The sequence below is a fragment of the Chaetodon auriga genome, chromosome 13 (assembly GCF_051107435.1).
Source record: "Chaetodon auriga isolate fChaAug3 chromosome 13, fChaAug3.hap1, whole genome shotgun sequence".
NCBI lineage: Eukaryota > Metazoa > Chordata > Actinopteri > Chaetodontiformes > Chaetodontidae > Chaetodon > Chaetodon auriga.
In genome coordinates this window covers 5,452,920-5,595,311 of record NC_135086.1, presented here as the reverse complement: position 1 = coordinate 5,595,311, position 142,392 = coordinate 5,452,920, and the positions used below count along the sequence as shown (strand labels likewise).

The window sequence follows — 142,392 nt, the reverse complement described above, 5'->3', positions numbered from 1 at the left end:
AGTATGATAGCCTACATTACATAAAAAACAAGAAAAAAAATAGTCTGCATGAACAGAGAAATGAAGATAAGATGAGATAAAACTTTACTGATCTCACGCCGGGGAAATGAAGTTGTTACATAGAGCAAGAATGAAAGAGAGACATAGAAAAAGATAATAAAGGAAAATACAGAAAAACATTAACTGTATATATGTACGTTATATGAGTATCAGAGTATTATTGCCTTGATAAAGGACGGATCAGTTTCTCAAAGGCAAAATGTTTGAATTAAACGAGTCAGATATGGATACTAAAATACTTGTACTATTACACCGTTGAAAAGATATGTAATATTACAGTAGATATTAAGACATAAACAACAGTAGTGCAGACAGCAGGTTTGTGATGTTGTGCTGTGAAACATCAGCCTCAGTGCTCCGTTAAATGATGCTGGAGGTCTGACAGCTGTTGGACTGAAGGACCTGCAGACGCGTTCCTTCTCACACACTGGAGGCAGCAATCTGTTGCTGAAAGAGCTGCCGTCTCATGCGGGGGGTGAGACGGGTTGTCACCCCTCAAATTGATTAATTAATCTCACTCAGTATTACATCTTTATTATTGAGGCTTCAGACAAGTGAAATTACTGCCAGTGTGTGGCAGTGCAGACACAGACACACAGTGCTGATAAGGCTGGATGCTTTAAGCTCCCAAAAAAATACAACCAAACACAGAAACGTGCTGTAAATACAGAAAACACAACCGAAGCAGCTCAGACGACAGACACAGCTTCTGCTCTGCAGCATCTTTCTAAATGAATGAGACGTTGTAGTTAAAATGTCATTTAACTTTAACTTTGGCTGCAGTTTCTATGCTAATTAAGCTGCTTGTGTGGTCATCGTGTGGATAATGTCTTTCTCTTGAAACCACACGTGCAGACAGTTCTGACCGCTTTGGTTCTCCACAGCTGTCGAACTTACAAACATTTGTGTTAAATGAAGAGGAAAATTAATTCAGAAATCTTCACATTTACAATCTTTTTCCCCCACACAGACAAATAAATAAACAAACTACTTTTCCTCTTTTTCATAAAGTATTTATACTTCAAATGGATTCTTTATGATGCTAACAAAGGTTAAGAGCATGGCTTGACCTCTACCGGCCTAAAAGGACCAAACAGTTCAATTGAAAACTAAAAATGAACCACTCAAAGGTTTCATTCATTAAACCTTAAAAAAATGAATGTAGAAATCCAAGTTTAGGAGTCTATATTCAGTGGAGAAGCAGCCCAAGTTCCCACTAACAGGCCTTTAAAGGTAAACCTGTGTGGCGTAGATAAAAACACCTTCACAGCAGCGTCGAAGGTTAACTGAACATCTGCTTGTTAAAACACATTAAGCCATATTCCATATGTTCAGTCTGCAGAGCTCTGTATTCTTTGATATCATGTTTGTCTGAATTTTTAGTTCTTTCTGTGCAGACAACACAAACATCCCGTCTCTCATCAGCCGACATCACCTTTGTTGTATTGCTCCAACTGGAAGAGACAGCTGTCCACAGTCAGCTGTCCTCAAGTCGAAATGCGTCTTGATGTTCACCAGGTGCTGTAAACTTAGCACGGATGCGGTCTGACTGAACTACATGAAAATTGTTTAGAGTGACATCTCTGTTATCTTTTGGAGGAGATTTATTGCTGGTGAAGTTTATACAAAGGAACCCAGAGTATGGCAGCTGTACAGTTACATCAATCTGTGTGAGTTATAGGAAAACAGCTGGCAGCGAAGAAAACCCTGGAACACCTTTAGATCACCGAGAGGAAAGTCTAGAGAAACGTTTTCTGACTCTAAAATCACATGGAAATGACAGCTCTCAATAAGTTTACTAAAGCAATGTTTCAATCTCATGTTTTGACTTTTGTCAGGCTTTGACGGACTGTTTGTTTCCTCCCTGATTCCTGATTACTGTTTTTAACCATCCCAATAACAGAAAGCTTCACACAGAGTAGACACACATCTAATTTACCAATCATGCATGTTTTGAATGTATGCAGAGGCACAGTTCAGTTAAACACAGAGAGAAGACCGTCTGCGCATTCATGCGTTTAACTGCAGATGTGCCGATATGCAATATGGGTTTGCTCCACTAGAGGGAGCCATAACTTTACATATAAAAAGGCATGATGCTCCAGGAGGTTTGTGCATGATGTACAATGTTTCAGCATTATTCCTAAAAACTTGTGTTGTACTGTAGAAATCTCCTTTGGAACAGGAAGATGAAAGCCTCCCAGAAAGAAAAAACAAGCATTAATGTCAGTTTTTATATGTTATCAAAAGAGATGACAGAACATTTTTTAATTATATTTCAGAGTATTTCAAGTGGTCGCCATGCCGTATCCTGTCAAGACAGGAAGGCAGATCATGTGACTGTACAATGGTGACCGGAAACCCTGTTAATGCTTCAAGTCTGATGACATTTGAATGTGCAGGACAGACGTTTCACAGCTGCAGGATCATCCGAATGGAACATTTTCCACTGTCATTAAAGGCAGAGAGAGAGAGAGAGAGAGAACATGCTGCATCACTTATTGTGTTCAGATTTCCTGCTTTGAATTCCTTTCAATGTGACGATGAAGATGAATTCACCCTCCCCTGCAGCAGCACCAGTTTAACAAGATGAACGCCGTCTGAACATTGTTCCACTCTCAAACATGGAGGCAGAGGGCGGGATTTAAGGCCAGAGAAGGAATAGTTGTCGCTCACCAGCTGTGAAACTGAGTCAGCTGTGCAACAAGCTGAACACAAACCTTCTCACAGCACATTTGATGAACTCACAGGGAACGTAATCGCCCACTTTGAGCTTGTTTCCTAATGTGACCTCAGGCCGGCTTCTGCTCTTCCGGGATGTTTCATCTGCCTCTGTCAGAACCTGAGGGTCCCATCTTGAGGCCCAGGGGCAAAGCTGTTTGTCAGGTGATTACAGGTCTCCCAAAGAGAAAGAGCACGTCAACACCACCAGTCGTTTATTTCACTTTGTTCAACACCTTTCTTCCTCTGACAAACTCGGCGACAGCTCAGCTGTATTTGAAAGTACTGCTGCACAACTTCACCAAGGGTGGAAAAGCTGCTGTGTCCATAAAAACAAACTGCAACAAAGCCTAATGAAAACAGAGTTAGTGAATAAATCGGGATGTACATGAAGGTCCACCGACGCTTCGGCTCCTCTGAAGAGACGAAACTTCAGATCTGCGTGCAGCGATGAGGAGACTATAATGTTCCTGAAATGAGTGCATGAATCAAACATGAATGCTACTTCCGACATGTTTTCCTCGTTGTTTTTAAGGTTTAACTGGCGCTTGTTTGGTTATGCCATCTTGTTTTGCCTTCTTCTTCTGCTCCTGCAGTGGTTTAATGGCACCCAACTGGTGACTTGGTGCCACCAGCTGTATAAAGCATGTACCATGAAGGAAGGCTAACCACAGCGGCCCGGGTTCGACTCCAGCTCGAGTCCCTTTGCTGCATGTTGTCTTTCTCTGTGTCCTGCCTCCAGCTGTGAATGGAAACCTGGTTATAGTGACCAACCCACAGATAATTATCTCTAAATCTCATCAACGCTGGAGACTTTCAGCCAATTTTAGATCCTTGTTTTGGTTTCTCCTCTGATCAGCATTGTTTCCAGATGGAGTCGGCAGCTGTTTTCAGTGAAAAAGCTCAGTAATAAGTTGACTGTACTTAGTTATTCCACCACTGGAAATGCAACACGTGTGGATAAACTGGAAAAAAAAAAAAATGTGGCAAATAAAAACAACAGAACAAAAGTGTTCGACATGCCAATGTGCCACAAGAGGGGACTCTTTAAAAGACGCCCACCGCGTGGAAATGTCATGAGACAGCTTCTCCAGTGGTTATAATCTCATATGAAATCAGTCAGTTCCTCCTTCTCATTCTTCCCTGCTTCCTCTGGAATTCGATAGAGTCTATTAATTTATTTTGTGTGCAGATTTCCTGTCTGATAAGCAAGTCTCAGCTCGCTCCTCCACTTCCCACTGTACCAGCTGCCAAACTGCATCTTTATGTGTCATTGCATCTCGATGAACTGTGTGTATTACCTGGAAGGTGGTTCATCAGCACTGTCTGCATGCTAACTGTTTCTAATTCAGAAAGTATAAAAATACCGGTGAGGTTTCTTGAGTTGTAACATGAATTATTCACTGTTTGCAGGGTAATTGGTATGAGGTCAGTAGCAGTATTAGTAAGATGAGTAAAGTATTGCATATTTCCTTTAAGAGCACATTGTAAATGATTTGTTGAGAGTAATGCCAGTGCATGCCTGTGCTAGAAAATGGTGAAGCCAAAGCAGACATTTTGAAAGGATGTTGGCAGGATCGGGCCTGCAAATGTGCAGATGATGAAAAGCATGCCCCATGGGAGCCTGGTTCAACAGAGCTGAACATCTTAAAGGAACAGTCCAACAGTTCAGATGAATTATGAGCCATCATGTCGGTCTAAAGTACAGCAAAAGAAAAGAGTGTTCTAGACTCTGATCTTAAGTGAGGAAAAAACAGGCAAAGTCTTTGTGGGTAAATATATTATCATTAAATCAAACCAAACCACTGAAAAACTATGTGAAGAAGAAGCTCTGAGACAATGACCCCACCCACAACAAGCGGAGGACAAGCGCCCCCTGAGAAGTGAAGGGGAATGCTGTGGTGAGCCACACAATGCAGGGAGTCGAACAGTAGAAGAGACATAATACGACTTATGACTTAGCAAACAACATCTGTGTTGCCTCAGCCTCCACCAAGACACAAAGGGTTTGATAAGTCTCACAGCAGAACAACTGAGCGCTCTGCTGTGTCATGTACCTTTGTTATTAGCACAACTACATCACACTAGACCACGTGGAAGCCCACATTTCCCTCTGGAGCGCTTCAGGTCGTTAAACAATGCATGTGGGCTGGTCTTAACTCTTATGTCTTTTGTGTTACAACAGTAACATTGTCCCATTGTACAGGAATATACAGTGAAGAGGAGAGTAAAGTTTTAATTGATATTGTTAAATGATTAACGTTCTAAAAAAAATTAAAGAAAGATGTCTGTCTTTTTGTGAACTGGTTGGAGATTAAAGAAAAAGTCGAAAAATGTTTTTTATTAAACTTCAAACCAGTGAAATATAACCAGAACGTATATGGTCCCTGTAAATTTCCCATTGCGTCCATAAAGTAGCTGTTTGTTGACCTCTCTATTTTATGAGTGAACCCAAATTGTCGGGGACATTGATGACAAACACTGAATGTTACTTTAAAGTGCAACTTTTTCCCCACATGTGAGCCATACATCAAGACCTGCTGCATTTTGACAGTTTTAACTGGGACAGCAGTATAAAGGCCTAACTCCTGCGTAAACACAAACCCAGACACATCGACATGGAGGAAAACATGGCCTGCTGCCAGAGAGGAACTGTGTAAACAGTGTCAAACTAACCCCCATCCAAACGATGTTGTGCGTGGTGTGGCACAGCCTCCCGTATCTGCTCTGGCTAAACACGGAGTTGAATTACAAGCCTGCAGCAGCCTCAAAACAACTTGCATTGTCACGTCTTAGTGCTGAGAAGAATAAGAAAAAGAACCGACACATGTGAAGCTGTCGCACAAAGGCTGCTGCCTTCAAACCCAGGAGGTGCCGCCATGCCCTTAAAATGGACTTTACACTACATCCTACACACACACCCCACACTAACCTCAAACTCTCCAGCTGCACATGTTGGTGATTCAGCAGTTAAACTCCACTTTATAGGGGGTAAACTGATTCAACCTTCACCAGACTGGGGGAGTCCCAGCCCAGGCCCCTGCTCCTCCAGGAAACCAGCATAATTAGCTCAGCCTTTGAGTCTAATGTGGTGAACAGATCAGAGCACTGAGGTCATCGTGGAGCATTCATCATTGGATAGGCGGCTTTCTTCTTCACTCTCTCTGGATCCCTCCTTCCTGGCACGTGTAAATTCTCAATATTGTTTCAAAAGTTTTCACTGCGCAAACTCAAAGTACATAAAAAAAAAAAATGTGCATGAGTTGAAATATGATCTGCAATCAGACGAAAGGCTTCTGAAGGCAGTCGCTGGGTTTGAAGACAGCAGCAGCGTAATTCATCTTTTTTAATACAACAAAAATGTTCTGAGAAAAAAAAAACTAAATACAACAGAGCTTGTCAGTTTAGAGTTATAGTATCACTACAGGCAGGCTATGAGCAGGCTGTGGTGGGATGACACAACCCAGCTCCTGTATTGTAAAGGGAGAAAAAGCAAGTTCAGATGTTTGAAGGTGGAAAACATGTCCACTGTGCCTGAGGAGGGACACAAGAAAATTGAACACAGCTTGAAGGCATGAGAATACGTATCATCTACAATCAGACCCCAAAAAAAGGAGACCAGTGGACCTCTGAAAGAAAAGACTGCGTTCAGGCGTAATGAACTGTACGTGTCAAAGAAGTGCCTCTTAAGAAGCATGAAGGGTTTTTCCAGTGTTACAGCCAACTGGCCAGTGTTGGTCTTATAAACCACAAATGATGTGTTGATTCCTCAGTTTTGATTTTAATATGTACAATATATGAGCCACAGTGCATCGATCGTGGCACCGGAATCCAAAGTAGTACAAAGTACAGAATGTTCAAGATGTACTATTCAGTTAGCATCTAACTCCAAAACACCCACTTACTCCTGTTGTACTTTTATTGTTCAAAATGCCCCATTTTAACATCATTATGCATCGTCACTGTCCTGCACGCTCTGTATACTGTGCCTTTATTTTATCACATACTTGTGTACATAACAAACTACTATTTACCTTTATTTGTTAAGCTTTGCTGCTCTTGCTCTCAGCTGTTATGTCTGTAAGAACATTGAGAGCAATGAAAAAAACGAGTCAGATTTCTTGTATGTGTACACATACTTTGCCAGTGAAGCCGATACTGATTCCGTGGGTTTGGACAATTGTTGGCTGCACAGCAAGAGTTTACACTAACTGCCCTGCCAGGAAAACAGAGGTACTGAATAGGATAAGAAGAACTTATACATGTGAGGGCCTTTTCTATCATGCACATACATGCAGTTATGGATATGCATGCAGGTATGTGTGTATGCAAAAAGGATTAGCTTTGTCCTGTAGATGCCGTACATCTGTATTTATGTATGTACAGTACACGTGTAGATTACTGTTGGTACAATGGTGTGTGCATATCTGCATGCATGTATGTGTTAAAGTCTGTACATGATAAAACTTAAAAATGTTGGGAAGATAGACATCTGTACTGATTACTAACGTGGCTTCACTCCAAACTCATTCCAGCAGAACACACATCGACTGGGAGCGCACCAACAATTCAGATGTTGGCTTCCATCACAAAATGACAATGAAGGTAATTTTGCCGCAAAACAGCAGATCTGCTGTGTAAACGTCTGAAATGACACCAAAAAATAGTTCATGTGAGCAGAAATCATTCAAGTGGAGAGCACTGACATTTCGACTTAGAAATCTCATTGATCTGGATTCAAGATAAAACAGCTTGCCGAGCTTCCCTCTCTTTACAAGTCAGTACAAGACGAGGAAAGTGTAGTCCGTGAATTATCAGCGAGCAAACTCAACACATCATCAATGTCTCAAAGGTACAACAAAAAAAAAAGATGACAAGACACACACACACACACTCACACAGGCACACACACAGATCACTGTAGGCAGATTCGAGGCAGGCAAACACCTCTTACCTGCACCAACTACAACCTGACATGGTTGAATAAATAACTTTCTGAAGAGCTGTCATTACTCACCTATCAGCTATTTGCAACATTACCTGCCTGAGGTTAGCTTTCCTTCTCCATCACTCAGCTCTACGGTGAAGACGAGCCGTTCTGCTATAAGGCTCCTGTATACAGTGAGGGGTGTCTGCACAGGCATGCAGCAGGCATGTTGCAAAGAACACTTCAAGGCAAACAGATACTGTTGTCAGAGGAGTCAAGGGAGGTTGAGGTGATAACTTTCGTACCACTGCTCTCCTGAACACCTTCTTTTGTTTTGTACAGCCATGATTTACTGGCATGCTGAGGCTAAGGGGCAGTTTCAAGCTCCGGTTTTAGTTTTGCCTGCTGATAACAAACACGTCACACGAGTTGCCTTTTGCACTGACGGTGGCTTTGAAACTCTGCATTGTGAAAATGCTTCACATAGATTTTCTAAACTATGTCTCTCTTTTTTTTTTCTTTCCAAAGGGAATTATACATCTTTCCTCTTGACTCATAGACCTCAGAGTGATAAATTACACTGGTACATTCCAGTTTGGGCTGGAGGAGACCCCCACTCACCAGACACACAGGGGTGGTTTACCCATCTGTAGAAGCAACTGGAATATGTGGGCCATTACTTTTTTTCCCCCCTCGGCTGTGGAAAAAAAAGGCTCACATCCTAATAAAAGTGTGACATCACCAGAGTGCCTGCATTTGTTTTATACCTAGTGATTATCCCTGTGTTGAGGACTGTAACTTTCTCATAAGAAAATAGACTCCAGCTTCTTCCCCTTTCTCTTAAAAAATTCTCAGTCTTTCTTTCAGTGTGGAGACGTTTTATTTCAGCGCTTTCAGAATTGCATGTGCGTCAGTGGAATGTGAATATAGAAAAGTTTGCTGCACAAAATGTGTTGAAACTTATCTCCCGGTACAACCACTGAAGTGACGAAGGAGGGTTGAAGTCAGACGCAGCACAGTAGCCCAAGGTGTAATTTTATTACATTTGCCCAGAATTTCCCATATTCATATTCCCAGGGACTATGAAGTTCACTCGACCTCACCCTCAGTGCATTGTAAGAAGAGAAGGCTTTATTACCCAAACTCTATGAGGCCTGGAGCCTTTCTGCCTCCGTATGCAGAATTGCTCCCCAGCTTGTGGTCACAGGGGTTTGGATGAAACCTTCTCGTGCTATTACACCAAATACTCCTAATTGGAGCAGCACTCTGCACAGAGAACGGTTTAAAATGGAAGTGAAAGTTCAGATCGCTCATATTGCTGAGATGAAATGGAATGCATGATCGTGTAAAACCAGTTCTGGTATTTAAGAGGGTCCGTCCCACTGTTTAATGTGAGTGGTGATAACTGGGCTCATACAAAAGGTGGGAGGAGTAAGTTCTGTCTTTTTTTTCTTCTTTTTTTCTTAGCTGATAATGAACTTGGATACATTTCTGTACCCAAGCACATCATGATGGCAAGACTCAGCTCTGTCAGCGTCATCATGGGGACATATCTCCAGGATTAAAGAAGACCAAGTCTTTCTCAGTAGGTGGACAGAAAAATTAGTCCTCACAGCCTTTCCCCAAGAGCTCATCCATCCAGATGGACCTCAGTGTAGAGCCGCTCCTTCTTTGCATTTAAAAAGGAGCCAGTTGAGTTGGTTAGGACTGTCATATGCACGTCTAACTGAGAGGAGACTCCGCGACACGGCTCACAACACAGTGGAGAGATTATAGTATATATTCAAACTGGCCCCAGGAAGCCTTGGGATCCCCCGGGAGGAGCTGGAAGAGGTGACTAGGAAGACGAGAATGTGGACTTACTTATCATGACACGAACACAATAAGAGAAAATGGCTGGATATCAATTCACACACAATTTAACTCAGTCTTAACCTGCACACAGTTCATCACTATTCATCTTGTCATATCTGAGAAATATATAGGACACATGCATTAAGACACACAGACACTGCCAATGGATTTTACTGTGGGTGAAGAGCAAATGCAAATCTTACTTTAGTGGCTCACGAAATAACACGATGAGCACTGCTGAAATAATAAAGGAACTATGTTTTGATAATATGAGTGATTTGAAGAAGTGTTCTGTTATGACATGGAGTCACAGACTTTCCCTGATCTGTTCACATCTTCACGTCTATTCTGTCCTTTAAACTCTTCCTGTATGGCTAATTCCTCCATGCCTTTGGGACATACTGTGTCATATTAAGCTGAAATGTAACCTATGAACTCAAGTATTTCTTCATCTCTTCAAGTCTGAGGCCCCATCAAACATCAGCACACACACAGCAGAGTTGCCTGCCAGTTTCCAATCAGTTTGACAGCCGTGCTGCAAGCCCCAAGGACATGCAAAGTGCTTTAAGCCTATATAAAGCCTGAGCTGCACTCACAAACATTCAAGTTCTATCCTGCTCCATGTGAAAGGCTTCTAGCGTGATACCTTGGCTGGAAAACTTAAGGCTTTGCTATGTTTTATATTTCTTAAGCTCAAGTAGAACTTTTGCAGGAGGAAAGATTGGGAGGTCCCCAAAAAAAACACTGATTCATTAAGGATCATGAGAATCCTCATCAGATTTCATTGAAATCCAGCCAGCAGTTTACAAGATACCTTATTTTCTAAATCAATGGGAATCAAACTCTCACAAACATGAATGTTTAGCAACTGTTAAGATGCAAAGTGCTGGGCCTGCTGACTAATGTGTCCTAATAGTCTGCAGCAATGCTAGCAGCTATAACTGGGCACCATGCTGCTTCGAGCTAAATGCTAACAACAGCATGCTAGCACACTCTCAATGACTGCTAACTTGCTGATCTTTGGTATTGGTAACATTTGATATGTAGGCTGATGAGAAAATGATTAGTTTTGCAAATATTTGGTCATAAAGCAAAAGTTCTTGGACAAATTCAATGAATTTGGATGGACGTCAGATGGTAGTGATGATGAAAGTCTCTTTCCAAACGCGGTTTTCAGCTTCTTAGCTATTAGCATCCAAACTCCACCGCATGTTTGTCGTTGCAGCTCATACAGTTTAGCATGTTTCAAACAGTAATAACACTCAAAATCTTTTAGCACTGCAAGCTCCTCCCCAAAAACTAATGCAGACACGCTGGCTTGCCTTTTATTTCAGCAGCAAAATAGTAATTTTCAGTCCACTTCTCTTGGACAGCAGGACACTCCACTAACTTCCTCTACTTTTCTTGTCTTGTCACAATGAAGCACTGACTTGATATCGTCTACTTGCGTGTTGTGTTAACAGACCACTCAGAGGAACATGTTACTATTATTTTCTTTATGGCTGAATTAAAGTAGTTGCCTTTCTGTATTTATGTGTTCTGCTTCATGATGAAATGGTCTCGTGGGCCATATACAGCCCGGAGGCTGGAGTTTCCCCACCCCTGCACTAAAGAGCTGGATAAGCTCCGGAGAGGTCGTCATAATTTCCCAAACTGTTGCATCTGATGCATGATCTCATGGGAACGCCATCCATAGAGTTAAACCACTGTTTAGCTCAATGGAGTTAAACCACTATTTGGAAAAAAAGCAAGAATTTCAAATGACTACTGAGAACTGGGAAGCCATTTTCTATACAGTCATGATAATATCTTTCCTCTTCTCTCGCATCAATTGTTTTATTTTACACTGATTTCTGTCATTTAATGTCATTTATGTGGGAAAACCTCTGTGTTTTTATTAAGGCTGTCTACACAACGCAGACATTCAAGATGAAAGGTCTGAGCTGCGCTAGCTGTTAGAGAACTCATCATCAGCTCATCATCAGCTCAATGTAGCATTGCTGTACAAGGTTTAGTGTCTTCCTGCTCTTCAAAGGAAAACAATGGCTTGAGCCAGTGCGAAGCCATCCGTCCACTGATTACGTGAAGCCAAAGTGTACACTGTCCAAGTCTAAAAGAGACTCAAAGGAAACCTTAAATGTTCAAACTGTAATTGTAAGAATATTTGAAAGCCATGGCTTACAACGCTGAAATGTGTGAAGTGGCGTTTCTGCCCACCATTTTCCCCTTCTTGTGCCTCTCAGCTCCTCTGTCTGGAAAGTAAACAAATGTCTGAGTCCGGCGCTCAAAGGCAGGACTTCCATCCCCCTCAAAGATAGCTGGCCAATGACTCATGCTCAGTGGCCTCAGTTTTCCTCACATTTTCCACAAGGTGCAAATCATTTCCCCACAACCATGTAAAACCAAATGTACATGTGGTTAGGCATTAGGCCACTCTGAAAACCTTTACACCACTAATTTTCACTGGTCGTTCCAGTTCAGTACGGTTGTTCCTGATCGTTTAAAGAGGCCGAGCACTGAAAAGCTGAAGCTATTCATCACTAGTGCAACCTCCCATGCTATCTGATGGTAGCTTTGGCTGAATAAGAAGGTATTCCATTACATTTGTAGGCACAAATGATTGGGATTGTAATATTTTCAAGAAATCTTGGATCATGATAGATTTATGTATTATCATCCTGTCTAACCTCATCAGGTCTTAATCTGGGCCAAAATCACCTTCTTTCCACATTGAGTTTAGCAGATTTTCTCAACATCCAAACAAGTCCTCATCCGTTTTGCAGAGAGAAGGCAGGTTCCTTCATTATCTCTCAGTGTAACATCATAAATATGAGATTGCCATGATGATCTACAGCACATGACGTTTTATACGCCCAGAGACTGACACACACTGGGAAAAGGACACAGTTTTCCACGATACTCTGCAGGACTCTCTGAAGTTCATTTATTTCTTTCACCATAAATGAGATCCTCTGCTAACGTCCTGCTTTGGTCCTCCCACATTACTGAGGAAATCCCTTCCCCAGATCGCTCGCTGTTTGCCTGGAGGAGCCTGTCTCAGACTGTGACTGATGACTGTTTTGTTATGACTTCGTTTGCTCGTTTGTCACCCGACATTCCGATTGGCTACTCTGTTTGAGAAGGTTGTTGGGACTTGTTCAGAGAGCTGCTCGAGAGTCCATTTAAGAGCATTCATCACCATTACAATGCCAGGACCACGGTGGTCAGGACAAGTGGGGAGGCCAAATCAAGGTCAAATGGACGTTTGGCTTCAGCCAGTTCAGAGATCCACTTATTAAAAGGTGTCGAGTGGATTTTTTACATTTCTCGCCGAAACACACTATGTTTATCCTTGAGGTTATTTTTTTAGCAGCTTGAAAATCTGCATTGTTTACATCCATCTTAACTTGCTCCAGTCTTCTTCCTCCTGCCTTTCCTGACACATCGCTCCATTTCTTGCTGCATGAAGGAGGACAAAAAACAGGAACCCTCTGTTATAAAAACTGCTCAATAGCACGACTGTTAGTCAAAAACGGCACAGATTAAAGCTGCGCTAGTCAAAATGTTTGTGTTATCGATGGATCAGAGACTGTTGAGGAAGGTGTCACTCGTTGAAGCATAGCCACAGAAAATTATTATGCGATCCCACTGTCAGTCACAGCTCTGCTAAACTTTTTAGCTTCTTTAACTCACTGTTTTCATTTTTGAAACTCGGTTCTCGTGACATTTGTTCCCTGCTGCCACTGACAGGACTATCAAGGTTATGTGATTTCTTGGGAAATTCAAAGAACTAAAGCTAAAAGGAGAGCAAACCATCTGACTTTTGCTGGAAACATGACTCCCAGTGACTGCTAATGTTTCTCTGTGTCGCATTCCCCATGTAATCTTTATAATGTGATTATTCCACTACACTTATGGGACCCAAAAAAATGTGTTGATGCTGCTTTAACGTTATTTTACTGGCTGTTGATCCCATCAGGTTGCTGCCTTAAACCACAGAATAGAATGACTTTCACAGTCAGTCAAGTAGAGTCAAGCTTATTTTTAACAAGCAAGTCCTTCTTTATGAATGACATGATTCATTTCTACACCCTATTAATTGACAACGCCAAGACGCAATAATTGCGATGATTCAGTCACTGCGAAGCATTCCCTCGGCCTGTTTTCCTCTGAACGCTGTGCCCTCACGTCAAGAGTTCAGCAGGAAGACTGAGGAAACAATTCATTTCTCTTTGGGGCGAAGCAAGTCACTGCAGCATACAGCGTTCATATGTGGGCATTGAGGAGGGCCCCTGGTGTAGGTTACAAAGTTCCCTTCACTCATGCTTAAAGGAAATGTGCTTCATGCTATAAACAACATGCCCCTGCAGCCCAGATGAGTTTTGAATTACACAATCAAAGGAGCTAATTAGGTGGGAACACAGAGTCATCCTCAATTACAGTGAGAAAATAAGAATTCAAACAGTGAAGTGTGAAAAAGATTTATACCAAAAGACTCACTGAAAACATTTATATTGTTTTTAAATTAAAGTAGTAATACAGTTTTTTGTAACATAATATTTATCGAGCCCCAGTGGCTCATTTATCCCCCTGGAAAACAGAGGACAAGGATCATGAATCAGGAGGACAGATCTGTCCTAATCTGGCTGATTGATATTACATGATATTGTATAACTTCTGATGACAGGCACGTGGCTGTTGTATGGCTCACCAGAACAGATTTACAACACATAGTACTTCAAAAAATCCTGGCTTAATATTGGAAATGCTTGTTTGTGTTGGACATTTTGTACCTCGGACGTGCATTTTGTTCTGTTAAGAAAATCAGATTTTCTTGTTTCAAGTTGTCTCTGTTATTGTCTCTAGTTTATTGGCCTCGAATGTCTTCTGGGTTTTGGAGAGGGGGGGTTGGGGTGAGATGGCTTTAGCAGATGAGCCAAGACCATGAAAATGCATGTTAGGAAAGAGGGGGAAGTCATCACAGCCTTGGCAGTCAGAGACTCAAGCTCAGTTTTGTGTGGAGGGAGGACTGACGAAGTACAAGTAGGAGATAGCACAGGGGAGATTTTTCCGCTGTAGGAAGTCCACTCGTGGCTTACATCCCCTGGGAGGGTCCTGTAAAGGCTTTCTGCCAATCCAATCAGCTCTTTCAGGAGTTTCACTATCAGTGCAACAAAGCAGGGGTTTTATGTGATTTTATTGAAGACTGAAGGACTCAAGGTCCAAATACAAACATACATCCATAATGAAATCTTCCCATCTTCTAGAAAACTTAGGAAAGGTAATTCATGCTTTATCTCAACCCACCTAAACCACACCAGCTCTGTTTATTCTAGCATTTGCTGGAAAAGAATCCCGTTTACGACTGGCCCAGAACACAGAAGCCAGGCTTTTCACTGATGTGATAGATGGACAGGTTTCAGCTGAATTCAAGACTCTGCTTATCACATATGTGGCGGTTAATGGCTTGGCTCCAGCCTACATTATGGACTCCTTACGCTCTGGAATGTAGCCTTAGGTCTGCCAATAATTTCTCCACGAACTTCCAGAACATTCAAAGGTAATCATGCATTTGCGGTCAGAGCCTCCAAACTTTGGAACAGCCCGCCTGAAGCTATACGAATAGAGGTTTTTACTTTTTTAATGTTATAATTGTTACAGCATTTTATGCCTTAATAAGACAACCACCAGCAGAGAGATGACAGGAAATGAGAGGAGGCACAGATGGGGAATGACATGCAACAAAGATTTCCGGCGAGATGTCAGCCAGGGAGGATACAGCTCATCGCCACATGTTGTAATCCTTGGAATTTGTCCATGATGTAAAAAAAATAATGGCCATTGAAAGCCATCAGGTGTCTTTCAGAATTAGCTGATAACGTTGACTTGATGGTCAGCACCAACACTCCTCTTTAATGCTTACTTCAAAAATGTTACTTCCAATTCTTCTTACTGATGCCCTTTTCTTCTTCTTCTGTCTCGTCCTTTACGATCACCTCTAAAGGAGTCTACATAAATAAAGATATTATTGCTATGATTATGATGGTGCAGCTGTGTCAAATATTTACAAAAATGTGGGATATATAGGTCTCTTTTATCTCTGTGAGATGTTTGACAGTATCATATACTCCGATATAAAACATGGAGGTCTGCATTTTAGAATAGGCTCCATGTGCATTCCATCTGCTCCGACATTCTCCCTGTCCAATCCATCGGTTTGGTTTACAAGAAAGTAACAGAAGTAAAAGGAATTCCGTCTTGTGGATTAAAATGTCAGCTTTGAGAAACGTAGCTGGAAACGGTGTCAGTACTTGGTAACTGGCGTCCACTTCGTCCGAGGAATGGCGCTCAGGCTCGCTGATGGTGTGTGAGCTCTGGCTGCGGGGTCTGTTTATTGCAATATTTTGGCAGTCGTAGCCTTGGAGACTTAGACACTGCTAATTATTTCCATTCTCTGTTTCAGTCCAAAGCTGAGGTTATTTGGGATCACATCAAAGAAGCACCCCTATGTCTGTCAGTACCATCAGATCCATGTCAACCTATCTGACAAAGGAACACAGCTGTTGCATGGTTTGCCTGCATGCATCAGCCCAAAGACCAAAACTTTAGATTAAAAACAATCTTCGGAAATGCTAAACATACTGTTTACGAGGCCTGACTTGGTTTCAGCTTTTAATAGTGTCTTAAGGTAGCTCAAATGGTGAATTGTCTGCATCCAACACCAGCTGCCACAGCCACCACTGTTGGCTACAGAGACATTTTAACATCATATTAGAGGAGGGGAATGTGTGAAATATGCTGTGACGCACTTTAGGCACAGTCCTAGAACAAAAAAAAAGAAAAAAGAAAAAAAAGAGGCCAATAGGAGGAGTTCATACGCTGGGAGGAGATGGAGGAGTGAAATGGAAGATGATGCCAGTTGAACCATTGCAGAGCTTTTTGTTAACTACTTCCTTCTATAGCAGCCTCATCAAAATAAAGTCCTTGGGCATAAAAATAAGCTCTGCCTTCTTGAAACTCTCCACACCCTCAAACTTGATCTGGCAAATATGGACTCCAGCCCTGCAGACACATTTTGTACCAAGGCGAGGTTGAACTTTTAGACTTGATATGATAAATCAGTACAAGCAGCATGTATGTGTCATGTTTCTTCATCATACAGTGTATGTTAACAATGTCTGTACTGAAGCTTTAAAAAGGAAGAGATATTACATTATGAGCATGTGTTGGTTATTTCATGCTTAGAAAGTACGGAGATAGTCACCATCCTTCTGGCTACACTGATATTTCTAACCTTGACCTGATACCCTGTCACATACCTGACCTGTTCCATCTTTCAGTCTGAACAAAAGACTTTTATTTTTCAGTTCAATCAAAGACCCAAACAAGCATTTGTGATGTATTAAGGCAGGAAGCAGAGCTGGATGATTATCGCCAGCCCCCCTGAAATCTGAATCGAAATAATCCCTCTCTTTTTTTGAATTACTCTTAGTGATGACAGCATAATGTTTGTGACTGTGCCTTTATGTAAAAGGAAACCAGAAGCCGTAGATTGATCTGCTGCCTTTGAGATGAGGATCACCCAGGAAGGAGCTGTACACTGTGCATGCAAGACCTTTGTATTATGCACATTTCAAAGTTTTTCATGTTACTGTATAGTATAAATACTGACACTACTGACATGCTATGATTGATAACTGTTCACTTTTCTGAACAAATGCAGAACTGCATTAGTCTCTGGCTCTGTTTAAAATCGTTAATTCATTTTAGGTAGTTAAAATGGTGAACTGCATGTACCCAACATCACCTCTGTTGACTACAGAGACATTTTTAAAATCATACTAGAGGAGGAAGATGTGTGAAATATGCTGTGACACAGTTTAGCCACAGTCCTAGACGACAACAAAAAAAAAAAAGAAAAAGAAAAAAGAAAAAGAAAAAAAAGCCAATAGGAGGAGTTTAATATGCTGGGAGGGGATGGAGGAGTGAAGGAGGAGTGGAAGATGATGCCAGTTATGTCCTTTGACCTTTCTATGCAGCAGTAGCTTTTCTCATAAGAATATTGGCAATAGTACTTTATGGGCAGTAGGATTTTTATGGCATTCACTATTTTTTATAATCTGTACATAATGTACATATACATAGCTGTTTCTATTCTGTAACAGGTACAGAATATAGTGTTATCTTGTCTTTTTATTCATTTTTTTTCAGCGATAAAAAAATAGAAGACGTCATGTTTTTTCGAGCAGTCCATGAATGCAACACACGTCGCGCTTGATAGTACGTCATTACGTCATGGCGTCTGTTAACAAAACGGAAGTAGAAGCGTTGCACTTTCCAAATGAAATGGACAAACGGTTATTTTGCTGTTGTTGAGGATGAAGTAAACAGCGAGCCAGTGTGTTTAAAGTTAGTTTGTAGGGACGAGCTCACCGCGATGAAGAAGGCTAATCTCGAGCGTTATTGCAGCTAATCTGGATTATGTTAAACGCGCTTGAAGTTAACGCTCTCGATGGAGTTTGGATGCCCAACAAGCAGCTTTCATAGACCACATTCTGACAGAGACAGCGTTCTGCAGGCAGGTCTGTGGTGAGCGAGCTAACAGCTAAGAAGCTAAAGCCTCATTCAGAAGGAGTTTGTGAACTCTGTTGCTGCTGCAGAGCTGCTAGCATGAGATAAAGGAAAGTTAGTCTGGAATAATTCATAGAGATGAAGGAAAACTGTCGGTGGGATTTGGCCTTCATGGTGGACATTACTAACAACCTTTCAGAGGTGAACCTCGAGCTCCACCAGCTTCACCTTTCGAATGTGAAATCATTTGAGATTAAAGCTGTGGAGAAGAGTTCAACGGTGCATTTTCCTACTGGAGAACAAACGCCTGCTGTGACACCTGAATGTACTGATGAGTGTGAAAGTCCTTCAGGCGTTCGGTGAGAGGTTTGAGGACATGAACAGGAAACAAGGAATTTAACAGATCTACTGTTTAAGGTGGAACCAGCTGATGTGCCTACAGCACGAAATCATTTAGCTGCAAAGCAACAACCTGCTGCTGTGAGCAGCTCTTTTCAAGACTGACTCTGTTCTGCTTATGGCTGGCTGACCCAGATCTTCATCATCATCACTACCATGGGACATCAGGTGCCTCGCCAGAGTGAAGCAGCTCCAGTCAACGCAGAGGTTAGTGTGATATATGTTGTCAGTAATTTAGTATGGTCCGGGGCGGGGGGTCAAATATTAGATGATTGCTCATATTCAAGGTCAGGTATGGATGAAATTTCTTGGCTTTGGTGATCCCCTGGACCGTCAGGTGGAGACGTCAGTTTCAGCTGTACATCGTGTCTAATAGCATTTAGCTAATGCTAAACTAATATGGTGGACATGGTCAAGGATATACTTGCTCAACTTCAGCATGCTAACGTGATCACTGGAAACACGTTAGCATGCTGATGTTAGCATGTAGCTTGAAGCGCCACTGTGCTGCTAGCGTGGCTACAGACTCTCAGTGTTGTTTGGTTGTAGTGCAGAGGTCAGATAATCTGAGCAGGACCATCATATAAACCTCGGTGTAGTCCAATAGCTGGAAAATCTATAATGAGACACTTCTTTTCTGCACGTTAAACTTTCAGAGAAGATTAGTTTGGTGATAAATGGATTGATATCCAGCTGAAAATAGATGTATACACTTGTGTATTGTTGGTTTTGATCTTCGCATGCGATTTGTTGACAAACTGCAAAGTGTCACCAGCCTTGTCATTTCAGAAAATGTCAATCTGTAAATAAATGGTTTCCTGATAGAAACACTGCAGCCCACACACTATGCACAAATAGCAAGCTGCACTGGTTCTGAATGCAGGGTGATGCTGTTTACTTCCCAACCAATCGGCTGCAAAGGCGCCTTGTATACAGAGCAGCAGGGGACAAATCACGATTTACACAAAGTGATTCCCAGAGCACCTTCCCTCCCTTTCACAGCTTCTCTTTAATATGACAAAATCTCTGGCGAACAGACAGTCACTGGCGCTGTTTGCGGTGCCCTAATTTACCTTTTTTTCTCCACTGTTTCTACAGAAAGTACGACTGATGCTTCCAGTGAGTCTTGTTTCAGGGGGACTCTGAATTGGCTGACCTGGTTTGAGGGCAGGGCCAGCAAGAAAACAGCTGTCTTTCTCATTAGCTCTGCTGCAGTCTGTTGAACTGCCCCTCTCTCTCTGCGTGCGCACACACACACATACACACACACACACACACACACACACACACACACACACACACACACACACACACACACACCCTGGCTGATGGAAAGCCAATCACCTGATGCTTTTAGCGCCTTCTGAACATGGCACACAGCTGTTTCCTGTCATTAGCTTCAGGATTAGCTGTTTGTGGCAAAGCTTGGGTGAAAAACCTTGCTGTCATTTTAATGAGTTGCATACAAATAAAACTTATTTTAAATGGATATGCAAATAGATTTAAGGTTATATACTTAACTGCGTGTTTGGATTGTTTGGGGAGGTGTAATTCAAGGCTAACGCTGAGGCGTAAACAGTGACTGTGTGCGATCAGAGTGCTTGCGCAGGTTCACTGATCTCTCTGTTAAGATTTTAAAGTTGTTTGTATCCAGAACTTATTGTTCCTGATTCGGCACAACTGAAAGAAACAGTGAAAAATTGCTCCACAGAGAATCTTTCTGCTGGTCTTTTTTTCCTCCTACAGCTGTAATTTTCCCACAGATGACTCAATGGCTTCTTCATGATTTAAACTACAGCGGATTCCTTCATGTATTTTGGGGGGGGGGATCCCTCATCATTCCCAGTGCTCTCATTTGACAGTGACAGACTCAAATTGGGAGTTTAATCAACTTTATGTGTCTGTGGCTGAGTCTTGCATCACGTTGGATTTGGCAGTGCGTGGCAGGTTCTGTGTCAGCAATGACAGGAAAATGTGAGGCTCTGCTGAGGATCGTATATTATTGTGCTATATGTTACAGTCCAGAGTCAGAGCTGTGACCGCAGCCTCATGGATGACACAATATGCATTAGACAAATCTGACAAAGCTCATATTGTGCTCAGTGATCTGAAACATTGCTCTCTGATCAGATGTAAATCAGGCATTAGCACCGTCAGCGGATTCCATGTTCTCCTCACAAGTCAAGAGGTGTTGACCTCAGATTTCTCTCTAAATTTACACTCTGGATTCTCTATCATGACCACCTACAGTCATGACCACCCACAGTGACTGGCACAAACAGTTTGCATTTTATCTCTCTTTCTACACTCTGCAGCTGAACAGACCACCAATTTAATAAGCAAACGAATCGACAAGAAACCAAAATTTCTTCTCTGCAGTTTCTTTAAAGAAAACAATAGTGTTATAAACTCTATTCTTACTTTTAATTGGCCAGTAAAAAGGGATTCTCAGCTCTCTGTGTGTCTTGCTTGGTGCCCCAGAGACAGCAATAAAACAGCACTTTTATGATCTTGCTTAGCAACCACTTCTGAAAAGAGACAGAAATCAGCCACACTTTCAAAGACACAAAGCCGTTTTTCCTCATCTGTTCCCTGATCTTTTAGCGTGAGTCAAAGTTGGGATTGTTGCGTTCAGAGATAGCAGGAAAGAATCACTGGAAAGTCTGAGAACTTGTGAACATGGGTGTAGTTCTCCCACAGCCACAAAAGCCTGTGAGAGGATGGTTATGGGAGAGGGCTGACAAAAGGGGGAGGAAAATTAGGCTCGCCAGCATTCTTCTCATTTAAAGCTGTAACTACACAAAAAAGCACTCACGCAGTCTGGGCTGGGTCTGCTTGCTGCTTACAAGGAGGGGTACTCTTGACTTCATGGTGGTGCAGTGATAACCTGAGCATTTTTTTTTTCCCCTTTTCATCCTTTTTCCCCTCGCTTTGCGCACAAGGAAGGCTCATGTCTTTCTTATAGACATGATGAGCTTTGTGCATTTAAGGACTTTCCTTTTTCTGGTCGTCTCCGTAGCTCAGGTTTTGATTGTCACATGTCAAGATGGAAACAGCGGTAAGTGAACCCCTCTGCTGTTTATTTTAACACCTAATTGCTGTTTGGTGTAATGTGTGACGCTGGCTGATGGTTGCTTTTCCAACAGTTGCTGCACTTTTCTGTTCGGGCTTGTACAAGCAGTTGGGTTAAGTTGTATAAATTCTCTTTTTTTTTGCAAGTGTTTTAAGCCGTTGACTACTTTAAATGTGCTCTGGACTGAGGCAGAAGTTATTTTAGATAACCCACATTTGTCAGATGTTAAAGCGTCCTGTGTGGACTTGTTGTGCCACAGTGAATTCTCCTTGTACATGACATCTTCATTTGCTCCCTTGTTTTGTTAAGAATTGCTGTTTTCTCCTGGATAGCAGCTGAAAATGCAGTGACTAGATGGAACATGTAAGTAAGAGCTCTGCTGGAGCTGATTGAGACAAACCTGACGTGGTTATTAGAGACTCTGCCTGGCTTACAGAAGATTTAAAAGAGATGAGAGTTACTGTTGTGTGGATTATCTGCAATTGGGAAAGGAGCCGTGCATGTCAGGAAACAGTCCTGCGGACATCTGTCAGTGATTGTAAGTGATGTCACCCTCAGGCACTGAAAATGTGCAGCGGAGGGAAATGAGCACCTTTGTGGTTTTGCATTACTGCTGCACTGCTCCGCCACTTTGGAACATTCATTAAGCGTTACCACAACCGTTCTCTTCCCCTTCGGACGACATTGTACATCTGCAAAAAGAGTTTCAGCGGCAGAGCTCACGCGGCACTGAGGGAACACAGGCTGCATGTTAATTCAGAGCAGATGTGGGGAGACGTGAGAGGGGGAGATGCTGCCGGATAGTTTGAGTCACTCGGTGGACTGCGGGGCTGCTGATGTCTTCAGCTGGCAGCGCCCAGAGCTGGAACACCTGAGAGCTCTTGTTTTACTTGAACTGCGCCTGCTCCTGTGGTGTTTGATGTCTTGTGTCGTCACCGGGGCTGTGTTGTTTCTGCACATGATGTCACGGGGCCACATTGTGCACTGGAAAGTTCATTTGATGGGCCCCTGATGGAGTGTGGACTGAAGCAGTGTGGCACAGACAGCGCTGTTTATTTTCTCAAAGCCGTCATTCCCTCTGGATAATTTAAGTTTTTCTTTCATTATGTCATTAGCTAAAATGGGTTGGCTTTACTCTTTGAGTCCATTTTCACACCAAGCAGAGGCGGCGTGTGTTAATGTGGCACCAGATAGAGCGCCACCCTGTGGTGAAAGCAGCACAGGGCCCAAAACATGTCTCAAGCACAGCTGTACTTAAGTAATAATTTAACACTGATAATAATAATAATAATGGCAACACTGCAGTTAAATTCATTGTTATTGAATTATATGGACACAGATTTAAAAGGGAAGCTTCACCTGAACATGAGAGAAGATGTGAAGCTCTGGCAGAGGTGTTTCATACAGATGCATGTTTGTCTTCTGTTGTCCCAAAGCTCTGAGATGCTCTGCGTTGAGCAGTGTCCTTGTTGGGGAACTGTCTCTGTCCATATTTGTCCATGTGAAGCAGCACAGTCATCTTGCAGGCTTCTTTCCGTGGAATGGCGGTGGGTGAGGCGATTGCTTTTCGACCAAATAAAAACAGCGGAAAGTTCACGGTTTTTGTGGACTCAGGGAAAATGTGGTTCACCAGCACTTTGAGACAATGCACGTGTGTGTCTGCAGGGGCTTTCAAGACTCCACACAGCGACCAGTTAGTGTATGAAATGGTTTTTTTGTGTGCGTGTTTGTTGACATTTTACACTCCAGCTTTGTTTGTTTAGCGAGTATGCTTGAATAGGAAAGATACCGCTCAACAATAAGGAGCCGTAACACCACAGATAAGGTCAAAGCTGAGCCGCTCACAGCATCGAGTAGCTCTGGACATCGCGTATGGCCATCGCTGCAGTTACCAGTGTTGCTCCATTTAATTGGGACTTTTATATGGAAAATTGCAACTTCAAATTGAGTGTGGTTGAATGTTGATGAAACTACATAATTGCAAGCAGACTCATTCTCTCAGTTAACTATCGACACCATTTTTTAAGCCTCTTCTGAAAAATACAAAGAAATCAGAAAAAGTCGGCGTCGAGGTCATTGGAAAGATTTCTGAGGAATTTACAAAATCACAAATGGTCCTTTGAAGACTGAAAACACATTTAAAACAAATGTTGAGAACTTCTCGTCTGTAGAGTTGTGCAGCTCGAGATGAAAGTCATATGGCCGCACATGTGCGGAAAGTTTGCTTTGCAAAAGAACATAAGTTGGCAAATGAGATCAAGGAGCAGACTTTAAGCTCGCCATTGGAAATGGTGACGCCAACGTAGATTACCGGGATGAAAATATAGCACATCCCTCGTACATCACCTACAACTGTACTGGAAGAAGCAAAGTGTTTCAATAATATTTGGAGTAAGGTTTAGAGGGTTGAACATGGAAAAGGGAAAAAACCAGCAATAGAAAACAGAAAACAGGAGCATGTGCTGCAGTTTCAGCCTGAGATAAAGCTGTGTGTGTGTGTGTGTGTGTGTGTGTGTGTGTGTGTGTGTGTGTGTGTGTGTGTGTGTGAGAGCCGAAGCATTACTCCTCCCAGACACTGACATAGCTGTAAAACATCTTCAAAGATGCCACTTAGCGCCTTACATCAAAGAGCCTAAACACCCAGACGTTGTGAAACCAGTGGATTTAGTTTGTTCGCAGAGCTGCATTTGTCTCATCATCGCCAAACGTTTCCCCTCTCTGAGAGAAACACATGGGCAGAAAGCAAAAATCTGGCATTCCCAATCAACAAACCTACATGAGGTCACTCTGTCTTCTAAATTGGTTCCAGTTGTTGTTGCCACATCACTGACATCGCAACAAATGGGCTGTTTTCTACCAAAGCTGAAACGTCCAAACATGTGAATTCAACCAGGTCCACAGAAGGCTTTGATTAGAAACACATGCTGCATTTTTGAGCTATGACTTGATTACACGCCTCTTTTCTTCCACAGCGAAGGGGGTCGGGCTCACCGGACTGTACATTGTCTTCAGTTACACCTTCTCATGGCAGCTTTATCAGTCGCCTGATGTGCAGCATCTGGCAGCGTACCTGGAATGTGTTGGTGGCACAGACGATGCAGCCTGTGCCTGTGAAGACTTCTCCATGGGAACTACTTATAAACCAAATTATTGCAGTCAGCAAATGGAGGATTGGGGTGGGGGGATGACTTCCAGATGTTAAAAGAGTGGCTTTGGCAGTATTTGGAAATTTTTTTTTTTTTTAAAAAGTCTTAGCCCTCGAGATAGTTGGAAGGGGAGGACGTTAAACGCCTGATGTAAGACGTAACGTGTCGATATTGTTTTAGTGTGAGTCGAGCGTGGATGGATGGGGAGCTTCCGGCCTCGTGGTCGGCCTGAACAGTTTGTGGGGATGTCACCTCCTCGGGATCTTTACACTGAACCTCTGCAGGTTCAAGTTAAACTAACTATTTGTTCAAAAAAACGTGCAATTAGGGCTCAACCTGACAGTTCTCCGGGCCGTTGATTGGCACGTAGTCACCGATCTGCCCTGTGATCCTCTCAGCCTGTCCATGTGGGAGGATGACAGGACGCAGTGTAAACTCACGACGGGCTGGGTTTCCCTGAGCGCTGTAATTTCAATCTAATTAAGAATGTGCCACACCACTCAGCCATTCACACCAGACGTGCTGTGACTGAGCACATAAACCTGACATCAGCTTCATATTTGTGTTGTTCACAGTGTTACTGCAGCCCAACAATGCAGGAAAGATTAAAGCCCAGTTTCACCATTTCCTGATCCCAGTATCACAAATCACACATCTGCCTATAGGAGCTTTACAAACTGGACACCCTCCATCCCTAGACCCTTGATTTGGATAAGGAAAAACTCCCCCCTCAAAAAAAAAACCCCTTTAACAGGGAAAAATGGAAGAAACCTCAAGAGAAGACTGTGAAAACAGTGGAAAAATGTCTCTGTGGTTCTGTCGGGAGCTCTCCAGCGTTTGAGAAAATAACCCGCTTTAATGAAAAGTCTGCATGAAAAGACGTGGGCCTATAGGAGGCAGGGAGGGTCTGAAGTACAGTAAGATGCTATCATGTTGCATTATGGGAACTCCAGTGTTTCTGTAGCTCAGCCGCACCGAGGTCTGGAAGCATCCGTCAGGCTTCAGCTCAGCCATTGTTCCAGCCTCACGGAAGCGCCGGAGCTCCTTTTGCTTGTTCGGAAACAGTTTGACGATGCGTGGTTCTGCGATGTCGTCTCGTTTAGACTCACGTCATGTTTCTCGACAGTTAAAAAGTAATATTGTCCATCCCCGAACGGCAGGAAAACAAACAGACATCCCCGTCATGTCAATGCCTTGGAGAAGCCAGCCGCTGGTGTCTGCCTGTACAGTGAGTGTTGACACAGCTGGTTGTAGTTTTTCCAGGAGATCAGGAGGACTTTTGCCCTTTGGAGTTTATCCACTGTAGGTTGGCAGGTCTCAGTGTAATATAGCACTCCCCCCGAACATGTTCTCCGTCTCTCCCCTGCTGACTGTTTCAAAGGCTGCTGTAATTGGTTCAAATCTTCCAATTTCATAAGACATTATGTCCCTTCTGGGAACCTTTCTGTCTGTGCTGAAGAGCTTTGGGTCAGGTGACGATTCAGCACAATTACATTTAAGTTGCTGCTGAGTGATTTTTCGAATTAAGCAAAGACGACTGTCATTGTCCGTAATGAGGAAATGTGTGTGTGAGTCACAGTTCAGCTTCAGAAAGACCTGGATGCTGAAGCTGTCGCACACTTTGATTTAAATCTGATGGTATTTTAATTACAGCTAACACCAGTATTTTTAAAAGAAACTCATAAACTCTAAAATGTGACAGTGTTGTCGGTCAGACTCTCAAGCACCGCGCTTCCTTGTTTAAATGCCGCAAAATGGCGGCTGTCAGCCATAATTGCAGGTTGTGGTCCAACCTAAATTCTAAGTTGTAGCTAGGTTGTGTATATTACAACTGCAGAGGGTGAACAAGCGGAGCTACACGGGTGTTGGTGGGTGACAAGGGTTAGCAATGCGGCCTAAGTTATGTTTAGGCTCTTAACGACTTGTCGGACAGCTGATTGACTTGATGGGGAAATGCCTCGTATAAGCGCCGTGAAGCGCCTTGAGGTCACTGTTGAGTCCGGGTGGTCCTGCTGTAGTGGAGCTGAAGCAGTGAAGTATGCTGTCTTAAAAATGACGAATGCCTCGTTAGCAGGTGGAGCAGCGTGCTGCGTGTGATTAAAGGTAAAGGTGTTGCATCATTGTCAGCGGGCCTGATCGAGGTATTCTCAGAAAGAAGCAAACGGTGGCTTTCTCTTACTCGGCTGACTGTGATGGATGCCTTGACTGAGTTGGACCATGTGTGTTTTGGACTTCCCGTTCACTGTCAAGATTTGTTTGATGTGCCTTTTGTACTCCATGTTTCTATAGCAGATCAATGGAATACAGTCTGGAAACAGAGAGCTTCACTGGAAAATGAATCATCGTAATGAACGTACGGTGGTCTTCAATCGTACAAATTTAGACATCCTCCAAGAGGCTCATGTTCCGGGGGGAAAAATGTTAGGTTTAGCCGAGCTCCAACACACATAGTGCTGGAGTCTCTACTGTGCAGCAGAGCCAGATCTCAGCAGAGGGTATGATGTTTCTTGAAATGTCATCTACTATTAAACTCATTGTGAGCAAAGCAGATACATGTATCGGCCGGGAGCAGCATCCGTTCTCTGGAGCACAAAAGTAAGACTAAGGAGACTTTTTCATTGGCTCACGGTCTGTTGCATCAAAATAGCCACTGACTCAAAACATGTCCGGTATGGAAGTAAGTTATTCAGCAGAGAGAAGAGCGCTTTCTCCTCACACAATGTGGGTCTGTGCTGCCCTTTGCACGCTGGCCGCAATGTCCAGTCAGTGTTCCCGAACAAACACCTCTCACACAGAGCCAGACCAATGAGACGTGGAAATGTCTGCCTGTCGTCTGTGACTCATGGCTACCATTTAACCTCGATGATTTCACCAGCTGGGCCAAGAAAAGGCAGCTGCGGAGAAGCGTCTGAAAGGGAGGCAGCTAAAGCGGCAAAGCTAAGGTTAAACATCAGACGGTTTAGTTTGAATTCGGATTGTCGGCTCGGAGGCTTCGCTCGTCAAGCGGCTGGCTTTTAATTGTTTACAGTACTTAGTGGAAAGTTAGAAACATTTCAACCAGACGAGCAAAAATCCAAACGCCGGCATGGTAATTTACAGTCCTCCAGCTTTAAAATGATCCATATGAATGACATCAAATGCTAGCACTCTGTGTTTCTGTAAATATACTGCAGAATTAAAGCAAAGCCACATGGTTTTTCCTGCAGAAACACTATCCTGCTGAGTAACCTTGTAATCGCTGTGGTGTGTAGACGTTTTGGCTCAGGCTTCACTTCATCAGCCAGAGCAGTTCAGCACCGGCAAATACCTCCAGTTTACACAGCGACAGCAGTGCATCTCTTTATTTACCTGAGCTAAATTAAAGCTCCAGCGACAGGCTTTGTGTAGATTTGGGTTTAATCTCAGGCTCCCTGTTGTTTCGCAGGCTTTCACTGATGTGGCCCGCTACTTTAAACATGGGGTTAGACTGGAGGAGGAAAGTTCATTTCATCTTAATTTTAGATCTATTAAGGGAGAAGGGTGGGGGTGAAGGGGAAAGGAGGAACAGAGGAAGGAGGAGGAAGAGGACGGAGAGGAGAAGAGTGAGAATGTGGTGTGGAAGAGGTGGCAAACAAGGGAAGCCCGGAGGACTGCTCCGTACTTATCATTAAGGCCAAATTCTTCTTTCTAATCTCATTCTCTCCCCCCTCATACTGTAAATCGCAGTAGGCTCGTCCAGCTCCAGCACAGGAAGTCGTATTGAAGTGGAATTTCCTCTGGAAAAGCACGTGTTCGGGCTCTGCTTGTTGTCATGTGTGATTTGTGGTCAAGCCTTCGAGCAAACATGAGAACAAAATGTTTTGTAAGAGCAAATGCCTCCTTCTCTCACAATCAGTTAAAATAAGAAGTTCACTTAATTAAGGCGATGTTATGCACAGAAGCTGCCAACACTGTGAGCAGTTAAACATGTTGGTCTTTTATTTTTGTAACTATCAAAATGAGGTCAGCTGGCGATTCGTTAGCTCTGGAGAGTCATGATCGTGGCTGTTCCTCTGGTGGGACGGGAAGACATTTCTGAGCCTCACACAGCTGTTGATGACATGTTGAATAAAGTATGCAACCCTTACTGATAGAAGAGAGGAGTTTCAGCAAACAAACTGCTGCAGATCTGCCAAGAAATAATCCTCCGCTCGGCACCGACGGCGCTGCAAGAACACGCCGAAGATGCCTGAGAAACAGAGCTGCAAGGAGGTTCATGCAGTTTGGTGTTTCGCCATAATGTCACAAGGACGTAGGTGGGAATATCAGACTCATACGTCTCTCATTAGACAAGTACAGATCACTGTGTGTGTGTGTGTGTGTGTGTGGGTGTGTGAACATTCACATAAGTACATTTAAGTAAAGTTAAATTCGGATTGAATTTCCTTCATGAAATTGAATTAAGTTATATGAAATTTTATGATTTGATTTGTCTTTTCACAAATGAAATATGTCAGACTGTCTATGAGGCTGTTTATTCACCACAGAGTTTAGTTTTTGGACGACGTTTATGTGCAAGCAGAGCTACATGCAGCTGCATCCCACCACATCTGATTAAGACCATGATGATCCACCGCTGACCACAAACAATGATGGCAGAAACATTCAGCTCACAAGCGAAGGTGTGCATCATGTGCTGAGATACATTTTTGACTCTTTACAGCCAAGATGTTGTAGTCTTGGACATCATTATCATTGGTTATGGTAAAATGTCCTTCCCCACAGTGCTTGCTGTGGTCTGATGAGACCTAACCTAACCCAACACCACCTGACGCAGATTTATCTGCTTGATTCAGTGACCACACAGCTGCTGGTGGGAATTGGTGATCAACTTCTGCGTCTCTCTGGTATGCCAAGTTGCGTATTGTAGAGTAATTCTGGTGGGTTTGAGAGCTTAATGATTCTGGTTTTTCGGATACTAATATCAGTATTTGAGAGGATTATGACCAAGACATGCGCTGCTGAAGGTCTCTGGTGGACAGAGTCGCTGTTTGTGCTTCAGCTGCAGCCTTTTCAAAAGGGATCCATGTGGCCTCGTCTTCAGGCCTCGCTGAGCCAACATTCATCAGAACCGTGACCTCCTGACCTCATCACCTCTCTGTCTCTGTCCGTCTCCAGCTTTTACAAAAACACAGGCCGCAGTAAACTTCAAGGGCTCCACTTAGCAATAAAGAGAAAGTGATAAATTCTGTGTGTCCCCCGGGGCTGCAGCCTGGGTGATGTCACCGCAGTGAGGGGCCTCGCAGCGTGGACCCCGTCTCAGGCTCCTGTACAGCAGTGGCCTGTGGATACGCGCTGCAGCCTGGCCAAGCCGTCATCCCTCTATGTTCTTAGTTAAGCTCAGCAGACTCTAACTGTTGCTGTTAGAATACTAGCTGATGTGTCGACTGTCCAAGCAAAGTAATAATAGATGCCTCCGGCCTGAGAAACGATGGGAACGGCTGATGTAGTTCACCTGGAATTAAGTCATGGTTTCCATTTCAGAGATGATACAGGACTGATGCCAAATCAAGCATATCTCATGATGTTTTGAGGAATTTTTGGCCTAAAACATCTGCTCAGACGCTGCTTTCTTTGCAGATTCGCTCTCTGCTTCCAAAGGCCTCTGCATAACGTTGGCTTGAGTTTCAGGACTGTAACCTATTTGTAAAATTGCATCCCTGTAATACGTCATGTCTCTCTTTTGGATGCATCGTGATTCAATTCTCTTGCTTGTTGTGCCATTTCTACCTTAAAATTATTCAAAGATTCATTATTGTGCTCCTGAGTTAATGTGTGCATACCTTAACCGGCTTCTTTAAGGGGCGTTGGTGCTGTTGTGGTACTAACTGCTCATGCAGTCAGTGTTGTTATTCATTTTGTCATTTTAGGATCGGCTAAAACTCACAATCTGATGTAAATATAAATAATGTCAGGCTTGTGGCCTCACACTTCGCAGTCCAGTCAAAACTGTAAATATTTATGGAAAACATCCTTTTCCTGAGGGGCTGCACAGATGAGACAGCGTGTGCTGCTGTCCCGGCCTGCCAGTTGTATCAGGTCTCTGAGCGTTTAATGATGAGAGAGGTAACAGGAGCGAGGGGGAAAAATAAGAATATGCACTTAAAAATAGGCACAACAGGAAAAGAGAAGAAAAGGAACAGAGCAGAAAGGAGGAGTGTGGAGGAAAAGTCCAAAAGGAGACGGCGTGCTTTGAGAGGGATAAGGGGAAAGAAAAGGAGATTGGAGAGCTTGACGGGGATATGAGAAAACACAGGCTAATGCGGAAGAAAAAGTGGGGTTTAAGAGGCAGCCTCAGGCAGCCATTTGGTTTTGAGGAGAGGATACAGCATCCTTAAACTGCTGTAGCACTCAGGTCAGACTAAATGTGGAGGCAATAAGTCTGCGTTGCCTTCGGGGTTCCTCCTCGCTGCTAATAACTGAGAACCCTCCCCGGCTTGACCAATGATAATGGCTGAACATGTGTGTTTCATCATTTGGCTGTTAGAAGTCAGATTTCAGACCGTTGGAAATGTTTGAGGGTAAAACGTCTCTGTTACCCGTAAGCTGTGACCCCATGCTGTGCTCGCTGTAAACGTCGTGCACAGTCCATTGTGTTGCGTTTATTGGATTTCTGTGAGTTAAGCTGCAGCTCTGTGCGTGATGGCGAGTGTGATGCTGCTCAGACTGCAGAAAGCCACAAGAATGCACAGGAGAGATGGTTAACGAGATGATGTGTTAATGCAAAGGGCAGCAGATGGTTCCAGCACTGATGGGAGCTGCAGACGGTGCAGACGGTGCAGACGGTGCAGACGGTGCAGACGGTGCAGACAGTGCAGACAGTGCGTCTGAATGCTTTAAACTGTTGGTTAACCCCCTAAAAAAACACTGACAAAAAACCTATTTTCCCTTTTGCTCCTGTAACTGTCTAGTCATGCACATCACTTCACAAATCATGCTGAGGTTAGGGTTAGGATTAGCCTCTAAGATTTCTGCCACAAGCTCAATAAAGTGATGGCAAATTGATTTGTTTTTGTGCATCAGAGGAATGACATTTCCAAAAACAGCGTCCCCATCACTCAGGATAATCTGCAGAACCCGCCGCCAGCGCTATTCATAGGGACTATTTCTTCCGCAGAGAGGAGCTCAAAGGAACGCCATCGACGTTGAGGTCTGTGGATTATCAAGAGGAACTCGGACAAAGTTTCTTTCCTTCTTTTAAATGATTCAGTGCTTTGAAAACTGCAAGCGACTCGTAATTCACCTCCATTTTGTCTCGGCGGCGGCACATTTTGACAGACTGATATCACAAAGCCTCAGGAGCTGATGTGAAATGATCTTCGTGACGAGAAACCACACTGACTGATTACATAAGATTACATTCAGGGTTTGTTTGGCATTAATATAACCTCAGTGTAAACTTTCTAACACAGTATATTAGTATATTTTTCCTGACCTAAGACCTTTGTGGTGGTTTGGCTGTTGCGTGATGTGGCTGCGAGCTGACACATGTTCCAGTACCAGTTCTTCAAAGTTGACCAGTGCACGGAGAAAGCTTTTATTTCCCCCCCAGAATATTGAATTTTTTGATGACTTTTGCAATTTTTTTCAAACTTGGTCGTGAATACAGTCATAAGTTGTAACAGATGTGTTAAATTGTTGGCGGAACGAAGCTAAGAATGCAGATGATGTGCTGAGAAGATTCATATAGCCACGATAGCGCCTGAACCGCGTCACTGTGCTTCATGTCCAGATATTATATTTCGCTTCCATTTGTTTTTTGAATACGAAGGCCAGAAGCACTGCTTTTCATTGGATTTCTCTGTTTGAGTCACGCAGCAGGAGCGTATGGTGCTGGAAACAAGTTGCCTCTGAGCTCCTCAGTGTACAGAATCCACAGTTTACTCTTCCACATCTGGCTACGTGCTCAGTTGATGTAAAACACCAGGACGCTCCGACCCCTTGTATATGTTAACGCTCCGCTCTGGTAAACTGGAATCTTTGACGTCACCCGTTCCTTTACTGCATAGCTGCTTTTACACGGATCGGCAGAATGTAAAATTCTAAATCGATATTAGAGCATTTAAAGTGTTGGTGGAGATTAGATAAGGGTTGTGTGTCCTGCACATCTGCTTTTGCATCAGTTTAATGAACATCATTGCACGCACATACAGTAAGTTTTGTCTGCTAGCTACATTTCACAGAGTAAAGGGTAGACAGGCGGCGCGGCACATTGTCCACGTTCAGTAAAGTGTGTCAGCGAGAGTCATTTAGCTCGATCAGCGCGCTCTGGAGCCGCCTTAAGAGGATATGAAAACCACATGTTTGATGGTTTACCAGGACTTTGTGTAAGATTTGATTTCAAATCAAACAGCTCCACCTGGTACAGTTAAACAGTCATTTCTGGCGCTTTGCTCTCAGAGGTCACTTCATATGATGGTACAAACAAAAAAAGCTGCCTCCTGCAGTTCCACACCGTCAGTCTGAGCGCTGTACCTTTAAGGTTAGCGTGATGGTTGTATGTCGTATGAATCATCTCATCTTTTTAGCTTGTTTTGGTTTGAATGTTCAATGTTCTTGTGTTTGTGTGGCATTTCACTTTACATTCGTGTGGATCTTTGTCTTCTCTGCAGCAGTTCCTCTCTTGAGGTTTATTCTCAGTACATTTGGTGCCCGAGCAGAAAACGACCACCCCGGTTTTGAACTTTGACCCCGTCCTTGGTGAGAATCTTGGGCCTTTGATGTTTGCAGCGAAGACCATTCGCAGTTTAGTGGCTTTGCATTCTCATTTCAGCAGCTTGTGTTTTCTGATTCTCTAATTACAGCCAATTATTCGTCATGGAGCTCGCCATCTGTCCTACAGCGTATTTACTTCACAATGAGTACAAGCACATGCTGTAAACTGCATTTTCCATATGGCGTGAAGACACAGGACCTGTTTGATCGGCCCATCTGTAAGCACGGAGGATGGCTCTTTCAGCTGTCACGATATCTCACGACAATGGCAGCGAAGGATGCCTGATCCATCCTTTAAATGCCTGTTTCTGCCTCTCACAGCTGATTCATTTGAGCTGAGTTTATGTTAAAATGCAGATTCAGACAACAACAACCAGTTCTACGGCAAAACGTATGAGAGAGATGAATCAACTCCAAGGCAGCAGAAAGCCAAGAATCAGTCAGCCAAATAGATAAAGAGTGGAGGAGGGGGGATGTGTAATTTGGCAGGACCACAATCCTCCCAGGGCTGAACAGGGGATGGGAACAACTCATAGCTGTGGTTGCCTCTTTAAAGGAAGGAGATGGAGATGGGGCCCGTTGATGGAAAAGCCTAGACATGTAATCAGCAAGCTACTTATTCTACTCAACTTTCCTGGCCCGAGCTTCCGACCCCTCCCTCCAGATACTGAGCCTTGTTCGTGGAAGCTAAGGTGAAGAGCGTGTTCAAACTGGAGCGTTATTACAGATTTCAAGCTCTGTCAACACAATACAGCAAATCCCTCATGCTTCAGAATATCAAACGGACAGATCCTTTTTTTTTTTTAATATTAAAATCTCAGAGAGGTTGAGGGATGATCACAGGGTGTTGATTCACTTTGGGCTGACATGTTTTTGACCCTTTACAGCTCAGGCTTTGGGCTAATGGGGCGAATGCCTCGTCTGATGTTTATGGAACGGCTGCTTTTATGGACAGCGTCAGTGGACCAATCCCAGGCTGAGCCAAAGGTCCTTTACAGAGGGAAGATTTATGTTTGGCCGTGACACCGAGGGTTTTAGAGCAGGAAAGCGCAGCTGCTGCAGAGCCACCCCTCGGCAGCTGTAACTCATCTGCATCTGGACGACGAATCAGGCCTCTCCTCACGGTATTCAGCATGTCAGTTTGAAGAACACGAGCGTCATTTCAGACACTTATCATCCAGCGGGCACTGTCTTTGTGAAGGTTAGACCCCGGGGGGTGGGGGGCATCACTGTGGGCCCTGCGCTTGGACCCACTCATCCTTTTTTTTTGCTTTCATAAAGGAAATGAGAATTCCAGCTTTATGTGACTCATTGTTTCCATAAGGTCATTTTCTAACCCCTCGACTCCCCAAACACAATGTGCTATAAGTATTTCCACATTAGCCAAGGAAAATCCATAAACTATCTACGTTTTCTGTCTCCTCACGTTTGCCAGCGACATGACATTTCTGGCGAGGTGAGAGCAGGTTTCCCAGGTTGGTCCTGGCGGTTGGATGGCGTGCCACGGCCGAACAGAGGATGTCGGCTTCTTTGTTATCTGGCTGATGTCTGCTGAGCTGTATTTAATGATAAATGGTTCGGAGCAGACACATGAGTCATGTTGAAGAGCTCCAGACTCCATGTTTTAAACCAGGAGAGGAAACCGTCTGCCCTCTGAGCTGACTAGTGGAAAATCCAGATCGAGCAGTGACCGCCGGACGGCAGCATGCCTTCTCACCGTTGTCACGATTAAGCTGCTTTTACGGCGTCTGTGGAAAAGTGTGGAACCTGCAATGAATTAGCTGAGAGGAGGGGAAAAAGTGAACGTCCCCTCTCCTCCTCCTCCCCCTCCTCCTCCTCCTCCTCCTCCAGGCTTGCGGTGGGGGTTTTTTTTTTTTTTTTTTTGGTTAAAGACCACACTTCTCTCCCAGTGAATTTCAAACTCTCCCAACACACAGCGTTTGAAATCTCCCAAAACCCAACAGGAAAAATCGCTCTCCAGCTTTGTGGCCGCCGGCTCGGCCAGACGTCCCCGGTGTGACGTTTTTATGTCTCAGCAGTGAAAAGGACTCGAGTTACACGCAGTTTAACGCCTGTAAAGGTTACCTGAATGAGATGCCAACAGGAGATGATCGTGTAGCAGCGTGTTTGGGGCTGAGGAAACAATATGAGGACACATTAACAAGATTTCAAATCCAGGCAGTACGAAAGCACGAAAGGGAGCAGCTAACCTTGTTCTTTGAAACAGAAAAAAAGGAGCTGGAGTTGTTCTCCAAAGATTAAGATTCATGGCTAAAATGGATCCAAGCGCTTCCACAGATGAAGAGAAAGGCACTGCTTCGCTCCGCGGAGCGCTGGTTTTCATTTCAACGCAGACAGTGTGATGTTACTGGCTGTTAAAAGGCAGGAAATGTCACTGCTGAAATATGTGTGTTTAATGTCTTAAAATACTTTGTGGCAGACAGAACGAGGAAGGCTGAGAAAGTATACCTGCGGGGTTTTATTTGCTCGTTGGAGTGTTGATGGTCTAGAACGTACACAGATAAAAGCTGCAGTCCTGAGCCAACAGAGCTGGTGTGGAGATAAAGAGTCGACGTCAAAGTCAGACTGCTGCTCTATGTCAGAGGGTCGTTTTCAGCTGTGTGGGGGTGAATGGGACTGAGGCCATACGCACAGTACGTTAATGTGAGCCAGATAATCCCAGGATGCTGTAAAATTCAGTATGTGCACATTTTTCTAGGTTACACAGCGACGTGTGTGTGAAGTTTGAACTGAAATGCTAATGCTAATCTTCAGCATTATGAGCATCATGAAAGTGGTTTTTATACTTAATTGCAAGAGTGAATAACACATTCTTAGTTTTTGTGTGTTTTATCATGAATGAGGATAAAGGAAAGTGAACAAAACTGGCAGGAAAAACCAAAGTAATGACGTGTAAGTGCAGAGAATACAAAAAACACCACGTGAAGACAGAAAAACCCGTTTGAAAAAATGTTTGTGTGCATGCGCGTCTTCCACGCCATCGTCTGAGGTATTACACAAATCACACCTCATCATACTTGTGAGATTAGACGTAATGATGTTAAGAGTGTCTGATTACATGGTGCATTTGTTCAGAGGCCTCCAGTTTCCTTTAATTCGAGGTATTTCAGAAGTCTCAGTGGTGTCTTGTTAAGGCAGGTTTTGATGTAATTTATCACTCACGTCGTCGTTTGTCTCCACATTAGCTTCCTTTGAACCGGTGTGAAGAGTCTTGATGCGTCTCTTCAGATTTTACAAACTGTAGTGCTCCTTTATTTCATCCCTGGACGTTAGATCTATGAATATTATTCATATTTATATCCTAGACGGCAAAACAGGGATGACTGTAAACTTAAAGTTATTGAGTGGTTCAAAGGGTCATCGAGGGTGCTTTGCTGTCTGAAATTGTTTTTTTGCTCCGACCAAAGGGGGGCGCCAGAGTTAAAAATCTTTGTAGGTAAATTTCATGTGTGTTAACTTTACAAAATGTTGCATTATAGATAGTAACAGTTAGTAATTAGTGCTAGCCTTCAGAATATTCTCCCTTCGTACACAGCTACCTTTTTAATGAACACACTGGAGGTACCTTTGACACAAAATGTAGTTTATGTTATATTTATGTAAAAATGGATATCAGCCAATATATTATGAGACTTCTTCCTGTTTTACTCTTAAACAATGACATTGGTGCACCATGTACTGACACCATGCTATGCTAATGGTGATATACATTGAGCATATGAGTGCTGAACACTTAGCTGTGTAAAGATAAGAACATGTCTGAATCTTTCTGTATTTAATGGCCTTCTGTGTGTTAGATTTCAGTTTGTTCATGTTTGCTTCACGTTGTTAGATTAGTTCTGTCTCTGTGCATTTGTCCAAAGGCAGCGTGTAAACCACACCGAGCGCTGCTGGAAATCAGTTATATTCCTCGTGTGTGTCATCGTATTTGGCTGAAAGCTGATTCCGACCGTTGCTCAAACATCCTTAAGTGATCTCTCAGGCTCTTGTTGCAGTTGCCTGATCAGACTCGTGCAGTTCTCGTCAGAATTGTCTTCTTGTGGTCACGTCTTCTCATCTGAGTCGCAGATGAAATGTTAACAACCTCTGAGCATTATTTACAGCTGCTTCCTGTCTCAGGCTCGTCTAATACAAATCTAAATATGGGATTGAGCCATGTTAGGACATGTTGTCTTGGTGGACTCAGTGTCAGCAGACCTGCACTTCTCCCTGACTGTTGCTGCTGTTGTTGACTTTTCTCTTGAAGGTTTTTGGATAGTGTTCTCCAGCCGTGGTCTCTTGGATTAATACATTATGAGTCTTCATCAGCACTTGGGGCTCCTCTCCTCTCCAACCTGACTTACCTGCAGTCTGAAGCTCAGAGCTGCCACCTGCTGTTTATATCAGGAACAGGTGAAGGCGTCAGAGCCTCTGCAGACCTGAGGTGGACTCAGCTTCCAGAGTCCAAACATACAGAGTTCATATTAATGTCAGCAACAACCCACAAAAGGCCTGGAGCCTCCTTCTGCTGTTAATTCACGTCTGATTTCACCACCATAAGCTCTGCAGAAGATCAGTTTAGCTCTTTACTGATATTTTAGGGGTTGCAGTGGAGCAAACTGTGTGTGTAGCTGTTGACATGAGCCACTTTATTCTGTGTTGAGTTGTTTGTGAAAGACACATTAAACTTATAAAGTCAGCCTTAAAGAGTTGCTTCGCAGGTGGCTGCAGGTTCGCTCTTTTGAACATGAGGCAAGTTTTGGAGACGCCGCCTGAGGAGGAAATGATGTCATGTCTAAGAAAACGCTTTTCCAGACCCGACAGTGTGTGCAGAAAACATTACACTGCAAAACTAATGGAGCAGCGGAGAGAAAGCAGAGCTCTGCATGTTCCTTTCTGTCCAGCGTGGCTTCTTTCAGACGTTTGTTTGGATTCATTATTTCCTCTCAGAGCAGCTGTTGAATCCTGACATTGAGGCTTTTTTACCATTAAAAATGTATCATGATTTCTTTGGCAATCACAGCCCCCTGCAGTGTCATCAAACAGGAGAGTAACTCAGCAGCTATTCGCCCTCAGGCAGATGCTCCAAGGTGGAATAAATGACTTTCAGGCTGCGTGGAGGCTTAGTGATTCCTCCCGTTGCCTCAGAGAGACGGTGCTCTGCTGAAGTTTTCTCCAGAGTTTCAGGTTGAATGTGTTGACCCCACGAGCTTTGCTTTGTGTGCAGTGCATACTGGGATAGGCCTCAGCCCACAGGACCCTAAACAGAAAAAAAAAGGGACTAGAGACAAGGAAGGAATAGAAGCTGGATGACACTGGCTCAGTATGAACACTTCCACAAAAAGTACATTTTGTCCTGTCTTGTTCTTGCTCTGTGAATTGCCAAATGTCTGACAAGGATGCTAATAGAGAACAGGTGTGTTTGGCAAACGTTCACAGACCATCAGCTGGCTTTGCTTTTTAATTTAATTGAGACGAAGTTGAAAAATGAAGTGTGTCCTCCACCTGTGTGTTCCAGGAGACGATGTGAGCTGCACGGCGGACGGCCAGGTGTACACTAACAGGGACATCTGGAAACCAGAGCCATGCCGCATCTGTGTTTGTGACAACGGTCAGGTCCTGTGCGACGAGATCCAGTGCGATGAGCTGACCAACTGCGAGAAGATGATCATCCCTGAGGGCGAGTGCTGCCCCGTGTGTCAGTCCGATTCATCCAGCAGCGGCGGCCAGGGCACCTTTGGTGAGCGAGCGGCCGCTTCTGTGGTTATCTGTCGGGCTGAGAGGTGGAAAAACGTGTCAGGGCTTGGAAATATGTTCAGTTTGATGTTTTACATTGTAGGTGGAGGCGCAGCAAAGAGCTTCACACACACGTCTTTAACACTGATGAAGGAATGTAGAGAATCAGTGATATTAATGATGTCATCACCATGAATATGTGTCAGCTTTGTCGGGTCTGTGTGTCTCAGTGAAATGTGTTTATCTGTCAGAAACAATGAACAAATCACTTCCATTATCAAGCTGCTGCACATCAGCAGACCCGTGCTGAGGCTGAGTGGCATCGGGCTGATTGTGCTAATTGACTGCTTTGCCTTTGTTTACCTTGACTGACCTGCATAACGATGACAAATGAATCTCGTTAAAGCTGCTTCCTGACACACTCACGGTGAATTACGGCAGGATGAGCAAATAATGTGATCTTTTATGCTTTTTCCTCGACGCAGGCGGCGGCAGGATCTATAAGGTAGGCCGCAGTTTTGTGACATGCTGATATGCTGTTTGCTGATATCGTGGACTGTGAGCTTGAACGGGTTTGTCATCTGTCTGTTTATTCAGGGTCAGAAGGGAGAACCCGGGGATGTCCCACTTGTGAGTGTTTGAATATAAACCTTTTAAACTAGCTGGTAATATTAGTCAAAAGGCACAGTCTAAATGCTGGTAGTAACGACGTGTTTAACCCTGCAGGTGACGGGTATTCGAGGCCGCCCTGGACCGATGGTGAGCATCCTGCTTCAAAGAATTTCATGGAAGCTTCTGGTGTGAATGTTGAGCTACCTGAACCGACACTAGATGGCATGAGAGGACAGTTACCTCCTGCATCAGCTCACCTTAAAAGGACCTCAGCAGAGCGGGCTTCTCCTCTGGCTCGCTGTGGCTTTTTAAGCACCCCTCTGACACATCTGTGCGATTGCAATATCACCGCTCTCACATTTTCATTGGTTCATTTTGTTCATCACTACAGGGACCTCCCGGCTCTCCAGGAGACAGAGGACCTCGTGGAAACAAAGGAAGGCCTGTATGTCACATCCACAGACGACAACACAACTTGATAACATGAGATTAAAGGAGACTGTACTCAAACGTCACACAGGAACAAGAGTCTGATGTTAGAAATGTCAACGATGAATTCAGATGTCATACTGTATTTGAATTCAGCAGCAGTGTTGTGGGCTCTCAGCCTTCTGGCTTCATTATTCAGACATATTGAGGGCTGTTTTTATATATTCTGAATAAATAATTGGTTTTATAAATCTCATCAGGTCTACATTGGAAGCTCACTCTTTGCTCTTTAAACTAGCATTCATGTGACTTCTTGACCGACTTTTTTCTCGCTGGGGTCGTGAGAGTGACTCCCTGTCCTGTTAATGCCAAAGTGGACAAAATCAAAGAAATACTGCAGCATATATATATGCATGTAAATATGTATATGCAGTGAACATCTATTTTTTCCGTTCAAGGGCGAGAGACAGAGAGTCAAAGTATAATGTAATGTGGCATGTTGATGTATACTGTGCTCCGCTAGCAGAAACGAGCAGGTTGATGAATGAATGTGCTCCTCTTGGTGGAGTTACAATCCAGTCGAGGGCAGCATTTCAACGGTGATTTATCACTAAATATCCAATGGGTTTCCTACTGCACTTTGCAGCTAATGCTTCATAAACAAACAGAAATGGAGCTGCATCGTTTGTATTGAAAGGGGATGACGGGTTCGGCTGGACACGTTGGCACAGCAGAGTGTTTTCTGCACAGAGGCTGATCAATCTGTTTCTCAGTCTTTGAAAACCCAATAAAAAGTGTTTCACACCAAGTGTTTTCACAGCCACAGAGTAATGAGTCAATGCCACACTGACGTAGTTAGAAAATGCTTTTCAAACGATTCTGTCATCTCTCGACTCTCCAGGGACTGCGGGGATCTGCAGGTTATGATGGAGAGCCCGGTGTACCGGGTCAGCCCGGTGAACCAGGACCTCCAGGACATCCATCGCACCCAGGAGTGAGTTGTGCTCGGAGCGCCGTCACGAGCTGCACACACACACACACACACACACACACGTTCACCTGCATGCATGTGTAGAAGATCAGTAATAAACTCACCTTGAAAAAGTGAATCGCTCTCATGCACCTGTGCTGGTGCACTTTAAGTTTCCGTTTCTTTGTGCATCATTTGCATCCAGATTTGCTTTTCATTCTTGCCTATTTGCCACGCTGATGAATGGCAAATACAAACTGATTAAACTCAGTGAACCTGAGCCAAAGGGCGTCTGCTTCACCTGCAGGGCCTGGGATCCCAGATGGCTGCAGGGTTTGACGGAAAATCAGGACCTCAAGGCATGTTAAGTGGCAGCAGGGTAAGAGGCCGTCAGCATAATATTTATCATTTGTGCTTGTAGCTGCGCCTGAGGACAGTCAGGAGCAGGATTCACAAAAGCCTACAGGAGACCATTGCAACTTGATGCATTGTCTGAATGGCGTTATAAAAGGTGCAGGATTCTTTAAAAAGCAGAAAAACCAAAGCGTAAATTTATGTTTACATTGATTAAAAAGCTCATTTTTAAAAAACTGAACGTCAGTTTTGCTTTCTTGCTCAGCCCTCGATGAACATAAACCATCTTGTTTTTAGCTTTACAGCTTTGTCAGCGACCGACTTCAGATCAAGATGAGCTCACTCCTGTTTTAATTAGGAAATACATTAGACACAGCGCACTGGCAGACTGTAGAAATCCATCCGTGCCTCTCGCTCCATCACCGCAAGGAGGAGGAGGAGGAGGAGGAGGAGGAGGAGGAGGAGGAGTGAACACATGAGGGATGAAGAATCTGCTTTTACTTGTTCGACTGTTTTTAACAAACAGCTGGAAACGCGGGAAATGTTTTGGTGACTTTTCTGATGCGTACTGAAACAGACTTTACAGCCTTTGCTTGCATTCTGGTCAAACTTCAGCACAGTAACAACACATCAGCTGGAGGGGATGTTTTGGTGCTTTGGCAGACATCTTGGATTCAGAGTCTGTCCGTTAAAAATGAATCCACCAAATGAATCCGTACTTTGTCTTAGAGACTATGAATCAGTTCACGTCTTCCCTCCGTTGGTGCTCTGACCCCACGCAGCACGTTTCATTATTTCTGGCCTTTTATGTGGATTAAAGTGAATTCTGTTCTTCGTCATGTTTCTTTCAGGGAGAGTCTGGAACAAGAGGACCACCTGGGCCAAACGGCTCACCTGTAAGTCCACGACGTCTTCAGCAAGCTTTGACTGACACTGAGACTGCTTCATTTCTTATTTCACTTTCCTCCCCGCTCATCTTTTAAATGTTCTGTCTTTTTTTCTCCCCCCTCTAAGGGTCAATCTGGACCACAAGGACCTCCTGGAGATGTCGGCGATCCAGGTCACATGGTATAACGTCATTTTTCTGTCCAGTTTGTGCGTCTGGTCAAATCACCAGAGCGCTCGACCTGGTTTAGCTCGGGATTTGCATGACGGTGAATGCATTTTTGGAAAGATGGTTGTTGACTGGATGTGTACAATCTGTGTCTTTCAGGGTCCACCTGGGCAAAGGGGGCCCGAGGGCCCACTGGGGAAACCAGGTGAAGATGTAAGTCAGCTCTGGGACACTTTGTCTCACTGAAACCAGCTTTAAAGCGGCACCAGCATCCACTCTTGTGCCTCTTTAACACTGACTGTAATTCCATATATTCAGGCTGTAATCAGCAGCTTTGTTCTGTAATCACGAGTGAGTCGTTCATCATACTGTGAAGTAGAAGATCCTGCAGATGCTTGATGATTAGAAGGAGACAGACGGGATGCCCGCTGACCTGCACGCACTTTGTTTTGTTGAGTCTCCCTTTAATCCACAAAACATGTTTTGTAGCATTTTTCTTTGCCTTCCTTTCATTTGTCAGAAAAGGCAAAATAAATGGCTGCATGTCACCGGCAGTGCCGTGAAAAATGGCATAATGAAAGCACCGGCGTCCTACACGAAGCTAACAATGTGTGTCTGTTTGCAAACATCTTGATAAGTAAAAACAACACATTTAGTGAAAAGCCTCTAACAGACTCGAGCGCTTCACCTCAGCACCTCAGTGATGAGAGGCTCCCTGTCTAACACAGAAAAACAAGAGAAGACGTGTGGTTTGCTGGCATTTCTTTAGCTTTCACTGCTAAACTTCCTGCAGTCAGATAAGTTTGAAACATAAATGTCTTGTCCTCACGCAGGGAGAAGCAGGCAAACCAGGAAATAGCGGAGAAGTTGGATTCCCCGGATCAGCAGTAAGTTTGTAGGGTTAGGGTCCATCACACAGTCTTTACTTTGGATTACACGTGATGAGACCTCATCTTCATGTATAACTGACGGTGGTGTTCAACGTCACATATTTCAGGGATCCAGAGGATTTCCAGGTACACCAGGGCCTCCTGGACTGAAGGGTCACAGGGTGAGTTCATGGACGTGTGATTGTTGTTCTCCTCTTATCTGTTGGACCACAGTTACTTAGAAAACTTCAGCTAAAAGTGAATTCGACTTCATTTTGCATTTTTCTTCTGTTGCTGCTTGTCTTCATGCTTTTTAAAGACATGATGAGCAGATTTTAACGGGTTTGATTCCTGTCTTTGTGAACAGGGCCACAGTGGACCACTCGGACAAAAAGGTGAAACTGGAGCTGTTGGATCAAAGGTATGAATGAAGTCAAATTAAAGGAGCTTTTTACATCTTTGTTCGAAAAGACCTGTGAAGCACATGTAGCAGTGCTACAACCAATCAAGAGCTTTTTCTCTGGTTTTCTAGGGCGCTACAGGCCCCCCTGGTCCAATGGGAGCACCTGGACCCATGGTAAGCCATATTCTTAAAATCGTAGCCCCTAATGTTTTTGTTTTGAAGGTCTCAGTAGAGCCAGTGACACTCAGACCTGCCAGCCCATACAGATCACACAGTTCATTATGTTGATGAGTGTACGTGGACTGCAGAACACACACTACTGCTGCCTGCTCTTATTCTGAAGGATATATCCAGCAGTCTGCTGTAAATACAACTTTTGCATTGAATGGAGGACAGCTGTGATTTATCTCTGCCTGTGTGTAACAGGGTCCTGCTGGGATGCCAGGGGAGAGGGGACGCTCTGGACCCGGCGGTGTACCAGTAAGGATAATATCACTCAGAAACATCTGCTTCCATCTCCTTAATGTTTTTCTCTGTCGCCGCTTTTAAAAGTGACAGCGTGTGTCTTACTGATAGGTGTGTTATTTGTTTCTTCAGCGTCAAAACAGGGTTTTTACAAGAAGTGCCCGACGTCGGTGTTTAACTGTGATTTATGCGTCAAAGTGATTCAGTTTGTTTCTTTTAGGGCAAACGTGGCTCACCCGGTAACCTCGGAAAAACCGGTCCAATGGTGAGTCCGCATTCAGCTTACATAGCTCAACAATGTCAAGGTGGATGTGAGTGCAGCTTAAACTGTGTTTCTTTCTAATCATTGCTGTTGGTTTAACAGGGTCCTTTGGGTCTCAGTGGCCCACCTGGATATCCAGGAACCCCAGGAATGAAGGTAGAGTAAGACACCTGCCCAGAGGACAGTCTTCCTCCAGCCGTGTGCTCACATTGATAAGCTCTTTTCATGACTCTTTAATGGAAGCGTAAGATTTTCCCGTCATCAAATCAATCATTTGATACAATTAATGATTGTATCAGGGTCACATTTCTGTATATTAACTGCTGACCGTCTTCCACAGGGACAACCTGGCCCCACAGGAGTCCGGGGTCCAGAGGGCCCACAGGGACAGAGAGGAGAGACCGGTCACCTGGGCAGAGCTGGACCAGTTGGCCTCAGGGTTAATTTCTTTACTTACACATCACATTCATGAGGCTGCTTTGAATATATCAAGGTTAACGTGTGAGCATGCTCCTCGGTGCACTGCTCTGCTGGTCTAATGGGAGAAATCTTGTGTTCAAAGGGACCCATGGGTACAGATGGTGGTCCAGGTACCAAAGGACCAGTGGTATGTACAGCAGCAACTGGTTCACTTCTTCTAGGACACGTGAAGGTCACAGGGTAACTGACTCTTCATCTCTTCACAGGGTAACCTTGGTCCACAAGGTCAAGGCGGCCATAGCGGACCCCCAGGCCCACCAGGACCTCAGGGAAGCACTGGTCAGCCTGGTATCAAAGGACAACTGGTAAAGTTTTAAAGATTCTGGACTTTTATGGCTGTCTGTCTTTTTTATTGCTAAATAAACAGCAACAGTTGCTTGATGTGAAGAAGCCTCACATTTTTTGTCTTACAGGGAGATGTTGGTGTCCCAGGATTTAAAGGAGAGGCTGGACCCAAAGGAGAACCTGTAAGCTTCAGTTTCATCCATAGAAATAACTTCTATGCATTCATATAAGACGTGTAATTCAAGTCTAAGTGAATCAGTAAGACTTGGCTTCACAGCATTTTCTGGCTTATGTGTGAACTGCACAGGGTCCACCAGGCTCCCAGGGAGTGATTGGACCTCAGGGTGAAGAAGGAAAGCGAGGACAGCGCGGAGACCCCGGCTCTGTGGGCCCCATCGGCCCCGTCGGTGAGAGAGTAAGTCATCGTTCTGCCTCCGTCAGTCACAGAGCTGCACTGTACAGACTGGGGTCATCTCAGTGAGCGAGAGAAAGAAAAATAATGACTTTGGGGGAAAAAATTAGAGACGCCATGAATCACTGTGAGTAAATTAGTGTGTGAACGTGGAAATGCTCCCATTTATGCAGGAATATAGTGACTCATGGAAAATGGTAAATGGTTAGCACTGTCACCTCAAGGCAAGGAGGTTGTGGGTTTGAATCCAGTCAAAGTGAGGCCTTTCTTCCTGTGTCTGTATGGTACTCTGGCCTCCTGCCACAGGCCGAAAACCGAACTCATCTGCCCATAGACTGGTGGCTGCAGTGACCTGCACAAAAAGAAAAGTAGAAGATGGATGGTCGGTGGTCTTCTCACAACATGTTCTGTTTCGGGAGTTCTCTCTGAGGCGTCAATAGAGAAGATTTTCGTAGTTTGTTACATCTGGTTACGTAAAACTGTGACTCATATTTTGTATAAGAATGTCAATATGAGTATGATTTTTTTTTTTTCTTTCAGGGAGCTCCTGGTAACAGAGGATTCCCTGGTGCTGACGGGCTGCCAGGACCTAAGGTGCAGCATATTTCAGACACATCATCTCTAGATCAGTCTCCTGCTGTATATTCTAGCAATGATTCAAACTAATTATCATACGTTTCAGTCAGTAAACTGAAAGACTTCCCATCACTTCTCTTTCTGAAGGGTGCTCAAGGAGATCGTGGAATATCCGGCCCACCAGGGCCAAAAGGTTCTCTTGGAGACCCGGGGCGTACAGGAGAACCTGGTCTACCAGGTGCAAGGGTAACACTGCAGAGCTTGGCATTCTAGTTTTGATCCACTGTATCATTATTCACTAAGTGTATCTCCAAACCCACATTTCCGTTTCTTATATGTTTTATCTCTTCATCAAAGGGTCTTACTGGTACTCCTGGAGTTCAGGGAGCAGAGGGCAAGCCAGGACCACTGGTAGGTCATAGTGCTCAATCACATTCACAGTTAGACATTGGAGTTAGCTTTAAGGTTGAAGTAGATTGTAAGACACTGAGACAGAGTGTGGTTTTCCTTTGTTAAGGGTGCCCCAGGTGAAGATGGTCGCCCAGGCCCTGCAGGGTCCATTGGAAACAGAGGGCCCGCAGGAATCATGGGAGTGTCGGGCCCCAAGGGCTTCAATGTAAGGCTGCAGAGTCGCTGCGAACTTTGCATTGTCAGTCAAATCTGTCTGTTTGTGTCCTGCTCAAAACATGTTGTTTTTACACTCAAAGGGTGACCCAGGAAAGACGGGCGAACAAGGATCTGCAGGGGTGCCAGGTCAAAGAGTGAGTACTGTGTATGAATGGAAAACTGGGGTTTATCATCAGCATGGCATCCAAGGACAGAGATTCCTCTTAGATTTAAAAACAGAGCATGCAGGTGATTCGTAGATCTATCATGAGCACAGCGAGAATTTCTCTATTATTTTCCCTTTTTTTAATTCCACAATGATCCACAGAAGTCATTTGTTGAGTAATTCAAAGTTCCCTAAAAGCCGGACTCACCTTGAGGAAATCAAGCGCGCTGGTCCCAGACAGATGTGTAGCGGGCAGGTTTGTTAATTGTCACTTTGTCTTTAGGGTCCTCCTGGGAAAGATGGAGAAGTTGGCCCTGCTGGCCCCCCCGGCCCACCGGTAAGTGTCTGATTTCTCTTTTGTTGCATTAATTCTTTTTTTTTTTTTCTGCTGCCATCACAAATGACTGAGACATTTCTGTTTCCTCCCAAAGGGCGTCGCAGGTGACAGAGGAGAGCAGGGACCTCCAGGTGTGAATGGATTCCAGGTGTGTAACTGCTTGCTTTGATAGAGCAGATAAGAGAAGACGTGGCGGTATTTAAGATGATTAGACCTCAGTCTTTGCTGAAGCAGCGCTCCAGTGTTCAAACTTGTCTTGTGTTCTTAGGGTTTGCCTGGAAATCAAGGCCCTCCTGGAGAATCTGGAAAACCAGGTGACCAGGTGAGTGTGACAGAAGCTTCTGTGGTCTAGATTATTGAGGAGTGAAGCATCCTCTTTGTAACTTACTCTTTTTCTTGCTGCTCCTGAGTCATTTTGGACTGAGCATCAATAAAACCACCGCTTGTTTCTTTCAGGGTATTCCAGGAGAACTTGGTGCTGTGGGTCAAATCGGACCAAGGGTCAGTGAGTTTCACTAGGCTGAATTCTTTAAGTGGCTGGTAAAATTGAAAACCTGAATCAGAGTGAAACTGATGCTTTTGTTCCCCCAGGGAGAGCGTGGGATTCCTGGGGAGAGAGGAGAGCTGGGTCCAAATGGTCTGCAGGGACCTAAGGGTATCCCCGGTGCACCTGGCCCAGATGGACCAAAGGTAGTGAACAGAGGCATCACCTGCATGCACAGCAGTTACCTCTGACCATGTGGTAGTGAAAGCAGGAGAACCATTCAAAGCACTGTGAGACAGATACAGCAGGAAAGAGCTGGATGCATGTTTGAGGCTATAAAGAGATATTAGCAAACTGTATGACCCAGTGGCTACTTGATGGTTTGCTATTATACAGAAATACATTCCTCATTATGTAGAAATGTCTTTAAAAAAATTAAATTAAAAGGAAAAGATGCAACAGAAAAGGAAAATGTTCAGGGGCAGCCCCGTTATGGAATGAAGTATGGATGTTTGCACTGTATGATTTTATATTTGTTAGCAACACGCCTGCTAACCTTTGTGTTTGTCACTGAAGGGTAGTCCTGGTCCCCCTGGTGCACTTGGTGATGTGGGTCCTCCAGGTCTTCAGGGGATGCCAGGAGAGAGGGGCATCTCTGGCCCCCCTGGGCCCAAAGGAGACAGAGTAAGTTCATGATCATCTTCTTTTTGATGTTATAAATGTTTAGATATAAAAGTAACAAAATGAGCCGATTTCTGTGGTTGTAAAAATCGTCATCAGTTTGTCCTGGTGGAAATGTCACTACAGAACAGCTTTTCTGCTGTTTTGTGTTCAGGGCACAATTGGTGAGAAAGGATCAGAAGGTACACCTGGAAATGATGGAGCAAGAGTAAGTAAAGTATCTCTAACCCACTGCAAACATCCTGTCACAAAACCATGAACAAGAGAGTTTAGCTGACACTTTTAGGACCAAAGGGAAGAAAAACTGATGATGTTTGAGTGCAAAGTTCAGACTTGTTGCAGCTTGTTCAGAGAAATGTGTCCGCTGACTCGACAGTTACTGGTTACAGTGATGAGCCGAGGTCTCAACCAGATTTTTTTTCTGTCAACAGGGAGCCCCAGGTCCTGTCGGCCCATTAGGACCTGCTGGGCCCAGTGGTGAGAAGGTAGAGTCTGTCTCTTCTTTCTTACAGAGTTGTGTTTTGGGACAGCGTCGGATCAGGATGCTGCTCTCTCTTCTGCTTCTTATTTGCTCAGCTGCGTCTGATAGCATCTTCCAGCTTGCTAAGCTCAGTCTTCAGCTTGCATTTCCTTTGCAAACAAATTAATTCTGGAGTTATGGGACAGTAGAGGCTTGATGACCATGTGGCGTCTTTACAGGGAGAACCTGGACCCAAAGGACCACATGGACCCCCAGGATCCAGAGGAATGCCAGTGAGTAGACCTGTTCAGTTTGTGTTAGTGATACAGAATGGATTCTGATTGTTAGGACTTCAACATAATGATTTTCTCCTGTGACAGGGATCAAGAGGTGACCCTGGCCCCATTGGTGCCGTTGGATTTGCTGGACCTCCTGTAAGTCGCCATTCGTTGTCGCATTGCTGTATTTGACTTCATAACAATGATTCATGGCTCCATGATGCTCCAGCAGGTGACATGAAAGTGATGACAGATTCAGCTCGTTCAGATGTATTCTTTATATTATCACCAACATTTTATAGGGTCCTGATGGCCAACCCGGAGTCAAGGGAGAAGTTGGAGAACCAGGCCAGAAAGGAGATGCTGGATCGCCAGGACCCCAAGGCTTGGCTGGCGCTCACGGACCTCCTGTGCGTTGCACTCGTAAAGATGCTCTTGAGACTCTTGTGTTTACACGTAGTTGCTCTGAGGCTTTTCATGCAGGCTGTTCACATTCTGAACATCGTCTCCAGTCGTCTCTGTACTTTTATTCAGTCCAGTTTGGTCAGTTTTAGTGTTTTAATTAATTCCTGGAAAACCATTTATCATCTGTGTGCTGTATGTCTTTAAAATCCAGAGAGGTTAGCTTCAAATGTGCTGCAGATAAATGCTTTTCTAATGACGTTTTGTTGTCGCAGGGACCGATTGGTGTTGCTGGACTGAAAGGCGGAAGAGGAACACAGGGTGCACCGGTAAGACGGCTCCTTAATTCATGAGATATATGAGAAGGTGAAATCAGACTGAGCTGAAATGAATCAGTTCACACCTGACGTGTTTGAACATTAACTTCAAACACTGGATTCTCTCATGTTTTATTGCTTTCTGATATAAAACTTGTCAAGCAAAATCTGAGGACCTTGTCTTCTGCTTCCAGGGTCCCACTGGTTTCCCTGGATCTGCAGGAAGAGTTGGCCCACCAGGCCCAACTGTAAGTATATATTGTGTATATGTATGTAATCATATTGAAGTTTATTCTCCTGGTGATCCTGTTATGGTATATTTAGGTGCTCTGATCTGGATTTTGAGAAGTTCTCCATAAATAAAAGTTGATTGTGTGGTAGGACAGTTCATTTGAAACATGCCGAGACCATGATGCTACATGTCTCATGACCACTTCCATTCCTGCCAGGGTCCTGTTGGAGAACCTGGACCTCTTGGTCCTCCTGGGAAAGAGGGTCCTGGTGGTCTTCGTGGAGACCATGGACCCCCTGGAAAACAAGGAGAGCGAGGACCAGCAGGACCTCCCGGCAGCCCAGGAGACAAAGGGGACTCTGGAGAGGACGGACCCACGGTAAACCGATTAATTTACACTTAGACCACCAATTACATTTCTAACATTGTCGATCATGTTACATCACACTGGGACACACAGGAATCTCCTCCATCTGAATGATGTGTGTGCTTTAGGGTCCTGATGGTCCTCCAGGCCCAGCTGGAACTACAGGACAGAGAGGCATTGTGGGTCTTCCTGGTCAGAGAGGAGAGCGAGGGATGCCTGGACTTCCAGGCCCTGCGGTCTGTATCATTTAAGTCCTGACTGATAAGAGTTTGAGCACGAATCGTATTAAACTTCTGCTGTAATCAGAAGTTTGAGTTCAGTGACAGCTGATCTGTATTTTGATGTGTGTGTTGTGGTCCTGTTAGTGCCGCATTGTGAGTTGTCTCTTTCTGTTATTTAGGGTCCACCAGGAAAACTGGGACCCGCAGGACAGCCTGGAGATAAAGGACCTCCAGGTCCCGTCGGTGTTCCTGGTGCTAACGGACCTCGCGGTGATCCTGGTCCTGATGTGAGCACAAGTTCTCAGATGATAATATCACCCACGTTTCTCCCTCTGCTCACAGTTGTCTTAATGTGTTCTGTCTGGTCTGCAGGGCCCTGCAGGATCTGATGGACCCCCCGGCAAAGACGGCGTTCTTGGACAAAGGGTAAGACAAAGAAAATGAAAATGTGACTTGTGTGTTGGTTCACATTTTGCAGGTGACTGACAGGTGTCACTTTTCCAGGGAGACCGAGGAGATCCCGGTCCAGAGGGTTTGGTCGGTCCTCAGGGACTTCCTGGCCCTCCAGGTCCTGTTGGTGCTCCGGGTGGTGCTGGAAGGAGAGGCGACGCTGTAAGTGGACTTTTCCGATCTTAGTTTCTCCAGGAAGTGTGTGTTGTGTGTGTTAGTTTGACTGTCAGAACATGATTTGCTTTGAACCCAGAGGGCGTGTTGGAGCGTGGATGAAGTTAATATTAAATGACAGCAATGATGCGTTTGGGTGCAACAAAGAGCTGCAGAGTTTTTCAGTGCTGGCAGAGGTCTTTGTTCCCTGAGGGCCCTCTAACGATTTGACCCATTTTCAGGGCTCAAGAGGACCTGTTGGTCCACCTGGCTCGGCTGGAAAGAGAGGATTAGTGGTGAGTGTCCAACTGAGAACACAGTACACTGACAAACCCAAAATGCAGTGCAGGTTTTTGTATTTTCTAAGAACATTACAGCTGATTTAAACCCAGAACCACACAGTAAACTCATTTCCTCATTTCATGAGTAAAATCTTTCCAATTCAGGGACCCCAAGGACCGAGGGGAGATAAGGGTGACCTGGGCGATCATGGAGAGAGAGGACAGAAGGGACATCGAGGCTTCACTGGTTTGCAGGGTCTTCCTGGACCTCCAGTAAGTTAAAGAGGAGCCTGATAATCCAAACCCAGCCTGTGGACGCGGCTTTACTCCACCGCTCAGATTCACTTCACTATTGATGATTTCTGAATCTTTAAACACATGTTCTTTAAAGAGACAGGTGTTTGTGTCACCACCTTTTGCTTCTAAATTAATATCTGAATGGACAAAAAACACTGTATAATATAGAGCAGACACACAAACAGAACTCAGATTGTGTTGTTTGGAGAAATGATCTCCTATACGTCACCTGTGCATCCTGGGAAATCCTTTAAATCTAATGTGTAAGTTATTCATATACAGAGACTAATGAATATTTGCGTGTTGCCTTTAGGGTACAACAGGTGAGCAGGGAGCTCCAGGAATCATTGGACCAAGCGGGCCGAGGGTAAATGCTACAGTTCCATTTGTTTCAGGCAGAAAACACAGTGTTTATTTTCATTTCTTTGTCAGATTTCAATTTGGTTTCAAACTCTTAATTTGGAGTCTAAGAACTAACCGTCTGTCCTGGAATGCGATTCAGGGGCCTCCTGGACCTGTTGGGCCTTCTGGAAAGGAAGGATACGTCGGACAGCCGGGACCGATGGGACCTCCTGGAACTCGTGGACTCAGTGGAGAAATTGGACCAGAGGTATTGTCTCATTTTACAAAAAAGAAGTTCTTACTTTTTGTGATTTGAGCTGGTCAAAAGGTTGCAGGTTACATAGAAGCTGTACATAAAGTACCCTACTATTCCTAAATCCACAGGGCCCTCCAGGAGAGCCTGGACCCGCAGGCCCCCCTGGTCCCCCAGGACCTCCCATGGCTGCCATGGATGACCTCTTTGGTGGCCCTCAGGATTACGACTCCGGCCCTCCTCCTCCTCCTGAGTTCAGTGAGGACGAGGCTCTGCCCAACAGCAACTCCTCCACCATAGTGCCGGTGGACCCCGGCGTCCTGGCCACCCTGAAGGCCCTCAGCAGCCAGATCGACAGCATGAAGAGCCCAGACGGCAGCAGGAAACATCCTGCCAGGACCTGCGACGACCTGAAGAGATGCTACCCCATGAAGAAGAGCGGTGAGTGTCAGTGAGGAGGATTTCACTGCTGCAAGAGGCAGAAAACGTCTTGCATGTGTGCAGTCTGAATTTCCATCACACCTTCTTTATCTGTCTTCTTGTTTATTTTGCTCTTATCTTCCTGTTCATCAATTCCTTCTGTTCATTCTCCCAGTGCTTCTCTTTAACATGATAAATGTAGAAATGCAGCCGGGACACGGCGCCTCTGAACCTGATCTGATTTATTCTACCGTTGCAGTCGTAGCGATGGTAGAATAACTCACATCCTGATGGTTTTCCTGTGCAGGGGAGTACTGGGTGGATCCAAACCAAGGCAGTGTGGAGGACGCCATCAAAGTGCACTGCAACATGGACACCGGAGAGACGTGCATCTCTGCCAACCCGTCCAGCATACCTCGTAAAGTGTGGTGGAGCTCTTCCAGGAACAAACCTGTGTGGTTCGGAGCCGACATCAACAGAGGAACACATGTGAGCCGTTACATTTTTAATGATGAGAGAGAGGGCGAAGGAGGAGGTTTTTAAGGATAGAAGAAGAACGTGGTGAAGATCCAGAAACATTCAGACAGATACAGACTGAGTGTGCAGAAAAAGCAAACGTTGTGTTTTCAGTGTTTCCGTCGTGCATCTCGTCTTACTGCTGGAGTTTTGTGAGGCTCTGAGCTGATGGCTTCCTTTGTTTCTCTAGTTCGCTTACGGCAACAAAGATCAGCCGGCAAACTCCGTCACAGTTCAGATGACTTTCATCCGCCTGCTCTCCAAGGAGGCATCTCAGACCATCACCTACAACTGTAAGAACTCTGTGGGCTATAAGGACGAGAAGAACGGCAACCTCAAGAAAGCTGTAATCCTCAAGGGCTCCAACGACCTGGAACTCAAAGCAGAGGGAAACAACCGCTTCAGATACACAGTGGTGGAGGACTCCTGCTCAGTAAGTTCAGCAGCTGTTTTTACATGATGCGTCATTATGAGCCGCAGCAAAGGACGCTGCAAGGCTGCCATTATCATATGTTCTCATTCTCAACAAACCCCATGAAATGAAAACCAGCAGTGAGCTAGTCCGTCCTCCAACACCTTCTGACATGTAAATCATTAGTTTCCAGCAAGAACAATCAGCTGCTTTTAGCAAAAAATCTGCAGGCCTGGCTGTACGCTACCTGGATAGCACACAGACAAAGTTAGCGGCTAGCTGGTTGAGACCAAAAGACACTAAAACAAAGTGTTTGGATGCTGATGAAGTGCTGTCTGCTGGACATTTAAATGGACAAGTGTCTGCTAACAAGTCCCCCATTAACACCTCATAGGGTTGTTGTGATGCCCCCAAGTGGCTGAAATTCAAATTGGTAGCAGGTGAGAGTCTCATGATTGGTTATGAAAAGGGCGTCCTGGAAAGTCTCAGTCGTTCACAAGCGAGGATGGAGCGAGGTTCACCACTTTGTGAACACATGATTGGATAAAGGAGATTAACACATGGACTCAGGAACACTTTGTGAAACTGTTGTTGGTAAACAGTTTGTTTGCTAACGATCGTGCGGCTCAGACATCAACAGAGGAAAACATGTGAGCTGTTAGAATTTTAATGAGGCCACAGCCGGTTCGTCTGCGGCTGAGTCATTCTGTTTTTACTGAAGCTTCACACAGCGTCCCAGCTTTTTGGGAATCAGGGTTGTGCGATAAGTTCCCTGCTGGTTTTGGTCTTTTCATGGGATATGCTGAGTGTCTGAAGTTAATACGCAAAGAAATCATTTCTGAAGTCGGTACACCAACGAGATCGAACAAATCGGAACAAAGTCATTGAAATGTGTGTTTACCGTTTGACTGAACTATTAAGTTTGTCACTGAACTTTGTTTTATCTTTTACAGCAAGCAAACGGCAAATGGGGCAAGACAGTGTTTGAGTACAGGACACAGAAAACAGCAAGACTTCCTATTATAGATATTGCCCCTGTGGACATTGGTGGCCCAGATCAAGAGTTCGGCGTCGATATCGGGCCGGTGTGCTTCTTGTAAAATGGTCAGCAGGGACGCGTCGAGGAGAATCCTGAGACTATTGAACTGACAGCTGACACGATCAGCCACGTTGTACATACGAGTACTGAGGACTTTTCTGGCCCTGTGGCAAGATATTTATTGTGCCTTCCGACCCAGTTCAAGACATCGAAGATTTGTAAGTTAGAATGAATGTTTGGAATTTGCATAAAAAATTTGGGAAAAATCTGAATCATTCCTGTCTTTTGTATGTTTGAAGCTCGCTGTTTGGTCCAAAGATGCCCTTCATTTTATTTCGCCAAAGATTGAATTCTAACTGCTGTTTATAGGCCCAGAAAAATCTCATGTCCTTCCACTACTACTTCTGACAGATTTGTCTTTTCCTTTTTTTTTGTTTGAAATGTTTGAGTATAAAACAACATTGTGGTGCTATTGAGGAACCAAATCCAGCCGATGATGCGTTTGCTGGCGCAGGTATTTTCTCCAGACAGTTTTGATGAACCTAACGTCTGTATCAGTTATTTTAAACTCTGTACCGACCACGTGCAACATTAAAGACACGTTGAACTGTCGATTCCTCAGTGTTAGCTACCTCGTCACCGAAACTGAGAAATGATGGCGCTACATGTAAATCTTTTTTCACAGGTGCTGTTTTGTAAGTAGCGTGATCCTTGTGCATTTCTCCCGGCTGCACGGTAGGGCAGGGTTTGGGGATCCCAATAAAGATCTTTCCGTCGACGACGGAGAGACGAATGAGGTGTCATGTGAGTGGTGATTTGTAACTTCTTTCCTTCGGTTTCAGTATCGTACAGTAAAAAGGTAGCACAGAATATTCTATTTTTATGCATGTCAGTTCCCCCTTTTCAGTATCCTGGACTTATATGCTCTTGAAATCCTTTTTATAATCAGTTTTATAGAGTACGGTGGCTGTGAGTGCCTGTTTGCTTTGTATTTCTTGCTATGCAACAAATTAAACAAACTGCTTGTTAATCCCCCCAAGCTCCTGTCATATTAATTCAGGTTTAGTTAGGTCCTTTATGTCTGTCGTTCTTCCACCAGCTCGTTTTTAGACATATTTTCTAGTTTACAAAAACGTTTCTGTATTGAACACTCAGCTGTTCCAAATGTAAGCTGTTTTGAATTTTCATGAATGTGCCTTCAACTAATGTTATTGTGACCGTTTGGTTCATTTGAGTATATTTATTATAGAGTTGTAACTTTTGCGAGGCTTGACTGCCTGCTAACACCCCCGAGGCAGAGAGGAGGAGGAGGAGGAGGAGGAGGAAGGGGCTTTCCACACTGGAAGCAGATGCATTTCATCCTTTGAAAATAAATATTGAAAATACTTCTCTCTGCCTGTTTTTGTTTCAGACGAGTCCCTTTAAAAGCTTTGTACTGTAATGATTTCAGCCTCTACGGGGTGTTAAAAATGTGACTGCAGACCACAAACCACCTGGTCGAGGGCATCAAGGCTGAATCCTAACTGCAGCAGCACTTTGCTGAGTGTCAGCCCCTCTTTCTGTCACCTTTCTGTCTCTATTCAGCTGCACATACAATAAAAGCCAAGAAAAATAAAGCAATTACAAATCATCAAGTACAGCCATGCTAGTCCCTTAGCCACAGTAACGCTAGCATGCTGATATTTAGCATTAGCTTTCACAACGATTTAGCTAATTAGCATTGACACAAAGGAGGCTCCAGTGAAGCCCATGGAAACGTCCCTGGGATTTACAGGAATGAATTTAAGTATAGGATAGATTAAATTTTTGCCCTGATGATGGCGCTACACCAGGGACCACCAAAGTTATTCAGTTCAGCCTGGGGGGAACGTGCACGAGTGCTAAATTTCACAGCAATGCAGCCAATAGTTGTCGTCGTACATCAAACAGAACCAAACACGTGATCAGAGGATCGCCACCGTCGGCAGGATTTCTTCTCTAGAAACCACAAATATGTCAGCTAACCAATGAGCTATCAGCGCAGCTAAATCTCAGAATTAAAGAGAAAAGATCCCAAACGGCAGCTGAGTCACACAAACATGAAATGACAGCATTTTTTCTGCAGTCAGATGTTCTTTAATAACTGTAACAGCAAAGTCAATGCAACCAAAAGTCAAAGAATGGGAATATTACTGTTTAAGGACAGAGGCTGTCCAAACGAAAAGTGCCCTCTGGTGCAAGAAAAGCAGACTAACATGATGACAAAGTAAAAATACCACAAAGTAAATACTGAAATGGCAAAATGCAAAACAAGAAACAAACAAAAACAAACAGTAAGCCAACAATAGAGTGAATTAATGTGGAGTAAAATAAGCTACGTAACGAGGTTATGGGAGCTGTGTTAATGATACAGATTCCATTTATTTTCTTCGCCGGCTCGTGTTTGGCGTACAAACAGGAATGTGTTAACAATACAGAATTCAAATGGTGCATCCACACAAACGACTCACAGGAAAAGTCTGTGTACCATTGGACAGATCGACTATTTACATCTCTCACTGCCTGTGCAAGCAAAGGTACTCAAAACTACACCTTCCATAAGTTGTTTTTCTTTTACAAAAATAGTTGTTTTTTCTATAATGGATCTGGGTTTACCTTGAAATATCGAAAAACCAATCTAAATGCAAATGCATATAAACCTCAAGATGAAAAGTGTGACATCTTGACTCGACCGTGGAGTGGATTTTGGCACTTCTTCATACAAACGAGTTCAAAGTACGCGACAAAGAGCATCTTCTTGGCATCAGCAGCGGCTGTCGAGCGGGTCCAAAGAGAAGACGGTGCCCTCTAAGGTTAGTCCCATTTTGAACCCCTCCTGGAAGACAAGCCAGACGTGGACTCTGTGAGATTACGAGTCCCAGAGCTGCTGGACGGGCAGAGCTCTGAGTGGTGTTTACATTAGAGCCAATGGGAGAAAGTCTAGAAAGCTCTGAGGTAAAAGAATGAAACACTGAACAAAGCAGAGATGAAAACGCTGTTGTGCTGTCATGCTCGCTCATGCGTTGTGTGTGAGATCACAAGCTCAAGCAGAAACAAGGCATGCGGCTAATGGACGAAGGCACGGCTGCAACTCGTTTGTACCAAAAGCCAAAAGCAGTTTTATTTAGAAAACTGCAAAATCTGTGCTCATGCTGAGATGCACGCTTTTTTTTTTTAATCAAATGTAACATCCGTTTCTAAAACTACAGCCTTCAAGGCAGCAAGTGCCTGAAAATCAACATCTGAGAGAATGAAAAGTTCACGTTAGCGCAGATGACTTGATGAGCAACAACGACACGAAGGCCTGCACGCGACGTCAGGCGATGGCAGAGGTGAACCCACGTCACAGAGCGTGCAGCGTGCTGCCGACATGCAAAGCAAAGACACAAAGCACAGCGCAGAGCGAAGAGTACGAACCATCTCTGACGCTACAAGTGGAGAGGACAAGAGAGGAGTTCAGTCTCTGAGAGTGAAGAAGAGGAGCAAACTGAAGGAAACGTTAAGCTGCAGTTAAAACAGTCGTGTTAGTGCAACGCCGCCTCCTACTGGCAACTCGCTGCGGGAACAATCACAGAGGCTGCAGCTGATTTTCAGTCAGAAGTCATTATTTTCTTATCATACCATCATTCAAACCTTGTAATCGAACACGTTCCACAGACCCACAGTGAGGCACATAAACTGCATTTGTCTGGTTGCATGTGAGCTCAAGCTCCAGCAGTGGTTCCCAAACATCTCCTCGTCCTCTCTGAGACTCTGAAAGCAACTTCACTGTTTTCAGCCTTAAACAATATTTAATAATACTACCAAGAACACGAACAGTGTGATTCTATTAGCTTCACTTTGAGTAAATTAAGCTCAAGCTGCCAAACGACATCTTAAACGCGTCGTTTTTGGCTTTAAATCATAATTATCTTAAGAGCCTCACTAATGAACTTGTATTCTTTTTCACCGTTTGGCCTCTTGCAGCGGCTCCTGGGAGCCCGGCCCTCAGTTTGAGAACCACTGAGCCTCAGCAGCGACACCGTGTGAACGAGGCTGAACCAAAAACCTTTCAGTCGCTCTTCCAGACAGCAGGAGCTAATTTAGCTTTTTCCTGATGAGCCGCAATCATCAATTTAGGGTCGTTTCTAACAGTGCAGAGAATGTTTGTATAAAAAAAGCTCCGCTGTGACATAAAGACGTTTTTACTGAAGGCTGAGGACGTTTTCACCTCACTGAGATTCATAAAGGAACATGAAAACAGAACGAAGCGCTAAACAGAAGACGGTTTATTAATGATTTCTGAATTAAACTGGTTTCATGTCCCTGATAAATCTAAATAAAGGCGTGCGTCAGCTGAGGGCTTCATTTAAACCTTATTGTGCTCAGCTTTTTCAGGAGCATAAACAGGAAGCTAGAATTAGGCGATCCCTCACATCTGCTGCTTTTACTGCTCTCTGCACAGCACCACGACAAACCTGGTGCATTTTAACATTCATCATTTTAATAAACGAGCCGCTGGAGCTCGTTCGGACGCCAATTAGGACCGAACTGTCTGGAAATGACTCAGCAGAGGTGTCCACCTGCGAGGCATCACCCACGATGCACGGAGCCGTCGCTCACATCAATGAGAGAGAGTCTGAATTTCAAATCGCTGACAGTGACGATGAGGCAGACAGGAGGCGCTGGGCTTCACCTCAGCCAGCCCCCCCCGCAGCTCTTCAAAACACAGCCGGGCGCTCACCTGCATCTCGTCCAGCTTTGACTGGATATCTGGAGGGAAGTCGGCTGCCCCGCAGGTGAACGGATCAAACGGCTCAGCGCCAAACAGGTCTTTCCCTGCAAGCACAGGCAGCGGGTAAACATGGCAGAGACCAGCTCGACAGGCAGTGAACATTAGCATGAACAGGGAAGGATTTCTACCATGAATATTTAAATAAAGTGGATTTCAGGAGCTGGAACGCTGATTAAAACGTGTGATCAGAGAGCGATGAAGGAGCTGCTCACTTATGTCTGGTGGTAATGTGGTGGGCGGTGGCGGCGGGCAGCCGTTGCTGGCCAGCGTGGGCACCAGCGGCGTCACCGGGGAGAAGGGAACCATGTCGAAAACGTCTGTGGACTGCGGCTTCATGGAGACGCTCCCCGCCTGCACAAAGAGCCGTGGAAACGATCAGGACAGATGTCTGCACACAGACACACTGCACGACTACTTTATGCAAAGGAAGGACGAGCAAAAGACAAAAGCAGGGAGATATTAAGGCCAGTGACAGAGCAGAAAGAGAGAAAAAGCAGGTTTACGCGAGGCCGCGGGATGCTGCATCCCTCAGGAGGCTTAGGAGGAAGGAGGGCGGGTTTGGCAGGTGGAGGAGTTAGTAGCCCGGCGGACAGGTTGGACTCCGGCGAGCTCATGGGCGTGAGTGTGACGGAGGAGATTTCCAGACAGGAGAGCGACTTGATGCTGTGACACCAGAAGAGAGAGGAGGGCCTCTGCAGCATGTACGCTTCATTAGCTGCGTTTATGTGCAGCGGCTGAGAAAAGATCGCAGAGAACGACCAGAGAGGAGTGGTATTAGTCAGTCCTGCAGAGCAGGAGAGGTGTGGGTAATTGCATTCACAGGAGGCCGTCACAAGTACTGGCATTTGGCCCAATTAGATGGTAATGTATCACATTCCTCATCAGACCAATCAGGTGTGTAATTGCTTCGCTTCAGACACAGCTTAGACCCCCGCGCCTCCCTCCAGACAGGTTTGGCCATTCCAAACTTCAGGTGGAGGTCGTGCATTTAATCACAGAGGCGGCGTCAGCAAACCCAGCTGTCCTTAGAAACACTGTTTTAACTTGTGCGAGCTTGAAGCTGATCAACTTTCATGATTAAAAGATCCCAAACGATCTGAGAGTCGTATGGCTGAGGACGGCTGCTTCAGCTCGTCTGCAGACACTGCAGTTAAAGTGAGATTATGTGACTTCTGAATGAGACACAACACAGTGCTGATCTCAGCCAGCAGCCTGGGGTGGCCAATCAGACGCCACCCTTAGTTTAAGCAGGTAACACTTTGCCTTAATTGTGGCCACAGTGGCTGAAGTTCAGAAGACCTGTTTTAAGGTGTGTGTGTGTGTGTGTGTGTGTGTGTTAGTGTGTGTGTGAGTGTGTTCGTGCATGTCGTCCTTACCGGTGGCACATGAGCAATCATCAGCTGTTCTTCCAGGTCTTGAAGCTGCTGCTTCAGCTCAGAGTTTTCCGTTTCCAGTTCCTGAATCTGAGTGAAGACGAGAGAAGTTCAGCCGAGGTGAGTGAAAGCCTGAATGAGCTGCAGTCCAGCGTCAGAAACATCAGCTGTGAAAACCCAGTTCACCTGCAGAGGTTTACACAAACTCTCATACGATTTTCTCATGATGCTGTGAATCTTCACTGTCCATGAAAATCAAAAATAGAATTAAAACTGGTGTTCTTTCAGCTTTGAGATAATGCAGAAATGTAATGTTAATGAGTGCCTTTTCATGAGTGTTTGATCACCTGGAAATCAGAATCATTGAGTTTTTGTTAAGTCAGAATGAGCTCTCGGTCACGCTTGCAAAGGGACGGCGGGGGGTAGTCAGGTGGTTGCAATCAGCCACGTCACCACTAGATGTCACTAAATCCTACACACTGAACCTGTAATCCTTCAGTTTTGTTCTGAAAAGCTAAAAACAACCACATTTAGGATACGTCATACATGCTAGCCTCCAGTCTATGAAGATGAAGACTCGCCTCTTTCAACTCCTTCGTCACTCCTGTGAGCAGAGCAGGCAGACGTACCCTCGTTTGAGGTGATGAGCACCAGCAGACACACTGACCTACAGAGCTGTTAGCTAGCGAGCTACCTCATGAACCTTAGCTCCGCTAAAAGCCTGATTGACAGCTGGACGTCATTTTATGTGCTCAAACTGGTTGCTTCACATCAGCACGCATTGTATTTAGTTAAACAGGAAGAAAGCATGACTGGATGTTGATATAAGAACATAAAGAAGATGATTTTTTTTGGCATATATTGTTAAACAGGTGCAGAATACGACCGCACATGTGACCTAAAAAGGCTTCAAAGGCATTTTTCATTTCATCTTGACTTTAAAACACATCACAGTGGTGTTTAACTACCTTATCCCCTCTGTTATTAATCAAGGTCTCACCAACATTTTCACAAATCACCGTCTAAGTAAAACCACAGAGGGCTCCACGGCTTCAGCAGGGTGCACAATAATTCAATTTCAGATCATTAATATTCATCATTGACACTTTTCATCAACACAGCTTAATTGTCCACACTGGATCTTTTAAAACAATCAATAGAAACAAGCTGCGCATGAATGAATAAAAGCATCGGTGTGTCAGCACGCTGAATGAATTAAAGTCAAACAAAGCGAGCCGGACGTGAGACGCACTCTTTTCTGCAGGCTTCCGATCTGTTTCCTGGTCTCCACGTCTTTGCCTCCAGACTCCAGAAACTTCTTGTAGGCCAAGTCGAAGGCCTGTCCGATAGTTAGAGTTATCTCCTCTGCCTGCAGCGGGGGGAAGAAAAGACGATCACATCCACCCAGTTAACTATGGGATGTCAAAACGCCCAAAAAACGAGAGCAGTCAACACGTTCACGAGGCTCCCACATTCTGCCAGAGGTGTTACAGCTGATTCAATTAAAGGGAGCAGGAGACACTTACACACTTTTCACTGTCAAACACGTAGCAGAGGTGTTTGTTCGATTCCGAGTCTTTGCAGATAAAAGTGAATATCCTTTTATCCGTTTTGTCATCTGCACAGAAGGATATCCGGTGTAACTGACAGTTATGCTGCACATCCTGGAAAACAAACACAACACGTTCATTATTTACCGACTTCACGGATGCCGACGACAAACCGCTTCTCTCTCTACGTGCTGTTTGTTGTCACGTAACTTCAGGTGTCGTGTACCGAGTCCACGGACCTGCCAAACAATACAAATTCAAATCTTTGTGCTCACTTTTGTCTTGGGATCTAGTATCTTCACGCCATAGATGGAGATCTGCAGTTCCACTTTGGGGATCTTCTGTCCCTCTGACTTCTTGATGTGTCTCTGAAACTGCAGATGAGATAAAATCACAAGCAGAAAAGTTTGAATGCAGAAAAATTCACCAGGAACAAACAAAACACATGCTGATGACATACAACAGTAAACCTGAAGCATACAAACAAAATCCAGTTAAAAAACCCTTAGACACGACTTTCAAGCTGCTAATTTCTTTAGCCACTAGGGGGAAGCAGAACAAGCTGAAATCACTGTCAACTCAAAAAGTTGTTACGCTGAAGGAGCCAGCAATCAATTTCCTATTTACACATTTGGCAGCCACAGGGAAGCATCGGCATTCATCTGAAGTCTGATCATCTGAGTCCAACATCCACCCTCCACTTGGCTCTGCTTTGGTCTCCACCGTCTCCTGAGGTAAATATCTGGCTCTTTTCTGCTAAATGCTCCACTGTGTTCACCAGCTACTTGCTTTAACTCTGTCTGGTGCTGAGCAGATAAAGTACGAAGGATGGAAAACAGCTTCCTCTAACAGCTGGAACTGATTCCTAATCAGGGAAGTGACCCCGAAACTCCACTGTGAGCTTAAGGTCCGTGACGCGTACGATGGGGTTAATGGCACCGAGTCAGAGCAGATTGAGCAAGACAGGAAGTCAGACACAGGAACAGTGTCGCGAATCTGGTAAATTTTCAAAATAAAACACCCTGTGCAGACTCCTGATCATAATTAAACATAACAATAAATGCAATTTAAAAAAAGGAAACCATTTAGCTACAAAGCCTTCTCACCGACTGGATGCATTTTAACATCGAGTTAAAATGACCAAATCAGCAAAATCTGAGTAAGTTAACAAAATAAATTTGGCACAAAGCTCGGCCTCTGCGGTTTGCAGCCGCGTGGAGGACGGAACAAAAACATGACGTCACAGAGACGCACCCGGTGGAATCCATTGTCAATGCAAAAATATTGATTAGTGCAGCTTTAAAAATATTAATTACACAACTGGAAGGTGGATTTACTGCAATAAAATCTTGAAAAGCCTCAAACAACACTGACATGTTCGGGGATCAAGCGGCCGCATGTCGCCTTTAAAGCTCAGTGAGAATTTGTTTAAGAAAATATAATTAAGGTTAAGAGTTTTACAGAAGATTAACGAGGAAATGAAACAAATCTGTGATTCATCCACTGGGTCACTCTTTCAAGCTCTGCCAAAAAGCAATTTAAGTCTTTCGCAGTTATTTTGCCAACTGACATAAATACTAACAGGACTTGGCAGTCAGTTAAATGTCTGTTAGAAGGGGAGTGAATACTGTCAGTTAGGAGACACCTCATCCTCACACGAAGGACACGCAGAGGACGCCGAGACACCCTCAAATTACCTCCAACTGAAAAATACATATCCATTACAGCCATGAGAGCGAGAGCGGGTTGAATCTGCAGCTTTAACTTCCGCCTGATTTCACTTTCAACACGAAACCGTGTGAAGTGTGTGTGTGTGTGTGTGTGTGTGTGTGTGTGTGTGTGTGTGTGCCAATAAGAAGCTGCAGTATTTTTACAGCCTGTAACATTACGGCTTCCAGCAGAATGATAAATTGAGCTGTAATCAAGCCCTTGTAAGGCCTTGAGTTAAGCTTCTATAATTTAAGACGTTTACTTTTCGGGAGCTTGCAGACACGAACACGGAGAGACAACAGCGAGTGTGAGAGAGGGAGATTCATCTGATGTAAGAGTGCGGTTTTCTCATGAAGCCTCCCAGGTCCGTCTCCCAACCCTCGTGTCTGCTCTTCAACGGTAAGTCCGTCCTAAATGCCGGAGTATCTGGGCGAGTAACCACGGAGCCTTGGTCTCCAAACAGGCCTTCAAGATCAAATGTATTGTAACAATAGAGGTACGGGTTTGGGAAAACAGTCCTCCCCTACAAGCGGCCTCACAGATTCAACTCTTGGCAGGAGAAGACAGAGGGGAGGCCAGCAGGCAGCGAGCGCGGCCACGTTAGCGAGACGCTGTGAGAAAGGAGAGGGTCTCCGGGTCGTGTTCCCATGCATGAAGGCCGGGGCGGCCGCTTCGGTTAAAGCTGCTGAATGCTGAGGAGTGTGTGATGGAAAGGAGGTTAAGTGTCATTCACTGGGGAAGTCTGATGAAACTGTGCCTGAGTAACAGAAAACCCAAAGCCTAAATAAGAAAAAAGGCTGTTTGTCGGTGCTTTTTCCAAAATGATCAGCTGAGCTTTTTTCTGGGAACTAAGATGTCTTAGTTCAGGACAGATATTCAGAAAAGGTCAAAGAAAACCAGCGCTGATGGTTGGTAACGTACTGGGAGGTGAACTCTGGTCTCTTCATACTCCGGGTTCAAGGTGGTCTTTGCTGCACGGCCAAACAGTCAAATTCATTCAGCTCATTCAATTTAGCAATCAAAAGTTATAAAAAGTGTTTTTCTGATGCTTTTCCATAGAAAGCTTGTTGTCACTGGAGGCCTGAGGTTTGTGCAAAGGATACAGGACGTGATGTTTTTTCCTGTTCAGTAACAGTTTTTCTGATATTAGAGGGATTTGATGACAGATGCACCCGAGGCCACTGATGATGGGGAATCTGTTTCTATGATATTTGTGTATCAGATCATTTAAAAGCAGAGCTGGAGCGCCGAAAAGACAAAGTCCGGCTGCACAGAACGAGGTCTCAAAGGGACAATGGTTGAGAAAACAGAGCGGGAGTGTCGCAGCTTCCTGGAAAGCCTTGGCCTTCGGCTGTTGTGTCCACGGCTGGAGAAACATCCCATCGATCGCAAAACAGTGGAGGGAGACATGCAGGGCACGCAATCATGCACACAGTTAATTACGTCCCCACACGCACAGGCAGGAGACTCATCTGTGAGTATGATGCTGACTGATTGGGTCTGATCGTCATGAGAAGCAACAGGAGCCTCTGTGAAGATGCTGAAGTACAAACAGTAATTATAACAGGCTGAAATGGAGAAATGGCAACTAGCTGGTGAACTTCGTAAGACATTTACCTGCACAAGAGCCGAATATGTCCCAAAAGAGCTGGTGGAGACTAAAACAGAGCTAACAGTTGAGTTAGCTATGACGTTCTCCATATCAACTTTTTTAATGGGATAAAATGCCCCAAGTGACCAAAACAACCTGTCACTGCAGGTGTGAAGGCTGCTTAAGAGAAGATAAAACGTTATTGATCCCACACCAGGGAAATTATGTTGTTAGAGACTGCAGTGATATGAAAATCAATAAGAAAAAAACTAATAAAACAAACTGCAATCATTTGGATTTGGGCCACTCGGGTTGGATTTATACACCCAGCAGACACACAGTTGAGTTTCTGGACACATTATCTATGTAATTCCAATATTCGCTCTCCTTTTAGGTCTGAGGTTTGGTTTTCAGTCCTCCAGGTTCATCAGTCACAATGAGCTCCTGGAGACGGTCCACAGAGCTGAGGGGACGACTGTGAGGGTTACTGCAAGTGACACCTTTCACATTACACACAGTCATTCAAGCCATTGTTAATATGTGATTAGTGCAGCTTTAATCAGAGCATTAATTATCAAATCGCAGTGTAGCACATCTGTGTTTACATGAGTGGTATTAACAGTCATAGTGTAAGTGAGTATTATGGGATTATATTGTTTCAAGAAACCCTTTTTCCCCTCATTAATATGCAAATTTAGGCTGCAGCATCTAATAAGATCATGTTCTTCGTATGCGGAATCAGTGATGGAGAATATTAAGTGTCAGGGCTTTTTCTGACGTGTCACTGAGTTCTGTCAGGGTTTATTAAAGCACCTGCGCTTTAATAAAGTGACTTATTAAATACAAATCCTGTGTTGGTATATGGAGAAAAAACGGTGTGGTTGGAGGATTCGAGCTCGGGATAACAAACCAACAGCTCTCACGGCGGATAAATATCCGTTTTATTGAATTCTACGTCCAGCCGGGGAGAGGCTGACGGAGCGAACTGCTCTGCTTATCCAGCAGTTATAGGCGTCCACAGGCGGGAGCGGAGAGGCTCCAAGGGCACCTTGCTGGGAACTGATGAGGGAGGGGGGCATTTGTCACTCACTCCCACCTCCCCTGCTCCTTTAGGCTACGGCTCAGTCTGAGGGCCGGCTTTACCTTCAGCTTTCTGACTGCATCCTTGACAACTTCTGTGCCTTTCGGGGCTTCAACCTCTGTGTTTCCAAGGAACTGGAAAGAGAAGAAAAACGATGTGAAGGAAACACAACAAGGACATGTACGACACCGGATATCAGCACGAATGAATGAATGAACAGAACGATTAAAGCAATCACAGACGACGTTTGGGTCAATATCATCTGGTGTTTATTATTCTAAGCTCAAATGGTTTGAATCAGATCATCTGAGTTCACATCCTTCAGACCGAAATGTACCACCCCACACAGTTTCCATCGCTGAAGCACCGAAGCGAACGCCTCGTACATGTGAGGAATGCATGTACGCCAATGCACACGCACACACAGGCAGACGTCCACATGCTTGGGGCAGCACTTCTAACATCCTCCAACAGATGGAGCCATTAACCTTTGTGCCTGAACACCTTGTTTTCCATCTGGCGGCGGCGGCGGCGGCGGTGGCAGCAGTAATTGTTCCAGTCACACACGCTGCTTCAGTGCCTCCTGAGCTTAATGTGTGGAGCCTGTTCCAATATCAGACTTCATAAACACTGGTGTCAGCTCCTTAAAGGTTGGGAAAAACAAAATAACAAGGTGTCCCGCCGGAGCGGAGACAGACACGGATTGTCTCCACGACACAACAAAACCTGTGTGAAGCTTTCCATGACTCGGCTTTGCTGACGTCCTTTGTCCTTGTGCTCACTTTCTGAAATGATGCTGCACTCTGTAACTGTCTGTCTTGCACACTTTCATTTGGGGCATGTTGGCAATTCATTACTCTTATTCTGACATTTTATTTATGCTCACATAGAAAAAAAAAATCACTTTAATGATGTTTCACAGAAAAGAGCTGAAGAATTCAAAAGAGCTTATTTCTAAAACACGTAACTAATTAAAAATGCAATATTTCTTATTAATAACAGCCAGTCTGGCGCTTCTCAATAGAGCCAGAAAACAGACTGAGGCTTCTTTAGAAAGTGTCAGCACTGTGTGCCACTGTGACAAATGTACTCCACACACTTAAGGACATGTCTGAGAGCGCCGCTGACAGATGCCCAGAATAGAATGGAGAAGCTCTTGTTCCTGACCAGTGCATTCTGGGCGACGACTGGGGAGGTTTCACAAGGTGGACCGGGCTCGGAGGCTCATCCATCAACTGGTGCGTACAGCTGAAAAACGAACCACCCCTGGCCCTCGCTCCCCACAGTCAGGATGCACACTTAAAGGGGCCATATCACACCAAACAAGCACAGAGGCGAAGTATTTCAAGCCCACGGCGGCTGAGGAAAGTTCACCGAGACGACAGAAAGCTGCTCCCTCTCATTGTCTATGCACGGCTCACTCCTCATCCAAAGGTCCTCTCATATCTAGAAAGGGCAGGAACTGTGTCATGTGCAATATCAGTGACTTCTGAAGGTGATCTGATACGATCGCATTGATCCCAGCGGCTCAGAAATTCACCTCTCAACAACATCCTTCCTCGGAGGTCAATAACAATTGTTGATGAGTGAGATCAGCTGAAACTCACTGAAGCTCCAGCAGCAGCTCTGCACGACATCCAGATGCATGAAGGCACGTCAGAGCAAAGAGGTGGCAGAGCGCTGAAACAGATGGGCCGTAAAAGCAGATGACAGTCTCCGCTGTCACCTCACCACAACATAAAGCTAATTAAATTCGTAAGAGGAAAATGCCACCTGGACTTTCTGATGACATGAAATGTAATTGCAGATCTGTCTTGTCTGGCTTCTGGACAGACGGATTCTTGACACGCAAGCGGCCCCTCATGTTTCAATTAAGGCCACAAACAACGATTATTTCAGTGAGCAGTGAAAAGAGTTTGGATACATCAGCGATGGATTCACAACGGTCCAAAACCCAAAGACAGTCAGTTTACTGACATAAATGACAACGAAAAGCAGCAAATCTGATTAATCCGTTATCAAAATATTTCTGCAGATCGATCAATCGACTGATCCACTAAACGCAGCGTCACTGCGACTCTGTGTGAGACACCTTTACTGAGGTCAAAGTTCACCAAGTATCCAACCCCCTCCTTTAAATGATCGTTCATATTTGACTTATTCAATTAAAGTTCATTTTCTGTAAGTTTGATGTCAAATGGAGCCGTTCTTCCAAGCTAATTTCTCACTGCTGAGAAGCTCCAACACAAATAAAAGTCTCAGAAATAATTAACTCCAGTTCAGAGTTCTGTCCATGAAACCTTGCGAGGGGAAATCACACACCTGTAAAATGGAGAATTAGCTGATTGATTGTCGACAAACTGCAGCTTCCACACTGAGGATTCGCTTCTTCTCTCAGTTTTAGATACTTGAAAATTTAATTTCTTTTCCTTCGAATTTCAAGGTGTTACCTTGAGCTTTGGGCAACTAAAACTGGACGTTTTTCTCTGTTTTCTGACATTTTATAGACCAAAGAATTGTTTGGCTGAATGAGAAAATAATCAGATTAAGCCATTAAGAAAATCATCATAAACTGCAGTCACTGATGAAGATCTGAACGCTGTCCATACGAATGAAACTGGTTTTGAGAGTCTGAATCCTTTGCTCGTCTCTCGCTCTGGTCGGCTGTCAAAGCTGAACAGATAAATCTACAAAATAAATAAAAAGTCAGACTGTAAAACCATCAAACTGCCATAAAAATACAAAGATTATGACCTCAGCGTTGTCGTTAGAAGCTGCAGCTCTGCTTCCTGCTGCAGGACTTTGAGCCACATCACAATACTTCAGCTCAGGTTCAGTCCCAGAGAGCCCGGAAGAGGAGCACATTGAACCAGAAGGACTTTTTTTTATTTAACTCTGACTTTTCTCAGCCATAAGATGGATCCTCTCTGTTCTAAATGGCTGGAAGACAGGACACTGAATCGCCAACTGAGCTTATTTTCAACAAATCTGAAAGCTGGGAGAAAAGGCCAAGATCAGTCTCAGCACTTTGGCCGTCTCCTTCCCTCCAATTCCTTCGGTGATGAGTGGTGCGCTCAGATCTCAGCAGACTCAGCCAGACGGCAGCTCATCAGTGAAAGCTGACGATACGCTTTCATTCCAGAGACGTGTCCTCTTCCAGCTGCCCCTGCCTCTGCGAGGGAGCTTCAGCAGATAGGTTGGAGTTCCACCTCAGTTCAATCATAACATTTCTGAAGCTCTGGACGCCGTCTGACACACTCGGGAGAGAAGCTCTTTGTCGCAGTGTGACGGGGGAGTGGTCTCCACCTCAGACGCTCTCTGTCGGGGTCTCCACCTCAGACGCTCTCTGTCGGGGTCTCCACCTCAGACGCTCTCTGTCGGGGTCTCCACCTCAGACGATCTCTGTCGGCCTTGTTTTAAATTAGTTTGGTCGTGTTTCCAGAGCAGACTGAGTGCACTCTCATTTCCAGCTGTTGTCGTGTCAGGACCAGGAGTTTTGGCTGGTTTTGACAGAAGCGTGAGTCACTCTGCATAAACCAACACACTCATCAGAGAGTAAACAAACCAGGAGGGCTAAAACACAGAGAAACTTTCAAATTAAAGTTTGACGGGGACGGTTTTCCCCCGTCGCAGCGCCGAGGCAGAGCAGCTGCCGGGGAAGATAAATACTACAGCGCACATTTTCTGACAGACCACACTCGAGCTGTGGTGGCATCTGAATGAAATCATCCGCCATTAAATATCCAAATCATCGCTGTCATGTCATTCTTACATGAGGTCACTTTACTAGAGCGAGCAAACAATAAAAGCGACCACTGTTTAACAGCAGAATCCTGAAGCTCTCAGCAGTCTGAGGGTGAAACCTACCTTGGCGTTGTAGGGTATGTAATGCTTGGCCAGCGCCTCTGGGGTGTGCATCCATGATTTATCTGAAAGGATACGAACAGAAGTGGTTAAATCTCATGCATCAACAGCAGCCATCAGACGAGGGCAAACCATGCTTTTCACTTCCCCGCTGCAGCTCGGCTCATTGAACACGTGACTTTCTAAACATTCAGCAATCCCACTTCCTCTAAAAGTGTTCAGACGGGGCGCAGGACACGTTTAAGAGTACGCAGACTGCACGCGCACAACCATGTTTCTCATGTTCCACTGATCGACAGTGACCCCAGAAAGGCGGTGAAGAATAAGACTGCAGGCTTTTAAAGATATAAACTCTGCACCATTTTAAATATTCAAAGTTCAGCTCTGCAGGTGTTTCAGGAGGAGTTGTGTCGATGCCGTTTTGGGTGAGAAACACTGAATGTAAACACAGCTTTTGTTTACAGGAAAACTCCAGAGGGCATCTTTAGGGTTGGAGAAGAATCCTCAGAATGTCTTAACTTTGTGTTTGTGACCGCAGCTTGACAATATGAAAAGAAAGGAGGCGCTGGGAGGATGAAAGGAGAAGGCTGGACGGGGGTTTGGAGAAAGTTTGAAGATCGGTCACAAACAGACTGAGAGGTGGAAATGAGCCTCAGTGAAAAACTCGGTGCCCTTTTCGGTCTAATAAAACTTTTCTGGGAGCTGTACTCGGCGTGAGGACTTGTCACACACCTGGTCAGAGCGTATGCTGCTGGCTAATTACAGCTGACGCCTGTGCAGATGGCACATTGGCTGTTTGCTCGCTTTGCAAAGAATCTGAACAAACCTTAAAACTGCTTCCAACACTGATGCTTCATTTAACGAGGTTCAGGTATAACAGCTGTAAAAAACACCCCAACGTGCCCCGGTTAATCAATGCATAATGAATACACAAACACAATTAATGCAGTAAGAAGAGCAGATCTGGAGCCTGTTTGAAGCTGCTTGGTCTCCGTTGAAGCTCCACTCTGCAGACATGTCACAGCTGTAGAGAAAACTGTGTTTTATCTTGAAGAGAATTGAAGGCTTTTCACTAATTTTAAGCAAAACTGTCTTGGTTATCTTATTGCAGAGCTATTGATCTGTCAAACATATCTAAACTGAACTGGCTAATTTAGCCTATTAGACTGAGAGCTCGCAGACTCGATGTGGTTGAAAGACTTGCTGGCTGACCGGTATTAGCCGACCTGGACTGCAGACGTGGTATGAAACTGAAAAAATAATGTTCAGCAGGAGAAATCTTGTTTTTTCAAAACTATTTCAGAGTTGATAGAATAAGAAATGAGCATCAGCAGTGTTTCTCATGTATTATCAACACTGACCGCCACATATTGATTTTCCTTTTTTTTTTTCTATAAAATGGGTGAAATCTTGTTGCAGAGTCGAGCACGGTGCGTTCATTCGCTCTCTCACCAACATACCGACAAAGGACCAGTCTGTGAACACCTACATACACAACCACACCATGATCATGCATGTGTGTGTGTGTGTGTGTGTGTGTGTGGGCGGGGATTGTTGTTGGCTTTTCCCGGCAGAGAAGACGACTGGCTGAATTCCTGAACAGAATCCATCTGCTTCACGAATGGTTAGCATCATGGACGCCTCTGCCGGGATTTGTCCCAAACTGCTGCGTTCGAGTTACCTCTGATGAATCAGTCTCTGCTCTCAACACGACGCCGTCAGTCACGGAAATCCAACCCTTCAAATAAATTAGCAGCAGCATGTAAGGAGTCTAGTCAGTACGGACAGCTGTGGTCAAGCCGGCTGCTGCTTGGATTTTGATGCACATCTATTCGCACTGTTACAATACTGGTGCTCGGAGCGTCCAAAAAGGCTGAAACTGGAGCACAGAGCTGTTTACAGTGTATCATTACTGTTGTTATTTATTTGTCATGAAGTCCTTGGCGGTTAAAACATTTACAGTGAAGCATCTTATACTGTTTAATAATGAACTAGAGCTAGCACCACAGACAGGATGTACATTTTTGAGCATGATTTTTGACTCCGTATTGGACATTAGTGTATGTGCCGTTAATGACTGACTTAAAAGTGACCACAGAGAGCGTCTTTGACGATAACATCAACACAAACTGAGCAGCAGATCAGAGAACGTAATGGCTCATTGATGGTTTTCAGCATTCCCTAATCACCCGCTGATTAACCATCCTTTAATTTCTTCATTTCCCATTCCCATAAACAGCTTATCGGCCTGCTAATGGATCTCGTGACAGGAGATGCATGACTGTGACCTTGAGGCGCTCGGCTTCTGTAGGTTGACTGTGTTAATCAAGACTCTCCCAGGTGCAAATGATGTACATCAACTTTAGCACGTCCTCTGCACCAGTATGCTAATGACTTTGTTTGCATTGATGTTGTTGGCTAAGTGGCTTGATGAATTCAAAGTCTCCTCTAATTAGTGTTAATTTGGTGCTCCACATTTGCCTAATTGTGACTGCTTATGTTTGCTAATCTACCATATTACTTACAAGGAAAGCAACAGGCAAATTCTTGACTTGCAGAGGAAGTCATGTTTTATTCTTCTGGAAATTAGTTTGATGGCAGGAAATAAATGACGCACAAAGATGCACAGCTTTGTTTCTCTTCGCAGACACTGCAGGATAAACTGGGAAGCTTTCCCTCTACTTAAACTGTCGTCCTTTTAAGTTTACTTAACAGCTGTGCAATGAGATTATCCTCTGCTTGCACCTTGCAACAGTCCCCTCTAAAGTGCAATCAATTTCCAAGAGGAACTCTTGAATGAAAGTTGATAGAAGGACAATGTATCGCCTCCTTTCTCGTAAAGCTGAGGAGGCTAAGAAACTGTAAATTCCAGGAGAGAGGAAGAAGGAAGGAAGGGGGAGGAGGAGGAGGAGGAGAGGGCTGACACGGCAGCATGGCAGGTAGGCTGACATTTTTTCAAGGCGTCAGCACACACTGTTCTGATTAAAGGAGGGAGGGTGGGGAGGAGGGGGAGGCGTACTTCTTTCTCTCTCTTTGCTGCATAAACCGGCAACTTTGTGAGCGCACCAAAAGTCGCAAAAGTTCTAAGTGCTCTCCAGGTCGCCAGAAGGGAAGATTAACTGCTGGGGCGGAAGGATGAGTCGTGGCGTCTGAAGGTCACTCCGTGTGGTTGAGCTGTCAGGTGTTGGATGAAGATGACAGCCTGAGAAGTGTCGATGCATCTCTATCACACCGCAGTGGACTACGGCACACACCTCTCTGGAGACGGGGAGTGCACTGCTTCTGCACAGCCAGTTAGCACATGTGACAGCATAAAGGTCACCAGTCCTTCATGCATGTTACACCCCAGCAACGACGGCACAAGCACAAGCCGCCTTCATATTTCCCCTGACACATCACAGCGTTGGGTCTTTCTGAGAAGGATATTTTAGCTCTCTCTCTCCATGTATATATGTGAGCACTGCACTGTTCTTTCACCTTATATTCAAGATCATAAAACTAAGACAAAATACGGTGTGCGAAAGTACATAAAAATGCAGTAAGTAATCTATAAGTTATTACTTATTTTGCAGTAGATTATCACCTCGGTCCAAACCTTAACGATCCTGTTATCCTGATGTTTAACGCAGCGTTCTTCTTTTCCAAAACTTGAATCCTACTTGTTTAAAATCCCACTTGATCTATTGGCAAGTGTGTGGACAACAGCCCAAAATCCTGCCCATAGATACCTGCTCTAATTAAACAGAGCAGACAGATACAAACGGCTAATCGTTCAGCACGCGAGACAAAAAAAAAGAAAGGAGACAACGAGTACCTTAGTTTACCATAGAGGCTCCACAAGTAAAGGGCTGTGGAGCAGTGTTTGCACAAACACTGCACACGTTACTGCATTCACATCCTGTGGCGAGGCACCTCACGTGAGCAGCAAATTACAAAATGAAATGAAAGTTATGACTCAGACGCTGACAATGCTGCCTTCAATATTATCCCTTTGTAAAAAAAATAAATAAATAAATAAATAAAAATGTATAGCGGAAAAAAGGCTGCAGCGCAGATCTAACCAACGCTCATATTGTGGTGCACTTGAGGAAAAAGGACCACCAAAAAGTGCAGAACAGTGTGGTAATTTGTGGATTTATTGATGATTTGATCTGTTAGACCTTTACCACAGAGTATCTCTCCTTATCTACGAGCTAACAGCTGTTTTCTCTCTATCTCAGCCTTCTTTATCTCACATTCTGCTGTGAATCCAGCCGGTGGGGTGATAAAGGGTCTCCACAGTCTTTGATGTCAATGAGATATGAGATATGCACCCAAAGAAAACCAGTACACCAATTTTAAAAAACCCTCAACTAAACCATATATGGTGACGTATCCTGCTCACCTTTAAAACAACTGCAGGTACAGAAAAGGTTTGTATTTCAATAGAACCAAAGATGAGCCTCAGATTGAAGAAGCCTTCAAAGCTCTCAGAGCTGCCAAAGAAATGTGTTTGCATCCTCCAAATTAACCACCAAATAAATGAATTCAAAGAAAATAAAACGGCACCTTTCTGTGGTTTTATAGTGACCTGGTTTCCATTTCCGGACACATTCTTTGAAGCACTTAGCAGTTTTTCACCTCCCTGTGTAAAGCACGGTCAGGGGCAGCTACAAAACAAATAAAGCTGCTCTTATTAACAGCGATATATTCTATTAATCACTCATATTGTCAAGTGTTACCATCGTCTCTCTTAGCTCGAAGCTTTCAGAGCTTGAGTGCTGCACAGTTTGTCTATGAGGCCACAGGCAGCGAGCAGGCAATAGCCTAATTCACTGCAGCGCTCAATCAATGACACACAATGAATTTGCTGGGTGTGCACAGTTCTCCATCATGCAAAAGACAACTTCAAATGGGCTCCAAGCAGAAAGGACCGAAACCACATTCCTACAGCCCAACAGGACGGTGTGACTTTGAGATAAAGCATTTAAAACTGCGCGTCTGTGCACAAAAACCCATCTGGTTCCAAACGTCAGCCGCTGTCTGACATGAAGCATGAGGCCGCTGTGCAGAACGTCGCAGTGACATAGAAACAGTGACAGTGCGTCCTTTGAGAGGATCTCACTGGAGGTTTTGTACGCATGCACCACATGCAGCACATGTGGGGAAATGGACAAAGAACATAACGAGCTCCCTGTGATTTAATACAAAAACACAACCCGCACGCACGCACAGCCCGACACACTGAGCCTCTGTTCGTGCTTCAGTTTCAGCCCTTAGTTCATGTAACACCACTTTTCTACCACGTTGAAAAGCACTTGAAAAGGATTGACTCAATTTAATGTGAAGATCAAATGTGGAAAATATTGCCGGCAGGAAGAAATCCAGAGTCCATTCAGGGCTAATACGGATTACATGGAGCCAGCACGGTGGACATATGGCTTTATGAAGCGTCATTCAGGCCAGGACACACTGTGCACAGCTCTGGACATCAGCGTCCTTCCAGCACAAGGCTATCAGACATGAATCAATTACGTTTATTTGTTCCCTGACCGTATTACAAACCATTAATGATGGCTCGTGTCACGCTTGCATCACTTAGACTGCTATTTATATAAACTAGCAATTCAGCTAACGCGGCCGAGAGGAAATTAAAAAGCTTGTGTATCCTCAGCGTCTAATTTTCTGTATGAGTGCTTTTTGCGGATTCGATCATAATGATGGATAGAGGACATCTGACCTCAATAATGAAAAAAACAGCTTAAAATTGACCCAAATATCACAATTCAGATGAATAACTGCCTGCTGACAGACCAGCATGCTCCCTCCAATCACTTTAGCGGGTTTGGCTGCGCAGCTATCATGTAGATGTGAGAAAACAGACACGGAGAGTCGGCTTTTGTTTTGTTCAGGCGGCTGAAACACACAGGAAAGACGGACTCATCGTGACTGTACGTATAGTTCTCAGTAAACTTGAAGAATGTGTGCCACCAAAACACCTGAGTAGCTCTGGATCCCGCTGCTGTGAGGAAGTGCTCCGTCAGAGCAGGCCACGTTCTGCATTAACGTGACTAATCTTCAGCTACCATCTGCTGCTGTGGCAAACTGTAATAGATGTACTCCTGCAGTCAGTCGCCTCAGAAATGATGCACATTACAATGACCGGCGATATTAACCCAGATTTTTGACACACACTGTGGGCTCAGCGTGTGTTTCCAATCACTGACGGAGTTAATAAGTTTCACCAGGACGTTGTGACACGAAACTGGACAGTTTTCATTTATTTGCTAAGTGTGTCTACAGCTACTTTACAACCTTTGTGTGTGGAGGCCCGTCGCCTGCATGTTGTGATATTCTACGCTGCATTATTGACATATGTTAATCATCATCAACCACACACACGAATGTGGCAAATGAGAAGTGTAAATTTTCTAATTGTGGCCACAGCATGGAGAGTAAGACAGAAAGAGGAGGAAGAGGTACTGAAACACACTGGGTTTATTAGGTACTGCTATCTAAAACGAATGCAGCAGACTGCTTCTGTGAAACAGCTCCATCAGCAGCTGAACATTATAAGATTCATGAAAGGAGGATTTATTGCAGGCCTGTTGTGTTAGAGTGCATTTATTTTAGCTGGGTGTATCTAATAAACTGGCAACAGAGTGTAAATACAATGCAGCATTCACAAGGTCATCAGCTGCCAAGTCAGGATACCACTTTAAGGAGCCGGAGTAGGTCCCATTACAGCCTCGGTCCATAATATGTCCAATGAGTTACGTGTTCCAAACTGCTGCTCGGGGGCTCACCAAAAAGGTGCACATGAATTCTGTAGAGTCCAACTATTCAGTGCCGGTCACGTCCAAGAGTAATAAACACAGGAGATAAAAATGATCAAGATCCCTGTTGGCATTACCTGCTAGACGTGATCAAGTCCACAAAACACAGCCAGACCCAGAGATAAAGGGGGAGGTAAATCAGCCGAGCGGGCTGGTGTCAGTGCCAGCCTTCACTCGCAGCCAGGCGGGCAGGACGGGCGCAAAGAGAAAGGAATAAAAACTCAGACTTATGTTGACTTTTCACATGGTTCTTTATGTACAACTACTGCCATTTAAGAAGTGAAAGAAACCAATGAGATGATCTGTGACCATCCTGCAGCCTTCGTCCAAACCGCCCTCAAAAATAATTAAATGAGCGAGCAAAAAGTCCAAAATGATAATGAAAGGGAGCAATGTTAACAGCATCCACGACACAAGGTGATTATCTTCAGCAGACACTGAATAACTGACTGGAAATCAGTGTCAAACACACCCTTGTTCCACCCACGTGGGACGACGTCAGCTGCACATGAAATGCTGAATATCAGATGATTTTTTCCAATTGATGGGAACTTTTCATCCATAACTGAAGACAAATTTGGTCAGAAATTGAAAAAGTCGTGTTTTCAAAGGAATCAAATGGTTGCATAATGAAACAAGGCTGGTTTAAATCTGTTGTAATATGGTTCAAAGTCCTGCCCAGACGAGCGACACGGCGCTGTGCAGCTTCTTATCCGCCTCATCGCTGATTTCATTAAGAGCAGTTCAACGTTCGGCTAATTCAAAGCCCAATCCAAAGCTCACGAAGGCCATCGTTCAGATATTTGTAATATAATCTTCAGAGGATGAACTCTGAGGGGACTTTCAATCTGTTCATCAACACTCGCTTTGTTTCGCGACAGGAAACGTGGAATACTGAGGTCCGCTGAGCATGCGAGGAAAATAACTTTGAATGAATGGTTCCAGATATTTTTTGTATATTACGGTTCACGCTCTCAAATAAAAACGTTTCATCGCTCTGGGAGGGACAGGCTTTTATTAGACCATCTGATGTGGACCTTTTGGCACCATTTGCCTCAGACTGACTGTAACAACTTTTGTAGGAATTAAGTCTACAGAGGAGGGTCGTGCGTCTGCCTGCGTTCTGCCTGCGTTCAGACGTGACAGTGGCTGCTTCCCTCACTGAAAAGGCTTTCTGGCAGAGGGGTGAGGGGACGCACGGTTTCAAAGGACCGAACAGTGTGTGCCAGCCTGTCTGGGAGCGTTTGTTGAGAGAACTGTTTACTGTCTGTTCAGCTGTCCTGTTTGCAGGGGCCCTCATTATCTGTCTGCTGCCAAAGCCAACTTTAAGACAGCGCCTTGTTTCAGATACAATTCACTTTTTCCGACAAGCCCCCACAGTATCGGTGCGACACGAGCACATGCACATCTGAATCTCACAGAAATGAAATCCCATTTAAAATGAAAGGAATGAGGCCGCATTTCCATTACAAGCAATCAAAGGCCAGCTTAATGTGAGGCGCTGCCCTCCCTGATTACCATCTTCAGCTCCTAAAATAGAGGACCTAATGGGAAAAAGTGAATTATAACATCCAAATATCATTAAAGCCCGGCGCACCACCTGGGCCCCGGACACTTCCCCGACGCCGTCCAAGGCTACTCCAGGTCTGCTGATGCACACCAGAGGGACTGGGCCAGATGGTGCTAAACACATCAAGCTGTTTGCAAACTGCAGTCCCAAACATCCTTCCCTGTGCATCTGGGCAGGGTCACCTCGACCCTCTGCGGTGCTGCACAACCACCTTAACTGTCAAATGCATGGCTGGATGTATGTGCTGTTATCTGCTGCCTCTTGTCCTTTCTGTATTCTGCTCGTGTTGACAGTTTTGTTGTCCTCCGCAGCGTCATGGAAATGAATCATTTTACATCTGCGCTGTTTTATTGCAACCGGTGTCACTCAGATCTTTACGGTCGCAGCAGCCGAGGATCATTTCATCAGCCCAAATAATAAACAGAAACAGTACATTGTTTTTTAGTTTTCCATTCGCAGCCTTCAAGTGTGAAGTCTTTACAGTCCTGTCAAACTGATGAACTGAACGGGGTTGAAATGAGGAAGACCCCTCCGACCCTCGAGCGCAGACGTGTACATTTCTGAGATGAGGCCTACAGCTTTCCAAGACAACAAAACACAACTAATCTTGATGAAGATGTGAGAGAAGCAGCGCTGAGTGACGGCTTCATCTTCATTCTTTAGTCTCATTTATCTCTTCGCCTCGGCATGCACAGAGATGTCACTTCATTTCTTTAGAAGTTTGTTAACAGAAATACTGAACTATCTTAAAGGGGTATTCCAGAGATGTATTATTGAAGTTCCATGAGGTAAGGAGTCTCGCAAGGGACAGAACAGAGGATGATATATCCTGACTTTTGGTCTTCGGTATGGGTCAAACTCCTAAAACATCAGATCCAGATGTCCCTTAATACAACTGGCCAGCGTCTCTCATTAGAGTCCCCCTGCTTTTAAAGTGCCCTCTTCTTCCAAACCCCACACCCCCAGTTTGTTCAAGACAAGAAAACTAAACTGTCCACAAACGCTCAGCTTGCAGAACACACTCGTGCGGGAGCGTTCATCATTTTGGACCCTGTGATTTCCATGATGCAGAAAACACATGCGGAGCTGCAGAGTTTGACAACAAGTTCCTCTGTGAGACGTCTGAGGAACGTCAGAGCAGCCTGTGACTCCGAGGACGCTAAAACAGGCCCCGCTGAAGCCTGTGAGCTAAATGCGCATCGGTTATTTCTGCTCACCTTTTTTCCTGTTGAAGGCTCGGTTCATAGTGGAAAATGTGCGTCTCCGAGGTCCCTCCTGAGCGTCTGACAATATTCCACCTGGAAAAGCAGCAGGGAGAAGCCGAGTTAAAAATGGCTTTGACCTCAAGCCTTCACGAAGAGGCAGAACGTCTAAAAACAAACAGTCTGAAGTTTTCTTCTGCAAAAAAAAAAAAAAATCCCCACCCACTGAGAGTGAGGCAAGGTTTAGCTGTCAGAAAGTGTTCACATTGAAGTCCCAGTCCATCTGCACTGCATTTGTTCACCACTGGGCCACATCTTACTCATCCTACGGACGCTGTAATTCTAATGTTGTGGTGGTGATAATTACACACTTCCTGTCCTTACTACAGCGCGGACATGTCTAAGAACGGTGATTTCTATCAAAGGAACGTCACGGTGCCGCAGAAAAACGCAGCATTGTTTACTATAATCTCCTGCCGCAGTCAGTGGCATTATCCTAATCTTTCCAACAAAACAAGGGAATGTTTTTCTGCCTTCGTGCTACGTTCAGCTGCATCACCCATGCACATTCGGCTACGCACACGACGCTCACAGAACCTGAAAGTAAATCCAAATTTAGTCTTCGAAAGAGAGGCCGATGTCGACCTTCAGCGTTTTGTTTCTAATCATCTCTGGATTTCTCTCAGTAATGAAATTATCTCACACAAAAGCGACACTGGTAGAAGCCATTATTCTGCTGACTTATTGTGCATGAACTAAGAGATGAATGTGGGCTGTGACCAAAGGCTGTTTTTCTTCTTCTTTGAATTTACTGTAGCCATAGCAGCCTGGCTGTGCCATAATGCACAAACCGGTGCACCGACACTGTGCAGCACTACAGAAAGAGAAGCCATTTGTTTTGCAAATGCAAAATGTCCAGCGTCTCTAAAGTCTGACACTTCGCCTTGACTGCTTTCAGACCTTTGCATCAATTCCCCATGAGAGCTCGGTTCAATCTCGAGGACTGCAGGGACAAACTGTCCAGGACTAGGTAGCTGTCATTCTGCTTCACAATCAATATTCTTTACTCTTTTACTGGAGGAAAATATGCAAGGCCTGCCGCGTTCGATCCTTGCCTTTGCAAACAAATTAACTTGTGCTCGGGCAATTTAGGAAATGAATTGAATTTTTCCATCTTTAGCATTTTCCATTTATCAAGGGAAGCCTGAGCTGTTATAAGTTTTCAGTGAATGGAAAAATAAATCCTGCTCGTGCCTTGGCACCAAACTTCCAACATGGCCTATCCTACAACAGACTGTTAGACGTTTAGAAACGAGGTTTGATGGATGAAAATGAAGATAGATCTCAACGTGAACATCTTAGAAGATCCACCTGATCTGGGTGGTCACATAAAAAAAATATACCAACAGGTAGGTCCAAAATAAAAAGTCGCAGAGAGGACGATTATTTATGCGATATTTATCTAAATCACTCAAAGTCATGCATGGATTGGAGGCCTTCATTGGTCCAAAGGTTTGGACCTGACCTCAAACAGAACGGCAGAAAACCTTCCCAGACTGTACGTGCATAAACTTATTTTCATAAAAGAGGTCTGATCCAGAAGAGACCCGAGACCACTCAGACCAGATCCAATGAGACCTGTGGAGACACCTGCAGCGTGGCTCAAAGAGCAGAAACACGCGTCCTTTTTGTCCTGTGAAAGCTTTTAAACATCACGTGATCACAGCTCAGGTGTGACACAACCTGAAGCACACACCTGAGACAATTCAGCAAACCCTACCTGAAAGCTCAGGTACCTGGTCGGGGTCTCAGTCACCCTGTCATGGATTACTTCTATGTCCTTGTGTGTACTGCAGTTTATATTACCTCAGTGACTTCTACTACACACACATCAACATTTAATGGTCAAATGTAATTTATCAAATAAGGCCACAATCTAGACGTAGCCTTCCTCCCACGCTGTTGGCGCCTCTCACAACATCCCATAATAAATTCTGCATTGTCTGCTACGCGTTACCTTGTACGATGCCCACACTGCAATTATGAGAGTGACATAAATGACACCATTGAGAAAATAAGCCTTTCTGAAAAGGCACTATCAATGAACTGTCCTTGGGGCTGAGAAATAAGATAAAAACTGAAGTATGCAGAAACAAATCGATCACCATAACATGGAGGATAATGGCTCATTAGCTGTGACTGAATAGCAGCGCGGTGCCACTGCAAAACAATGGAGCTACGCCATTGAGTCAGATATCTTTATTGCTGTCGGGAAGAGGTGGTGACAAACAAACACGCCATCCTTAAAAAAAAAAAGACATAGCTATGACAGAGTGTCAATTATTACTGAATTTGTATTAAACACGCTCTCCAGTCTGCGTAAATGGAAAAATAAAAAGCCCGTCGCTGTAGACTGCATAATAAAGACACAGAACGATATGTGGCATATAATTGAGGGAAATGTAGCTTGCAGAGACAAATACAATGTATGTGGGTTCTTACTGTAAGGGGATATTTTACTGCAACGGAGGCCCTGCAAAGGGCTGCAGAAATCTTAAATGGAACAAGCTTTAGGGTGGGGACTGGGACATTCCTCAGTCTGCCAAAATATCTCTGCAGCTGAAAAAGACAACTTGTGTTCCTTATTTACAGGTCTAACATGCTGACGTTGAAAACATCGCACGGGCAGATGACCAAGGACACTACTATTGTTTACATTTCACCCAAGATATGCAGAGCGGATTCTGCAGACCTCAGCACCAAACTACTCTGCAGGATCTGGACTGCCAACTCGAGGCCTTGGCAGCGGCGGCCTTCGTACTTTCCTTCTTCCTCAAATGAACTTAGATATGTTTTTGCTGCAAAATAGCATCGCGTGAAGTTTCCCTTCAATGGTTTCTGTTTTTTTGTTTTTATGTTTTATTTATATACAGAGTAAGAGAAGTATCAGTGGGGATCTTTTCTAGCAGGAAGTGTCGAGGGGGTTTGGATGGTTTATCTGATATCAGTGTTGTCCCCACAACATCAGAATTATAATAATCCTAATTATTATAATGTTGCTCCAGCACCATCACTGCAACTAACCAAAAGTTTCTGCAGCAACACGGTGATGTTTGACCAAAATCAGCAATCTAGAGGTGTGATGCACCTGAGACATGAATCTAAAATAGACCTATTTTCAAAAAGTACAAGAAACTCCCACTAAAGCTGTTTTTAAAAAAAGATAATGGGACATATTTGACAGCTGGTATTATCAGAGGAAAATGGGAGACAAAGGACTAGAAATTAGACTTTGTACATCTGATGCTGATTCATTAAAAAATGCCTAATTAGACCCAGTTCAAATCCTGCGAACGGCTCAGAACATCCCTGAAAATCACCAGTGAGCGCTCTCAATTCTTAAAGCAGAGGCTGTTCTGTGGAAAAGGTCTGGCAGCAGACAAAGCCCGGCTACCTTTTTGTTTGTTTGTGACATACTGAGGTGTAATGCGATCCCTCGCCTGACACCTGACTGTGATGTCACTCATCCTGACTGACAGCCGCAGTGTTCGGCCTGTTTTAATAGCTTCCTGTCTGGTGATTCAACAGCACCCCCTTGGGAGAACTGTCGACCCCAGGACACACACACACACACACACACACACACACACACACACACACACACACACACACACACACACACACACAGACTTAACACCGGGCTGCAAACTTCCTCAGTCTCCCCTCGATGTTTACCAGCTGCAGTGGAAGCAGTAGGTCAGATCTGCTCAATTCCTCACCAGAAGAGTGTGTGTTTACAGACACACACGCAAGAGCACGCTCTCACAAACACACACGTACACACGCACACTGCAGACATGAAATGCGCTTGCAGCCTCTCATCAACAGAGTCCATATCTGTCTTACAATACACTCAACTGAGTGATTAACGCTCCATTAGTATGAATGCGTCGACATTATTGGGCCTAATAACAAAAGTAAATGATCAACAAAGCACAATCAAACAGTAATTCAAAGCACAGAGTGCAGTTAAAGTCTAGTGAAACACAGTCTGAACGTGATGCCTGCTGAAAAAAGGTTATGAAAAGGCACTTCAACACGTCATCTTTAGGTAAATAACTCCTCACATAGACACAATATGTGGTCTGAATTGCTTTTGTGAACTTTTTGTGACGACAGTTGAAAATATGAACCAACGCTTCACTTACTGAGGACATCATCCTCCCAAACGCTCAGCAAAAACCATGTCCAGAGTTTAACTGTTCACCTTCAGTGACTCAAACATTTGGAATTTAGCTGGAGAAAGACTTTCTGGAAATGAGCGCGACCTACTTTGACCCTGTGGAGTCCTCCCCGGAGCCCAAACAACAGGCTAGAAATGAGAAATCATCCAAACACCGACGTTTGATCAAAGTTACTGTTTAAAAAGGCTCATTTAAAACAAAAAAAAAGACAGAAAGTTGAGGTCCCATTTCTGAATGCCTCTCAGCCAGTCACTAATCTGACCCATATGCAGTGAAAAGGCAGCAGGCTTTGACACTGAATAGAGGCAGAGCGTGCACTGTGGTCCCAACATAATGCCTCAGAAAGGAAAATCAACAAAGATCCTTTGTTTTCTTCACTTTGCTCTCACCCCGGCTCTGGAATCTCGCTGGCTGAGCGCAGCACGTAAGACATCGCAACGACAATCTCTTTATGAATTTAGTCCCAGAATTCCTCAGTTGAATCAACCGTGGTGTCTTGGTGTCTAATCTAAAAGCCGGGCTTGCTCTCTCACAGCCAAAACTCCTGAGGATCAAACGCAGCACCCTGACATAGTTTACCAAGGAAAAGCAGCGTCGCCCTTTACAGGCAGAAGCAAAATAAAAGATCTATGGAGAGAAACATGCAAACAACAGCAGAGCTGAGATAAAAGCTACTTACTTGCCTTCAAACAGTGGAGGAATAGTAAAGAGGAAGTTCCAGAGGATCTTAATAGTTTTCAGCTGTGGGCCAGATGGTGGTACACTAAGGACTGCAGTGAGGAGAGATGATGGGGTTTGCAAACTCAACAAGAAGCTTTTGCCCAGACACATGATACTTGACATTCAAACCAAACTTCCTCCGCCCACAGTTTGTCCAAAAGAAGTCTTCTGGAGTTTCGCATGAGCAAAAAAGAGACCCCTTTCGACGGGAACCGTTTCACTGAGATGACCTATAAAAGCCAACATGCGAGAGGCTGCAGCCTGACCCTTTTGGAGCATGTGATTCATCATCACGCTATGTGCACTGGCAACAGCCCCGGGTCAACATCTTGGCATCAATCAAAACAGCAATGTGGCCCAAACATTATGAAGTAGAAGTCACAATACCTTTCCAACACAAAGCCCTAAAAGCCTCCCTGTGAGATTATGTCAACTTAATAACACCCTTTCCGTTTCTACTGCACTCCAGAAACACTTCAGGCTCCAGGGTTTGAATCCCTGCGGCTGAAATTGGGTTGAAAATCTGACACTCGGTTGTCCGTTTCATCACATCGAGATGAACTGTCTGGGACACCCTCAAAGTGGAGAGCAGAGCGCTGGAAGTGACAAACACCTGAAAGTGAGGCCCAATTACTCTGCGTGCTGAGAGCTTGCTCTTTTCGCTTTAATCTCCGCATCTGAAACCTCACTCAAAGTCTGCGTGGGGTCCAATCAGGAAGCTGTCCGCCCGACGCCGCATCCCTCACAGCATTTTTAGAGTCTGAGTGAACCACTAAAGGAAGGGCAACTGACCACTATCTGAAGAGCTTAAACGACTTTAAAAGACTGAGACAGACAGTGTACAGAAAGAAAGACGACGGAATTCCATTAAGGACGGAAGAAAAGGACGTTACATAAACTAATTTACAAATGAATCACATGTCTTCATAAAAGTGTTGGGGATGCACGGCTGTCTGTGGTCAAGAGCTAAAGTGGAATTTTAAATATTGGGCTTTAGCTGCTTTCACAACAATGGGGACATTCATCCAAATATAATGAGTGTACTTTGGACCCAGATGAATTCGCGTCTGCATTAGCATTGATGTGAATGCGTAAGTGCAGAGCCTGTTGTACACGGACTTCAAAGAGCTGCTGCAAAATGTTGTGTACCGAACTCGCAGGAAAAGGAGCTTCAGAGAATTCATGTTTTGGGAAATAATCAGCATTCTTCTTTTTTAATAATCAAAAGACAAAAAAAAAAAAAAAAAAAAAAAGGTCACAAACACTCGCCTGCCAATTTGCAAAGGTCACTCAAATCCACGGAAGGCATCTCTCGTTCTTTTAATTGCATCTGCTTAGAGATTCAGCTCGGTCGGGGCCTTGGATGGCGCCCTGTTTTTGCTGGCCAGCAGACCTTTGCTTTCTGCCTGAGAGAGCATTTAAAACAGGGAGGGTCTCAGGATTTGGGCCGTTCTGTTCACACTTTATTTTCCTAGGGTTTTTCTTTGCCCTGCCCTGTATCATTTCATGTTTGCATCTTGTATGAACAGCTGTGGTGGAGTAAGGGAAGTGGCTGGCCCAGACACTTTCCGGGAAAGTGGGGCCCTTTATGCTACACAGATGCGGATAAAACTGGGAGAAAAAAGCGAAGAAAAAAGGCTCCGTGATGCAGATGAAGTGGAAAAGTTGAAGCTGTAATTGATGATATTTGTGACACTTTTCTTTTCACTCATTAGTCTGTGTGTACACAGCATCCACATCCGCTGCTCCCACCACAGTTAATGAAGAGCGTCAAGGATTCAAGAGGTAAACGAAGCGACACGACGACGCAAATCATTTGAAGCAAACGAGCTCAACTCAGCAGCCAAGAAGCACGACAGACACAACAACTCAAACGCATCTAGGTCGGCAGTTTAAAACAACGTCAGTGAGTCATCTGTTCAGATTCTGTTTAGCAACCAGGCGACGCCAACGTAGCTTTTTTTTCATATGTCATGTTCAACAGTGAAATGTACAAAGAGAAAAATCAAGTTTGACAATAATAAACAACGCAACAACTAAACATACAGAAGATTTAACAATAAATCTTCATCTCGTTGCAAACGACGTCAGTGCTAATGTTTGCAGTCCTGATGGTCTGCAGTCCTACACAAACTCAGGGTCCAATTATTTCAGTCCTCGCTTGGGATGTGTGTGTTTGTGGGTGTGGGGAGTGGGTGGAGAAGCACGAACGTGCATCTCAATGAGAAGCATCTCAGTGGATTTTCATTGAGATTTGCAGCCTCCACATGATTTGTGTTCCATCTAAGCAGGGATGTGTGATACCGGCGGTGTGTTTTCCGTTGACGCGGCTGGTCGAAGTCCTGCACCACTGCACCAAAAATGACGATGATGACGGCCGAAGAGTGAGAGCAATCATTTCCACCCACTCCCACGCCACACCGCACAACATTAACACAAGCAAGCGATGAGTTGAGGTGATTTACGTCCAGCCTGTCCTTGATTTGAAGCCTAACACAGCAGGCAGGAATGAGGTTTTGGCGAGACTGCAGAGTAAAAAAACTTAAAATGAAACTCCTGCAGATCAGATGCAGCAATTAACACTGATGCTTTCATTTGCCAACAGCATAAACACAGCCGCTCTTGAAGTTCGTACATAAATGAAAGAGAGTAGGTGAAAGGCTCAGTCGTTCACGAGCGAGGATGGAGCGAGGTTCACCACTTTGTGAACACATGATTGGACGAAGGAGACTGCTGCATGGACTCAGGGACATTTCGTTAAGTTTTACAAAGCGTCCCAACTCTTCTGGAATCAGGGTTCCATTTGGAGCTGAAGTTAGTGAAACCAGACTTGAGAGCATCAGAAAAACTGTCCTCTTTCATCAAGGTCAACACAGGCTGTGTATTTTTTTTTTTTATAATAATAAAAAAGCGTCAGAAAACAAGCAGTGCAGTCCCTGAAGCGCTCTCACAAAGCTTGTTATCAATTCATTCTGTCAACAGGAGACTTTGACATTCAGATATTAAAGCTAGGATTCATAAGTGACTGCCAATCACATGAAACAAAAACACAGGCGAGGCCCAGCGTACTGAAGATAACATTAAACATGAGTGCCAGCCTGTCACCCCTTCGGCGAGGCGAGGCTGCACTCACGTGGTGCCCGTGTGCTACAGCTGAGGCTGATGGGAATATACTTAGTTTTGCAGGTATTTGCTCATTAAACAAAGTATTGGATGGATTAAACGTAGACCTGATGATGGTGCTCGGAGATAAATTATTGTAATTCATGCCGGGGGAACATGAATGCTTCCACAGAATTCTCTGCCAATCCATCCGTCGACAGTTTTTGAGCCACATCACCTTGAAAAACCTTGAAATGCCAATCTGCTGATGGGGCAAGAGGAAAGGTCAGGAGACCACCAAACTCATTACGAGTCCGTCGTCTGGAGACCATGAACAACAGCAAAGGGAACTTACTGTATAATCATCCTGTAGCAGTGAATTACATTCATTGTCTATTATTCCAGTCACGTAAAGTCAGCTGCCCGCTGTTCAACGCTGTGTGAGCAATCGACAGACCACTGACGTTACAGCTCCATATTTACATGAAGTACCATGTCAAATTATTTTTACATGGTACAGTTTAATAATGTGGAGACAACTGTGCTGAACGTTGGCTTATTCTCGGTTTCTTTTAGGGCTGCAACTGATTATTTTCATTATCAAATGACAGTTTTACTGTGTTTGTGCACAGCTCCACTCTATCTGTCAGAAACTACTAAACAACAACAAATCAAAATGCCTCAATGCAAAGAAGTCACGTGATGTCTGAAGGTAAGCACCACAGCTCAGTGCTGAAGCTGATCCAGGAGTGCGTGCAGTTCCTCTGGCAGCCACTAGAGGGCTATAAGAAAGGCCAGACTGAATTGAAGTGATTGAGAGAACCCCCACCATCTTTCTTTTAAATACAGGAAGTCAATAAAAAGTTTCTACAGGGCATTACTCTCTCAGCTGCTACTTCAACAACTAGAATATTCAATCAAGCTGGATCTTAAATATTTACTGGCCAAAAAGCTATTTTATTTTAGACGTGGGTGTATGGTCCCACACCGCGGCTACAGCTGCAAAGTGAGGTGATACAGGGCCATAACAGATATGGTTGTTTTACAGTTGGGAATATAAATTAGCTGCTTATACAAGCGTTGTCCATTTATTCAGTCTTCATGACCTCCTCTGTATGGATGTTTATCATGCCTCTGTGGTGAGAGTGGGAGGACAGTGTGCGTGTGCATACCCTCACATTTGAGTTAAAACTGCTAAAATTTAAACCAGCATCGCTAACTAACGTTATCTGAAGCTTTTCAAGAATAAAATCACAACGCACATTGTATAAAAGCAATGATTTTGCTGACACCAGGGTTTTTATTGTCTATGTATACTGTGTGTACATGTTCTCATCCAATGAAAACTTGTTGGTAGACAAGCCTCAAAGTGCATTAACATTCATGTTTTACAAAAGGAACGCATCACCGGGAAATCAATTTGCCTCCAAACTGTACAACAGGAAAAGTCAATAGGTCATAAACTAACCTTTTTTGCTGAGTCTACACTAGGAGGCTAATTAAAAGAGACCAGCCATGTATTATCATGAGGTACCCGGTAGAAGCAGGAAGGTGTCTACTGTTCCTGTCACTGCAGAGCTACACACCTGCTCCAGACAGCTCCAAAGGTCATGTTATGTCTGCTGCTATGCTCTACTATTGATAGGAATAAATTAACTATTTTGGTTTCATTCAACTGTTCATAATTCACCTTTAGTCTCAGCAGGAGGAAATCTATGAAAGACTAAATCAGCACAGAAATGAGGGACAAAAGGAGCCAACAGCACTAAATGAGTGTAGGTACTCATTTAGGCTCTGATGGATCCTGTATCATTAGTCACAGAGACGTGAAGCCTGACACCGATACTCCTGCTGAACGGTATTTTCAGGTAATTCATGTCCACTTTAAATGAACTATTGGCTGTCTTGTCATTTTTCTCCTTTATTTTTAACGATTGTTTTGAACTCAAAACTTTCAGCAAACAAGCTCTGATGAACCTGCTGAATGTGACTAACACAAAGATTCAGCGACTAGCAGGTGATCATAGTTTGTCATATAGCAGCTAAACAGTCACATTTCCCTTAACAGCTGGTGGAGACCAAACACAGAGCTAAAAGTGAGAGAATACATGTTAATCCTGTAAAATTCATTATTCTAAACAGCATCCACTTTCATGTTATTTCACGTTAATCTTATTTATTTCACTATTTGTTTATTCATTACTCTTTTTCTAAGAACTTCAGTGCATTTTACAGAGTGCACACGGTAAGTACACATGTTAGTGCGGCTTAATGAATCTCACATCAAAGGTGTGATATGAAACCCAGCTGTGCTCTACAGATGTCACATTGTGATCAAAAATGTCATTGCGCTGTTTCAGTGTGACTGATCTCAGGTGGAGGCAGAGCGTGCAGGAATACAAACACGTCTTTGTACTCACAGAAAACCTCAGCGTAGTGTTTTCCTTTGAATTTTAATCCTCCAGATACGTTGAGATTTTCTGAATTCACACCATCTTTCCTTCAAATCCTCCCACATTTTACCCAAGTCAATACAACAGAAACTTGGAGGCATATCAGACGGTTCAAGGTCTGTGCAGGTTGTGCTCGCTGGCTGAGTTCATGCGTTCATACGGAGCCATGGGGCAGAAATACGACAGCAACTGACAGCACGAGCCAGACATCGGAACCGGCTTAAAGGCCAACTCTGACCGTCCAGCTTGTGTAACTTTTCAAAAATCAATGTTTGTGACGTTTCCCTCGCTGAGAAAGCTCACGTAGCACACACACACACTGACAGTGCATTTCAGCAAAGAGCCTGTAGTTCAGCCAACTCACAGAATTAACATGAATTAACTGCAACTTAAAAGATCTGCAGGCGACAGCGGTCGTCTGGGCTGAGGAAAGTGACGGTTAGCATCTCGACTGTGAGTTATGCAGAGTATTTCCTGAGCTATTTGCTCGAGACAGATCCGTTTTTTCACTTACAAAGGAATGTGACAGGATTATTTGTGATTTCATCAAATCCTGCCAACATATACCAGATTTATCCAGTAATTCACGGATCAGAGATCCATCACCACAGTTTGAAAAGCACAGCTGTACTTTGGACATTTAATCAATAACTGTCTGGACGAACTATGAGCACCTACCTCCTACCTACCTACCTATCACCACGACTCCCATACATACATTCAGAGAGCGGTGCACCATTCAGCTACTTACTGACCTTGAATCAACAACAACAACAACAACAACAACAACAACAACAACAACAACAACATGTGTACGATACATCGCCTCTTTAAGCAGAGTTCAAATAAGCTTCAGACACAGTGCTGCATGGATGGACGGCCACAGCTGAGGTCCAAACTGTGTCTTACAGTTTGAGTATATGGACTACATGCAGACGCAGACACGCGTGCATGCAGATGTTTACACACATGCATGAATCTATTCTTTAAAACTCCCTCAAATCAGAACTCAGCTGGAAATCAATCCCACATTGAGAGGCTGTATATGAAACTTCATGAGAGTCATGCTATAGCACACCTACACCAGGAGGAGGCGTGTCACCCGCAGTCCTGTTCTGTTAGCACTACACTTACAGACTGAAGCAATAATAATGTCAGAGTCCCACCGGGGAGCAGCAAAAGTCATGGGAAGCTGTATGACCGTCAATAATTTATGATTTTCTGTGTGAGATAGAACACAGTGTGACCATATTCCATGTTGTCTCTATCCTACAAGCTGTCAGGAGGTTTACAAACTGCACCAAACATCTCTATTGGATCACGTATTTTTATTAGCAATAATTCTAATAATAATGAAGTTGTGGTGGGGCAGCGTTAGCAGCTGTGCAGCCCACACTGAAAGTGTGGAAAAGTGCAGGGTGTTTCCTCTTTCACAATGTCCTCAGGACGCGTTTGACACAACCTGGACCCATCGACATTAAGATTTTACAAGCCCAAACATCATGCTTGAGACATGCGTGTGGTATTCTGTGAGGAGACCAAAAGTTTTGACCTGGATCGATGTGACTTTCAGACAGTGGGTGGAAAGTCAGCGTTAATGCAGATCTGTGGAAATATCACACTCCTGCCTCAAACGTTTGTGGCTGCAGCTCCCTGATATTTGCTGGTAGATGACAGATCTCTTCAGGACGTCTGAACATTTCAAAGATGGCTGCTCTTTGGTGCATCCTTCAGATGGTTCTTCAGATGGGAGGGATCGGGAGGGGCAGAAATATCTTTTGAATGGCACATATGAAATATGTTTCAGCCTCCTGACTCTACAGTGATTACCCCTTCGGGGTCTCTGTGCGAGAACTGATGTTAGACTCACTCGTTCTCAAGCACTTTTCATGGCAGTTTACAGGCATGCATTGCACCACAGGCTCTTTGCCCAATCAATTTCCTCTGACAGCCTGTAACAAAAGAATCAAATGGAGCCAAACCATGAACATCATATTTAAGAACTGTGGTTCATCTTACCTCTATTAGCCAAGGGAAAATCCCCCGTAGCAAGCAATTCTTCAGCAGTTTCTAAACCTTAGAGAATGATCTACTTTTTTTTTTTTTATTTAATGCTTATTATTACATAACTCTGTTCAGTATCTCATTCTGTTTTCCATATAACAGAATAACCTCAATGAACTGCACTGAAAGTTGAGCACTGCAGCTAAAAAACAGTCCCTGTTGGAAAAGAAAGTGAACTTTTGGGAACTTGTCCTTTGAGAGTATGTGGCTGCTGAAATCTACAGAGCTTCAGTCTGAAATCATGACTTCTTCTATTCCTTCTTGATGGCGATCATTAAGGATTCAATCTGTGACAAAGCTGCATCTTGAAAGTGACTACATGCTGATGAACCTTTCCTTTTTTTCTTATTTTTAAATGAGAAACACAAATTTGCATTATGAGTCAAGTTTATCTATCTCGCCCCGATCACATTCACAGGCTAAAATGGCTTCACAATGTCTCCAGAGACTCTGCCACCAAAAGCTAATTAAGATAAGTACCTCAATCAAGACAAAAAGAAAAAAAAAAAACTATTGAGAAAAAGAGGAGCCAAACCTTCAGAAAGAGAAATCCCATTACAATTAGTGCAATAAAGACCCTTTCAATGGTGAGCTTTCAAAGCACCCCCAACCTAATATTCTTAACTGTAATGTAAAACCTTAAGCTAACAAAACCTGAAGCTAACTTGGCAACAGCATGAAGCTGAAACCATTTCCTAACATTTTTAACAACGTATTCGCCAAGATTTCAAAAATGTTTTGTTGAACCTCATTTTGTTTGTCAAGCATAAAATTGAAAAGGGAACTATTCTTTGGCAAACCACAGCTGGGAACAGCTTCCCCAAGTCTTGCTGGTTCCATCAAATCTGAGCAGAGACCAAAATACTTCCTTACAATCTGTGTCTTGCAACTACTACAGCTGCACAGAAACACTGTTTTGCATTTCTGTACATGTTTAGGTTGTGTAAATTAGTCAGCTTGAAGGTGTTGATAGGAGCATTTTTTAACTTTGAATTGATCCAAGCTAGCTGTCTCCACCTCACTCCGCTCTTTAAGCTAAGCACATGCTAAGCTAACCACAGCCAGCCTCCAGCTCTGCAGATTTTCTCGTCATTCTCAATGCAAGTAAGAGTATTTCCAAATATAACATCTGAATGGTTTCATTAAAAAATGTCATATATCAGTTTTAATAAAAAAAAACTTTTTTTTTTCTGTTAACAACATTCTTAACACTCGTGTCAGCCATCGACATGAGAGCAAAACAGTGCATCACTGACTTTGGACGCTCATCATTTCTAGATGAAGCTCTGATGGAGACGTCTGGTTCTTCACTGGAACCATCTGAAAAGCCCTGGAGAGGAAACAGCTGACCAAGGACAGAACATCAGCTTCCCCAAAGTATTTGGATAATGATTGTACAGATCTGTCGAGGACCATCATCCACAGCCATCGGAGTGAGCCCACTGCCTTCCAAAGAACGACACTTTTTACAAATGATTTCTCCTGAAATCCCTCGAGACACACTCCTTCTGACTTTTAAGTAACTCTTGAAATAAAACGAGGTCTCAAGTTGTAAACAAGGTAGTTTCTTAAAAAAAAAAAAAAAAGATCAAAATCTTTGGCATCAGTGAGACTAAAAAGTGATACAGTGGTGATAGCAGGTACCATTACATCTGCAGCTGCCTCAGGATCGCAGACATGATGTTTCATGGGAAATAAAAATGCAGCTTTAACGGGGCAGACGCTCTCATAAATCTTAGAGAAAGATTTCAATGGCCCATTTATGGCCCAAATCTACCTTAATAACTTACTTCCAATCTACACTCCTGTTTCTGCATGATAAGACATTCCCCAGCTTCAACATAAAATCTGGCCAAAGTCATTTACACAAGACCATATTTTACTGTCAGCAGCTGTTTCACATGTACAGTGCTCAGTACACCGGAGAGGCAGGCCAGCTCTACTTTCAAACGATATATAAAAAGACTTTTCAGGTCATGTTTACTCCTACTGACACTCAATTATACAAGGAGTGCATGAGAAGCAGACCAGGCACTCAACACCGGCCCAAAAGGTCCACAGAAGCTCCGATGGGACGTGCATGATAAAAGACCTCCTGCAACCATGCAAACTGTCCTCTTTTAAATGGTAAGCAAGGTGCTGCTACAGAGACCGGCCAAAAAAAAAAAAAAAACTTTGATCACATTTTCTACGACGCTGCCATTCTCAATGGAAGAAAACATCAAAGCTTCAACTTTATAGCTGCCGCTCTCCTTTTTCTCTGCCTCTTTATCGCTCTGTGTCCTGACTGTGCCTCTGAGATAATGCCTCAATGGAAGAAGACAGTGTTATGTATTTCCACCTGACAAAAGCATGTCTGAACAATCAGCACCACAGAGAGGCAGGAAGTCTGTCATTAGTGGTGCTCTCCTTTGCATCACTTATTTACTCATTTAACAATTGATCTTTAGTGAAGACAACGGCAGATTCTGCATCTTAAACAAACACGCAGAATGAACATACTATAACACTCCTGCAGTCCACTGCTTGGTTTGCTTGCACACATGCTGTGTACATGCACATACATCTTAACGCGACTACAGTCAAAGTGGATCAGATTCGACATCTCTTCAGCTTATGTATGCCTGCATGATGAAACCTAAAGCAGTGCTTCCTGAGGCTGTTTGCGCAACCAAACGTGAGTCAACAGTGAAAGCTTCTCATAGAGAGCCGCTTCTGAAACACGCTGCAGCGCCTCTGGTAGAACCACAAACACTGTCTGGAACGGCCGCGACCACCTCCGCCGACCATCGCAGCCAAGACGCGACCCAACTGTGTGCGGTGGAATTTGCTGTTCATGATGCTGTTAAAGCTCAACATGAATCCTGAGACAGAGCACATCTTTAACTTACAAAGATACTGAATATTACAAGCGAGTAAGTAAATGGAAAACAGAGCAGCTGTTGTTTTTTGTCCTTGAAAGCCAGAAATGTGAGCTAATTATACTTTTGAACAGAAGAAACGCGTGTTACAAATCAGCATAATTAATCAATTGTTCAGTGTTTACTTCAAGTGCAATATCTTACAAAAAGCAGCAATACTGTGATACTTGACACAATTTCAGTTTCACAGAATTTAACAGCTGAGATGGAACAATGTACATGACTGCAATGCTGCAACTTCACTCATGCTGACTTAAATTGGCAGGGGTATCAATTAGCCCCAATATATCCATAATGTGTCACAAGAGGAAGTAATACGATTTACCCCTTGATCATATATTTTTTCCATCCTCTATTTATCAGCACAGAATGAATGTCGGTCTGTGTCTGCAGCAGCTTGGGTTCCACCCACAGCCCTGCATGTCATCCCCAAGCATCAACCTCCAGGGCTTTAACATGAAGCCAACGTGGACGTGCCAAGAACTGCAGTTCCTCAAACTGCCACTTGAGGCTGCCTCTAAAAGCGAGTCAGTTCCCATAGACCCCCATATCAAAATGCACAACTTTACAGCAGAAATACACGTTTGTGTGTATGTATGTTTACAGCCTGGTACGAAAAACATACATTAAGGCTTTAAAGTTTATGCAGGATTTTGGCATGGCTGCTTTGACTGACAGCAACCAGGCGTCACTCAGCCCACCTCAGCTCCACCTCTTAGGAGTCAGGCACTGCCAAGATTACATTACGTCCATGTTTTATAAAGGCTATGGTCATCCTCACTCTCTTCCCTTCCCTGTGTCTCTCCATCTGTGCTATCAGATAAAGGCAAAAAAGAAACAAAAACTGCTCTGAGAAAATAAACAGCACGGCATCAAAATGTCACCTTCGTCTTTGTGAAATCACAAAGCAGAGAGCCTGATGAGAACATACGCAGCTGAATGAAGCATATGCCACACTGTTCAGAACAACACGCAGGTTTATGTGCATGAGGAGGACCCTGGCTGAGGGGGACGTGAAGTAGGAGGTGTAACCACGTAATGATAATGATGTGTAATGATAACTTCACAGGCAGCTCTGGAGTGTGTAAAGTAGGAGATATGGAGCCTTACTGTTACTGTGGACTGTTGCTGTTCAGGTTTCTTTGTTGTGCCTCACTCATCTACAGGCTGCTGGGTGCTCATTAGTGCAGCATCGTCTGTAGGCAGGGAGAGACAAGAAAAAAACATTTAAGAACCGAGCGAGCGAGCGCAGCTGCACGTCAGCTCTCTGCAGGGATTACATAAAGCAATTTAACACAATCTACGCAGTTATTTATCTGTCTGAAAGCTATTAATGTCACTCATTGTGAGAAAATCATGTTTGATTTCAAGTGTTTCAGCTGTCATTAAGGCTGTGACGAATAGATTACGAAAAGCAGATCTTTGTTTTTCTGTTTACGCCATCGAAGTGACACAAAGATTTCTCTACTGAACTACGTCGACCTCAGACTGAGAGGTGGAAGAACAGGAGGTCTAAGGATGCAAGGTGATGCACACGGCCCATCCATCCACCAGGTCCCTTAAAAAGGACCAAAGTGTATGGATCACACAACAGGAAGTGCAAATGAACACAAAGGACAGGTCTGCATAACAAACTCAATTAAAAAAAACTGCAAAATAAGAGAATATACTCAAGCATCATGGTGGCATTAATGTGTGCTTGAAGACTGCGGCATGAGAAATGTTTTTTCCTCACGCACCATAAACTGTGCCTTCTTTCCAGAACTATAAAGCATTTTTATTCATCAAAAGCTTTGAAATTTATAGCCCGGTGTCAGCCATGTAGATTTGTGAGCTGTCAGTGTTTATTCACAGCTTAAAGAAAGCAAACGCGTTGATCAATCACTCTCAAAAATGCAGCGTTGAAAAGAAAAAAAAATGATGAAATGCTTCTCTGGCAAATCTGAAATCAAACAGCATTCAGTCCCATTCGCTGGGACACTATGTCTCTTCTGTCTTCAGGAGACCTTCAGTCTCAAGTCTCTTCCCACGTGACTCCTGGTTTAACACTTTAGAACTGAGCAGATTCTCCAAAACCATCGCTGTATTTTGGCCTTCATCAGACTGAAATCTGAGATCATACTGGCACTTTAGAGAAAGGACTGCATCCTTCCCACGCTGGAGAGGTTGTCCTCACTTGATGAATGAGGGCTAAAGTTTTCGATTAGAGCTCGTCCTGTAGTGTTGCACAGTTATCGTGAGAGTGCCCGAGGAATCAGTGGGAAATGACATTCAGAGATGGATGCAAAGGGCAAAGACTGTGCATTAATAAGGGCTGGGGGGTACAGATGCGAGATTTTGTTGATATATGCTGCTGAATATCAACCGTGCAGGCAAAAATTTTGAAATTTTAAAAATGTGAGGCATAAGAAACAACAGAATTAATAATTCAGCTCATAATATTTCTTGCTTTGGCCTGCAGGTTCAAGGTTTCAGCACAGTTAAAAATTGCACCAAAGTCAAATTCATGAGCAAAAACTGACTAGCAGCAGCAGAAAGCTGCAGCTGTCCAGCAACTGCCTGGAAGATGAGAAGGCAAATGATTAGAAAAAGTGTTGTGTTCCTCTGTTGAAATCAAATCTAAAAGGCTGAATCTACTTACTTCTTGAAAATAAACATCCTCCAGATCTCAAATCCTTTCCTTTCCTATAATGTAATTTTCCATCTGAGCAAAAACAAAGCTGACATGATCAAATTCCTCTTTCTATCTCCAGCTGAGGAATAACAGAGAATGGATTTTCTCTCAGGGTTAGACGCGCTCATGTGGGTTCCTTTTGGCATCTCACAGTACATATCATACTGAATAATGGAGGAGAATAAATAAACAAGCAACTGTCGTTTTAATCTTCCCTCAAGCAATGAGTTTAGATTTCAGAAATATAGTTTTACATCTTAGATCTCAGCAAAAAAAAAAAAAAAAAAAAGCTGTTGGATGCTGTGCAAACTGACGAACATGCATTTATTACACCTGAGATATTAACAGTTCCTTCATGTAAATCATTAGTCGTATAGATGCCAGGAGAGTAAACAGTTGGATACCTGGTGGGCAGGAAACCAACTGTGTTACTTGTGCCTGTATTAAGTGCACGTTGGAAAAACATGTGAAAGAAAATGGCAGAGGATCACAGCAGAACATAGTTGACATAAATTTATCCTGTTCCTCCTAATTAGTGAGAGCCAATCACCCAAAAATCATAATTCAGACACGCTGGCACTGAGAAGCTAGAAGTCCCGAGGACAGGGGCGGGTTACTCGTCATGAAGGGGGGGGGTGGGGGTGGGGGGGTCTGCTGGATTAATCTTCTTAGGCAAGTTCTGACAGCTCGGCACAAAGTCAGCTCAAAGAAACAGGCCTTGATATAATATTCCAAGTCAAGTCAGGTTTATTTGTGTGGTTCAATATCAAATGTGACTCGAAGGGATTTACAGGCCCACAACATGAACCCGGCTCAAGATCTCAAGACAACAGAAAGCTCCCGAAAATCCCCCAAGTACAGACCTCAGTCGGCCAGACCTGCAGGAGACAAACTGTTACCGCTTTAATACTGAAAGAAGATGGCTGTCACAGAACATTTGATTATAACAGGTCTAATATCAGTGCACTAAATCCAGTACAAGACGGCTAAGTCCAAGATGTATGTCCAGGCCAGGGAGTGATGACTAATTAGTGAAATCCATTCTTCACGTTGCTCCAGGTCCAGGCAGGAGGGGTCGAGGGTTGGTATGAATGGATGGAGCCGTTGTGGAGGATTTAATGTGTGTGAATGAACGAGGTCATGGCGGCGGCACCTTCCATCGCACGCTGCCATGTCATAATCCTCATTAAAACATGAAGTTTTCCAAAGATCTTGAACCTTTTCCTTCCCTCCGGGCTCCAAACCATGAGTTTCCTGATAACAACACACCATCACGCGGGCAGCAGCACAGATCCAGGACGCAACATGCTGGAAGAGGTAGATAAGAGACGCAGGACACACAGATAGCACCGGGCTGGCTCCGACCCATCTCGCCTCCAGAGGGGCAGGACTCTGCCTGCATCGGGCAGATGTCGGGTTCGTGTACCAGACGGTACAAGCTGGCATCGTCAAACCTGCAGTGTCCTCAGCTACACGGACAAATGACGGCAGTCACAAGGCATCAGCTTTGTAAGGTTTGAGAAAATAGGTTGCTCAGAATAACAAGCGGAGACTTTGCGACTCCTGGGCTTTTCTAAAATCTCATTGTTCACGGCACATTAGTGCTCTTACGGCATTAAATGACAATGGGGAAAGATTATGCATGTGTGCTTTAAATAACACCACCGTGAACTGTAGAGCAGAGCCGGAGCAGCCACTGAGGAATCTCATTCTGGAGATTTAAAGCTAATAATAATTCTTATTTTAAAACCTTTAACTACCAGAAAGCTGGTGATCCCACTGGTGGCAGAGTCATTATTTTACAACCTGGATCTTACTGTTTCTGGCTGATATTTGAGGAAGAAGAAGGATCAAGAGCAGTCAGACAACCTGAGCCCTGAGTAAAAACTATGATCAAAACACCTGCGAATGAAACTTTATTAACAACACCCCGAGGTCCACTTGGCAGCTGTTCTGGGGCTTTCAAACAAGGACAACACAGATGAAATGTCCTTAAAGGGCTCAATTAGCAGTGCAAGTCTCCATCTGCTGATGAGGACCATGTGATAGGACTGAAAACTCAGGAAACACTACTTGTGGTAACATTGTTTTATCAACTGCTGTTTCCAAAGACATAATTTGATGAGAAGTCCTTAAAGAGCACAGAAAATATGGAGATCTGAGCATCTAGAAATCCACGACAACTCAGCAAACTCCATCTGCTGAGGGAGGTCATGTGATCCGATGAGAAGCTCCAGAGCAGCTACTGAACTGACACCGAGGTTTATTCACGCATCATAAAAGTATGACACCAATAAGGAAAAGTATGAGCTTGTATACCCAGACTACCTCCCTGCAACTCCAGCCTGGGATATAAAATGCAATGTTTCATTCACTTAAAGAAACAAAGAAAGGAACATAATCCAGGCAGTAATCACGTTTCACCACAGCGTGATGCAAATCAGATGTATAGAAACAGGATTTCTAGACAGGGCTGGCACGACATCATATGAACCACAAACCCTGCAGACATTGCAAACATGCATCCATGTAGCCAGATGTTCTCCAGTGAATGCATGAACCCGTATTCAACATGCGGTCTGAGAGGAGACTCATGCACCAGAAACACACGACATACGCCGATCGACACTTCTTTTAATCGTCAAAATCGCTCTGTTGACTTTCCTGATTCGCCTGCATCGACCAACACAGTTTTTGAGTAAAAGGTTTCCAGACAGATTTTTAAAAATGAGATCCACGAGGTGAAAAAAAAAAAAACGTATTTCCATCACCTGGGTTTGGAGCGGAGAGGCGGGAGCCCTTCGGCGTATCAGCACACAGGGAGGAGAAAATTGAGTCGGACATCTAATGAATAAAATAAGCTCTGAATAGGTCTATTGAAAAAGCAGAGAAATAGGTAAGAAGTGCAAAAAGCATTTATTTAGTGTCATAAATTGCATCTCAGAAAACTAGAAATATGGCCCCACACACACACACACACACACACACACACACACACACAATGCAGTAATAACCCGACTGCATCTCCCTCGCTGTGCTTTAGAGGAAAATGGGACTTTAATGCAGCTTTAATGTACAAGCTGACCCAGTTTAAACACTAACCGATATTCCATGTCAGCTTCAGTCAGGCTAGGTTGAACTGTAATTCCACGCGCGCGAGGCAGAATTAATCAGGTTCTCCCCCGGCGTGCGCACAGCAAGACCGCTGGCTGACAAGCGCATGCGACGAGGGGATCTGGATTATTGATGAAACATTACCAGCACACCTCCTCGATACTGGGAATAAATACAGAAACACTCCACATCTGAGCCTCTGCCGAGCCGGGCTAACCGTGTACAGTAAACATTTTTACTTCCAAAGTGTGTAAGTGAATTCTGCTGTTTCCTCATGCGGTTTGAGGGATTCGACAGACAACAAATACCCCCGGCTGAGCGTTACACTCAAAGCTGAGGGGAGCTTCTCTCCCTCTTGCCGTAGTGTTGACATTTCCTCCAGCAGCTACCTGAGAAAGTCAGAGCAGAGTCAACAGCAGCGCTTCTGCTTTGCCGCTGACGTTATTCCAGACCGTCTCTCTCCCTTTAAAAGGCGTCAAAGTCTGTGGAACGTTTACCCCATCAGATCATTAGAAATCCATTTTTTCTCAGTTTTTCTTCATTTGTGTTGTTGACTGTCGCCTCAAATTAAGATACGCAAGACTTTTTGTTTTCTTCCTTTAGATTTTTGTACTGTAAAACCTTTTTTTCATACCAGCGGTTAACAGAGACAGAGAAACCGGAGTCACAGTGCAACCAGCCAGAGGGGCAGTTGATGTCACCCCTCATCACGTCTTCCGTCGACGCGAACACTTAGCTGCTCCTGTTTGTTGTATTCATGATTCATGATCAGGGTTCTATCTTCAGTGCCGAGCCTTTATCCATCGAGAATCCTCTGAATTAGTGACACATACAGTATCTTAATGCTCGGCTTTGCTCTGATCAGAACTGCCGCCGTCGAAGGGCTTTGTCACTTCAACATGAACATATGTTGTTTTTGAGGCGCTTGCTGAAATGACTGATGCTGACAGTCTCACTCATGAACGATCTGGTTGGAAAAACCAGAGCTTTGTCGGGGGGATTGAGAATGGGGATGTCATATTCTTCTGAAAATAAAAACAAAATATGCAGTCAAATAACAACCACCATGAACACGGCAACGTGTGGATGAGACCGACGCAGCGATGCAGGTTGCTGCAAGTCCATGTAGAGAAATAACAGCTCATAAATCAGCACAGTTCTTCAACAGTGATTGCTTATATCGACTGAAGGTTGCATTGACAGAGCGGTTACGTGAGTCGCTGCTGATTGGCTGTTCAGGCTGATTATGATGCTCGCAAAATCCATCCAACTAGCCGCGATGTGATTGTCCACGTAGGTGCTAACGACTAAAGGCTCAATCTGTGGAGCTCCGGCAGGATTTTGAGACCCCTGCTGAGACAATTCTGAGAAAATTTCTTTAGTTTATCTTTGCCAGTTTTCGCTCAGAGGACTGAGCCGTGAGGATTTTAGCCCTTCCCAGACGATGCAGAGCAAAAAAAATGTGAACCTGCAGTCATCTCTAATCTGTTAGATTAGGTTAGTGCGCTCTCACCCAAAAGTCTGGGTGACGAGTTTATTCAGACTGCACCTGAGGTCGCTGAACCTGGCCTCAGATCAGATTTCAGAACTGATTACAAAATTGGATTTATTGTCCAAAAAGCCTCGAGCCACAGCCGCTCTGATTGGCCTCTCAGAAATGATTCAGTCATTCTGTCACGGGAGATTCTGGGTGTTCAGAGGGTTTCGTCAAAGGCTGATGAAGCTGCTTTTAGTTGTAATGATCCCAGAATAGATGTGCACCACGTTCATTAAACATGGATCAGACTTGCTCTAATGCTCTGAGTTTAAAAGCAAAGCTAAATTTCAGACTTTCTTCTCCTCCTGCACTTTGATTTACTTTGTGTTGCGGTGGATTTGTTGTTTTAGTGTATTTAGTTTCAGTTCACACACAAAAAAAACACACTCCTTACTTTCTTTGTTTTTCTGTGAAGCTGCATTTCCCTTGAAACAAAACACTATATACATAAAGTTCAGCGTTGCCTGCTCGCGGTCATGCTCACATACAAACTGCTGCCTCTACGTTTACAAGTTCTTTCCTCCTGAATGGACTGAAAAACGCTTCACTTAGACTTTGGCTGCCTTTAAGTCAAAATCTCTCTGTTTCCCCACATGACTCCTGGGGCCCAGTTGCCAATCCAGCACCACAGGGGCTCCACTTTGGTCAACCCTGCTTCCTGAAAATCCTCTCATCTCGGCTCAGAACATTCCTTTGAAGCACTCTTCTGCAACAAACTCCCAGCCTGACAAGTTTTTAGACTTGTTTCAAGAATGTTTTGTTGAGTAATTATTGTTTTATTAATCCTGTCCTTTAGGACCAGAGAAGAGTCAGAGTCGATGAATAGCTGATCGCTGCATAATCCCAATGTGGTGCAATGTGAAAGTGGAAGATCTGATCAGTTCCCAAACCTGTCAGGACGCTCAGAGTTAGTGAGGCCCAGGTGAGGAGTCAGACAGGTCTGCTGATGGCATCTGCCTTCCAGGAAACACTCAGGGAGAAATGTCAGATTTGATCAGAACAGCCTAAATCTTGAAGTGGAAGGAACTATACATTTATTCATTCTTTCTATTTTAGAAACCAAACATGAGCACTTGGACTCAACTCAGCGCTTTGAACTTGTCAGAAAAGTTAAAAGTACACTTCAGCGAGTCGAATGAGCACAGTGTCACAGAGAGGCTGAGCTTAATTTTTAACACCCTGGCATTATTCACTCAGAAGACTTTCACATTCACACTTACTGCTTCCTCTTGAGGTTAAACTGCCTTTTACTCAGAGCGTTCCGAATCCGTTTGGGGAAAAGCGACCTTTTCAGTCTGGGAAAGGTCAAAGGGCATCGCAGCAGCTGTGACGAGTTGACGGCCGGCTTCATTTTTGATTTTGAATTTGACAGGAACGTGCTGCACGACAGGTGTACGCCACCGTGATGGAGAGTCACAGGTTCTCATTATCTCCATCGCTGATGCTGTTGGAGAGAGCAGGAGTGTAAAGTGTGCCCCCCTAAAGATGGATGACAATGGGAAGCTACGCGAGGCAACTGACACGACTGTTTGGAGACTCAGAAGTGGGACAGAGGACAATAAGATGGATTACAGTGTATGATGGTGACGCTGCGTGGAAGAGGGGGTGTGCGAGACGACCTGAAATCCACATCACAACTGTTTCATCTAATAACAACTTCTTCTTAACATCAGCTGTGAACTCATCATTAAACAGAAAACCACTGATTATAGCAGAGACGCCTGAATCACACATATTCAGTAGTTAATAACCTTTCAGGCATCTGTGTGCTAAAGCAGTAAAAAAAAAAAAAAAAACAAGGCAAAACAGGCTCTGTGTCACATTTCCTGCAAATGCAAAGCCCATAAGGCTTCCATTATCTCATTGTCTCTGGGGGCTGTTTGAGTCTATGGAGTGGCATTAGCCGACACTAAAGCAATGGAGTGCTCTGTCTGAAATGTGCCCTGAGCAGGTGTGTAATCTTCTGCCTTTACATTATATTAACATGTAGCTTAATTCTTCTCTGCATCATGTTTACATAACGCTAACACCTCTTTTACAGCTGGCAATAAAATGTGATCCGTATCCACATTTGCGATCCGGATAATAAACGATCTGATCCTGCCTTTGGGTTTCCTCCTGGTGTTTTTAATTGGCTCTCGTGGTCCTCACTGAGAGAACGGTGTCCTGGGTGAATAAAGAGCTGCGGGTCTGTGTATCTGTTTGACCGAGGCCAGCTGAACCGCAAACAAACACACACACAAATCCTCCAGAGCAAAACCTGTGGGTGAGTAATTTCAGGTGCTGACAAATCAGCCCCAGACTCCATTAAAAAGTCAAAGCGTTTTGTGAGTTGCTGAGTTTGGGGAAACTTTAGAGACTTTGTGATAAACTGTCTATGAAAAATTCTTAATCATTTGTCCCCTCTTGCAAATTCAGCAAATGTAATACATTCAGGTTTTTCTTTCTTTGTCTCAAAAACACTAAAAACGTTGTGTCAGTTAGTCCCGGTGTGTTGCAGGCTGCTCTGTGACTGGATAATGACACGCTGCACAGATGAGCGCAGGGCACATCATGGCACACTCAGTGATTTCTTATTGTGTATCCTTCACTGCCCACCTGTTGAATAACACACCTGTTGGTGCTTTCGTGGCACAGAATAACACATCTAAGCAGAAATTCCAGGCCTTTCTTTCGGTCTTCCTGCTTGTTCGCTCTCTAAATTTGGACAACAGCCTTCTGAGTATTCTATGTTAGCTAAAAACAAATATCTGCGTCAGTGTCCTGTTGTGTGCAGACGGCAGCACATTGTGTGAATTATGTTTACCTCTGCCTCAGATCTGATCATAAAGGGGGGCCAGATGAGCTCCAGAAGTGGTCAGACAGACTTGGTCACATTCTGATGTCGCTGCATTTACACCTGGCATTAACGTGTTTTTCTTGTCTGGAAAATGTGTCTGGATACCGTTTGCATTTTAGCACCAGGTGTAAATGGACTCTAAGTGTGATGAGACCAACATGGCACCTTTTTTCCTCCACCAGCTCCTCCTCTGCGCCCTCAACCCCACCTGCAGCTTCTCCAGCATTCCAGTCATTTTCTCTGTTTGAGGCACTAAAGGCTAATTACACACTTACTGACGGCGACAGCAGTTTGCAGTTCGGATCAGATGTGATTAGTTTCTGAACGTTCAGGCGCATAAAAGGTTTTAACTACAATTAACCTGTCTAAACAGACCGACACAATGACGCAACTGAGACGCTCATATTATCGGTTTGAGCATATTTCTGGCCTCCGTGGGCGACTCCTGCACCGAACTTCACCGGAGTGGATTCCACTCACACAAACAAAGGCGGAGCTCGTGCCAGTTTTAAAGTTCAATGCATGTATGGGCCAGTGGCCAAAACAATCTGCCAAGGGGCTATCCTTCTCTGTCAGTGCACAGGGTAGCTGTGACAGGAAGGAGCCTTGGGGGGTAACTAAGCAAGCGAAACACATCTTCAGACCTCTTCCAGCTCATCTTGATTTAGCAGTTCAGCTCAGAGTTCAGGATTCCTCAGTTCCTGCGCAGAGCTCAAACTCCCGGCGGGACAGAGTAAGAGCGTGTAAACCAGGTGAAAATCATTCTTCCCCTGTTGAACCAGCTCTAAGCTTCCACTTGGAAAGACACGTCTTGCATATTTTATCTCGTGCGTGCAAGCATTAAGCATATTGTGGGTGGGCCAGCGACATCATTCACTATCATCCACAGTATTTATCACACTCCAGATAACCTTGCAATAGTCAGTGAAGGACAGCTGTCCCACTTACAGTGTACAGTAGCTGCCATCAGAAGACTGAAACAACATTAACAGGTTCTGTGCCCTCGCAGTAAATGCGGCCCCCCTGCTGGGCCCCTCAGGTGAGCACTTATTTGCACGTGCTTCTCTATGAATGTATAAACACTCGACAATAAAGCAGCAACTTATCTCTGGTTTGATGGCATGATGAGAAGAAGCGTTTGCCCTCACTTTTCTCGCAAAGGACGTCTGCATTTCATCAGGTGAGACACTTGAAGTCAGCATGAGTTGTCTGTGGTGCGCTGTTGGCAGGTATGTGGGAGATGAGACAGATAATTGAGCGCGTTTCTGAGAATAATTGGTTCAAATAGCGACTTTAAACTACCTTCTCTTTAAAATGTTTATGTCTTTGTCCCCATGTGAATGAATGGACTCTCTGACAGCGCTGCTATAATTCATCTCTTGTCGTTTTGAGGCCAAATGAATCAGCCTTCAGAAATGAATAACAGTGGCAGCTTTCCACAAGAACGCTGCCTTCTGACTCAACGTGAAGCTCTGGTGCGAGGTACGTTTCAGGTCAAGACACTTCGCTGCCTTCACTGTGAACCTGCTCGCCATCAGAAGTCCAGATTTACCAGCTCAGGCTCCTGAAGAGGGACAGCACACAAGCCCGAGCTCACAGATCCTTCGCATTTCCACACCAAACATGTCACAGCTGACCACAACCCCGAACAAATGGCCTTCATTTGTCCAAATGTGGGGGACATAATGACTGTACAGCCTTCGCTATCCCATGATCCACTGCTGACAGGTCAACTGCTTTTTAAAGGCAGAGCTCTGCTTTGGAGACTTGTATTGTCCTCAGCTTCCCCAACAAAACAAAACAAAAGGAGAGGGGAAAAAAAAGCCACAATGCGACAACTATTCTGTTATTTTTCCAGAAAAAAAAAAAATCTAATATTCCAGTTTATTTGTGAGGATTTGATGCTTTTATTGTCATCTATCAGCTTCGATTGTTGGTTTGACGACATAAGGCAATTATGAAGACATTATCTTGGCACTTTTCAGCTTTCTGCTCATTTTATAGAACAAACAATTCATGAATTTCTCATTTAGAAATCTGCAGATTAATTGTTGAAAAAATAATTGTCACTTGCAGTTGTACATTTTATAATTTGGTTTGCTAGACAACCCAAAACAATAAAGGTCAAAGGGTTTGGAGCTCACCACCGCTCTGGAAACTATTTTTGCCTTTAAGACTAAGAGAAATCCTGCTGCCCTGGTTTTTCTTTCGGTTTCTGGAAGTCTCGACCACTCAGTCCTCAGCTTGACAGGGTTGATGCTCTCCTTCAAATGCTGCCATGTGGGTGATTTTCATTAATATTTAATTGCCTGAAATATTTCCCGACAAAGGAGCCCAGCAGCTCATTACTGAAAATGGATTTCTGAATTCCAAACCAGGACAAGAGGAGCACTTATCAGACAAAAAGCACTGTTTAGTGTGAGAGAAGCTTCCTTCTATCACTGCTGTTCTAGGCTTCTTGCCAAAACGTATTATGAGAAAACCACAAAGCAAATGTTAACCTCAACATTTCAGAAATCTGTTTATGATACTGCGTGCCACATCAGAACTCATGTACTTCAAACCACAACAGCTCAAAGCTAAAGGCTGCTGTTTGTCAAAGTTGGGCTGTACATTGTTTTTTAGGAAAATCCTTCATTTTGTACCTTTGATGTCACCAACAGCTTTGTGAATTGGTGTGAGGTGGATCCTGTTTTTATAGTTTGTGAAACATTAAGCATAATCAGACGCCCAGGATTATTCCCAGCCACCTTCACAAGCAACAAACCACAGCAATACACGCAACAAAGCCATCTGTGCAAACAAACACGACATGAGGCCGGCCGCCATCAAAGTGGTTATTTTAAGGTGGCTTTGTCAAGAGACCTCATCGAGCCAGCACCTCATCTTTTATCTAAGGAGAGAAATGGTTTCCAACCACGAAAACATCGGCATTGGATAGTTTTGAGATTCTGTAAAGTGTTTCCTGCACTTTACTAACACTTTATAAATAGCAAAGCGGATTAGAGGCCAATGAAAGTTCACTGAGTATTTCATATCAGAGAGCAAGCGGAAGAAAACAAGGTTTCTGATATGGATTTTTAGTTTGAGGAGTTAAAAGGCTGTGAATTAGAAAACAGTAGAAACACATTTGCATCTTCATGCACGTGTACGTAAAGAGCAAAAAATACCGTATCTCAGCTCAGCACTAATGTGGTGCAGGTTTATCACTAACAGGGATGTTAGAAAGGAGGAGAGCAGCTCATTTATTCACCGGCTCGGAGAGGGGAAGCCTGGGCTCAGCTTGTTGACTGGGCGGCGGGGTGGATGGGCACACGGGCAAAGTGATTAGCATCCATCACTGTCGGTTCGCCTAAGACAGCGAGAGCGCCGTGACAGATGAAGGGGACACAATCAGGGGCGAAACAGCAAAGCATGGAAGGAGAGAGAAGCCTGGGAGGGGAGAGGATACGAGCCCGGCCGCTGAAACCAATGACAAAGTTAGGACATCGGCTTTTAAAGGTCGAGATGAGGATGGGAAAAAAAGTGAGGTTTGTGAAGATGACAGAGGTCTGAATACACAGCGTTTGTGTGAGGACGAGCTGGAGAGGCTAAAGCCTGTAAACTGTGCAGGTAGAATCTTAATATAGGCCTATTATGAGAAACTGTCAGTGAAGACAAACATCAGTCTGGAGGGCATTCCCCGTCTTCACACGGGCTGTAACGATGCATCTTGAAGTGACAGAAGGTGTTTGCACTCAGAGCAGGGCTGCAGAACGCGACTGTTCCCTCATGTTTTGTAGTCGTGGCATTACTGCGACCGGACCTCAGCTAAGTGTCTGCAGCTTCTGACTTCTAATTCCTCACAACAAGGGAAGTTTTCAAGCAGTGTTTTGGGTTTCTAAAGTGATTAAAGAGCGGGCTGCTTCCGGTAAATGACAGCCCATTATAAAAAGACAAAAGCTGTGAGAGCTCCATTTGCTACTGCCGGCCTTTGTTCATTCCATGAAACAGACTGCTCTGCCAGTAGGTAATCACAAATTCAAAGTAACAGTGAATCGATGCGTGCCGGATGCCAATTAAAGGGGGGATACCCGACCCGAGCCTGCCAGGACCCAACGGGTCAGAAATTCAGAGATGGTGTTGGGGTTCGGGTTGGGTTTGGTCTCTTCAGCTGGGCTAACCTACTTGGCATGCTGCAAACAGCAATGGTAAGACTCAAATATTATTATATTTATAACTGCTGATGACTTTGCATAATGTGTGTGTGTGTGTGTGTGTGTTAAAGCAATCTACCTACAATCAATATAAAACAATGCCCTTTGACCTTTAACAAGGCCCTTCACTGATGTTCACAGAGTGCCTGCACATGTGCCGATGGGTCCAATCCACAGTGAGCGGATTGGACGGCAGTAAGACAAGACAGTAAGACATAACCTCAATGTAATGAACAACACAAACCAAATGAAGCGTAAAGGCAAAGCCAGCCTGTTCATACGTGTCGTCCAAGTTCGTCTGAAGGCAAGCTGGTTTTTAATGACGGCAGGGTGAGAAGCCTGTGCCACAGAGGGACGACTGCTCAAAAATGGTCAAACGGTCTTTCCTCAAAGATGTAGTGTCGCACACATTTGTACAAACCGACAGTGACCAAAGTCAATATGTGAATAATGAAAGAAAAGAGAAGAAAAAGAAGTTTAAACCCTGTCTGCTGTCTCACCTCTGCACCTCCGGCCAATCGCTGTGTGAAGTCTGCTACTTGTTGGATGATTGATTTTGTAAAGTTATGGAGATTGTCGGATGCAGCTCTGCCAGTCTTGTTATCAGAAAGCTGTGTGAGGAGGATTCAGACAGCGGTCAAACATCTGACGAGCCCTTTGTTTGAAGCATACTGATGCCGTGTGGACAGACTGAGGTTGAGCCGAGCCGTCACTTCTGCAGGTCAGGTTTTACCTATTCATGAAGAGCCGCGTATTTACTGCAGCCTGATCATGTTATGAATGGATAAACACGTACTGACTTATTGATTTTGTCAAACATGTCTATCTAAGTGAATATAATGGATTTGAGTTTTACAGTCTTGATTTTCACCTGCAGCCAGACACTGAAAATGCGAGTGGCGTTTGTACAACGAGATCTGGAGGTTTGCAGAAACATGAACATGCGACTTCTGCCACCTAAGGATCAATAAAACTTATCTTTAAAATTACAGCCGTCGAATCATGAAAACAGTAAGGATGTAGCTCAGGAGGCGGAGCGAGTCGTCCACTAATGAGAAGGTCAGTGATGCCAAAAAGCTGCCATGTAACATGTATGGTAAGCTTGCATGTTATCTGTCATCTGACCTGGGTTTATTGCTGTTAACACACCATCAGCTGCTAACAGTGGGCCTATATCAGACACAACCATGCAAAGGCCAGTCTGGAAGTGTGATCTGACATCGCTGCATGGTACAGATTGTTATGGCTGATGCACAGTTGGCAGCACAATCTCCCCTCATAGAAAAAAACAGGAGCTTAAATTTGATGAGTACTGACTCAAGATGGAGACAGAATCGAACAGGGGAGAAGTAATTATATCTGGAGTCATGAGTGCGAGTGAGGCAAAGCACATAATTCAGTCACAAATTTCATTTTTATAATTCTCTCGGGAGAACGGTCTAGGCGGCGGTGGCGGCGGGCCACAAAGTCTCTATCCAGTCAAGCTCACATCAACAGTCTGAGGAGTCGCCCTCCAGGTCGGTATCTCTGCTCCTGCACAAAGAGCTAACCCGGACTGCTGTTAGTGCCGCAATTACACACTAGATTTCCTCACTGGCCTCATTTTTGGCCATACTGACAGAAAAGCTTTCCAAGCAACCAGCGACCAGGCAGGAGAGCTGGATACAGCAAAAAAAAAACCCAAGAGACTGAAAGCCATCTCCATTTAAATCAGGGGATGCTGTTCTCTTTGGTGGTCTGCGGGGAATTAAAATGGGCCTTCTGACACGCCGCCTTGAGGCACGAGGTACGTTGTCCATTATCCTAAAAAGCAAACTTAAACCTGATTCAGGTGCCACATCATCATCATCGCGTTCCTCTGGATGAGTCTGAAAACTGCTTGTGGGGGCTCTTGCCTCTGAACTGTGGTTAGAGGGCAGACCTGATATTTGCATTTCACTTGGTGATTACTCCCAATCAAAATATTACTTTTAAATATTTATACTCTTGCATTCTTATTAAATCGTGTATTTGATTTCATTTGTGATTGCAGAGTTAACTTGCAGTTAATAAGGTAATGGGAGGCCATGCTGTTTTACTTCTGCTATCCTTTTTCACGCTGATTATATTGATGTTTTAATGCAGTATATTGTTGTATTGTTATCATTAAGTCTGCCTCTACAAAACACGATGTGGTAGATTGCTATGACAGCACATCAGCATCAAAAATGTCCAGAACAGAAGCTTTTTGTGAAATGTTAAAGGTGTCATTCATTGTGACAAGCCCACAGGGAAATATCAAGCAACTGCAGCTTCCATCAGCTCAACGGACCTTTAAAATGTCTTTCAGCTCTGTTTTAGTTTTATGGCGCACAGCTTTTACCGGTTTGGTTCACTCTCACTGCTCTCATCACTGTCATTTCCAGCCAAATCAGACAGCCGTTATCAACGGGAAGAAAAAGTTCTACAAACCCACTGTACGCTACCTGCTCAGCACCCAGCAGTAGACAGACAGTTAGCAACTACCTGGATGACAAAGCGGAGCATTTAGCGGCTAAAGAGCCAGATATTTCCCTTGGGAGACAAAAACAGAACTAAAGGGAGAGTTAAAATTTGACTAAGAGCCAAAAACAAGATCAAATGAGTACTTGTGTTGCTCTGTGTCTGTTAGATGTGTAAATGCATTAGTGTTTGCAGCCCGGTCTCATTCCCAGGGCCGACGCTTTGTCAGACCCCTCAGCGTCTCATACTGATGCACCAGGTACCCTTTAGTGTCTGTATGGGACACACCAGGCTTTCAACTAACTCCAATCTAAATCCATCCACGGCAATATCAGACGCTCGGAGCAAGGTGAGGCATCCCCAAATGGAGGAAGGCGAGGAGGATGGATGGGTCCAACGCATAACTTTCACCCAGGAGACCAACCTTCATGCAAGGCAAGAAAACAAGGAGGAAAACAATCTTTTCCTAAACCTAACCACGTAGTTTTGATGCTTAAACCGAACAAACTGCTTCACAACATTAACCACCTCTTAGAAAGGCCTTCTGGCACGAAGGCTTTGTGCATCACGAGAATGAGAAGTTGATCTCTGTAATGATTCATCCAGGTCATGGTGCTTCTGAGTGCTGTCCAATCATCCTGCACGAGGACAAATGCCTGGGACTCCCCACCAGTCAGCTAGAACTGAAGAAGCCTCTTGGGTGAGACATGAAACATCCAGAACCACAAAAAAGTCCAGTTTCCTTTGGAAAGCTTTTAGAAGTTCTGCTCATGTATGACTTGAGCAATCAAAGTCAAATTGGTGGCCAACGGTCAGTTCTGCTGACCTGATCGGGGGGTCGATAAACCACTTTAGAAAACAGTATTTATACTACCACCACCTAGTTAAAACTGGCCATATCTAAATCTGAAACCTTTCTTTTTTGTGCTCCTTGGCTTTAGATACTTGATTATGTAAAAGCATGAGAGAGAAGAAGTGTCTAATGAGAGAAGAGGATGGATTTCATCAAAAATCCACATAGAAGGTTGTTGGTGGTTTGTTGGCAAATCTTCTGAGTCTATAGAATATGTACAAGTGAAGGGACTGAAGGAAAGAAAAATAACTGAGGAAGCCTCTTACAACATAGAAGGAACATTCTGTTTACTGTTATTTCACTGCATGCAGAGGAAAACTGCGCACAGGTCGACATCATTAAATGATTCCCTGCTTTTTCTGTTTCTGTGAACGAACCACAATAATTTTGGAAAGTGACAAAACTAAGACAGCTGAGTATATGTCAAAGAGATAAAAAGGGTTTATGCTGTAGTCGACTTAGAGCCCAAACAGCAGCAACAGAACGACACTGAAATCCTGACTGTTTGCACAGGGAGGCGGCATTGTAATGAGCCCAAATAAATCTAATTAGTTTTAATGTGAATGATCTTTATGGAGGAAGCTTCCAGGCTGATAGTGTGGAAGAAAATAAATAATGTGCTTGAGAAGGATAAGTAGTTTACTTCAGCCTTGGCAAAACATCTACCACACATAAATAGCCATTCAGGCCTGCGAGGATGAGATATGCAGTATGCTCTGAGAGTGAGCAGAGAAATCAGCCTCCCAACTAAAGTGCTAAACAATTCCAATAAAACACACATAACTCCTGCCAATTCATTACCAGGAGGAGGATAATGCAGTCATGTTGTCTCAAGCGGATAAAAAAAATGCCAGCTGCAAAGCACTGAGGCCAGCCCATTGAAATTAATGGTACTCATGAAGAAATAAAAGAGCCATAAAAAGCGGTCTGTTTTCGCCCACAATGGGATGACTTCTTGAATTAACTGGGGACGCCTTGGACAGGCGTATGCCAGTGATTTCTTTGGAGGTGCTGGATCAAGTAGACATTCGTTCTAAAGCCTCAGCCAAATTGGAACACCAATAGCGACAGTGTTAGTCTGTCTCCCTGCCTGATTTGCTCAGAGCCATCAGCTCTAAATGCCGTTTGTCAGCTTCACAAATGCTGAACACAATCTGTGATGGCACATATCTGAAGCCTTCATCTACACTGTGCTTCTCGCTAATGTGACTAAGCACGATGCTGGGCAGCACGCAGAGGGGCCGGATATGTCAAATTTCTATATGTTTGGGATGCCCAGGCTTTGAAATGTCACAGTACAATGTTTGCTTAAAACACATTATGCAGCTGTCACCTGCGACTCTTCATCTCTCCACGTCGCCGTGGCAGCACGTGCTGCTGCACTCCAGCCATGCAATATTTAAATCTGCCCCTCTGACAACAAAAAGTACAGAAGATGTACACGTTTTGATGTGTTGCCTACTTCAGCCTGGGGCCAGATGTAGTACAAACTGTACAAACACACAGAAACCATGCACACGACATTCCCCAACACAAACTGGTATTTATGAAAGAAGAATGCGCTCACTGCATGCATGCCTCAAACCAGGTGCACACGTGTGATAACGAGGAGGTGGCCATGAAATATAGCGTGAGAGACCTTGCAGCTGGCTGTTTCACCGGTTGTGTTATTATTCTTGCAGTCTACACAGCGTTCTGGAAAATGTTACTCAGAGGCGCATCTATAACCTTACTGTTTGTGAGTGATCACTTTATTATTAAAGTAAAGTATTATTAAAGTCCGATTCAGCAGGAGCTCTATAAACTAATCAGTGATCAGCCCCTGCAATGATGCTTTAAAGGTGCATGTGATGAATTCGAATAAATCTTATCATAAAATTAGCAGTGTGTGGTGGCAGCTGCTGTCGGAGGCTCTTCTTTGCTGTTCTTCTCACTGACACGCCTAATGAGTGGTGAAACAGGCACAAGTATCCATATGCAAACTGATTTTAAGGGTGTTTCCGCAGCCATTTAAGGCGAACTGTGGGAGCGGAAATGAGGCTCAGGCAGTTTCACAGTGACTGAGATTTATGAAGCACATCCATGTGTGCGTGAGGTTTTATAACTGTGACAGTTTAACTCATTTAATGCATCTGGGCCCAGCGGTTGGTCGGTAACCTCAGCGCTGAAAGCTCCCCGTAAAGAAAACTGTTTGAGGCAGATTGTTTTAGGATTTTTCATACTATGCTGATATTTGAAAAACAAACTATGACAATATGGGCTGGTATTCGATTTATTCAGTTACACTTCGTATTCGTTGATAAGCATAGTGACCGGTCAAAGTGAGGCACAGCTGGGTTAACGGAGAGGCCTGTCCTGCTGTCCTGGCTTGGCACAGCTCCAGTGCAGGACGGCGGTTTCAGGAGTGAGTAATACTCCCTGTTACACAGCTGTGATACTGTCTCCAAATAGAGCAACTTCTTTTTACTTTTATTTGAACAGACCTGGCGTCGAAAGGACAGTTTTAACAGCACATTATGTATTATCCAATATTTAAGTACTGTAACAGTTCTGTAACTAGAGGAGGATATGCTGGTACTCTTTCCACTGCTGCTACAGCCATGCACATAAAGTGAAGGAAGACAGTGTACTTTCCATATGTACTGTACTGTATTACTGCTGTGGCATAAGCTTTAGCCTCCTGCCCTGTATGCTAACAGCTGGGTAAAGACAACAACATGCTGTCTCTCCTTCTCATTGGATGTCTTTCAGGTGTTTTGTGCTGCCCTTTTGTTTTAATTGGTTTCAGTGACTCACTTGGCAGCACCTTTTCTTTCAGCCAGCGAGTGTTTTCACTGAACGTCTGAGCAAAGTGAAAGAGTGAATTTGGGCATTCTTGTCTGAGTGGAGAGCTCATTCTGCACTACTGTACGGGCAAGCCATGAGTCAAATAAGCTGCCACGGGGTCTTGATCATGCACAGAGCTGCAGGGAATACAAATTTAATCCTAAGCGAACAATATGCATCACCCTGTGGAGAGTTTAACAAGTTGGATTTCCTCAACAAATTAAAGGTCACGTCCTGCGAACATGTATGGGAGCTCGCTGTCAAGATAAGGACGAAGGTGCGAGGAATGATGCAAAACAGCAAGCCGATTTAGCATTCAGTCCACGCATCCGCTGTGTCTACTTATAGTTACCGTAACTATCAAATTTTGATAGCTATGAGCGCTAATTGTGAGGAGCCATGTTTCTCATCCCATTTGCTTATCTCTTACAAAGCCATAACACATTCATCAGGAAATTACATTGCAGAGAGACTTCCATTAATCAAAATGTATTATGACAAGCTATGCTCATTGACATTCAGCCGTGGGCCACCCTTCAATGACACGAAGACACGGTCACAGGTTCACCTTGCAACGTTTAAACATTGCACTGTATCTACACAAACATAAACATCAGCAAATGTACATTGAATGTCAGTTTTTCGGGGAATTTTTGCATCACAAATGCACTGGATTCGTGCAAGGCGGGTAAGGAAGTGTAAGAGAGCGAGGCAGACACCCAGCGTGCAGCGCCGCACACAGAGACAAAAACGAACAACACATTAAACCAAATCAGCGGCCGTGATTTGCCTCAAATCAGAGGAAGTCTAAAGTCACAGTTTGAAAGCAATAACATAATGAGGCTGATGGGAGCTCGCTGCTCATCAGCTCGCCTGCTCATTTTCTTCCATCGTCAGCTTCCCTTGTCTCAGCAGTGATTTACTCATAAGATCAATCTGACCGACTCTGGAGACGGTGAAATACATTTCCTCCAAATGTCAGCGGATAACTGACGGTGAGGAATACAAAAGCACCTTTTTGTCTTTGCTCACCTTTTGTCTGTGATAGCAGCCAAAGCTTAAAGGGCTGTGGGAAGAGATTAGAGACGCTGACTCACGTCGGACTTTGACTCCAGAGAACTGCACATAAATCAAACATTGCTGCAAATTACGTCCAGTTTGAAATCTCAAGCAGAAGGCAACTGTCAGAAAATTCATCTTCAACGATAATCAAGAAATCCTCTAAGTCCCGTCTCAAGCAAAAGACACAAACATTCTTCAGTTTGTTTCTGAAATGTGAGGATTTGCTGCTTTTATTCAAAACTTGGTTTGAAGTTGGTCTTAAGACGCCACCTTTGGCTCTCGGAACCTTTGGTGAACATCATCATTACTTTCATTATTTTATGACGTGTTATGAACCAAGTAATTGAGAAAATCATCAGTCGATCCACAATGAAAATAATCATTATCTGCCCTCTAACACTGTCTGGAATGACTAATGAATTTCATCACTTTGGTGTCAGGCAAATTATCTAAAAACGATAAAATGATAAATAATTAATGACATTCGTCTCTATCTTTGACAGTTATTGGAAATGATGAATTGATTAAAATCTATTGATTCATGCTTAATGTAATAACTCTGAGCAGTCCTCAGATTATCTGTAAATGTTCATCTCACACTCGACATTTATGAGCGCATGGGGCTTTTCATTCCAAGTTTGAGAGTCCTCTGTTCTGTTTTCTCTGTTTTCGTCCTCACGCTGTTGAATTCAGGCATCTGTAGAGCGTGACATCAGTTCATAACAACTGAAAACACGACTGCCGCAAAATACTGATAAAGTCGATAAATTAAGAGGTAATGAATGAATGGTTACTGATAAAAAGCCAATTTGTTTGTAAGGATTCAAAAACAAGAAATCTTAAATTCTACATTTGAGTTATATTTTGCCAGCAGACTCAACCTGTTTGTTTCTGTCTATGGAGGGACTGCGTGTCTATGAACAGATACGAGTTTACAGTTAATTACAACTCACTCTCGACATTAAAGAGCTCTACATCAGAATGTGTTTGACCTGTGGTCCTTCTGCTAACACTTGTCGCCTTCTTCACAGAATGTGTTGTTCCTGCGCCCCCTGGTGTGTCGGAGAATACCGCAACAGGTAGCACATTCAAGCATGAATGCCTCTCTGCATGCTCATAGCTCAGCTGACCATCTGCAGAGGCAAAAGCACGAGCGAACACAAAACTTAAAAGCCTCCGAGGATGTAATGAGGCTGTTGGCACCTATTCATTCTGAAGGATCAAACGCCAGTGGGGAAACACGACCGACCAATCGCTGAACGATGAAAACTGCAGGTGCAACAATAATTCGACGGTCACATGCAGGGTGACAAGACTCCAGCAAACCTGAGTTCAGACGTTTTAGCATGACGATGTTTAGCAGCCTTTTTCCTCCACTCAGGGACAACAGAATGTATGGAAAGTGATTTCTCGTGTCACTGAACACGGTTCATGAATATGGCCACAGTGAAATCCCAGGGGTTTGGCAACGAGCCACGCTCACACGGAGGCCAAGCACAAACATCTAACAAATGAAATGACTTGGTATCTTGTTGTACACCCTGATATTTCTTTTAAAATGATGAGTACTGCACAGTTACACACAGTCTCCCCATACGTGAGGGTTTGGTCATCTGATCAGAACAGATCTGCACCGGCTGACCTTCTGGTTCCAATGGCATGTTTCTGCTGCCTACCTTTGTGTCCGCTTTACCCCTGACAATTCAGTTTGCCACCCAGCACATTTCAACTACGACTATATTTGCAGCTGACCTTTCAAAGTGCTACCAACGAGGCCGGCACGGCATGTTGCATAAGCGGGCACTGTGAAGAAATCATAACTCTAAAAACATATCGCAACCATGGGTGGAGAAGTATTGCATTACTGAGAGAGCTCTCGTATGGACACCTTGAGTATTTTACAGAAAAAGTCGTTTCCACTGCGGTCTGTAATGTGGCATCTTAGGAGCAAGGCCAATGAGATGGTTCATTTATCACCCTGAGGGTTTTCATTAGGACCAGCGCCTTGTTTCTTTCACTTATTTGGCAGATTTATTTACCCTTGACTCATTTGGCTTTTTAAGGAGGAGGTTCGACTGCTGTAAACAGCGTGTCCAGACAAAAAACGCTGTGTTTAGAATCTAATCTTTCTGAGTCGACACAGTAAAAGCCATACTGATGAAATTTTATAGAGGATACTCCGAGTAAAGCGTTGTTGCAATGGAAACGATAAACCACGTCGTTGAGTAGGTTTTCCTTTGCTGCACACCACGTCCTTTTCGACTGGTCTCCTCATGAATCTTTGGCTTAAATTTGCTGGATTTGCTGGAAACGTCCTCTTTCACTTGTTTTTGTAAGATTCCCAGACATTAGCACCTGAGGGTACCTTTTTATTCACACTGGGCGGCCATCATTGTGTCATCCGAACAGGTTCCCAGCCCCCACAACTCTGAGCCCAAACAGATACAAACACAAACCCACCCCAAAAAATGGGTTCCGTGAATGCAGCATCCAAGCCCATTTCAGCGTCACTGTTAATACAGTGTGGGTCCTTTAAAATGATCTATGTGGAAGAAACTAGCACCAACGTGCTATTTTCAGTTCAAACATCAAAGAACTGAATGTAAAATATACCTTTTTAAGTGCCTGGGACGTACGTTAGATTATTATTTTTTTCTCCTAGTGTGTCTTAACTTACTTGCAGAATGACACATGATATGAAGAACAAAGAGGATCCATTACTGCTGGAGAGGAGCCTCTGTTTCACGACACAATACCAGCCTTCTCCAAGAAACAGCAAGACAAAAGAAACGAAACACGTGTACGGAAAACAGGCAGCGCCGCGCACAGACTCGAGGCTCCCTCAGCTGTCTCATCTGCAAAAGCCCGTGATTAATTGAGATGTATAATAAATGCTGAGAGGATTAATCCAATCACAGAGATGGCGAGACAGAAGGCTTTGACATTTGCGGGAGTGAACACCTTAGACCAGCAAGACAAAAATATCAATTATCTTGACTTAGGCAAGTCACTGGTGTGGTTTTAGCCCGTAAGAAGGATTTAGTTTTGACACAGACATGATGACGATAAGAAAATTGAGCCAGTAATAAGCATCCGTGTAATCTTCCTGCTCAATTTTGATTCCTGAGGTAACGGCTGCAATGCTCATAGTGGATGAAAAGCTGTTTGATGTTTCCGACAGCGCGTGAGGCTGAAGTCACTTCAGCTTTCCAGCAATCCGACAACAAACGGCTCTGGGTGGAGAGATGAACTTGTTGTAATAGAGATTTCGGTGACAGTGAGGAAGGGGGAGCATGGGCTGATAGTAATGATGTTATCAGTCACTGTGTGATCTCGCGCTGATAGATGAAGTGTCGGCTGAACCCTCTGAAGGCAGGCTGTGAGCGGTAAACACGAGAGCTGTCAACATTACAGGAGCAAGACGCAGATTTTCAGAACTACCAACCTCACCTGCAGAGAGGTCATCATGTCTCAGACGCAATCGATCATTTTCATTACGGTAATCAGCCATTTTCTGCATTATCAAAGAGTCTGACAGACAAGCAGATGACACCCGTCAGTCTACTCAGCAGGCGTGATTAGTCTTGATGATGCTGATGATGTTGATCAACAAAAGACACTTCATGTGTCTTGTTCATCTTGTAACCCAAACGAATCAGGAATGTCGCAGCACACAGAAGTCACAGTTTAGGAGTCCCAGATGGGACAGAAGGATCTGCGCCGCCATAATGTGACTGACCTGCACTCCAATTCGCTTGTCGTTCCAACTTCAGCACCTGTTGTTAAAGGGAAACCGCGAACCAATCACATTCAACCACACTGCCTGGTATCCAGGTGTCTACAGTGTTTTTTACAGTGACGCCCTGCCGTGACAGGAAAATACGCCTCTACCAGTCGAAGACATTTTAACTGTTAACGTTAGTAGTCTAGTAACATGTTAAAATGTCTAGTTTTGTATGATATTCAGTTATTGATGAATGGCAAAGAAAAGCTTGACAGGCTAGAACAAGAAGATGTTTGGCTTTTTTTTCCACTAATTTTGCTTAGAAAAGGACTGAAATGACAAACTGATAATCAAAATAGATCACTTTATCAATCACTCACTTCTGCTCTAAATATAAGGTTATTTAAGCTTGTGCTGCCTCAAGCAGCAAAGGCCACATATTTAATGAGCGAGGCCACAGTTTAAACCATCATCTAGAACCTACAATGAAAACAAGCCATCAGGATGTGTCTGATTCAGCGCAGCAGGTGACTGATTGTGTTCAACACCTCAAATAAGCGACTTCCCGGCAGAGTCCCTGCTAGGTTTTGCTTAAAGTCAGTGTCTGTGTACACGTTTAATGTTGTCTGTTTAATGTACTGACGCTGAAATCTGAACATGTCTGCTGGACTCACAGCTTACTCTCTTATTCTTTACAGTACCAGCTCTGATGTCCACTGAGGATAAACGCCATAAATCTGCTGAAAAATCAAATCCAAATGATGCACCTAATGACCAAAATGTTAAGAAACAGGGGCTAAACAAGCTCGCTACATGACAACCTTACACTTCCTGTTTACATCATCTAAAGCTTTCATTCATTTCAAAAGAAAAGGAAAACAATAAGAGTGACAAAACACAGAAAATCAGCTTTTTGTTTGCGTGGTTCTTCATAAAAATACACATTTTGACAACACTGAGGAGCAGCATGTCCCATCAAAATGACTCTTATGTCCTGTGTGCACTGACTCTCTATCCATTCACATACAGATTAACCACATGTCGAACTGAGCTTATACAGTACTACTAATAAGCCAAATAATGCCTGAAAATAACAGTATGACATTCCAAGCTACGACATGGCGCCATCACCCCTACAGCCTGTAATAAAAGGAGAGGGACCTGAAGAAAGCTCAGAGTTCAGAGGGTTCATTGACATCAGAGGGACCTAAAACACATTAAAAATGTCCCCTTCCACCTGCGTGCTCGCTGCTGCTGCTTCCCCATCTCAAAGTGCACTGCAAAACCTGACTCTGTGTTTTCTGTGTTTATCATATTCTCCAACAACAGTGAATTACAGGCACTCTGCAGGAGATTTTTTTCTGCCTCTTGAGCATTTGCAGCTTTAAAACACTGCCAGCAGTCCCCAGCGTTAGGATCTGGGGCACCGTTCATGCTCTGTGAATCAAGAAGTGCGTTAGATTTCAAATGCACCTGGATGGACCCAAACGACAGCAGGCTGCTTTACAAAAGTCAATATCACACTGCTGATAGATATCAACCACGCTCTGTGGTGAGCAGAGGACTCGTCAAACACACAGGGTGGTGGTCAGAGGCTCTGTCATTTCATTTACACCACCTTTATTTGACTTGGCTTGAAATCTGATCTCCACCTTGTTTCAGCTCTGGCAGAAGACTATGATGAACTGCTGTCCTGCAATGCAATTTGTGGAAAACTAATTCATGCTGAATTTCAGAGCATATGAGCCACTTGGAGAGTAGCTGATCAGTGACTGCCACCAGTGGCTGAAAAACCAGAGCCTGCTCGGTGGATATTACACCATCAACCTGTTCAAAGGCAGCCTGAGATGGAAACACGGCGTACATTTGTCAAACGGTTACTGCTGACTTCAACAAGTCTGCAAAACCTTCTGTTTCACAACCACAGAAAATGGTGACTCCACAGCCATGAAATGAGAAGTGTGAGACAGAAACCAGAAGTACTTCATAATGAGATGCTGATCCATCCTCAAGGTGAGGGGTGGATCCGTTGCGCAAGTTATTAATATCTCACAGCACACAATGGAAAACAATAATGTAGGCAGTCTATCTGACAAGTGAGGATGAAAGGTAAAAGCCAGTTTAATAGATCCTTGAGTGTCACTCCTGTCAATATGCCTCTCCTGTCTGGGAACACAATAAAAGCGACGCGCGCGCTCCACACGCACACTGCACACACAGCAAATACGAGCAAAACTCTGAACCGGCGCCTCGGAAGATGTTTTATATTTGATCACTGCCAACAATAGATGCGTTTGAAATGAGGCAACTCAGCCTGGGTCGTCCTGGGTCGCGCCTTCTCGTTTGCAGGCACAGACAGAAGTAGCGTTTCTTATTGCGCCTCCATCATTAACCACAGAAATGCAAGAAAATCTTAGGCGCAAACCCAAACGACATGTTTTGTTTGTTGTTGTTGTTGTTTGTTTGTTTTGCAGCCTAAAGCAAACAGCCCACTGACATGAGCAGGGGGCAGACTGCGCAGATGACACTGTGTCCACCGTATTTCTGCTTCAAAAGTCTCAACGACTGAAAGCTTTTCTACCGACAGAGAGCGACGCACTCGACCGCTCTCCGTCCACCTTGCACGGACTTGCGCAACAAAGTTTCCCGTTAGCTCAGGAGTGAATTTAACACGGAAACACAAACGCAGCAATGTTCCGTAACTGATTAAACCATGAAAACATTACGCTCAGCACTCCGCAGCAGCGGTGTCAACTTCGGCGCACAGCGTATCTACGGCTCGGCCAGCACGGCTGCACCGACACACAAAAGATTGTTGGCAGCGGCCGAGAAACTCGACAGCTGAACTCCGATCAGCGGTCAGGGAACGTCAGCCCCCTGACAGGAAGGAGAGGAGCGCCCGGACTTACACTGGAAGAAGAAGAAGAAGAAGTCCGAACAGTCCCGGAGGAAGCAAAAACGCAGCCCACGGTCCTCAGCGCTCCGCGGCCAGAGCTCCACATCCAGCAGTCTTCATTCCCTCTCCTCCTCCTCCTCCTCCTCCTCCTCAGCTCGCCTCCTCTACAGCTGCTGGATAAGTTTGCTGACGTCAACAAGCACTCAGTCTCAGCCGGCAGAGCTCCTTGGTCGCAACTTGAATAATACATGGAAAAGGAGGGGGAAGACGCGAGCGGAAAGAATCAGGGAGGCAGGGACCGCATTAGAGGCGACCCTTCCGCGACAATGGCCATATTCATTAAACAAAGAAGAAAAAGAAATGAAGAGGAAAACGGTTTCCAATCTGTGCAAATGGGAATAAAATCGACACATTGCTCACATTTCTATTAAGATTTCAAAACACACATCTTGTGGATGTCGGTGCTTCACGCTTTTCCCTGGTGAAAAAGTTCGGTGGGGGGGGTTTCTGCGTCATTTGATATCCAAATATCAAATAATGGCCACCTCAGTATTCACCAGAGGCAAAGACTGAGGCGCAAAGTTATGCAGCTGAGCTGAAACCAGTGAAATCAGTGGCGGACTGGGGCTGCAGGAGGTCGGCCACCAGTGCAGAGAGTCGTGATGCATTCAGGGTGACACGGTTCCAAAGCCTGGATGAGGTCTGAATGCTTCAATGTGTGACTCTGATTTAAAGTGTAACTCTATTAAAAACACATGAGCGACTAACTATTTAACTATTTAGAGACACGTAGAGGCACCTAACTCTCCAGCATGTAGAGCAGATATATGGCACTGCATCGAGTTTTCTCCATTTTAACAGCGCCCATTAGTTCACAACGTGACATTTTCCCCACTAAAAAGGCACCTCAGAGGGATCTTTATCGTACATTAGCTCAGAGGGCACTTTGACAGTGTGCTTTCCAAACATGGGGGCACCAACGTGGCCATCACATCAGCAATTTATCGATAAGATTTTGGCATATTAATCCCACAGTGGGGAAATGTCCAAAGAGCTAGCTGTTAGCATGTAAGTACCTCTGTTCACCCTTCACTCTTTTTAAGTTTTCTAAGCCAGCACACAAATTAATTCAGAACATTAGCTGGTGTAATGCTAACCGGCTAATGAACACGGTATTTCTTATCCAAAGCCATTAACATTTAAGCAAACAGACAATTGATTATTTTATGATATTTAGTCCTTCTGAAGTCTATTACTAAGTAAATTAATAAACCAGTATTTAGTCAGATCCTCAATATAAGTCATTTTGAAATGTGTGTTTTGGGGGGTTTCCAAAATGAATGCAAAGTTTTCCAGGAGCCTTTATTTGTGTCTAATTCTTTTCCAAACTTGAGGCAGCTCAGCAGGCTGCATCCTAAATCCACCCTCCAAACTTAGGAGGCGAAGTACTAAGATGTCCAGACATCTTCACTGCAGTGAAAGCTGAGGCCCACTGCAATATGACAGAAAGATTATAATCATCGGGAATGGCTGCAAATGGGCTGGGAATAATTGTGGGGTTAAAATCGATAATTGCGTTAAAAGCATTTTGAAACATTTCAAACATTTTGGTCCAACAGTCGAGTAATTGGAGACCTGACCCAAGCATGTGTGTTGGTTTGGGAGCTCTTCCATCTGATAAAAGCATCATCATGATTAGGAGACATTTTTGTCAATTTGGCATGCGTGTAATACTTTTTAAACAGATTTTAGCAGTAAACTAAAGCTGGAGTGCAGGACTGTTGCATGTAAATGAACATCCATCACAATGAAGTCCACGCCGAACACGTTCACACAATGCTGATGAAGCCTGCGGCCGGGTAAACCTCTCCGTATTTCACAGTTTTTAAATCAGGAGTCTGATGATATTCCTACGCTGGTGCACCAGTATTGATGTGTTTTATGCCAATGATTGGTTTCCCAGAGCTGAAGGCGGGAGCAGTGGATTGGACCACAGCAATTAAGAGTATGCTAAAGCCTGGGGGAGACGAAGAGTTCCTCACTGCACGTTTAAAACATTACCTGGAGCATGTGTTCCCATGCTTCATGCTCGATTCTGCTATCAAGTTCCTCTTTCCACACAAAACTTAAATGAGAGTGCCAGAATCAACAGATTGAATAAGTTCTGTACGATGGAAATAATGAGACTGTCAAAGGGAAGGTCAGGGAAACCGGAACGGTGGAGGAAGTGATTTGTTAAACATAAAGAAATTAAACAGGTGTATGTTAGCTAACCCCAGCTGATTAGCAAGTTCTGTAAAAGATGAAAATATTCCCTGACTATAAAGGTCATTTATGGGATTTGTCCCATTTTCAGCCGGCAAATACCGCTGAGTAAAGATCAGAAGGCAGTAAAACACGAAGGTTTCTGTTCCATATTACTGAATTACTTGTGATAAAAGTCCTGTCAAGTACCAGCTCAGCTAACTCTGAAAAAACTATATTGATCAAATATAATATCAAAGGACAAGCCCACATGTTTTCTGTGTTTTAAATCATTATGATATTATGACAGAGGAGGTCTAAAAGCATGTCTGTGTCCAGGCAGTTCAGGCTGAGGGACAAATGGAGCTGTCTTACATCTACATGACGTCTGTGCAGCGCAGAGCTGCTACTGTCTCCCGCAGGACGCCTGAATGCTTACTGTATAATTTACTCTCGTTCTCATCCTTTGCTTTAGAGTCTTTGTGCAGCACTTGAAAGTTTCTGACTTGTGACTCCGAAGTGAGGAATAAAACAAGGCGCTGCGGCAGGATACGCGCTGCTTTTAGCTGCTCTAAATTCTCTGCTGTGGCGGCTTTACCATGCTCAGTGTCCCAGGCCACTTAGTCAGCGGACTATCTTGTTTTGACTCGTGTCCCAAGCAATTAAATTCAACCTCACAGTGAAAACCCATTGACTCAAACTTCAGGCCGGAAAACTTGAACGAGAGTCTATCTATGAATTCCGGCATCACAGAGAGTGATCCACGCTCTCATCTCAGACTGGTCCATTACCGACCTGATGCTCTGGTTATGGCACTTCATCCATTACTGTCCCATTTTCAAAAACTTCCCAGCACCATATCAGCACCACGCTGTACAAATCTTACTGCCCATGTGCACCAATAACTACAAGACAGCATTATCACCTGTTGTAAGCTACAATAAAGTAACTGTACTCTAACATGACAGAAATAGCACGACAGAAAATAGAAACATAGCCTTAGCATAATTCACTACACAACATATACAATGACTGTTAAATTTAGAATAGAAATCACATGTCATAGCTACATATTTACCAAATAAGGAGATGCACATAAGTGGCTCTTACAATCGCAGTGGCCTAGTGTGGCTTCGCCCATTGATCCATGTGCTAGAAAGGTAACAGTACGTGCTAAGTTTCAATGTCACATCGCCTGAAAGGGATGAGACACAAGGAATATAAGCAGGAAAGCAGCTGCAAGCTAGTTCATGCAGTTTGTCTGTGAAGTTGATAAAATGGCGGGAAGAGTTATTTTGAAAGAAGGATGTTTGAAAGAAAGTTTACGGCCACACAACCACCGACCGTGACTGCCGATTATATCAGAGTCACTCTGAAAGAGTTCCTCAGATGCACTAAAACTTTCCATGATCAAGGAACAAAATGGAGAATTTGTTTTTTAAAAATATAATCAGGTCAGGACATGCTAATATTACTAACACTTGAGCAGTCAGTTTCAGTAAATATACCAGTCCCCTACAGCTTTATGGTGGTCATCTAGTGCTGTCATTTGTTTTTCTTTTTGGACATATTTTCTAGATGTGTTGAAGGACTTTTTGGAGAGTTCAAGCGCCAAACAAGACACTGCAGCTGAGGAAGGAGCAGAATGAAGGATTTGTAGCTTCACTGCATTTCTGTGTTTGCTTACTTTTACAATATTACAGTTAAATTGTTGTAAACTGAAAGAACAGAGGTATGTGGCACCTGGAAATGACGGCAAATGTCACTAACATTAGACAGTGGTGAGGTTCCCAACTGACAACTATTATTTACTGCAGCTGGAAATAAATAATATTTCAATAAATACTTCTGCTTTAGTTCAACAAAATAAGCCATATTTAGAGATAAGAAAAAAGAAAGAGATCCAGCTTCATTTCATATTTATTCTATAAAGAAGAGGCTCTTTAATTACTTGATTAACGTCAGGATAATAGGTCGAATGCTTGATAATGTCAATCGACAGCTTCAAGCCTTGACGAGAGTGAGAAAGACAACTTCCTGCAAGCACCAGTGACACATCGCATTACATTAAGATAGAAATCCATTTCTTCAGGACTCAAAACAAAATCCAAATAGGTCAGCCGCTGCATCCACGATGACAGAGCGATTGGCTCTGCCTTCCCAAATGGAGACTCGCGTTTAAAGCATTTACAAGAAAATTAAGTTTGTTTCATGGCAGCCCAAGTCTGGCTTAGATATTTCACAGCGGATTAGAGCGCCTGATCTCAAAGGAGCTGGCAGACAGTCAGATTCAAATGACTGTCCCTCTTCTACCGCCTGCTGAAAATATATCAATATCACAGGAGAATCACCCCAGGTGCTGTCACAGTATTTACAGTCTGACCAACTTCAGAGACTCTCTTGATGACATTGCAGATACAGCTTGTGCCTTGGCTTCCAGGCTTCAGGTTAGGGCCGGCGATGTTTTCCCACAATGATGGATGAACCTGTCCACGATGATAAATAATATGACGGTCCACATTATATTTTCCAGATAACCTTCCTTTAATTAGCATTCCTATCTTTCCCTGTTGGGCCTTCCTTCGAGTGCACAGTCTGGATTTAATCCTCAGTGATAACACAAACCTGTCTTCAGATACATTCAGCTCGAACGGTTTGTGAGTTGGCAGTTATGTTCAATAAAACACTTCCTCTTTATGTTACTCCCTGCTTTAATAAAAAAAAAAAATGCAATTCAGGCGGGGCGTTACTTTTGTCTTTGGTGTTGCAAATTAGCAGCATATGAAGGAAATTTCTGGGAGACTGGGCTGGATAACAAGCTTTAGTCCTCCTTTGTGCCTTTGATCGGGATACAGAGTAGATTTTCTTTGGAGATCAAAGGGTAATCACAAAGCAACTATCAAACAACAAGATTATTGCTTTTTTTAATATCAGCAGCTCTTTATGGCTAAGGTACCACTTTCTTCAAACCGATCTAATGATGCCGCCCTGCAGCTAAAAAATAAAACCTTCTTTTGCCTCGAACAACATATTCGTGGCACAAACCCCTGAGGCAGGTACGGTACACTGTACCAGGCATGCAAGATCCAGCTTATTTAGAAGTGATAAAGGCTGGTGGCACCGGTGATGTAGAGGAACCTACACTGCAAAGCTACATACAGCATCACCCACTTTCTCCCAATTTAGTGTTCTTTTCGTCAGCTGGCTTCCCCGTTTCACAGCGCATGGAACAGAAAAATGTGCTCCGTGCAATACAGATGCTGTCTCCCCTGCACAAAGTCAAAGCCTGCTGATTTCCTCTGCACGCTGAGCCCTGCTACTTGATTGTTTCTGGCATGTTTTGGCGTGTAGTCAGCGCCGCAGCTATTTACAGGCAAATATTAGGTATTCACACAGTCTCCACGCTGCGCATTAATTCCCGCACAGAAGGAGATATGAAAGTGGATTTCCCAGTTGCACCGAAGGTCTGGCTTTATGCAGCGGCGGCTTGTTCGAGCTATCTCTATTTCATAATGTTATTTGCAACCTCATTCTGAGCCCATAACAGGAGTCTCTTTTCAGAAAACGCTCATCATCGACACCTCAGGTCTATCCATTTCCATCTGGGGGGATGAGGCTGCACATTAAGAGCAGAGCTAAAGACAGATCTACGTATCCATCATCGTTGCAGCTCATCAGCGCAGCCGTCAGGAGAGATCACCGCTGAAATGATTAATGGAAAAAGGTGCACAAGCTGAGAACTGCCATGCTTTGCTTTTTAGTGCTCCCCAAACCGAGATGATAAGAAAACGATCTGCTTTTTTTTTTTTTTGAATCAAACTGAGAAAATGAGAGCCGTAATTGCCAGTTCTCTCATTATCAGGTGAAGCATCTTCAGTCGCACCACAGTTTAAGATTTATGGCTTTAAGTCGATCTGGTTTGCAGGTTCTGTTTCTGTCTCACGTCTCTCTCTCTGTGCAAGAGCACACCATGTTTACCACAGAAGTCTTCTGTGCTGCTGGGATCCTTGAACTTCGACTTGCTTCGAAGAATTTAAGTCCGTCAAAGTGTTTCTGTAAGTTCCTCCATTATAATACTGTGGAAGGTTGGCTTTCAATACCAAAGACTTATAAGCAGTCACATGCGATGTAGAAATACCATTAAAAGGGAAAACAAAACACCAATTATTGTTCGAAGGTGCTTTGTACCAAACGTACACTGAGTCAAAGCTACGTTTTATGCACAGGGTATTTCAGATTCAGCTGTCCTGTGATCTGCTGCTGCAGTAATTGGATTTGAAATCCATGCAGCAGCATTGTGAGCGAGGGCTTGTTTGAAAAGTAGAGCGTTGGACTCAGTATGTGTGATCTCCTGAGAAGATGAGAGCATTGATGTCACATAAAAGGTCCATTAGGGGGCTAGGCTTTGGCATTCTTTACCCGCTTTGTGTGACGTTATTGCCTAAAAATTTCGCCGCGATGGCATGCATTGTCACGCCTTACATCAATTACTCCTTCCTCTCTTTTCTCTCTCTGAGTGTTCAAGATCCAGACAGACGTGTGAGTCTGAGCGCAAATCTGACATTAATATCGAAGCGAGGTCTATTCGCACTATGCATTTCTAAATAGTCACAGCATGGCGACAATTAAAAAATGTCTAAATATAAATGGATAATGTATAAATGATTACGACGTACATCATGCTGTCTTTCTGTTCTTCTGGAGCAGACTTCACCCTGAGTTGGAAATTTGCTGATCAGAGTTATTAAAACTGGAGCTGGTAATATGAGTCTCTTTATAGACAGCGAGACAAGTGCAGAGCTACACGGCCAGCCTGGTAGCAAAAGCCTAATAGCTGCACTAGGCAAAGAAATGGCCTCTTATGAATCATTAAAGGATCGAAGGTTACACCAGTGGCAGCAGCAAAATAGAAGACTGAGGAGGTGTGATGGAAGTGAGACACTGTATCAGGATTAACAGCATCATAAAAGTGTTTTCTGCGAGCACGCTTCTTAAATCTGTGTCACAATCAGGCTCATTGCATGCACTGGTAGCTTTGTGACGCAATGCTATCATGCGGCTGAGTCACCATCATTATCAGCTATTTTCAGTTCTGCTTCTCTCGGATGGTTTAACTGAATCTAACTGAAACGCTCGTGTTTTGCGCATCATTAAGGACAACCGAGTTCCCTCAAAAATACAGCATGTCGATGCTGCGCGAGGTGAGGAAAGTAAGTGAGGGCTGAAGGTTGCTGCTCAGTGGTGGAAGAACTTCTCAGATCTTTACCTGAAGTTAAAGTATAAAGTGTAAAAAGCATTAGCATCAAAATATACTTTAAGTACAAACAGTGAAAGTTGAATAAATGGAGGTCTTCCTATTTACATTCCATCTCTGGTGCTGTTCCAACCCTGAAGCTCCCTGTGCAACGAATGTGGAACAACAAAAATGTTTTGAAGGAAAGATGAAGCCAGCTGGATCATGTTTTCTATCAAAAACATGGAAATGTTTTCAGCTATCACATCTGGCAAGAAGCAAAAATATTAATCTTTATTAATACAACGTTTCCTCATAGAATATTCAATTTGTTTTCCTCCCAAATATTTGATTTTGTAATTCAATACCCACCTGTAGAGACTGCTGCATTATTCAACTTTTCATATCCTCATGGTTCAGCACTCACAGCAAAGTCTGTGGTCTGGTTTAAAGCAGCAAAAGTCCACAGTGACCTGAGACACGACGTGTTTTTTCTCATTCAACCAAAACCAAAATACCTTTGTTGCCTGACTCAAACCACAGCAGGAGTCTGGCTGCAGACCCTGGTCTCTGCTACATAAATGTTTCATTCACCCACAAAAAAAAAAAAAACCTTGCCTTCAAACATCATCCAGGCAGCAATTACATTTGTCACCACAAATGAAATTGGGAAAACAATTTAGTGCATATAAACAGACTTCTTAGGAGAGCGTGTTGTCTTAAAATTAAAGAACAATATGTCATTTGTAATTCCTGCGGGCAGGAGCACATCATTAGTCAGTGTCTTCCAAAACTGTTGTAAATCACGGCTGTTTTCAAAAATGACTTGGTTGGGATGAGAAAAAAAATCACGGTGTGGGTTAAAATAAGTTCTTGGTTCCGGAGGCTGTGGAACAGTCAAGGTTAAAAAGAAACCAAGGCTGACTGTGAGCAGGAAACAGGAACCAAACTGTGGTCCTGACTGACGCGACCCGGCACCTCTATGACCGCTAGAGGGCTTTGTCACTTCAACATGATACCGTCATGTTTCTTGGGAGGACGGTATGGTGCTGCAGCACCTGTTCATGGGCATTATGAAAACCTGCTGTCAAACCTGGGGGAGTATGATGTGTGACAGACTGAAGCTGCCGTTTCTTTGTTATCAGAATATGGAGCCTGCCTTCAGTTTATCATTACCTCTTTTGTGGAGTGACAGTTGTTGCCCCGTTTGCACAAAAAGGTTTGTCTATCGCCACAAAATTGAGGTGTTTCTTATGAGTTTTCGAGTGCCCCTCAGTCAAAATAACAAAGGAGGACATGAATCAGAGTCCAGCAGTTATTTTCCATCTCTGATCATCGTCATCCAGGAAAGAAAGCCAGCCGGGTGGAGAAGCTAATCGGCAAGAGTGTAAGACTGCAGTCCACACAGGGACACGTTAGCATGTTAGCTTTAATAACTGCTGACACGGAGTCATCAGGTAAAGGCCATTTTTACTGGTGACGGAACAGCTGACCACAAATCAGATACTTGTACTTTACTTGAGTATCTCCATTTTATGTAACTTTATATTTTCTACTCCACTACATTTGTGTGAAACCCAAGTACCTCCAAATCTGAATGTGAATATTTCTGATGAACTGAAGGACTCAGAGTTCCTTTGAATTAAACAAACTATTTAAAAATCCTCTTGGATCAGCTGGATTGTCACAAAGATGAAAACAGGCTGTTTTTTTGAGCTCATGAAACTTTTTAGAGATACGAGGTTCTCACAGGACAGCCACGCTACAAACATGATGTTATAGAATATGATGCATTCGTGTAGATTAAACCAGCTAACAGTATATAAAGTAGTTCAAACGAGCTCAACCTTAAACATCTACAGCAGTAAAATGCAGCAGTGATATGAATCCACAAACAGCAGATATAAAAGTACTACACAAACACTGCACAGTTGTATCAGAGTACATTTAGCTCATAATACTGAGATACTTTTGCTTAAGTCAGGTTGTGAGTGCAGGACTTTTACGTGATGAGGAGTGTTTTCACAGTGTGGAGCACAAGTACTGAAGTAAAGGATCTGAATACTTCTTCCACCGCTGTGTATGCACATGTCTTAAGTGGGTTTACAGTATATTTAACAGTGAGATACATTTACAGTGAGTTTCTCTTTGCACCTGCAGCCCCCGTGTCCCTCTCGAAGTGCCCGTGGTGAATTCTTTTAGTTCGTGTTCAGGCTGCAGCCAAAAAGTTTCTCGAGTTTTAACGTTGACACACGAACGCTGATGTGACTGTCTAATCTGCCTGAGCTGCAGAGCTGCATGGACTCGTATATATTTTCTCCTCCCAGGCTCATCTCATCAAATTTGCAGCACGCAAGCTGATATTTTCAAAAATGAAAATGCTCTTATTGACACATCACATAAATAAATAGTAATTATGGTCCCCAGCCCAGTCGTGTGCAAAATGGCTCCTTCTGTATTCGATACATGTTATATCAAGGAATACTAATTTACAGCCAACCAAAAACACAATAAGAGACAAAAAGAGATTTGAGAAGCCATTTGGAGCCGAGCATGAAAGCTTTGAGTGTGATTGCAGCCTCAGGCAACTCAACCCCAGAGGGCAGATACAAGTAAATCAAATCTCCATTACCGAGTTGAAGAGTCCATGTGTTGCAGATGTTATTACCCTCATTACTGCGCTCCTTGGTGGAGCACAAAATGGAACGAGCTGGAGCTTGTGAGCCTTATTTTCTGTCTGAGGTAACAGTCAAAGACAATGTATTAGACGTGGTAAACCTGTTTAAACGGGGCAGTGAAATCATCGTTAGAGTGTCCTGCGGCCAAAACGGGCAAAGGCGAACAACTCCGTAAACAAAGGTCCCACCTCCACCGCTTAACATCGCCTCTTCAGCTTCTGTTTTCAGAGACATCAGCCGGGCAGACGGGCTTATCACATGTTATTTCTCATTGCTTTTTTTTTAAAGAAAAGACGTCTCTGTTCATATTTTCCAGCTTTCTTTAGCAAGAATCTGCTTTGTTATGCGTTCGATGACAGATTAGGTCAACACAAATGAGTCATTATTACGCATTCAGCAAAAGCCATCAATCAAATAACAAGCCATCTCTCCTAGAGACTAATTTAGAAAAGCCATCCGTTCAGTTTTAACTGACTCTGTTTAAAGACATTTCCAATTCATGCTCTTGTTATCAGAGGCCTGCAGGCCTGAGACTTGCCTCCGCAGACTGAACCCATTCTCCGTCAGTCAGCACGATAATCCTGGGAATAAAAACCTGCATGTAATAAGTAAATCTAAGATCATCCCAAACATGTGATACGTTTAGAGCAGAGATTATGTCGCTGAATGAAAACAGATTTACTCTCCACCTGTAATGGGGATGTAGTGCTGTAATGTCGAGTGGGGAACGAGGAGTCAGACGGTGACAAAGCTGTTAAACTAGAACTCTAGCTATGAGACTTACATATTTTATTAGCTTATTCCTTCACAGAAAGACGTAAAATACATTTTGTGGCCAGTATATTATTACGTAAAGCATTTATAGTGGTGCGGTGAAGGCTGTGGACATAAGCATTCGCTTTATTCACTCTCCACTACTACAGAGAGATTTCTATAGAAAGCATCAGAGGTCTTATAAGCAGTTTAATGCTACTAAAAGTGGCTCACAGCGCTGTCACTGAATACAGTGCAAGTCTGCACACTCCTGGAACCAGTTTCTTTCTTTTATTATCACATTATGATAATAGGATGTTCTCCAAATTATATTCTGGAGATTTCTGCCATTTGGCTACTGTGCATGCTGAATCAGGTGTTCTGGTGAGCGATGCACCTCTGCTAACAGTTGGAGAGCTGCCTTTAGTAGAGGTGGATTAGGGCAGAGGATTAGAGAGAGCTAATGTCATTTTGCTTCGGTGCAGGTACCAGGTTCTGTTCTTGAGCCACAGTGCAACAGCTCTGAGTGCTCGCGGCTCGGTGCAGCCACGTGATGCCATTCGAGTGAAGAACTAAAGCATCCAGCTGTGACTGTAACCTTTAAGAGTTTGTTTGGAGAAACCTTTTTTTTCTATTCTCTGGAGCAGTGTGCTGAAACAGTGAGCTAATTGTTGGGATCAGGAAGTGAAAAGACAGAAGGCAGGAAATCTGTTGATAAATGAGCAACTTGCCCTGTCAAATCAAATCCATAAAATCCCTGCAGTGAAAAAGAACGCTTTGCTCCAGTGTCTTCAAAGTCAGCCCCCAATTTCATGTCAGGTCTGTTGATCTTGCTGTGTATGACATTCTTTTGCTAATGTCTGATGAAATTAATTCAGCGTGACTAATAACTTAACATGACCCCATCAATTTAAGCCTGTTTCCATGATAAACTTGAACAATGGGTGGATAGAAGATGCTGCAAAATGGTTTGGGGCTTTGCACAGCGAGATGTTTTTGAGGTGCCAGCTCAGCGTGGTTTAGCATAAACACTGGAAGCAAAGGGAAACAGCTAGCACGGCTCTGTCTAAAGAGCAAAAACACACCTACCAGCAAGTTCAAAGCTCACTTTTATCTCACCCATTAAACGTTATACAGGCAAGAAACAACATCTTTTTGAGGCAATTATGTCCTTTGACTATTTCTTGGCGAGAAGTGATTGACTAGCTAAGCCAATCACTGCCTGACTACAGCGCCATAATTAACATTTGAGTGGTGTCAACTGAAAATGAATAAGAGGAAAAATTCATGTCAATTTCCCACAAAAGTTCCTTTAAAAATGCATTAAATCTGGCTCAAAGTAAGTTATGGTTATGACTTGTACAGTAGCCCACTGCTGTCTGCAACATGACAGTGCATGGGAAATGCTCAAAAATGGACTTGAAATAACCTCAACTTGTGTAATTTCCCCTAAGGCAAAACTATGCAGCAAAGTTAGATTACTGGGAAAATGTCGCCATCTGTTGGTTCTAACATTGTCACTGAGGGGCTGTTGTCTGAGTCAATTTTCATTCAGTCATATCACAGCGAGTGAGTGAGCTTGCTAGCCAGCTACCTAACCTGCTTATGGACTAACAGTTATGGACAAAAAGGACATTTTTCGTGAGGAGTGGACCCCAGCCACCAGCCACAGAGAGCGGTTCAGGATGATCGGCATCAGCAAGTGAACGGCGGACTGACCCGTAACAGCTGGAACACTGAGGCTGCAGCACTGAGATGATGAGGTAGCTCCACTAACATGGACTGGAGGCTAGCTAGCCCACCCGTGGGCCATCACAGAATTTACTATTATTATTTTTCTTCCTGTCTGTCAGCAAAAATGCTACGTTCATGGTTAGAATGCTACACCGTCAGACAGCCAAGACTCACGTGAATCGATTGATGCAAATATTTCGAGATAAAATCACAACAGGAAGCACAGCTAAACACCAACAGCTGACAAGAAAAAAAGAAAAAAAAATTAAAACTGAGGCAACTCACCATGGCGTCTCTCGGTGATCCACACATTGACAACACGCTGACAAAAACGGTCTGGTAACATCCACAAAGGTCCAGAAGATCCACTGCAGCCAAAATATTTAGTCCAAAACATGATAATAATCCACAGAAGGTGTTTTATTCGTTCAAATTAGCTGGCGATTTGCTCCTTTTCCGCTTGTCTTCTGGTCCTCGCTACAACTTCCGGAACCGGACAATACGCGTTTCCAGTTACTCTGTGGACTCAGGGCTCATGTGACTCCTCACTTGGCCAATCACAATCTGTCACATGACACCAACCAACAAGGAGCCAGTAACAATCGGAGTTGAGCAGAAGACCCTCCTTCTTTTCCCTCAGTGTAGATTGACCCAATCGCAATTGATTTTGCAGATGACTGACGCTTCAAAGAACCAATGAAATTGTGAAGATGTCGATATACCGCTTCACTGTCTTCTATACAGCTCAGGTTACCTTCAAATCAAAGACTGCAGTGCTAACAGGCATATTCCACACAATCAAAGAGATAAATATAGTTAATGGCCTCAATGTAAAGATATATAGCCACATATAATCACAGATACCTTACTTATGAATATAGATTGATGAAGATAAATATAGATGTAGCCCAGTCTAAAATACATCATTTTAGACAAGGCAATATGTTAAAGTGATAATTCTGACAGATAAATATAAATAAATAAATAATATAAAGATGTTCATAAAAGGAGATAAAATACTAAATTCGAATCAGTTCATTTAAGTGTTAAAAACAGTTCATTATGGATTAAAAACTGAGTTATATGCGGACTAATAGGTCTTTTTAAGGTGTTAATAAAGTTCATTGAAATTCAAATAGTTTGGTTACAGGGAACAAAAGAGTAGCGTGGTCAGGCTCACCACCTAAACTAAGCGTTGTCTATCTTTTGTTTTCCCTAATTATATTGGTTGTTACGAACTTGTCAGTCCTATCAGAAAGGTAGAGGGGCGGGTTTTAGTGGTGAACCTGTGGATTGACGTCGTGGCCTAAACGAGAACGACACAGACGAGCAGAAGCGTGAAGCTTGAGAATTAAGTCTAATACTTGGTGGATGCAGAGTTTACCGACGAGTAACGGACTTATAGACGCATGCGGAAGGTAAAAGCTTTTGTGTGTATGATTTGTGCTGCTTCGACATGATGTAGTGTGTAAAATATGGAGATGCTAAGTGTACTTAGCGCGTTAGCATGCTAGCGGGATTAGCATTTATTTTCAACGTAGTAGCTGTTAATGTTACTGTGTATTGTTAGTATATGCTAATGTTACCAGCTAGTGTAAGCTCAAACAGACTCAGTATGAGATCTGAATGAGCTTGTGGATAAATTAAAGAGAGACTGAGAGACTGTTAATGTACACAGTGGACCAGGAAGCACTCTTTGGACCCGCTGGACAAGTAGAAATCTCCCATTCAGCTGGCCGTTCGTCTGGACAGTTGCCGCCCGCGTGTAACCTCAGTGACTGTTCACCCTGTCAGCCATCGCCCTGTTTTTTCCCCTTTGCCATACTGCCGATGAGAACTGAGGGATTCGTGAATAAAAACTAACCAGTGCACGTGCTTTTATTTTCTGTGCTTGCATTCGCAAGTGAACCGGCCAATTTGTATTTGGTCACAACGCTCCCAAGCTACAATTCAGGCCTGCAACGTTTTATTTTGGTTTGAAACTGATATTGGAGAGAAAAAAAAAGGTCATAACTGAAATTGGAATTTAAAGGGTTCCTACTGGTGAAAATTGAATTTTCTTTTCTGAAACTTCTGAAAGTTGTTCATATTGACAAAGTAAGCATTTTCAAGTATCTTGATACATATTTTGAGAGTGTTTTATGTTTTTTGGTAAACATCATTTATTAATTCAACTAAATTCATTATTTGAATTTAAGGTACTGTCTTTGTGTCCTATTTACATTCCTTTAGGGAATTTACATTTCATTGCAGTGTGTTTACGGTTTAAAAAGGGAATATTTAGATAGAAACAAAATTCGTAGTAGGGATTAATAATCAGTAATTCATATTTTCCTGCTAAGTGGAGGCACCGCCATTTAATTAAAATTCATAAATAAGTTAAAAAGTTTTAAAAAGCAATTATTTTCTCTCCTGTTTACTCTGGGTAACACGGTCAGCCATAAATAAACGTGCCAAGGGCCCCACCCATAGTACTACAACCCCCTTTAACCAGTAACTTAATCATATAGCTACATGGGACGGGTGCTACATAGATATTGATGATGATGTACATTTTTTTAGGCTTTCTATTATCTCAAATGGCTTGAAAAATAGTGCATAATAAAGGAAAAAAATATCTCCCAAGGATACTCCTAGCTTTAGGATAAGCCCTTAATGTTTACAACATCTGGCTCTGCCCCTTCATTGTGGGGACTTCCCTTCCTTATGGGGACAAAGCACAAGCCCCCACAGCGTAAATCAGTTAATTTTAGGGCGAAGACTTTGGCTAAGGTAAGGGTAGATGGAAGTCTATGTAATGTCCCCAGAAGTGTTGGAGGCACGACTCTGTGTGTGTGTGTGTGTGTGTGTGTGTGTGTGTGTAGCGGGATATCTTGATTTCCTTATCAACAGTGGCTGGTTGCCTGCTCGTTACAGCTGGTCTCTTGTGATATTCACCAGTGAACTATGTTTCCTTTGATTCTCAGTTCGGTAGTAAAGCCCAGGATTCATGGCTGCTGGATAATAATTGCCTTGACCACTGTCAGAGGCATCAAAATCAAATCTTGCCCAGGACCTTGTGGAGGTTGAAGGAGGCTTCAACTTCAACAAAGCCCTGGCTCTAGTTATGGCATACAGACCCATAATAACGTGGAGAACACATTGTGTAAATCTTGTGTAAATCACTTTCTCGGTGTCTCATAAACATCACTCTCATAGGTCTGGCCGCTTGTCATGAAGGGGGCTGTGGGAGGATTGCCAATTTTGTTGCTCGAATGTGGAAATGTATTGGATGAAAAACTTTAATATTGCTCTACCGCTATAGTACTTTCCTACACGTTGCAGTACTCTGCTATGTTTCCATGGTATACTGCCCATTCTAGAGAATGAAATACTCCACTGGGATCACCCTGAAGGGCATCGTGGTTCGCTGCCTTATGACGGTCTATAAGCCGCCGCTGCACTGCTCAGTCTTTCAGTGTCCATTTAATGTTGTCCATAGCACCACCCTCCAATGTACACAGCTATTTTAACGCTGCAGTGACCGTGACTCTCAGTCAACTGAATTATCTCAGCTGTAATGTATAAAATGTGTTTCTGCATGGCTTGATTCCACTAACAAGGTCATATGTGGGGCCCAGGAATGACTTGACTATTTACACACATGTACAGTCACACCTCCATCGGTCAAACTGTTAAGTGTTCTTTCAGCCCAGACGTCCCAGCTTGTTGCTTGTGTGACGAATCCAAGGCCTTCCTTTGAAATAAAATTACTGGATCCATGCAGAGATATGTTATTCAGGAGCGTTGTCACTGATTCATTATCCAACTCTGTGCACCAACAGGATGTAGGGAACAGAAGATCAAAGGCCACAAAGAGATGACTTTTCATCTTGGTAATGGTGAGTAGCTGCTACACATTCTGTGTGTGTGTGTGTGTGTGTGTGTTCACTGCAGGCTCCTGTGTGGTTTATTTTTGCCCAGGAAAGCCTTAAATAAAATATAAGACTAGAGTTTATAGATGTAGGCAACTATAGAATCAGTGATTTAAGACACAACATTTAGCACTCACAGAGTTTACATTTGTGTGTGTGTGTGTGTGTGTGTGTGATTATTTCATTTGTAACTCATTAAATTAGGAAGGACTTTTGAAGTTAGTACCTAATAGATTTAGTAATGAGGGTTACTATTCTGAAAAGAATAAACAAACCCAGTCACTTTACAGTAGAGGCGTATGTACAGTAATTGTGAAATTGTTCTTCTTATTCATTTAGATGGTCAAAGGGAAACAGTAATCAATAGTTCATTGTAGAGATTGGTGCATTTGCGAAGGCCAAGCATTCTTACGAGGGCAAAAAGTTTAGAAAATTCTCCAGCATGATGTCAGTTTGTGGGCTTTTGTTGAGCTAATGGCAGATAGAAGGGCATTACATGTCAGGAGGTTAGCTGATGGTAATCGGCTGTGTTCAGACCCAGTTGAGCCCTCTATGAAAAGATGCAGCCCTCTCATCTGACAGGAGCTGGTCTGTCGGCTGGGTGCCAACACAGGGGGCTCCAGCAAAACAGCACCTGGCAAAAGCGTTAACCAGGCTGAGCCTCTGCTGCAGCACGGCATCATCTGGCAAGGTGCGGGCCAATCAAATGTAAGCAAGGGCACAGTATTTTGTCGGTGTTCTGTTTCCAGCTTGTTTTGCTGTCCTCAAGAGGTCAAATAAATGAGAAAACTTTTTTCAAGTGACTAATTTTCATTTTTTAGATTTTTTTTAAGGAAAATCTTAACTTAGAATCAGCAAGACATCAAGCAACTACAACTTTTACAACTGTGAAAACTCTGAAAAAACACACAAAAAAAAGCCACACCAGCGCAGTAAATCTGAAAACTGATGATGTTCAGTGATGCAGCTCCTTATTTATGCTGTGATGGTAGTTTGCTGAGCTTCAAGGAGTAAATGACACTGGCCAATTCATCATGATGACCAAATATGTTGCAATGGGATAATGGGAATTGTTGATATAATAAAATTTTGTAAATTAAAGTTGTGACATTCAAAGTCTGATTACCACAAGTATTCCTATGCATTAAAACCTTTAATGCATGCATGCATAAGAGAGATGGATTAGAGAAGTGTGTGTAGGTATGTGTGCGTGCATGTGTGTTTACTCATCCATCTTAGGCAAAAAATGTCAATTTTCCACAGGCGCATTTGTAAATTTGCTTATATTAGTGTTTGCTGACTGTTAAAATGAGTAAATATCTGTGTCCGTGTGTTTATGTTTTGGCTGGTTATACACCATATGCACACATGCATTATGTAAATGAATATGTATGTGTGCATGGGAGGCTGCTGTGAGCCTTAAATCTTTCTCTCAGTGGGCGATGACCAAACGTGTTCACCACACAGGATGGCATCC

General features: G+C 43.9%; 2 protein-coding genes across 10 annotated transcripts; one reads left to right on the top strand and one right to left on the bottom strand.

Moving 5' to 3' along the window:
- Positions 1-21,259: 21,259 nt before the first annotated feature.
- On the top strand, positions 21,260-55,906 carry col5a2a (collagen, type V, alpha 2a). The gene is made up of 54 exons (XM_076747638.1): positions 21,260-21,590; positions 39,003-39,224; positions 39,706-39,725; positions 39,818-39,850; positions 39,947-39,979; positions 40,224-40,277; positions 41,163-41,255; positions 41,539-41,610; positions 42,437-42,481; positions 42,600-42,653; positions 42,799-42,852; positions 43,473-43,526; positions 43,637-43,690; positions 43,876-43,929; positions 44,041-44,085; positions 44,338-44,391; positions 44,597-44,641; positions 44,741-44,794; positions 44,979-45,077; positions 45,201-45,245; positions 45,325-45,423; positions 45,532-45,585; positions 45,711-45,818; positions 46,356-46,409; positions 46,539-46,637; positions 46,749-46,802; positions 46,909-47,007; positions 47,099-47,152; positions 47,447-47,500; positions 47,595-47,648; positions 47,769-47,822; positions 47,957-48,001; positions 48,092-48,190; positions 48,561-48,668; positions 48,820-48,873; positions 49,097-49,150; positions 49,365-49,418; positions 49,506-49,559; positions 49,706-49,813; positions 50,081-50,134; positions 50,317-50,370; positions 50,572-50,733; positions 50,850-50,957; positions 51,122-51,229; positions 51,315-51,368; positions 51,447-51,554; positions 51,788-51,841; positions 51,992-52,099; positions 52,437-52,490; positions 52,626-52,733; positions 52,850-53,159; positions 53,446-53,627; positions 53,845-54,087; positions 55,020-55,906. Exons 1-54 carry the CDS (start codon positions 21,500-21,502, stop codon positions 55,164-55,166), a joined length of 4,488 nt encoding a protein of 1,495 aa, XP_076603753.1. The 5' UTR covers positions 21,260-21,499; the 3' UTR covers positions 55,167-55,906.
- A 1,297-nt stretch (positions 55,907-57,203) lies between these two features.
- Positions 57,204-124,655, bottom strand: gulp1a (GULP PTB domain containing engulfment adaptor 1a). 9 transcript variants are annotated; one of them, XM_076747469.1, is made up of 13 exons: positions 124,373-124,653; positions 97,268-97,353; positions 80,669-80,749; positions 71,070-71,131; positions 67,265-67,336; positions 63,096-63,194; positions 62,797-62,934; positions 62,523-62,639; positions 61,274-61,360; positions 60,401-60,631; positions 60,110-60,248; positions 59,847-59,941; positions 57,204-57,959 (listed from the first exon to the last, which is right to left on the bottom strand). In XM_076747469.1, exons 3-13 carry the CDS (start codon positions 80,694-80,696, stop codon positions 57,888-57,890), a joined length of 1,140 nt encoding a protein of 379 aa, XP_076603584.1. In that variant the 5' UTR covers positions 80,697-80,749; positions 97,268-97,353; positions 124,373-124,653; the 3' UTR covers positions 57,204-57,887. The 9 variants fall into 9 exon arrangements, with proteins under 9 accessions (XP_076603584.1, XP_076603585.1, XP_076603589.1 ...); XM_076747470.1 differs by lacking the exon at positions 97,268-97,353 and having other exon boundaries at positions 124,373-124,655; XM_076747474.1 differs by lacking the exon at positions 60,401-60,631 and having other exon boundaries at positions 124,373-124,616.
- Between the last annotated feature and the right edge of the window lie 17,737 nt (positions 124,656-142,392).

Coding starts and splice junctions, on each gene's coding strand:
- gulp1a (XM_076747470.1), bottom strand. CDS start 80,696: ATGAACCGAGCCTTCAACAGGAAAAAAG. Junction 62,935..63,095: donor TACTAGATCCCAAGACAAAA/GTGAGCACAAAG, acceptor TTTGTTTTCCAG/GATGTGCAGCATAACTGTCA. Junction 60,632..61,273: donor TGATTGCTCATGTGCCACCG/GTAAGGACGACA, acceptor ATCTTTTCTCAG/CCGCTGCACATAAACGCAGC.
- col5a2a (XM_076747638.1), top strand. CDS start 21,500: ATGATGAGCTTTGTGCATTTAAGGACTTTCCTTTTTCTGGTCGTCTCC. Junction 39,225..39,705: donor CGGCGGCCAGGGCACCTTTG/GTGAGCGAGCGG, acceptor TCCTCGACGCAG/GCGGCGGCAGGATCTATAAG. Junction 45,424..45,531: donor CTGGTATCAAAGGACAACTG/GTAAAGTTTTAA, acceptor TTTGTCTTACAG/GGAGATGTTGGTGTCCCAGG.